General features: G+C 41.9%; 5 protein-coding genes and 3 long non-coding RNA genes across 10 annotated transcripts; 4 read left to right on the plus strand and 4 right to left on the minus strand.

The window, feature by feature from the left end:
* Nucleotides 1-6,908: 6,908 nt before the first annotated feature.
* LOC109201397 (uncharacterized) lies at nt 6,909-7,860 on the plus strand. The gene is made up of 3 exons (XR_002061426.2): nt 6,909-7,166; nt 7,255-7,352; nt 7,800-7,860. It is a non-coding gene; the product is annotated as an uncharacterized LOC109201397 (long non-coding RNA).
* Nucleotides 7,861-7,889: 29 nt separating this feature from the next.
* LOC112846319 (zinc finger protein 708) lies at nt 7,890-9,365 on the plus strand (the record flags this gene model as incomplete). The annotated part of the gene is made up of 2 exons (XM_025905837.1): nt 7,890-8,888; nt 9,136-9,365. A coding segment is annotated over one exon (975 nt), but the record flags the coding sequence as incomplete, so codon positions are not given.
* Nucleotides 9,366-51,573: 42,208 nt separating this feature from the next.
* Nucleotides 51,574-57,131, plus strand: LOC106097153 (cell surface A33 antigen). Its single transcript, XM_019357031.2, has 3 exons — nt 51,574-53,084; nt 54,756-55,088; nt 55,885-57,131. The coding sequence occupies exons 1-3, from the start codon at nt 53,015-53,017 to the stop codon at nt 56,040-56,042; spliced, it is 561 nt and encodes a 186-aa protein (XP_019212576.1). The 5' UTR covers nt 51,574-53,014; the 3' UTR covers nt 56,043-57,131.
* Nucleotides 52,982-54,743, minus strand: LOC112846362 (uncharacterized). The gene is made up of 3 exons (XR_003219300.1): nt 53,869-54,743; nt 53,272-53,405; nt 52,982-53,112 (listed from the first exon to the last, which is right to left on the minus strand). It is a non-coding gene; the product is annotated as an uncharacterized LOC112846362 (long non-coding RNA).
* A 3,460-nt stretch (nt 57,132-60,591) lies between the features above and the next one.
* Nucleotides 60,592-62,910, minus strand: LOC109201360 (uncharacterized). Its single transcript, XM_019357019.2, has 3 exons — nt 62,574-62,910; nt 62,000-62,338; nt 60,592-61,528 (listed from the first exon to the last, which is right to left on the minus strand). The coding sequence occupies exons 1-3, from the start codon at nt 62,641-62,643 to the stop codon at nt 61,287-61,289; spliced, it is 651 nt and encodes a 216-aa protein (XP_019212564.1). The 5' UTR covers nt 62,644-62,910; the 3' UTR covers nt 60,592-61,286.
* A 9,952-nt stretch (nt 62,911-72,862) lies between these two features.
* Nucleotides 72,863-81,228, minus strand: LOC109201342 (matrix remodeling-associated protein 8-like). Of its 3 annotated transcripts, XR_002061375.1 has the most exons (7): nt 80,943-81,228; nt 77,791-78,129; nt 77,446-77,535; nt 75,139-75,477; nt 74,658-74,762; nt 73,867-74,491; nt 73,038-73,093 (listed from the first exon to the last, which is right to left on the minus strand). XR_002061375.1 is itself a non-coding variant. In XM_019356976.1 (6 exons), the coding sequence occupies exons 1-6, from the start codon at nt 81,010-81,012 to the stop codon at nt 72,876-72,878; spliced, it is 1,161 nt and encodes a 386-aa protein (XP_019212521.1). In that variant the 5' UTR covers nt 81,013-81,228; the 3' UTR covers nt 72,863-72,875. The 3 variants fall into 3 exon arrangements, 2 of the variants coding, with proteins under 2 accessions (XP_019212521.1, XP_019212522.1); XM_019356976.1 differs by lacking the exon at nt 73,867-74,491 and having other exon boundaries at nt 72,863-73,093; XM_019356977.2 differs by lacking the exon at nt 73,038-73,093 and having other exon boundaries at nt 73,420-74,491.
* Nucleotides 81,229-125,911: 44,683 nt separating this feature from the next.
* On the plus strand, nt 125,912-127,063 carry LOC112846314 (zinc finger protein 492-like; the record flags this gene model as incomplete). The annotated part of the gene is made up of 2 exons (XM_025905825.1): nt 125,912-126,766; nt 126,851-127,063. Coding segments are annotated over exons 1-2 (675 nt in total), but the record flags the coding sequence as incomplete, so codon positions are not given.
* A 15,831-nt stretch (nt 127,064-142,894) lies between these two features.
* On the minus strand, nt 142,895-144,080 carry LOC109201384 (uncharacterized). The gene is made up of 3 exons (XR_002061406.2): nt 144,020-144,080; nt 143,262-143,374; nt 142,895-142,950 (listed from the first exon to the last, which is right to left on the minus strand). It is a non-coding gene; the product is annotated as an uncharacterized LOC109201384 (long non-coding RNA).
* Between the last annotated feature and the right edge of the window lie 99 nt (nt 144,081-144,179).

Here is a 144,179-nt window from a genome sequence, read left to right on the forward strand (position 1 = left end):
TCATCCCGTCTTAGCTTCCTTCTACAGGTCGCATCTTTGTGTGTACTACTCCGGCAAAAACTGCACCATACTCTGGATCGGCACGTTCTTGCAGTGTGTCCCTTTAGTCCACATTTAAAACACACAATCTCATTATCCTTTGATCTTCGGTCATCTGCTCGCCATGAAGTAGAATCCTGGTCTGATTGCACTTTTGTCCTCATTACGTTGTCATCAGTTACAGCCGCACGCATTCTCTCGGTTTCTTCATAACTTCTGAGTTTTACTTTAAACTCTGAAAATGTGATTTTTGCTTCGCTCTGTGTAACGTGCACAATCAGGGGTTTAAACGTCTCTGGTAGACCTTTCATTATCATTGCGATCAGAAGTCCATCAGTTAATGACTCACCCGCATTTTTTAACGCTGTGATAATTGCTTCTGCTCGGATAATATAGTCCGTCACACTTTCATTCTTTTCATTTGTGAGAGAAGTAAGTTCGGTGTACAGACTTATGATCCTTGGCTTGCCCACTCCTGCATAATGACCTCAAAATTTTTAGGGCTTTCCGTCCGTCATCAACTGCATCTCTCATAACTAACGATAAACTTTTGTCATCCAGAAATTGTATCAACTCTGCATATGCTTCTGCATTTTTGTCATCATCTTCACCATCGGCTTCTTCATCACCCTCAGCCTTTAAGATGACATCTTTCAAACCTTGTAGTCTGAGATGACCAAGGAACTTCGTTTCCCATATCTCATATTTCCTTTCATCTCCATCAAACTGCAAACGGGAATATCGACTGCCCGACTCTGCCGTGCGTCTGCTCATGATGCACAAAACGCTTACTCACTCAATCGTGCCAAACTTTTAACACCTGCCGGTAACTTGCGGTTTCAGGAAACGCTGCCCTTCCTTTGGCAGTTACAGGATCTCTTTACTGCTGCTCTGGGCCCATAACCTGTTAGCAGAGCTGCTCTGTGCAGCGTTATGGCATAATAATTTTGAGGGAGAATAAAAAGTCGACACACATATCTTATTCCTGACGGAGGACTCTTCCACTACACTTCTCCAGTCCCTTCACAAAGTCGTTGCATGGTGAGACATGGATAGGAAGTGGGCGGAGCCTTTTACCGTCATTTTATTACGACGCAAAGTACAAACACCTGTGGACACACAATCCAACAGTCGGTTTGTTAGGGTTCAAATGTTGAGAGGGAATCCAAAAATAACCACAGATCCAGCCGGGTGCAATTAGACGGCATTTTAATGAATACACATGTGTGAGTCCGACCGCTGTGCAGATTTCAGCGTCGAACTACTTACAATAGTCAAGACAAAGGCTTTATAGGGTTGGCAGTCTTCCTGTTGCCAGGCAGACTCAAACAAAGCATACGTCACTCCAAAACCACAAATGTTCTGTTGACAACTTTTAACATAGTTTTAAAAAGAACATTGTCTTCGGGTCGAAGCCAGGTGCTTCCTGTCTCCATCCTCGGACGCTCGCCTCCGCTGTCGCTTATCTCTGAGACATCTGGTGTACTTCCTGGAACAGACTAACACGTACGCCTCGACTTCTTACCTACTCAAAGGAGTCTATCTAATATATGTGTGCGTGCACGTGCGGGGGCGCGTGCGTGCTGTGTACTGTGTACGTGTCATGACCTCTCTCACTATATGTGTCTGTATGTGTGTGTATGTCTCTCTGAACCCTAGTTGACCTCAACTTAGGCAACCAGGCTAAGGCCATCCTGTGTGTAATGATCTTGACTTACATGTAAAATGTATAAAACAAATGTTTCAATCTAATACAACTACTTGAAGCATAATCAAAGCAAATATAAATGCATAATTAAAGCTGCAAGCAGCGATATGAGGGCCCTCGCACCCCCGGCGCGTCGAGCCAAGCCCAACACCTAAAACCAGCGCTTCCGATCTGATGTCACATTGATGGAATTCATGCATTTAACCACCAGCTAAAATTTCATCTCATTCAACCATTATTATAGTCGTCCCACTAGGTGGCGCTCTAACCATTACTGACAAATGGCATAACAAACATTTCCGAGCTCGAGTCTCATCACGCCTGCGACCTTTGGGAGAGATTGGACATTGTGTTTTTGAGCGACAGCAGGTTACTGCTTTTTGGCGAGTGATTGAAACTCCACGTGCCGCCATGACCACCCCGTTTCCCTGAACGTAAAAAGCTTCGCAATTTAACATCACAAAGGTCTTTAGATTCCACACACAGGAGATCGCGTAAATCTAATGAAATCCCTTGGAGGAGTTCGTCAAAGTATGAGGCCTGAAAAGAGGGGAAAATGTCGCCAAATTTACACATTAATTTTAAAATGGCTGACTTCCTGTTGGATTTGGGATATTGCTCCAAGAGACTTTTTTGTACATCTTGATATCTCCAATAAGCTTGCCAGGTTTCAAACTCATACATAAAACACAGAGCAGGGGCTGTTGTTTTGAAATTTTGTAGGGGGCGCTGTGGAGCCATTTTGCACTGTTCAAGGAAAATGAACATATAAAAAGAAATCCCTCATCACATTAGAGGTGTGCGCCAAATTTCAAGACTTTTTAAACTTTTCAAGCCCCTCAAAAGCCACTTCATCTTTCATGGTGAACTGCGTTGCCACCAGGGTGCGCCGTTCAGTTTATAGTCACAATTTTCTCACTGAAGCATCAAGAGGGACTGATGGTGATATTCACCGCTTTTGAGGTGGCCACGATGAACCTGTGAAAATCAGTACAACAAAATGAAAGACATGACATTTCCTGGTGCCACTAGGTGGCGCTCTACGTATTCCTGACAATGGGCATATCAATCTGTTCAGGGCGGGTCTGACATCATCCCTGTAAAATCTGGTACTGATCACATTGGATTTCATTGAGTTACACTAATTTGTTTCTTCATGGCGAGACCTCAATGTTCGCCATGCTGCTGGGGTCACACCCTTCAGCGAAAACTCACAGTTTTCTCTGTAACCCAAGACCAACTCCTTAAGGCTTTCCTGGAGAAATTTGAGGCTGCAGATGTCACCCATTACAATACTGTGCCCCAAAGTGTAAAACATAACATTTCCTGTTCCCACTAGGTGGCGCTGTCCCTGATGTCAAATATGGCAGTTGAAATATGTTCAGGGGTGGAGCCTTATCATATATGTCCACTTTGGTCAAGGTCGGACAATGTATGACAGAACGAGAGGCAATAAGATTTTCATGGCGAGTCATCGAAATTCGCCGTGGCGCCATGGCCTCACCGTAACCCGAAAACTCAAAAGCTCCGCAATTTAACATGGCCCAGGTGTGTAGTTGACACTGACCAAATATGAAGCTTGTACGATGAAATTCCAATGAGGAGTTCGCAAAAGTTCGAGGCATGGAAATGGCAAAATCAGAGCCAAAATGTCACCTTCACTTCCAAATGGCGGACTTCCTGTTGGGTTTAGGACATGGCCATAATAGACTTTTTTGTGCGTCTCCGAACGTTAGATATGTTTTCCGAGTTTTATACATGTAGGTCATACCCATCTCGGGGGCTCGCGTTTCTCATTTTTCTAGGGGGCGCTACTGAGCCAATTTTCCCTGGACATGTCTACGGACATTAAAATACGTAAATTTTCACCAGACCTGACGCGTGTGCAAAATTTCATGAGTTTTTGAGCATGTTTAGGCCCTCAAAAGGCCGATTCATTTGCCGAAATAATAATAATAATAATAATAATAATAATAAGAAACAGAGCAGATACAATAGGGCCTTCGCACTTTTGTGCTCGGGCCCTAATAAAACACTCTAAAATGCTCTTGGCTTGCACTCACTCTGCTTTCGGTTTCACTTCTGAAAAGCCTGCAACTGCAAAAGCCTATAACTTCCTGTCTCATTTTGGCACAGAGTGTATTTCCTATCCCTGCAGTCTACACAGAAACATTTGAGATTATAGAAGCATTAAAAACATTTAAAATTATAGATTCAACTCAACAGTTTAAAGTGGTTATTGCTGGAATTGTAATAAAGACTAATTATTACCCATATATTTGAACATCTGAATGCATCTAGATGCAACATCACTATTAATAACGAAATGGTTAATGATGATTATAGAAATAGCAGTAAATAATAGCAGCAAAATATCCTTTTAATCTCTACAGGTTTTAGGCCCTGTACTTTTTAATTTGTATATGCTCCCTCTTGGCAGTGTCATTAGGAGGCATGGAGTGAACTTCCACAGTTACGCTGATGACACTCAGCTGTATATCTCCGTGTCTCCTGATGACACCAGACCAATGGATGCCCTTTTTAACTGTATTCTAGTTATAAAATCTTGGATGGCAGAAAACTTTTTACAGCTTAACCAGGACAAAACTGAAGTTTTAATCATTGGTCCTGAGGCTCAGAGAGAGAAACTCTTGTCTAAATTACAGGCATTTTCACTATGCCCTTCACTACAAGTGAAAAACCTGGGTGTTATTTTTGACTCTGAGCTTGGTTTTATCCCACATATTAAACATGTAACCAAAATTGGATTTTATCATCTAAAAAATATAGCCAGAGTCCGCCCTATTCTCTCTCGGGCCAACACGGAGATGCTGATGCATGCTTTTATTACCAGTCGCATTGATTATTGTAATGCCCTGCTCTCTGGTCTCCCCAAAACGAATATTTCACCTTTGCAACTTTTGCAAAACTCTGCAGCTCGTGTGCTGACGAAGACCAGAGGGCGGGCCCACATTACACCGGTTTTACAATCGCTGCATTGGCTCCCCGTGTGTTTCAGGATCGATTTTAAAGTTCTTTTATTGGTTTTTAAATGTCTTAATGGTCTTGGGCCTTCTTATCTTTCAGACCTGCTTTTACCATACGAACCCTCGTGGACCCTGAGGTCCTCTGGTACTGGCCTTTTGATTGTCCCTAAAGTCAGGACACATACTCACAGAGAGGCAGCTTTTCAGTGGTATGGTCCTCGTCTGTGGAACAGCCTGCCGGAGGAGCTCAGGGCCGCAGGGAACGTTCATGTTTTTAAAAACAGGCTCAAGACCCACCTTTTTAATTTAGCTTTTACCTAACGTTTATTTATTTTATGCTTATTTATTCTATCCTGTTATTCTATTTATACTATTACCTAATATTTATTGATTTTATTCTTATTCATTTTTTATCTTCTTACTCTATTTATATTTATCTTTATACTGTATCCCATTCTTATTTATTTTAACCTTAACCTTATTTTAACCTTATTTATTTTAACCTCCATCACACCTCCCACCCCCCTTTCCTCCTCCCTGAAACTCAGAATACACACTGAGGATGTGAGCCGACTATTCCAGAAACAGAAGCCCAGGAAAGCCCCCGGACCAGACGGTGTCTCACCCTCCTGCCTCAAGACCTGTGCTGAACAGCTGGCTCCCATCTTCACTCGCATCTTCAACAGATCCCTGGAGCTGTGTGAAGTTCCATCCTGCTTCAAACGCTCCACCATCATCCCTGTTCCCAAGAAACCCACCATCACAGGACTGAACGACTACAGACCTATCGCCTTGACGTCTGTGGTCATGAAATCCTTCGAACGACTGGTGTTAGCCCATCTGAAGGACATTACAGGCCACCAGCTGGACCCTCTGCAGTTTGCCTACCGGGCAAACAGGTCGGTGGATGATGCAGTGAATATGGGGCTGCATTACATCCTGCAACACCTCGACCGCCCGGGAACTTATGCCAGGATCCTGTTTGTGGACTTTAGTTCGGCTTTTAACACCATCGTGCCTGAACTTCTCTCTTCCAAACTCTCCCAGCTCAGCGTGTCTCCAGCTACCTGTCAGTGGATCACCAGCTTCCTGACAGACAGAAAGCAACAAGTGAGGCTGGGGGAGATCACCTCTGAAACTCGGACCCTCAGTATTGGTGCCCCTCAAGGATGTGTCCTCTCACCACTACTGTTCTCCCTCTACACTAATGACTGCACCTCCAAGAACTCGGCTGTTAAACTCCTAAAGTTTGCAGATGACACCACCGTCATTGGCCTCATTCAGGATGGTGATGAGTCTGCATACCGGCAGGAAGTTGAGCGGCTGGTACTCTGGTGCAGTCAGCACAATCTGGAGCTGAACACTCTTAAAACTGTAGAGATGACAGTGGACTTCAGGAGACATCCCCCAACTCTGCCCCCCCTCATCATGTCAGACAGCCCTGTGTTGACTGTGAAGATCTTCAAGTTCCTGGGTACCACCATCTCCCAGGACCTGAAGTGGGAGACCAACATCAACTCCATCCTCAAAAAGACCCAGCAGAGGATGTACTTCCTGAGACAACTGGGGAAGTACAGTCTTCCACAGGAGCTGCTGACCCAGTTCTACACTGCAGTCATTGAGTCTGTCCTGTGCTCCTCCATCACAGTCTGGTATGGTGCAGCCACTAAACAGGACAGGAGCAGACTGCAGCGGACTGTACGGGCAGCAGAAAGGATCATCGGCGCCCCCCTGCCCTCCATCCAGGATCTGTACCTCTCAAGAACCAGGAAACGGGCAGGGAAAATCATCACAGACCCCTCACACCCTGGACACAGACTTTTTGATCTGCTGCCCTCTGGCAGACGGTACAGAAGCCTGCAGACCAGGACCACCCGACACAGGAACAGTTTCTTTCCCCTCGCCATCTCCCTTCTAAACAGTTGACCTGTCACACTGCTCCCACTGCCAGACTGCAACTGCACCTTATGTACATTTTGTAGTATTCATTCCACCTCATTTCATTTCTGTATTTTATGTACATAAGTTTAGTTATTTATAGTTGGTTTACACAGCTTTGTGTATGTATGTGTATGCATGTGTAATGTATATATAGACGTGTGTGTGTGTGTGTGTTTTACATTGCTGTGCTTGATAGCCACCATCTACCGGAACCAAATTCCTTGTATTTGTCTGCACATATACATGGCCAATAAACACGATTCTGATTCTGATTCTGATTTATCTCTTTATCCTGTTTATATTCTTATTAGGTCATATCTCCAGTGTTTCCTCGGAGGGGGCTCTCTGCACCAGGGCTGTGATCGACCGTGGCTGCTTGGGCTCTGTGGGTCCTCTCAGCCTGGCTGGGGGGCTTCTTTGCCTCCCTCCTGCTGTGTGCCCAGCCTGGAGGCTGCGGTCTGTGACCGGCTCTGTGTTTCCTCACTTGGCTAGTGCGTACCCAGCCCAATTTTACTGTTTTAAGTGTGCGTGTCTGTCTGTGTGTGTGTGTGTGTGTGTGTGTGTGTGTGTGTGTCCCAGCTGAGTAACAGGAGTCTGGTGGAGCAACAGAGGAACAATTTCAGCCATTTGGACTCAGCTCAGCCACTACAGAGGAAACAATGACTTCAAAACAAAAGGTGAGAAAAATATCACAGTTACAATGTTTATGAAACTGTGTGCACAGCTGGTTGGTTTTTAAAAACCCGTTAACAGCAGCTTTATCGTTTGCATCCTGGGCTCATTCATATATACAGAATCTACATTCAAAATCAGAAACCACAGAAGTTACAAGAAAATACAAAGATCATATTTTATAAGCACACATTGAAACAACGATATCATCAGTTGAACTTGCAATTTCGGAAAAGATTTTCTTCATTGATCAATATTTCTTCAATAATGTCATTTTAATTATACCTCTCATTGTGTCACATCATTGTAATGTGATACTGCCACCAGAAGGTGGTGGAAACACACCTACAATGTGTTTGTTGACATGTTTGATTCCACTGACGGAGGGAGTTTCAGTTTGTTCCATGACTGCATTTCACTCACTGCCTCTGTTTGTATCTCTGTCACTGTAGGACCAACATGGAGCGAGAAGTCAGCGCTCTCAGGAGGCGGACAAACCTCACAGAAGAAAGGGAGAGAAAACCTACAGCTGTGATGAGTGTGGGAAGGATTTTACCCGGACTGGAGACTTAAAAAAACACCAACTCATCCACAGTGGAGTTAAAGCGTACAGCTGTGAGTTTTGTGGAAAGTCTTTTACCGAGGCTGGAAACTTAAAAACACACCAACTCATCCACAGTGGAGTTAAACCTTATAGCTGTGAGTTGTGTGGAAAGTCTTTTACCGAGGCTGGACACTTAAAAACACACCAACTCATCCACAGTGGAGTTAAAGCGTACGGCTGTGAGTTTTGTGGAAAGTCTTTTACCGTGGCTGGACACTTAAAAAAACACCAACTCATCCACAGTGGAGTTAAACCTTACAGCTGTGACTTGTGTGGAAAGTCTTTTACCGAGGCTGGAACCTTAAAAAAACACCGACTCATCCACAGTGGATTTAAAGCTTACAGCTGTGACTTGTGTGGAAAGTCTTTTACCCAGGCTGGACACTTAAAAACACACCAACTCATCCACAGTGGAGTTAAACCGTATAGCTGTGATTTGTGTGGAAAGTCTTTTACCCAGACTGGAGACTTAAAAAAACACCAACTCATCCACAGTGGAGTTAAACCTTACAGCTGTGACTTGTGTGGAAAGTCTTTTACCGAGGCTGGAACCTTAAAAAAACACAGACTCATCCACAGTGGATTTAAAGCTTACAGCTGTGACTTGTGTGGAAAGTCTTTTACCCAGGCTGGACACTTAAAAACACACCAACTCATCCACAGTGGAGTTAAACCGTATAGCTGTGATTTGTGTGGAAAGTCTTTTACCCAGGCTGGAGACTTAAAAAAACACACTGGAAATGAAGTTTCCTGCTGTAATCACTGTGGGAAAATGTTTACCACAGATACACAGTTAAAACGACACATGTTTAGCCACACTAAGGAGAGAGCTTACAAATGTGACCTGTGTGAGAAGACCTTTAAATCTCCACATCACCTGAGAAACCACCGACAGATCCACACCAGAAAGTAACTCTACAAGTGCAGTTACTGTGAGGTATGTATTTATGTTTTATCTTGTAATTTTAACCTGAGTGTTTGGAAAAAGTCTGATCAGTAAACTTATGGAGTTATAATGAATGAACTGTTTGGAAAAATGAAGACTCATTTTCGCTCAGTAAGCTGAGTGTTGTAATGTAAACAGTAAAATGTAATTGGACGTTGGCAGAGATGCTCTTTATTTCAGGCGACGTTCAGGATAAAAACGTTGACGGAATTCCCTGATTTGCAATGTCTTTGTTTAGAAGCGGAGCGACGCAGATGGATCCATTTCTCAACCCTGTCGTCACTGTGGTGGTGGGAAAGAGTTTCTCTGTGACCTTTGAGAAAAACCTTCAGTCATGAACGGGACCTAAAACCACATCAACGTAGACACACTGGAGACAAAATGAACTACTGCAAAGAATGTGGGAGAGGCTTCCACACACCAAGTACATTAAAAATACATGAATATCAAGTTTATGTTTTTTCCTTTGAGGGATTTGAATTCTCTAAAATGTTATCTCTGTTACATTTTAACCTTTGTTTCCTTAGGACACAGTAGTGTTTAGTAGTTGTACTTGTTACTGTATTATTAAAGTTATAGGAATGTCTTTTTTACCAAACAGATAATGTATCAGAAATGCAGATATATATATATATATATATATATATATATATATATATATATATATATATATATATCTCAATATATATATATATCTCAATATATCAATTTCTTTCATTTGAACTTTCTTAGTATTTCCAAAATTAACTTTTTTTAATGTATTCATTTAATGTGTTACCTCAGTTAAATTTTGATTCTTCATTCATATTTAATCTTTTGCTGTTGTAAAATCTTATCTTAAATCATTTTCTCCCAAAACTGCAAATTATTTCACAACAGTTGCTCTTAAAGTTGCTCTTGTTGTCTTAAATCTCTTAAATCTGTTGCTCTTATCTGTCCACCAGCTTTGAAACAACACCTGCTGTGACTTTATGTCCAGAAAAAAGAAACTCAACCTAAACTGGTTTTGGGCTGTACTTCCATGTAATACTAGTTTGTACCAGAAGATAGAGCAGTGAGGCTGTGTAACCTTTATTCAATTAGGCAAAGACCACAATCTTATTCACATTGGCAGCAAAGAAATGTTACAAGTTCAAAAATTCAAATTCTATTAAACCTCTATTTTTGGCTCCTCCTTTCACTTTACTGTGTTCTTCACATGTTGTTTTTTAATGAATTCATTTTGATCCACATGTTCTGCAGCGGTTTTCTTGTTGACTTGAAGTTTGTATTATGAAATCGTGATTTGATTTGATCCTATATTTGATGAACTCTGTGTAACGTTTGTCTTATTAAACAGTTTGGTGTGAAAAATAAAGAAATGGTCTCACAACAAGTAGTTTGAGCCATGATTTCAGATTCAAAGTAATGTAACTGTTTTCAGTGGAACATGTGGAGGTTTATCACAGGAGGAGACTTGGATGTTCTCCACTCACACTGAACAAGGATCCTGCAGCTCATTAAAAACTCTGAAATGATCTTCAAGGACAAAGATGTTTGATTTTTCTTAAAAACAAGATGTGGGTATGAAGTTTTCAGAGAGTATGTTAAAGATTCATTGTAATGAACATCTCACACAAAGCAGATGTTCCTGCATTGCAACAGCGGTTTGCAGACGTGTTCTCCCTCCTGCCCATCTGCAGGACTCTCATGGAGCACCACTTTGAAACGCAGCCTGGCGTCTGTTCATGACCTAACATGTTGCCTGAGCACAAGAGACAAATTGTGCAAAAGGAATTGGCTGAAATGCTGAAAATGCTGTTATCATAGGATGAAATGAGGATTTCCTCAGTGTTTGGTCTCCTATGCTTACCTTTTCTCCAGATGATTTGTCCGAGCTGTTGAGAGGGGCCGGTTGTCTTTAAGGTGCTTCCAGGTAATTAAGAAGTGAGCGCACAGTTTTATACGGTTCTGTGATGATTGTCACAAAGTGAACAAGGTCTCATGGTTTGATGCTTATCCCATGCCCTGGGTTGACCTGGACTGGTTAAGCACTGCTTAGCTTTTATCATGCTGGATTTAACCAACGCCTACTGGCAGATTCCCTTGTCTGCACAATCCAAAGACAAAAACGACCTTCTCCACTCTGTATGGTTCATGCCATTCATCACTCTTCTGTTTGGCTTGTTTGAAGCTGCGGCCATTTTTCAGCACATGCTGGAGCGATAGCTGTGTCCTCACACTGCATATCCTAATTTCTACCTGGATGATGTTGTCATTCATAGTGATACCTCGGTGGATCATGTGCAGTGGTTGGTCACGGTCACGGAGTCCGTGAGGCAGGCAGGGCTGATGGCAAACCCACAGAGGTGTATGGTTGGATGGAGGGAGGTACAGTATAATAAAATTGGCACAGAGCTTCCCCCATGCATTACCAAAGATTCACATCAAACTTATCCCATTCTTGGTTGCTTTAATGAACATTTTTTATTGTCACAGTTTGATACTGATGATTTCTTTTGAACACTCCTTTATTCTTAACCCAGTGACAGTATCAAGTTATTATGTTTTTTTTTCATGTCAGTGTTTTCATTTCCAGACGTAAAGTATCTCCACGTGATGTTCCTCTTTCACATTTTCTGCTACTAAAATAACTGTTCCAATTCGGTGTCTGCATCCTTCAAGACCCAATTTGAAGGCTGATTACGTCACGGCAACATGATGAAGCCTGTCCCAATTCCAAATGCGGCCGAAAATGCGCTCTTCATTTCACCGGATTTGAAGAATGGGTCGGGTGTATCATTTGTGGCCCAACATATCCCAGAATTCATAGCACAGTGGCTGTGGCCAATTTTTTCTAATAAAAACGGCAGATGGCAGAAGTGTGGTGAAGAAACTTTTCAAAAAAAGTATTAAGTATTATGTCACTTATATATGTGCAAATGTTAAATATGGAAGAACATTACAACATTACTGTTGGCCAGTGATGGCCAAATAAAGTTTTCTATCTGGCGGCCAAAAATATGAAGCGCAGCTTGAATTTTCAAATGAAAGTGTACTGCTTCATTATGACTGCCCACTCTACAAAGTGAAGTTCACAATTTTGTTTGACATTGGCCCACTGTTGTGTTGCTTTGAACAGCTTTGAAAATTGTTATGTTTATTTTTTAAATAGGGCAGCACGGTGGCACGGTGGTTAGCACTGTTGCCGCACAGCAAGAAGGTCCTGAGTTCAATTCCAACATCAGGCAGGGGTCTTTCTGTGTGGAGTTTGCGTGTTCTCCCCGTGTTTGCGTGGGTTCCCTCCGGGTACTCCGGCTTCCTCCCACCGTCCAAAGACATGCAGCTTGTGGGGATAGGTTAATTGGATAATAGAAATTGTCACTAGGTGTAAATGTGAGTGTGAATGGTTGTCTGTCCCTGTATGTTGGCTCTGCGACAGACTGGCGACCTGTTCAGGGTGTACCCCGCCTCTCGCCCTATGACAGCTGGGATAGGCTCCAGCGCCCCCCGCGACCCTGAAAAAGGATAAGCGGAAGCGAATGGATGGATGGGTTTTTTAAATAATTTTTATCAATACTTTCCTTGTTTAAACATTTACAATGGTGTGGTCTTTCTTTGCTTGTGAGTTCTTGATGTTGGTAAACGCAATAGATGAAAAATACATTTAATATACATATAATAATGTACAACACACTATGAAGTATGCTTGTGCTGTGAGGTCTGGACAGGTAAGTAAGTAAGTAAGTAAAATTTTATTTATATAGCACATTTCTAGATAAAAGATCACAAAGTGCTTCACAAGGTATAAAACAAAAACAGTCCAAAGTTAACAAAATGCAATTCTAAAAAGATGTGGTTTTAGCTGTTTTTTAAAAGTAATCAATGAGTCTGCAGATCTTAAGTTCTGAGGAAGAGAGTTCCACAGTCTGGCGGCCACAGTGGCAAAAGCTCTATCACCCTTGGTTTTCAGCCTAGTATGCTGAATAACAAGTAGGCCCTGATCACAAGACCTCAGGGACCTACTAGGGACATAGGGCTGTAAAAGTTCAATGATGTAGGCTGGTGCTTGTCCTTGAAGAGCTTTAAATGTCAGAACCAGTATCTTAAAACCGACTCTGAATTCAACGGGGAGCCAGTGTAGCTGTATAAGCAATGGTGTCACATGAGAGTATTTAGATGTTCTTGTCAGAAGCCTTGCTGCAGCATTTTGGACAATCTGCAGACGCTCCGGGGAGTTTTTGTTTAGACATGTAAACAGTGAATTACAGTAGGCCAATCGTGATGAAATGAATGTATGAATAACAATCTCCAGTTCAGTATGAGATACTATAGGGCTCAGTTTAGAAATGTTTCTTAAATGATAGAAGCAGGACCGAACCAGAGATTTGATGTGGACATCCAGGGTAAGAGCAGAATCAAAGGTTACCCCTAGGTTCCTGATAGAAGATTTCACAAATGTTGAAAGAGGACCAAGAGCATTCATTATGTTAGGTACATGTCTGTCCGGAGCACATACAAGGACTTCAGTCTTTTCTTCATTAAGTTGGAGGAAGTTGTCAGCCATCCAACCTTTGATGGTTTCTAAGCACACATTTAGAATCTGTAGCTTAGAAACATCTTCAGGTTTAAAAGACATATATAGCTGGATGTCATCTGCATAGCAGTGGTAGCGAATGTCCTCAAAGGGGCTCAAAACATGCTGGAGAGGAAGTAGATATATTAAAAACAATAAGGGCCCCAGCACAGAACCTTGTGGCACACCATAGGACAGGGACGTGGAAGATGACCTGTACTTAGAGACCGCCACAGAAAAGTATCGTTCATAGAGATACGAGGAGAACCACTCTAAGGCAGACCCAGATACACCAACCCAGTATTTCAGCCTTTCAAGCAAAATGTAATGGTCAACGGTGTCAAAGGCTGACGTAAGGTCCAACATTAGGAGCACAGAACACTTTCCCGCATCGTTTTGCATCACGCGGGTCGGTGCATATATTGTGTTCCCAGATGAATCTTGAACAGCACATATAGTTGTTTTTTCTTTCTTTATTTTTAGCTGGTTTGCTAGAAATTGACCGGATTTATTACTATGTTCATAATTTTGTAAGCGTAGTCTTTGTACTAAGAATTTTGTTTTTTTATGAATTATCTCATTTAATTCTAGTTTTGTTTTGCGTATTTTGTTCAGTGTTTCCTGATCTTGGGGGGACGCGTAGGCTTCTTCTAGTGATTTGATGGTTTTTTTCTCATTCCTGAATATTTTTGTTTTCTTTTTTCTTTTTATGTGATGAGAAAAAAATTATTTTACCTCTCATCACAGCTTTCCCTGCTTCCCATAAAACAGAAGCTGATGTTCCGGGAGTGTCATCATAGTCTAAATATGAAGTCCACTCTTTTTTTAAATATTTAATAAAGTCTTCATCTTTAAACAGTCATGTATTAAATCTCCAGTTTTTACTTGGCGTAGTATTATTCTTGTGCATTAGTGTTAAAGATACAGGAGCATGATCGCTGACAGCTATAGGGTGAATCTCAGTGTCTGAAATGTCACTCAGCAGTGAGCTGCTGACCAAAATATAATCCAGACGAGAGTAGGAGTGATGCACATGTGAGAAAAAAGTATATTCCTTACTGGTGGGGTGAAGGGAGCGCCATGCATCGCAAAGACCAAAGTCGCTCATATACTGTTTGATTATATTTGTGGACTGCCAATTACACTGAGTTCCTGCTGTATTGAGCCTATCCATTTCTTCATTTAGTCCAAGGTTGAGGTCGCCTCCAAGAACAAGTGTGTCATCTAAGTGTTCAGAGAGTGCACTGAAAAAACTGTGAAAGAATGAGGGATCATCAACATTTGGACCATATACACTTACAATACATAGCTTTTTATCACGTATAGATAGTTTAATGATTAAGAATCTGCCTTCTGGATCTATAACTGTATCGAGTACTGTGAAATTAATATTTTTATGTATTAGAATTGCTCCTCCCCTTTGTCTAGAATTATAAAAAGCTGAGAACACATTAGGAAACTAAGGTGTTTTAAGTTCATTCGAACCTCTAAGAGGTCTGTGGGTCTCTTGTAAAAGGACAACATCTGCCTGTAGTTTTTTGAGTTGGTTAAATATGTTTAACCTCTTTTCTCTGGAGCCAGCTCCATTTACATTCCATGTAACGAATCTTAGTGCACCCATAGATGTCTGTGTATAACCAGGGGTGTACGTTGTGTGTGTCGCTTAGACAGGTGGAGAAAGTACATCACTTGTTCATAAATAAAGAGAAGGAGAGAGAGAAAAATGTGTGGTGAGATGCTCCCTGAGTCTGACTATGTGTGTGCATATTTACTAATATGAGTATGCTTGGCTTAAGTGTGTGTATCCTGTAGGTCTGTGTGCGCTGTCTGACTGATGTAAATGTGCTGTCGTTAAGCGCATGACTGTGCGTAATCGTGCTGTGCGTATGTGTCGAAATAAAGGATGTTGTTTGTGGATGAGTGTGGAAGCAGGTGATCAAAGCAGTGAAAGAAAGAAAAAAGAAAGAAAGAAACCAAGGACAAGGGTGAGCAGCATAAAAACAAGAGGGGGAAAAGGAGAGAAGAAAAAACGAGAAGAAAACCCCACCCCCAAAAAAACCTGGAAATATTCCAATCAAACCATTGACGGAGAGTGACGGTGTTACTTCTGCTATGATATCACACCTAGGATGTGATTTGATACTGGTAAGTTAAACAGATGTTAATGCAAGTTAGTGTGAGTGGATGGGGAAAGGGTGTAGCGGATTCTTATCTGGTGTGAAGTTAATACAGCCACGGAGTGATGTCGGGGTCGCGGTGGAGCTGTCCGTCCATGTACAGCCGGTCCACAGCGATGACAGCGCGGGAGCCCTTCTGGATGAAGCCGCGTCGGATTGGGAAGAGGACCCTGCATCTTTGCAGGATCTCTTTGGGGAACTGGTCGTTCACGCTGAAGTCCGTTCCTTTTAATTCCCTGCCGCAGCTTTTCACATATTCCTTTTGTTTGAAGTGGCCGAACTATTCCACGATAGGACGTGGTCTCCCAGCCGCAGCCCGCATGGGGCCGAGGCGATGTACCCTATTGAAGACGATGTTCTTCACCGTGTCCTCCGGCAGCTTCAGGTGGGTTTTGATGAAGCTTTTTACCGTGGTCTCCGCGTCCTCTCCAGCGGCTTCTGGAATACCAGAAAATACCAGATTATCACGCATGCTACGAGCTTGTAGATCAATAACTGTTTCTTTTATTTTTTTATTTTCTCTATTGAGCTGGGTACCCAGATAGCAAGGAAACATTGAAACAATGTTGAGTCAATATCAGGCGACGTCATTGAAGCAACGTTGAAGTGCGACATTGACCCAACATCACTCTTGCACCCATTTTTAACGTTGAAACAACGTCAGGTTTTGATGTTGAATCAATGTTGAAACCTGACATTGATTCAACATTATATTTTCTAATACTCTTGACATTGAAACAATGTCAGACTCTGATATTGAAACACTGTTGAGCTATGGTGTTGATTTTCCACCTCTTTCGCATTTTTTTTTTTTATTAAAACAACAGTTAAATCATGACTGGAAATCTACCTTGCTTTATAGTTATTTTAACCAATACTAAACTACTGCATGTTTCCATCAACATTTAAACCACCTAAACACATAATTGCACTGAATCCTCAAACTGGACACCCTTTATAAAAATCAAATGTCTCACAATGTATCATGTCAATATTAATATCCTAAAATAAGAAAGCATTGCATGTGATGTAACAGAGAAAAAAAAACTAAACAAAAAAAGGTCAATAGACATGTTTTGTTTGCTAAATACTTTATTTAAACACAGTTTTCTATTTTACATTTATATTTTAATATAACTTTGTAGTTTTTACTACTCCCCCGGGATGGGGATGGATGATGTGCGTCCTGCACCACCCAAACGGTCTGGGGCGTACCGTAGCCACTTCTGCACTGCCTGTGCAAAGAGAAACTCTGACATCGAGTTTGCCCCTAACTGCTGCATCAGGCCATCTAGGACAAAAACCGGACATAGGACATGTGAAACACACCCAGCAGATCAATTGATCCCTTTATTGTTCACTTTAGCCTCATAAAACTACAATAAACGGTAAAACTTACCAAATATGCATCTGCACAGCGCAGTATCTTTAAATGCCCTTTTTTGCTTCGTGTGGTCCTTTGTTTTTTTCCCTGCCCAGTTTAGTAGTGAGGCCAGCTCATTTGTAATGGCATAAGCCATTACACGGCGGACTCGCACCTCAAGTGTGGTCCCTCCAATCAAGGCAAAGCGTCTCACCTATAGACACATTTTAAGAGATGGAATTAGTGTGTCTCATGTCTTAAATGTTTATGCAAGTGCTTGTGTGTATGTGGATGTTATGCATTTAAATCACATCTGACAGCTATTACACTTTATAGTTACAAAGTGTACATAAGCTTTATATACTTATCATTGCCTTAATTGCCTCTTGCGACGTAAGAGCTGCCTCTGCATGGTTTAGCTCCTCTATGCTGTTTAAGGGCAAAGGGAGTACCCCAGCATCTAGAGATTCATTTGAGCCGGTATTGCGGATGGCTCTGACCTCCTCACGCAGTTCGTTGACAGATCTCGTCAGGTCTGACAGCATTGTTAAAAACTTTTGTGCGGTCGCATCTGTTTCAAAGAACAATTCCAGAAAGATTAATGGCTTAAGCAGTGTGTGGCGAAACACTAATATATCCATAAGTGATGGTGTAACATTCTGCATTCAATTATTAGTTGTTTTAACTGCTAAAAGTTTTTGCTAGTTTTTGCCTGTCACATATATCTGATATTTGTATATGTAGCTTGCCATCACTAGTGTGTGAATGTGTGTGTGAATGGGTGGATGATTGAATGTGTAAAGCGCTTTGGGGTCCTTAGGGACTAGTTAAAGCGCTGTGCAAATGTAGTCCATTTACCATTTATAACATGTAAAATCTGAAATTCCAAGATGTTCGAACTTGCCTTGTAATAGTGGCCTCACAGAGTCTCTGGAATCTACAGAAAAACAAGTCACAAGATTACATTCAGCAGTATAAACGGCTTTATATCTGCTTTTGAAGATAAGTGCACAATGACATTGTGATTCAGCTTTAAAACAAAATTTAAAGGCATACCATCTATAGGGAAGGCCTCTACATCAGACTCTGCATGCTGGGGAGAATGTAAAGGTGTGTCGTTCGGAATGTTCTCCCGGAGTGGCGAAAGGTGCCGGAAGCTGAGAGGGGCATTATGATGTCTGCTGTCAGTGGGCTGGGGGGAAGACTGCGAAGCGTTGAGGGCTTTTGAGAAATAAGGAACAACGTCAATAAAGAGGGAAAACTAGATACAAAGACAGCTCATAGAAGATGAATCGAGTCCTTTGTGTGAAGGGACAGTTACTGTGTGTAAATGTAAGCATTTAAACACTGAATATACTTAAATTAACAGTATTTTGTCTAAGGCTGCCATTGTAGAATTTCATTGCACCGAGACAAAAACGTAGCGCAGTGTGACGTCAAAATTGGCGCCGACCGTTGACTCTGCGGCTATGTCCACACGTACCCGGGTATTTTTGAAAACGCAGATTTTTCTATGCGTTTGCACCTTTCGTCGACACGTAAACGGCATTTTCGGTCACTGAAAACAGAGATTTCTAAAAACTCCGGCCAGGGTGGATATTTTTCTAAAACTCCGTTTTTTGCATTTACTTGTGGACGAGAAAAACAGAGAAAACGCAATGTCAAAGATGTGCGCCTTTTTTGACGTCATAGTGTGCGCCACATTATTGTTTCGGTGAAATGAATTTCTACAATACTGTTACTGTTAATTGTACGCTCTGCAGTGTTTAAATGCTTACATATACACACACAGTTACTGTCCCTCCACACATACGACTCGGTTCTGCTTCTATGCCCCAGCTTTGTTTACTATTTCCCACCGAGGCTTCTAGACTTCTGATTGGCCAACATTTCTACACGGTTAGGAATATAGCGCCACCTGCTGCTTTGGCATGTTCCTAGCAGCGTTTTCCTTAATTTCTGCGTTTACATGTGGACGGGATTATTTTTTAAAACGAAAACGGAAAATCTCCGTTGTCAAAAATACCCGTGTTCGTGTGGACGGTTTGCTCCGTTTTTCTGGTTCACACATAAATGCAAAAATGGAGTTTTCGAAAATATCCATCCTGGCAGGCGTTTTTAGACATCTCCATTTTCAGTGACCAAAAACGCTGTTTACGTGCGGACGAACGGTGCACACGCAATTGGTAGTTGAGCATGCAACGTAAAGTTGAGCGTGCAACGTAAATTTGGGTGAGCGTGCAACGTAAAGTTTGAATTGAGTGCGAATTGAAGCGGGTGCTCTCCAGTCATTAAAAGTAACAAAGTCCTTGAACACATTTATAGAGGTACCATTACGTTTATCAATCACATAAAACAGATGTATAATTTTTTGTAGTACTAAGCAACAAATGAGCGAAAGTCTGGGTCAAGCGCCGAGGCGACGGCAAGAACAAAGGAAACCTCGAAGCGTTAAAGCTAGCTTTGTAAGGGAATATAACGAAAAAATTATGAAACAAAAATGTTTTCTTTGTTGATATACTTTGTTCGCAGTGCAATTTATTTGGTGCCGGATTGTAAGAAGTAGACACAATTTCGGGCTCCCACATTTTGTGTAAAAATTAACAGTAAAAAACTCGTTAATGTATAACATTAACGAGTTTTTTAATGTTATTCAAATGCAAACATGGAAATAACCAGTAGAAGAAAAAATCATTCATTCTTACCTTATACTAATCGTGGTGCGGGCCAGTGCAGTGCATGAACTGATGCCTTCTCCGGTCAATTCCGCTGAGAGTAAATCAAATGTCCCGCTCTACTGTAGAAGACAATGAATACCTGGGGGGATGTACCAATGTGAGAGGGGTGCTGCGGAATAGTCCAAGTGATCGCTGCTTTAATTTCCCGGTCAACATACATAAATTGCACGTAGACACGATTTTTTAAAGCTGGTGAACTAGACCAAGTCACTGATAACAAGTGAACAATAAATCTACTTTCTCTGGTACTTTATACCCGATCAGTTGCAATGCAATTTAATGCTCAACTACAAATCGATGGTTTTTGATGGTGACCGGAGCCGAATGATCGTCAACTATAAATAGACGTTTTCTCGACGTTGTTGTTGTCACCTGGTCGACTATAAATAGATCAAATATCAATGACAAAAAAACAACGGTGAATCAACATCGTTACAACGTCTCTATAGTAAGACCGTCGGTTTACCACAGTATTTCAATGTTGTTACAACATTGGCATTTCAACCCCGACCATATACGATGGTTCGGATGAAAAATCAACATAGATTCAATGTCGTCTTGCTATCTGGGTAACATTTTCTATGAGACATTTCACCGACTCCCTTAGCGTGGCATTTTCAGCAGCGAGCGTTTCCACCTGCTGCTGGCTGAACTCCAGGGATTCTCGTAAGCATTTAAATTCCCGGTGAAGAAGCTCCACCAAGGACAGCCTTGCGTCGAAGCTGGAGAATCGCTTGTCGATTGACTCCAGTATGTCGGCAATATCTTTGCCGGCTGGAGATGTTGTGCCGGGGGAATCTGCCGGGCGAAGTCTTTTCTACGACGGCGTCTCAGATTTGGCCGGGCAAGCTGCACTCTGGGCCTTCTTCATCACTAGACCCTGAAAGCACTGATCAGTGTAATCTTGGAGAGCCTCTAAACTCTCCCCGTTGTTCTCCAGGGTGTTGGAGATTATTTAGACAAATATTGTTAGTTATAAGACAATTGATAAGTGTATTTGGTAAAACTGAAGCTTAAAGTAATTTGTTCAAATCTAAACTACCATTTGCTTAAATCTCCGGCGTCTTATGGAGGACCACAAGAGCCACGCGCATCGAAATAAAAAATTCTGTGCTTAATTTTAATAAACTGATTTTTAAAATGTTTTTCAAGTCTTCATTTCAAAAATCTTTTTCAAATTGCACTTTAACAAATTTCCCACGTGTGGGACTAATAAAGGCTATCTTATCTTTAATAAACTGCATTTCAAAATCCTTTTTCGAATTCCACTTTAATAAAAACATTTTCAAATTGCACTTTAATAAACTGCATTTCAAAAGACATTTTCGAATTCCACTTTAATAAACTGCATTTCAAAAACCTTTTTCAAATTCCACTTTAATAAACTGCCCAGATAGCAAGGAAACATTGAAACAATGTTGAGTCAATATCAGGCGACGTCATTGAAGCAACGTTGAAGTGTGACGTTGACCTAACGTCACTCTTGCACCCATTTTTAACGTTGAAACAACGTCAGGTTTTGATGTTGAATCAATTTTGAAACCTGACATTGATTCGACGTTATATTTTCTAACACTGTTGACATTGAAACAATGTCAGATTCTGATATTGAAACACTGTTGAGCTATGGTATTGATTTTCCACCTCTTTTGTATGGTTGCTTTTTATTGAAAAAAAACAAAAAAACAAAAAAGGTCAATAGACATGTATCATTTGCAAAATACTTTATTAAAAGACAAAGTTTCTGTTGAAAGATTTTATTATGTTTATGTTTCGAAGTACATTTCATTTAAGGTTTTCTAGATGTGTTTGCTCTTTTTACTAGAGAAGTTACGTTGTGCAAGCTCAGCAGGAAATCTGCACGTTGTGCAAGCTCAGCAGGAAATCTACACGCCATGCAAGCTCAGCAGGAAGCAATCACGCAGCACAGTTGTATCTTATCTCTTCCTGTATGTTTCTGAGACGCAATCATGCAGCACAGTTGTATCTTATCTCTTCCTGTATGTTTCTGGGACACAATCATGCTTGAGTATAAATAAAGGCTGACAACTGCTCCAGGGGTGTGAGTCTCCTTCGAGCTCTCACCCGTGTGCACGTTAAATTTGTAAAACCTGTCTGAGTGTCATTTATTCCGACCTGAGTTGCATTACAGGAAAACTCCTTATATTTCTTGGTCCTCCGAGCCGGAGTGGGGACACAACACTTTTGTGTGATCCTACGGGAAAACCTCATCGAGTCCTGACGTCGTGAGAAGCCCGCGCTGAAGTCTGTCGACAGCTCCTTTCTAGGTACAGGATAAAAGACCAGAGACGTGAATTCGGGTTCTGGCCAGCGTTTTTAGAAGTGGTCCATGACGGTGGGGGTCGATGAGGCGGACCTGAGAGACCGGCAGTAAATCAGCAACCAGGTGAATATTGACACTCTGAGACACATTGCGTAAAACCGTGTAAGCTCGCCTGAAGAAGGCTGGTAGCATTTTAAAATAAAGATAGAGCTCGTCTGGGACTGGTAGCTCCCCCGTAGTGGGTAAAGTAGGCTCGCCCGAGAGGGGCTGGTAGCATTTTAAAATAAAATAGGGCTCGTCTGGGACTGGTAGCTCCCCTGCATAGCTGGACTGGCCATCGGGCATACCGGGCATTTGCCCGGTGGGCCGCTCGTGATTTTTCGTTTTTATGGGCCGATGGGGTTTTATTTCTTTTATTTTTTCAACGGTATAAATGAATAGTGGTGTATTGGCCAGTTGGTCATGATCGACTCTGGGCTGGACCAATTACAGCCGAGGAGGTCGAACTTTAAAGTTGAGGTGAAAAGCAACGCGATTTGTCCCGATCAGCTGATCATCAATGATCATCAATGATCAGCTGATCGGCTTTTCTCTCTGCGTCAGAAAGAGCAAACCAGCGGAGGTCGCGTTAAACAACAGAAGCACCTTTAAACTTGATGAGCTGTTGTTAGAATTTATTTAATATTAATTTCTAGTATCAGCTGATGTTTGCTGGAGGGATGAATGAGTTGAAGGGCAGTTATGAACTGTTTCTGAGAGACAAATAACACCAGGATCCTTTTCTAAGTAGCTGACAGCTGGTAACTGTGCAGGGGCGGGTCTAGCAAAGTTATGCCAGGGGGGCAGGTAGGGCATTAACAGGGAAAGGGGGGAACAAAAAATACGTTTCTTTCTTATTCTCATTTAAAATTTCTAGCTTTTAACAAATAATTATCTGAATCATACAACCAAAGTTTTCATCTGATGTCAAATGTACAGAAATCCAGTATTGTACATAGTAATTTTTTTCAGGGTCCCAACATAATTTCTTCAGAAGTAAGTACTGTATATGATGCCAGTATTTTCCCACATTTTCTAGATACTGTACCAGTACTGTGTGTAAAATACCATCAAAATTAAGTTTTGATGGTAAGTTTTGAGTGAGGAAGTTTTATTCTTTCTCACCTTTCTTTCTGTCTCCTTTCACTTTTTAAAGGTTGCCATGTTAGAAAAAATATTTTGCCCTGCCATGCTGTTTATTGATGTGGTAAATAAATAGTTTATGAAAATATCACTAAATCTGTCATTTATTATTTTTAATATTCAGTAATGATCATGTCTCACCTCTAGTCTTCTCTGTCTTAATTTCAGGTTTCCACCATGTGTTGTAGAAAGTTCAGGAGGTAAACCAAGCAGTCTTTGGGTTTCGGCTAAGTACTGTTTAGAATACCAGAATAGGGAGGATGGTGTAGGTTTAAGTTAAGTTCTAGATTGATACATATATACCAGCAAGACAGTGTACATCACTGTCACAACGACATTTGTTTTCATTCAAAGGCTTTATGGTTTTTACCATAATACCTGGTGGGCCGGTCTCTAGTCAAAATGCCCGGGCCGATTTTTTGTCCCAGTCCAGCCCTGCTCCCCTGTAGTGGGTAAAGTCAGCGCGCGCATAAAGGTATTTATTGTTTTATTTTGTGTTGATGGAATAAGTTGATTTTACAGCACAATAAGGAGGCTGAACTATTCCACTAATTTGTTTACTGTTGGCCACCCAAGTACTGGTGAAGAGAGAAAAAGGTCGTGTTTTATCACGTAAAGCTGACACCGCTTTCAAGAATAGCTTGAAAGTAGAAGGCCGTGTCCACTACCTCTCTCGATTCTCGTGCCAGAGAAGGTGCTGCAGTTGTGTAGTTGTAAAGGATTAAAATGGGTAAAAACGCTCCAAAACTCACTGCTGACGAGCAGTGGTTAGAGAAAAAATGTCCAGGCGCCGGACAAATTAGTGCATGTAGATGGAGAAATTCAAAGAAGACTAAATGTCCCACATGGGAGGGAAAATGTAGCCCCTCCGCATTGACTAAATTAAAAGAAACCCTCCAAGTAGAAATAAATACTGAATAGAATCCTAAAAAGAAAACAAAACGTATTCAAGAGTTGCAATATTTTAAAGCGTGGAAAGAGGAGGAAGAAAGACGTAGTGAAAATAGACAAAAAAGGCAAAAGGAAAAAGAAACAGCGTTACAAAGCCCACAGCCACCCCCTTATGTATCAATGCCGTCGGCACCAGAACCGCAATCAAAAAATCCGTTTATCAACCAACCTAACCCCTATGCTCAAGCCCGAAACGCATTAAACTGTATGACTTTAAATAAAAATCCACAGGAAGACATAGGGAAAGATCCGTCAGGCAGGGACATGGGAGGAAGTGTTGACCCCCCAGGACCCTCTGAATTATTCCCAATGATAGCCACACCTAATCCTAGATTTGGACAGCTGACCGGTGGTGCAAATAATGAGCGAGATGAGAACCCAAACATATTTGTTTTTAGACCATGGTCACAAAAAGATAGACAGAATGTACTCAAAGATGTCCCACCTTTAAATGAAGGCTTCATACAGTGGAGAGAAGCTGTCGAGTTAATTAGAAGACAGTGGTATTTAAATGGCCATGAAATGCTCCAAGTGATACAAGACTTGTTAGGATTAAAAATGGGAACAGTGAGGGAAGATTTTACAGGATCAGACGAACATGGTAGGGCCCTAGCTCCCGTATCTGCTGACTTACAAACTGCTATAACACACTTGTATGAGCGGATTAGAGTCCGCCTGGCCCCCAGAGCAGATTACGCAAAAATAGGAGAAGTAAAACAAAAGGAAGCCGAGACAGCATCAGACTTCCTCGACCGGCTACGCCCGGTTTTTAGACAGCATTCAGGCCTAGATTATGAAGAAGGCCCAGAGAGACCATACCAACAGCAATTAAAGAATAAATTCTTAAACGGTTTCCTTCCCCCAGTTAGAGCCCATGTTGAAAAACACTGGGTGACAATGAACACCGGTAACCTAACAGATGCTCTGCAGTATGCAGAACATGCAACCCGAGTGCTAAAAAAGAAAGAGAAAGGAGGTGTTTTCACTATGGATCCTGAAACAGGATTCGTGGCATTTGCTGGTGGATACAGAGGGCAGAGACAGGGACAGCAGAGGAACAGAGGAAGGAGAAGAGCAGGTTTTAGAGGAGATAGAAGGGACAAAAATGATAGAGACAATCGCTGTTATAACTGCGGAAAGGAAGGACACTTTGCAAGAGACTGTAGGAATAGAAGTGAGGATCAGAGTAAGTGACTAGAACAGGAAACAGAAATTTTCAACATAGAACAGTTGCTCCTAGGTTCTGAACACAAACCCACAGTAACAATCCATGTCGGTGGCCAACCTATAACCATGTTATGTGACACTGGAGCATGTAAAACTGTGTTAAATCAAAAGCCCAAAAATTTAAAATACTCAAGTGACACCCTGATAGTTAAATCTGCGTCAGGCCACACCAGTGTTAAATCATTAACAGAAGGATTGTTGCTAGTACACAAAGAAAGCGGCAGAAGTTGTAAGAACCAATGTATATATGACCCATCCTGCCCAGTCAACCTTTTAGGGAGAGATGCTTTAGAAAAACTAAAGATCGGTGTAGTGCCAGGGCCAGAGGGCATGTATGCTAAACTAATGTTGCATGAAGAGCAAAGTCCTGAGGCCCGTCAGCTTACTGTGTGTGAAGGACAGGGTGAACCCCATTATTATTGGACACTAGACCTGCCTCCATTAGAACCCTTGCAGCATATAGCAAACCGCTATTTGCCAACCCATTCAAGAAAGTTAGACTTTACTGATTACCACAACACCTTAAGGTTCAAACAAAGCCCAGGTCATGACTTCATATATGACCAACAAGTGCACAGACTAGGACCGCAGAAACTCACACTGCAACACCTTTATGTTACCCAAAGCGGCAATGCAGTGTGTTCTGTAATACAGCCAGAAAAGGTACAAGAGCTAAACAGGATGCCAAAACCACATGTGTCAGTAGCACGCAATAACAATACAGACTGGAAAGATTTAGGCCACATCCTCACTCAGGTGGAAAGGGACAGATATGAGAAAACTGAAGAAACACATGAAGGGTGGCTTCAGGGCCGTAGAACAGGATGTATGAGGTACACATTAGGGTGGGTACTCACAACACAGCCAGCAACCCACATGACTGACTGCGCAGATGCACACATGCATGAAGTTAGTGAGGATTGATACACACTCTCTTTAGAGCAACATCCAGAACTAGAAGAACTACCTGCAAAGCTGTGGTCTATAGGACAAAAAGACGTAGGACTAATTAAAGGAGCAGATCCTGTTGTAGTAAAAACTACCACAACTTACAGGCCAGTAAAACTGCAGTATCCCCTCACAACAGAAGCCAAAGCAGGAATAAAACCAGTAATAGCAGACATGGAAAAGGCAGGCATCTTAATAAAAACAACTAAAGTAACCTGTAACACACCCATTTTCCCAGTGAAAAAAGCAAATACGGGAAAGTACCGTCTAGTACATGACCTCAGAGCAATAAATGAAGTAACAGAACAAATCCCACCTGTGGTAGCAAATCCACACACACTCCTGAATCAAGTGACCCCCAAGGAACGGTGGTTTTCAGTTATAGATCTGTCAAATGCATTCTTTTCTGTACCACTGCACCCTGACTCGCAGCATCTGTTCGGGTTCACCTTTGAGAGTCAAAAGTACACATACACAAGGTTACCTCAGGGTTTTCAGAACAGCCCCACCCTGTACGCAGAGGCTCTAAAAAAGTCCATGTCACTGTGCACACTCCCCGCGCCAGGGCAGTTTCTTTTGTATGTAGATGATATACTCATCACAGGGTACACACAAGCAGACTGCAAAGCAAACACAATGACAGTGTTACACCATTTAGCTGAGCAGGGTCATAAAGTCTCACAGCACAAACTACAACTGTGGAGCCCAAAGGTCACATACCTCGCACACACACTCACAGGGGAAGGGAAAACACTGTTAGACAGCAGAAAACTAGCAGTACAAAACGCTCCAAAACCACTCACGAAACAACAAATGATGAGCTTTCTAGGTCTTTGAAATTATTGTAGAAGTTGGATACCTGAATATGCTTCCTTAGCTCAGCCTTTGCAGAATCTAATTTATGGTAAAAATCTAGCACTGAAAGATAAATTAGAATGGACACCAGAAGCAGAAAAAGCGTTCAGCAATCTAAAACTCGCACTCCAAACACGTACAGTTTTAGCATTGCCAGATTATGACAAACCTTTTTACTTGCATGTAGACGGAGGTGCAGGCTACATGAAGGCTGTTTTAACGCAGGCCTTTGGGGAAAAGCAACGTCCACTTGCGTTTTACTCGTGCAAATTAGACTCGGTTGCATCAGGTTTGCCTACGTGCGTGCAGGCCTGTGCAGCTGCAGCAGAGGCAGTTAAAAAGTCTGCTGATATCGTTCTCGGACACACTTTGATTATCAAAGTCCCACATGCTGTAACCTCCATCTTATTGCAAGCAAATTTGTCTTATCTCACACATGCAAGACAACTTTCCTATGTAGGCATTTTGCTTTCCCAGTCACATATCAAAATTGAGAAGTGTGGCCAGTTAAACCCCAGCACACTTCTCCCCACTCTGCAAGATGGTGACGCACACTGCTGTATAAAGAAGCTAGATGAGGAAACAAAACCACGTGCTGACATATACAGCACACCACAAGCTGGTTTCGTTAACATCTTTGTAGACGGTTCAGCATTCAAAAATAGCTTCGGGCGAAACTGTGTAGGTTATGCAGTAACCACAGCAGACACAATTTTAGAAGCAAAAGCATTAACTTCCTCACACTCTGCTCAAGGTGCAGAACTTACAGCTGTTATACGTGCGTGTCAACTGCATGAAGGACAAGACATAAACATACACACTGACAGCCAGTATGTTTTTGCAGCAGTACATCATTTTGCAAAAATTTGGAAGAATAGAGGTATGATTACTTCTACTGGCAATCCAGTGCAACATGGAAATCTTTTAAAGGCACTGTTGGAAGTGATAACATTGCCAAAACAGTTAGCATTATGTAAATGTGCTGCACACCAGAAGGACAACTCAGAGGTCACTAAAGGCAATAACTTCGCAGATCAAGCCGCAAAAGCAGCAGCACAACAAACAATAGACACATTAATGTCTGAATCCTCAATGCAAATACCACTTGATGTGCTTAAAAACGAACAAAAAGCCGCACCAACTACAGAACAAAAGAAATGGTTAAAATGTGGAGTACAGCTAGAAAATGATTTGATGACTTGTGAGGCTAAACCAATACTACCAAAATCCCTACACAAAACAGCAGCATTAGTGACACACGGTTCCACTCATGTGTCAACCGGAGGGAGATGGTAGATATACTTTCTAAACATTTCTACACTCAAAATTTTGAAAATTCAGCAAAGGAATTTGTCAGAACATGCATGATTTGCCAAAAACATAATGCACAGGGAAACCTCAGACCAAGAAGAGTGTCTTGCAGGTTGAAACCAGGTGATTGGATCCTGATCAAAGTACTCCAAAGGAAAAATTGGAGTTCACCAAGGTGGGAAGGTCCTTATCAAGTGCTACTCACCACACCAACTGCCTGCAAAATAGCAGAAAGACCGTCCTGGATTCATCAAAGCCACTGCAAAAAAGTGAGTGACAACCTAGACGTTTAGACGCCGACACCCCTAGCTCCTGGTGATCTATTAGTAAAGGGAGGGCTGATCGGGTACACCCCGCCCTCTACTTCTCGCCGGTAGTCTACTCATCAGAGGTCACAGGTGTGTCTGGTCATCATGAAGACACTCGTCCTCCTAGTGGCTAGTGTTGCACTTCTGGTGAGTTTATTGACACTCACCCGAAAGAAATAAGATGAACAACACCACCTGCAGACAAGATGGACACATGACAATTCACACCTTCGTGACATGACACAAGACCACATTCACCCATGGATGAATAACGCATGGTATCGCTATGTGCATGACAGAACTAAGGGAGAGCCTAACAACACTGCATGTTACGTCTGCTCCCACATGCCAAGCACCTCGACACATCCCACCTTTTCTGGAGACTACATGAATAAAACACAAGCCAAGTGCGCTGCCAGTTTCGCGGGCATTGGCTATCAACATAAGAAAATCATCATTAATGAGACAAGCTCTACCATATACTCGCTTAACATGTTTAGTATGTTTACGGGACCACCACAATATGAGTTGATCACCACCGAAAATGCTGGATTAGACAATGGAACGTGTGATCAACTTTTCTGGATCAACTTCAACGTGACAAACCGGAACACATCTATTCACTTCCCAGTGTTCTTGGATCAAACCCCAGGGAAGAACCACTCCATGTGCTACCGGCAAGACAACGGTAACAGACCGCTTGGAAGCACCACTAATTGTAATCAGATCGCTGGAAACGGAGAAGGTGCCCCTGTGAACACAGCCAACCGCTCTAACAGCACTTACTGGGTGCAAGGAATGGCCTGGCTATGTGGACAACGTGCTTATTTCATACTACCCCCAGGCTGGACCGGAGTTTGCGCTCCCATCTTCATATCAGATCACACCTTCAAAATAACTGTGGGAAACACTACGATGCCTCGATGACAACGACGAGACGTCTCTGCAGTCCAACCATACGACCCGATCTGGGGATCAGATGTCCCCCAGGATTTCAAGCTCTGGACCACTGGACAGAAAGTGGTACATGCCCTGTTCCCGTGGGTCGGAGTTGGGAAACATGCCCTGCGTATCGAGACGTTGGACTACCATTTTGGACTTTTTCTGAACGCTTCATGTAAAATCAACGACAAACAGAATCAAGAAATTGACGCTCTGCGCATTGCAGTAATGCAACACAGGGTAGCATTAGACATGATTCTCGCTGAGAAAGGAGGACTATGTGTCTTCTTTAACAACACATGCTGCACATACATTCCAGATAATGTACACTCGTCCAACATGACTGATGCTCTGAAAACACTTAGACAACTCAGGGATGCACAACAACAAGACTACGTCACAAACACAGAAGACTGGCTCACGTGGTTGTTAAGCGGCTCTTGGAAATCCCTGCTGTTTAAAGGACTTGTTTTAGTTGGTGTTCTACTATTGTTATTGTGTCTTTCCACTTCATGCGTCATACCTTGTTTGAAGAACATGGTGTCAAAAATGGTAACTGCTTCAATTAATGCTTACATCACCCTACCACAGAATGAAGAAGGTGATAATGAGATAGACATTTGGATATAACAGGTTCACAAAACCCACTAATTAATGATGTCCTGGCTAAAAATGTTTTACAAGTGGCCATAGACTGATACAGTGTTAGTGAGTTGCTATGTATATATACTGTATATGAGAAAAGATCAAACAACAGGAGGGAATGTTGAAAGATTTTATTATGTTTATGTTTCGAAGTACATTTCATTTAAGGTTTTCTAGATGTGTTTGCTCTTTTTACTAGAGAAGTTACGTTGTGCAAGCTCAGCAGGAAGCAATCACGCAGCACAGTTGTATCTTATCTCTTCCTGTATGTTTCTGAGACGCAATCATGCAGCACAGTTGTATCTTATCTCTTCCTGTATGTTTCTGGGACGCAATCATGCTTGAGTATAAATAAAGGCTGACAACTGCTCCAGGGGTGTGAGTCTCCTTCGAGCTCTCACCCGTGTGCACGTTAAATTTGTAAAACCGGTCTGGGTGTGATTTATTCCGACCTGAGTTGCATTACAGGAAAACTCCTTACAGTTTCCTATTTACATTTCTATGTTTCATGTCACTTTTTATTATTTACTCCGGGATGGGGATGGATGATGTGCGTCCTGCGCGCCACCCGTACGATCTGGAGCATATCTGAGCCATTTCTGGACTGCTTAAGCAAAGACCAACTCAGACATAGAGTTCGCCCCTACCTGCTGCGCCAGGCCATCTAGGACAAAAATAGACACACACACAAAAAAACACAAAGACAAAAAAAGGGAATTAGAGCACATGAATAAGCTCTTGTTAATTGTCTTCAGCAGGGAGAAAGTATGTAAACTCCTAGGCTGATAAACATGAAAGTCACCAGGCGGAAATCAGCAAACTGCCGCATTTGATTCCCAAAGAGCTATAAGCTGAAAATGTGATATGTCTTAGCATGGTGTGCCGTGTATCCTTTAAAAAAAAAAAAAAGAAAACATGGGGTCCTCGGGCTGTACAAAGTGTACAACCCGAGGACAAAACAAGTCGAAGACCAAAGACTCCATCTCCAGATTAACCGGACATGAAAGTCTTGTTATTAAGAAAGACAAAGTAATATAGCAAAAAAAAAACATAGGAAATGTGAAACGCACCCAGCACATCAATTGATCCCTTTATTGTTCACTTTAGGCTCATAAAACTACAATAAATGTTAAAACTTACCAAATATGCATCTGCACAGCGCTGTCTCTTTAAATGCCCTTTTTTGCTTTGTCTGGTCCTTGGTTTTTTTTCCCCTGCCCAGTTGAGTACAGAGGCCAGCTCCTTTGTAATGGCATAAACCATTACACGGCGGACTCGCACCTCCAGTGTGGTCCAGCAGCACCAATCAACGCAAAGCGTCTCACCTATTGTTAAGAGATTTTTTAGGATTTGGGGATTTTTATTATGTTATGCTTAAAAGTACGTTTCATTATCTAAATGTGTTTGCTCTTTTCAGTATTCAGCTTAAACTCTGCAACTCTGTGCAGACTCCTAAATGGGGAAGTTACACAGGAAGCCTGCAGTTCTATTTTCTCTCTTCCTGTATGTGCTCTCTGAATAAAGACTCTTTCTTTTTATTGCACGGTGCGAGTCTCTCCCTGAGTCTCGACCGTGTACACGTTAAACCTGTCTGAGCGTTTTATTCTGACCTGAGTTGCAAAACAGGAAAACTGACATTTCTTGGTCCTTCGAGCCGGATTCGACACAGCATTTTTGTGTGACCCCACAGGAAAACCTCATCGAGTCCTGACATCGTGAGAAGCCCGCGCTGAAGTCTGTTGACAGCTCCTGTCCAGGTACAGGATAAAGTCCAGAGACGTGAATTCGGCTTCTGGCCAGCGTTCTTATAAGTGGTCCACGGCGGTGGGGGTCGATGAGGTAGACCTGAGAGACCGGCAGCAACCAGGTGAATATTAACACTCAGACACCTCGCGTAAAACGTCTAGGCTCACCCAGAGGGGTTGGTAGCATTCCTAAAAGTAAACGCTCGCCTGAAAAAGGGGCTGGAAGCTATTTTAGGGGGCATTCCTAAAAGTAAACGCTCGCCTGAAAAAGGGGCTGGAAGCTATTTTAGGGGGATTTCTAAATGTAAACGCTCCCCTGAAAAAGGGGCTGGAAGCTATTTTAGAAGGGTTTCTAGAAGTAAACGCTCGCCTGGAAGGGGCTGGAAGCTATTTTAGATAAACCTGGTCCGTAAGACGTAGTGCGCGTTGAAAAGGTATTGTTGTTGTTTCATTTTTGTTGGTCGAATAAGTTGATTTTACAGCACAATAAGGAGGCTGAACTATTCCACTATTTTGTTTGCTGTTGGCCACCCAAGTACTGGTGAAAAGAGAGAAACAGGTCGTGTTTCATCACGTAAAGGTGACACCGCTTTCAAGAATAGCTTGAAAGTAGAAGGCCGTGTCAACTACCTCTCTCGATTCTCGTGCCAGAGAAGGTGCCGCAGTTGTGTAGTTGTAAAGTAGTAAAATTAAAAGGATTAAATGGGTAACTCACTGCTGACGAGCAGTGGATAGAAAAGAAACGTCCAGGTGCCGGACAAATTAGTGCATATAGATGGAGAAATCCAAAGAAAACCTAAATGTCCCACGTGGGAGGGAAAATGCATTGACTAAATTATAAGAAACCCTCCAAGCAGAAATAAATACTGAAAAGGAAGCTAAAAAGAAATCAAAGAGTACACAAGAGTTGTAATATTTTAAAGCATGGAAAGAGGAATGAAGTGGAATAAACAAAAGGTTAAATTAAGGTTAACTTAAATTAGAGCGGAGCTTATCTGCGATAAGCATGATAATGGGAGATAATAGGAAGGTTAACAACCTGTAAACTGGTATTAACAATGAAACATAGTTGGCATGACGACCGTGCCTAGAATGAATAGAATGCATGAAACCAGATAATTCACAAAGAAAATATATCAAATAAAAAAGAGAGATGCATAAGGTGTATTAAGGCTGTGTCATTGTTCAGCCAAGGAAAATGTCTCCAGCTTGGGAAGGTGTGAAGCTGCAGGTTCACACAGACCCGTGATGGATACATAATAAAATATAAACTGATATACTATTGTATATTAGTAGTAAAGTAGTGTATTGTAATATACTCTTGCTGTTATACAAAAGGAAACACGATAATAATGATAACATTAATAATGACATACTATTAATAAGAAGAGGCACCTCAGTCAGTTATGATGTGAGGTGGAAGATTGTTAAAAATAGTCTGATTCAAGCTCAAGGTTTGCTCAAACTCAGTACAATGATATAGGAAATGAAGAAAATAAGGAAATAACTACACTAATCAGGTGCATAGAGACACTTGAACTGGTTGTAAACCTGTCATCCTAGATGAGACCTTGTTGAAATGAAGAGCAAACCTATACTAACAACTTATGAGAAGCTGAAATAAATATGTGGACACTACCAAGCTAATGAGGAGCAGTGACGCGCATGGAGATGCTGGTTTTGCTCACCACAATTGTATAAATAGAGTTTGAATTCATTACTGTGGATGTACAGTGAGTGACCTCTATATATCTTGAAAAGCATGTCTGAAATACTCGTATGAAAGCATATTTTGAGTGATTTTAACTGTGTGAATGCTGTGAGTAGTAGGTTTTGAGTGATTTGTACAAAAATAATAAAACATAAGTAATAATGACACTACAAAGGTTTATAGTAGAGTGAGTGAACAAGTGGAAGTTTGAGTGTGTGTGATGATACCTGATGTCTGAAAGGGCTCTATTCAGGAGTGTGAGCGTGACATAAAGGTGTTGGTTTTAGATCAAGATTTAGCAGAATTAAAGAGGGTTTATAGACTATGAATACAAAGAGAAACAAAAGAGTTCGATTAGTCTGCAGAAACAGGAAATATGTATATAAATATATATGTGTGCCTGTGGTGTGTCAAGACAGCCCACAGAGAGAAACAGAACTCTATGAATAGACTCTATGAATAGAATGAATAGACAACACATACTCAAATTGTTATATTTTTGGAAAGGGTCAGAAGAGATCATTTGAACTTAGAACTCAGTGATATGATGCATGAATTAAACCTTATGGCAATAAACACTTGCAATGAAGAAAGCAGCTTACACTCAATTAATATGAACGCAAAGCCTTAGGCCATAGGCAATTTGTTTTATTTTTGTTTGTTTGCTTAGTGAGTTTGGAAAACAGTTCAGAGGTCACTGAAGGCAATAACTTGGCAGACCAAAGCCGCAAAAGCAGCAGCACAACAAACTATAGACACATTAATGTCTGACTCCTCAATGCAAATACCACTTGATGTGCTTATAAACTAGAGAACAAAAGAGGTGGTTAAAAGGTGGAGCACAGCCAGAAAATAATTTGATGACTTGTAATAGCAAACCAATACTACCAAAGTCCCTACACAAATCAGCAGCATTTTTGTCAACAGGAGGGGGGGTAGGAGTGGTAGATAAGATTTCGGAAATTTGTCGGAACATGCATGATTTGCCAAAAACATAATGCACATAATGCGCATAATGCACACCACCTCATCCTTTTCATACAATCCACATGAGTTTTATTGAGCTAAATGAAAGCCAAGGCTCAGAATACGCTCTAGTGATCATAGACGTGATCTCAAAATGGCCAGAAATCTATCCAGTAAAAAAGCAGACGCCATCTCAGTAGCAAAATGTTTGTGCAGCCATTTTATTTCAATATATGGCATCCCCACTCTGATAAGATCAGACAATGGGACACATATTGTTAATGAAGTAATCAGTAAGGTCTCTGAAGCACTAGGAAATAAAACAGAGATGAGAAAATGCATGGAAGAAACAGGGAGACCATGGCCTGAGTGTATAGACCTGGTAAAAATGTGGATGAGACTGACACAAAGTTCTCAGAAACTCACAACTTGAAATTATTTGAAAATAAAGAGATTGTTCTAAACAACTCTCCAGTATCTTGCAGGTTGAAACCAGGTGATTGGATCCTGATCAAAGTACTCCAAAAGAAAAATTGGAGTTCACCAAGGTGGGAAGGTCCTTATCAAGTGCTACTCACCACACCTACTGCCTGCAAGATAGCAGAAAGACCGTCCTGGATCCATCAAAGCCACTGCAAAAAAGTGAGTGACAACCTAAACGTTTAGACGCCGACACCCCTAACTCCTGTATGGTGATCTATTGGTGGAGGGAGGGCTGATCGGGTATACCCCGCCTTCTTCTTCTTGCCAGTAGTCTACTCATCAGAGGTCACAGGTGTGTCTGGTCATCATGAAGACACTCGTCCTCCTAGTGGCTAATGTTGCACTCCTGGTGAGTTTATTAACACTCACCCGAAAGACAGAAGATGAACAACGCATGGTATCGATATATACATGACAGCACACCCAGAAAAGACTGCTATGTTTGCCCCTATATGCCCCCAGCGACACAGTACGCCACCTTGTATGCGAAGGGAATGGACATAGTTCAGGCAAAGTGTGCCGCGAGCTACTCCAGTCGTGGGTATCAATTCCAGGGAATCGTGGTCAACCGTGAGGAACCTCTCCAGATAGGACGAAATGGCACATGTGACGAATGGTTCTGGGTTGACCTGAAAGTGAAGCACAGAAGTAAGGCTAATTCCCAGTCTTTCTTGAAAACAATGGGAATTTGAGCCACAGCCTATGCTACCGCCAAGAGAACGGATCCACGCCAATGGGAAGCACCACCAACTGCAAAGCAGTAAAGACACACGCTCCTGGAGGGCCCGTGAAGAGCAGCAACATCTCAAATGGCACCTTCTGGGTGCAAGGGATGGCCTGGGATATCCTTCCTGGGAATTGGACAGGTCAGTGCGCTCCCATTTTCATATCTGACCACACTTTCAAGATAACCATGGACGCCACGTCAACTTCAACGTCAACAACAAGGAAAAGACGAAGCACCCCGGACCTCAAGCAGCATGATTCCGTATGGGGTTCCGATGTCCCAGAGGAATTTAAACTTTGGACTGAAAGACAAAAGGTTCTGAATGCTTCATGTAAATTCAACGACAAACGGGATGCAACACAGGGTAGCATTGGACATGATTCTCGCCGAGAAAGGAGAAAGGTGTCCTCTTTAACAACACATGTTGCACATACATTCCAGATAATGTGCACTCACCGAACATGACTGATGCTCTGAAAACCCTCAGACAACTTCTGGATGCACAACAACGAGACTATGCCGCAAACACAGAAGACTGGCTTATGTGGCTTTTAAGCGGCTCTTGGAAGTACCTGCTGATTAAAGGACTTGTTTTTGTTGGTGTTATAATACTGTTATTCTGCTTCAATTCATGCTTACATCACCCTGTCACAGAATGAAGAAGATGATAATGAGATAGACACTTAGATATAACATATTCACGAAACCCACTGTTTTATGATGTCTTCGCTAAAAATGTTTACAAGTGGCCATAGACTGATACAATAAGCTATGAACTGTACATATACATATGTACAACAGGAGGGAATGTTAAGAGATTTTTTAGGATTTTGGGATTTTTATTATGTTATGCTTAAAAGTACGTTTCATTATCTAAATGTGTTTGCTCTTTTCAGTATTCATCTTAAACTCTGCAACTCTGTGCAGACTCCTAAATGGGGAAGTTACACAGGAAGCCTGCAGTTCTATTTTCTCTCTTCCTGTATGTGCTCTCTGAATAAAGACTCTTTCTTTTTATTGCATGGTGCGAGTCTCTCCCTGAGTCTCGACCGTGTACACGTTAAACCTGTCTGAGCGTTTTATTCTGACCTGAGTTGCAAAACAGGAAAACTCCTGACACCTATAGACACATTTTATGAGATGGAATTAGCGTGTCTCATGTCTTAAATGTGTATGCAAGTGCTTGTGTTTACTTCATGTAATTGATGATAGAAACATGTCATTTAGTTTTCCCTAAAGCCTGATTTTCAAGTCATACAAAGAATAAACCAAAGTATTGGCAGTACAATGTATTTCTATTCCCTTTTGTTGGATATTCATTTGTTAGTTCTTGTAACTGCTAAAAGTGTTTACTAGTTTTTGCCTGTCACATATATTTGTTATACCATGTAAACTGTGAAATTTCAAGATTTTCAAACTTGCCTTGTAATAGTGGCCTCACAGAGTCTCTGGAATCTACAGAAAAAAAATTCACAACAAGATGACATTCAGGAGTATAAATTGGGGTTTTTTTTAGATAAGAGTACAATGACATTGTGATGCAGCTTTAAAGCTTTTTTAAAAGCATACCATCTATAGGGAAGACATCAGACTCTGCATGCTGGTGAGATCGCAAAGATGTGTGGGGCATTATGATGGTTGCTATCAGTGGGCTGGGGGGCAGACTGCGGAGTGATGAGGGCTGTTTAGAAAAAGATAATTTTTTAAGTATTTAAGAATACAGACAACTCAGACACATATCTGTGTCTGACACGAGGACACAGATATGTACACAGACACTAGACAGTATTTTATTACCTGGTATTTTCACTCGAGGGGCCTGGGGAAACCGTTTTTTGGTAGGCTGCTCATCCTCTGAGTCCGTATATGTGTACAGGGGATTTGGTCTAAAGAAAAGAAATTAAAAACGGTCTTAAGTAATTGTAAATATGCTTTTGGCATATTGTTTCCTAAAGTTAGTTTGATTTCTAACAACACACACAGGAAACAGAGACGTGCAAGATGGTACAGTATACAATGAATTTTTGAAGTGCACAAGTGTACACGGCTTTGCATTTTTAAAAAGTTTACAAACTTCCACTTTTTGGACTATATTATGTGGTGATATTGCAGTATGCAAGCACCACAGATATGTATAAAAGACAAGATCATAAATTCTTAACAATCAAAGATATGTTTGTGAATAAAAGGGTTTTACTTGTGCTAGGGCTGTTCGATATAACGATATATATCGGATGATGATAGAAAAACGTCTATCGTTTCATTTTACGCTATCGTTTGTTTCGTGGTGTCACAAAATAAACTGTTTACAGTGTGGTGGACCACTGGAGGGCTCCACTCACACCCAGTCCTCAGGAAGTGTTGTTGTTATGTTTTGGGGGGAAAAGAGTTCAGTTCTGTGGTGATGAGATTAAACGACGAGTGATAATCGAGAGCTCTCGTGTCGTCTGTGTTTCCCTCCACATTGGTGACCCCTGACTCGAACATGCTGCAGTCCGATGATGGCACCGACTCCGCTCTGGATGCATCAGCAGCCGCCAGCCCTCTGCCTCCGGCTGCGGCTGCGTTTGCTGTGCCGCTCGAGCTGCCGGACTTTTGGCTTCACGATCCCCCGTCGTGGTTTGTGCACGTGGAGGCTCAGTTCGCCCTTCGTGGCATCTCGGCTGACGACACGAAATATCACCAGGTGGTGGCCTCTCTCGACCCGCTAGCCACCCGTCGTGCGTTGCCTCTCCTCCGGGACCCACCTGCCCGAGGGAAGTACGCCGCCCTTAAGGAGCTGCTTCTTCAGCGCTATGCCCTCTCCGACCCAGAGCGAGCCGAGAAGCTCCTCTCCCTCTCAGGCCTGGGTGGCGGTACGGCTCTCGAACTGATGGAGCGCATGCTGTCCTTTCTCGGTCCGGACGACGGGGGATTCCTGTTCGCCCACATCTTCCTCCGACAGCTGCCAGCGGCCGTGAGAGCCGGCCTCGCCAACTCTCCACTTCTGGGCACGAAGGATTATCGCTCCCTGGCTGAGGACGCGGATCGTATTCTCTTGGCTACCCGTGCTTTCCACGATCACGACCTAGTTCCAGCCTCGCCTCCTACTTCCCCGCTGACCTGCCCCGACGTGTCCGCTCCTTCGCTGGCGGCAAAGGTCGCGGCACAGCCACACCGCGGACGGAACCTCTGTTTCTACCATCAGCGTTTTGGCCCCAGAGCGCGCTGCTGTTTGCTGCCTTGTGTTTTTCCTACCCTGGGTCACGGGACCCGACAGCGCGCTGTAGCGGCCGCGACCGCTGGCGACAAAGAAAAGCTGCTCTTCATAGAAGATTCGCGCTCCGGGAGACGTTTCCTGGTCGACTCCGGCTCACAGAAGAGCCTCCTTCCCCCGTCCGGCGCCGACAGTTTAGCAGTGGGCTGCGGACTGCAGCTCATTGCGGCTAATGGCTCTCCCATCGCAACGTTCGGGGAAAGGTTCGTGACTGTTTGTTTTCATGGTCGGGATTTCCAATGGACCTTTGTTGTTGCCGCTAGCTCTGTTCCTATTTTGGGCGCTGATTTTCTTTGTGCTCACGGACTGCTGGTCAATTTCGCTAACAGACGCTTAATTGACGCCCAGTCTTTTTCTTCAGTACCCTGTTTCACTCACGCCATCGAGCCCCTTAATCGGGCTAATTTGGTGACTTCTGGGAATGTTTTTCAGCGTTTGCTCTCTGAGTTCCCTTCACTGACTGTTCCTAATTTCTCAAACACGGCAACGAAGCACGGGGTTGAACATTATATTCCAACGGTCGGTCCCCCGGTGTTCGCACACGCGCGCCGCCTCGACCCCGCGAAACTCTCTGTCGCTCGGGAAGAGTTTACCGCCATGGAGCGCCTCGGCATTGTGCAGCGCTCAAATAGTGCCTGGGCCTCTCCGCTACACATGGTGCCCAAGTCCGACGGTCGGTGGCGGCCGTGTGGGGATTTTCGCCGTTTGAATAATGTCACGGAGAACGACCGTTACCCCATTCCCCACATACAGGATTTTTCCGCCCACCTCGCCGGCACCTCGATTTTTTCTAAAATCGACTTAGTGCAGGGGTATCACCAGGTTCCCGTGCGCGCCGAAGACGTCCCGAAAACTGCCGTTATTACCCCTTTCAGCCTGTTTGAATCTTTGCGCATGCCGTTCGGCCTGAAAGGCGCCGCCCAGACTTTTCAGCGGTTGATGGACTCTGTCTTGCGCGGGCTGCCTTTCGTCTTCGTGTACCTTGACGATATATTGGTGGCCAGCTGTTCTGAGAGTCACCACGTGTCGCATTTGCGTCAGGTTTTCCAGCGCTTGGCGGCACACGGCCTGATCGTCAACCCCTCCAAGTGCCAGTTCGGCTTGCCGGTTCTGGATTTCTTGGGCCATCGCATTTCCGCTGACGGTGTGGTTCCGTTGCCGGACAAGGTCCGGGCCGTTTCGGCTTTTCCGCGTCCCGCGTCCGTTAAAGCACTGCAGGAGTTCTTGGGGATGATCAATTTCTACAACCGCTTTCTCCCCAGAGCCGCGCACCTGCTGCAGCCTCTCTATGCTGCCTTGAAGGGTAAAACTGCTAAGGACCCGATTGATTGGCTCCCTGAACGCATCCAGGCGTTTTCTGATGCCAAGGCCGCGCTGGCAAACGCCGCCCTGCTTGCCCACCCGTTTCCATCGGCGGAGATCGCGTTGACCACCGATGCGTCGGATGTGGCGGTGGGCGCAGTTTTGGAGCAGCGGGTCTCCGGTGTCTGGCAACCGCTTGCCTTTTTCAGTCGCACGCTTAGGGACAGTGAGCGCAAATATAGCGTTTTTGACAGGGAGTTGCTTGCCCTGCACCTTGCGACCCGGCATTTTAGTTTTTTCTCGAGGGTCAGAGTTTCACCGCATACGTTGATCATAAACCCTTGACATTCGCGATGTCCAAGGTCTCTGACCCGTGGAGCGGGCGCCAGCAGCGCCAGCTGGCAGCCATTTCCGAGTTCACAACTGACATTCAGCACGTGGCTGGTAAGTCCAACTGCGTGGCCGACTGTCTATCCCGCGCGCTGGTTTCTCCCGTTTATGTTGGCATAGACTTTGACGCTATGGCCGCTGATCAACGGGCGGACCCGGACGTCCTTGCCCTTCGGTTTGAGCAAACGGGCCTTGTACTGGAGGAATGGCGGGCCTAGCCTGCTTTGTGATGTTTCCACCGGCCGACCACGCCCTGTAGTTCCACTTTCGTGGTGTCGTCGTGTTTTCGACTCCGTACACGCTCTCTCTCATCCAGGCGTCCGGGCCTCGGTCAAGCTGGTCAGCTCTAGGTTTGTTTGGCCGGGCCTTCGTAGATCGGTGAAAGAATGGGCAGCGGCGTGCATCCCATGCCAACGCGCTAAGATCCATAGGCACACTCAGGCGCCCCTCGAATCCTTCCGCGTCCCAGGGAGGCGTTTTGATCATGTACATGTGGATCTGGTTGGTCCCCTGCCGCAGTCACAAGGTTTCACGCACCTTTTGACTGTGGTGGACCGCACAACCCGTTGGCCTGAGGCAGTGCCACTGGCGTCCACTACAGCTGCAGCAGTGGCCAGGGCATTTTTGTCAACGTGGGTTTTGCATTTCGGTCCCCCCGCCGACATCACCTCAGACAGGGGCCCCCAGTTTGTTTCCGAGCTTTGGTCTGCCATGGCTGACGGCCTGGGTGTCAAGATCCACCGAACCACTGCGTACCACCCGCAGGCCAACGGGATGTGCGAGCGTTTCCACCGGTCGCTTAAGGCCGCGTTCCGTGCTTCTCTCACAGATGGCAACTGGGTTGACCGCCTCCCATGGGTTTTACTGGGGTTGCGCTGCGCAGTTAAAGAAGACCTCGGGGTTTCCCCGGCTGAACTTGTCCTCGGTCAGCCCCTCCGGGTCCCCGGGGAATTCTTGCCCGAGAGCCCACCTCCGTGCTTCGCTCCCTCTGTGCTGTCTCTCCGTCCCCCAAGAGACTCGTTTTCTCTTCCTGGCCCAGTGCACCATTGTCTGCCCGACACCTTTGTTCCGAGGTCGTTGGACTCTTCGCAGTTTGTTTTCGTCAGGCATGACGCTCATAGGCCTCCGCTGCGTCCACTGTATGATGGCCCCTTTAGGGTTATTCAACCGGGCCGGAAGCATTTCCTTTTGGACTTTGGGGGTCGTCAGGAGACTGTTTCTATTGACAGACTTAAGCCGGCACATGTGCTGCAGGATGATCAGTTGGTGCCGGCTCAGGCCCCCCGCCATGGCCGCCCGCATTCCACTGGACTGGACAACCCTGCTTCTTCCTCTGGGAGCACCCCCCACCTGGCAGGGCCCGAGCTATCTTCAGCTTCTCCTGGCCACCCATGCCAGTCTGGTCCTCAGGCACGTTTCCCCTCAGCCAGCTCTCCACCTCCCCGGTTCAGCTGTTCTGGACGTTTGATTAAGGCAAGGGTTCTGGACTAGGGGATGACCCTACTGGGTGTTCGGGGGGGCATGTGTGGTGGACCACTGGAGGGCTCCACTCACACCCAGTCCTCAGGAAGTGTTGTTGTTATGTTTTGGGGGGAAAAGAGTTCAGTTCTGTGGTGATGAGATTAAACGACGAGTGATAATCGAGAGCTCTCGTGTCGTCTGTGTTTACCTCCACAACAGCAATATTCTTTCATTATTTTGATGGTCACTGTAGTGGCTATATTAATTTCCTTAAGTTCTCTTTTTCTCTTATATTTAATATAACCACACTACAGACGGACAAGCGCTTGTTTTTATGCATTGTCGTTAGCAAAAACGACGGTAAAACCACCTCGTGTCCGCTTGTTTATTTTCCACATAAACCTTTCACAATAAAGCTCAAGATCCTGTTGAGACTTTTCAAAATAAACTGAATCACGTGAAAGATGCAGAGTTTTTACAGATGAGAAGCAAAAAAGAGCCGTCAGGTGCTAAAAAATAAACCTTAGACTTAAACGTTAGAACAGGCTTTTCCCCGCAGCACGCTGTGTAATAAATACTCACAAAGAAAACGGCGGCCATTACAACCTATGTCTAAAAATGTATCGTTTCATGCATCAGTTAAAACACTCGAGTCCAGGTACGCGACGCCCAGCTGGAAACACTTCACAGAATTTACAGAAAATGTTACATTTTGTGATTTATATCGTTATCGGACGATAGATGTCTTAATATCGGGATATGAGATTTTGGTAATATCGCACAGCCCTAACTTGTGCTTTCTTTTAAGACTGGTCTGGGTTTCTTCTTCGGACTGAAGGTCAGACGTATCACAGCGTTCACGTGGATATCTCTGAAGACTGCGTTCTGCTTCGTGAAATGTGCCTGGAAATACAAACACAATGTACGGCCAGACATACATTATGTGTGGACAAAAGGTGCAAACGCATAGAAAAATCAGCGGTTTTAAAAATACGCTGGTACGTGTGGACGTAGCCTTATTCATTATTCAAGGCACAAACGGAAAGTCATGTACGCGTGCAACGTAAAGTTAGGTGAGCGTGCAACGTACAGTCACGTGGGCATGCTGCGTGAGCATTCAAACTGAGTCTAAAGTTTTCGTGTGCGAATTGAAGCGAGTGCTCTCCAATCATCAAAAGTAACAAAGTCATTGAACACGTTTATACAGTTAACTTTATGTTTATCAATCATATATCACAGATTTAGAATTTTTTGTAGTACTAAGCAACTACAGAGCGAAAGTCTGAGTCAAGCGCCGAGGCGACGGCAAGAACAAAGGAAACCTCGAAGCGTTAAAGCTAGCTTTGTAAGGGAATATAACGAAGAAATTATGAAACGAAAATGTTTTCTTTGTTGATATACTTTGTTCGCATTGCAATTTATTTGTTGCCAGATTGTAAGAAGTAGACACAATTTCGGGCTCGTAAATAACAGTAAAAAACTTGTTAATGTACAACATTAACGAGTTTTTTACTGTTATTCAAATGCAAACATGGAAATAACGAGTAGGAAAAAAAAATCATTCATTCTTACCTTATACTAATCGTGGTGCGGGCCAGTGCAGTGCATGACCTGATGCCTTCTACAGTCAATTCCGCTGAGAGTAAATCAAATGTCCCGCTCTACTGTAGAAGACAATGAATACCTGGGGGATGTACCAATGTGAGAGGGGTACTGCGGAATAGTCCAAGTGATCGCTGCTTTAATTTCGGTCAACTATACATAAATTGCACGTAGACACGATTTTTTAAAGCTGGTGAACTAGACCAAGTCATTGATAGCAAATGAACAATAAATCTACTTTCTCTGGTACTTTATACCTGATCAGTTGCAATGCAATTTAATGCTCAACTACAAATCGATGGTTTTTGATGGTGACCGGAGCCGAATGATCGTCAACTATAAATAGACGTTTTCTCGACGTTGTTGTTGTTGGAATTTCAAAAACCTTTTTCGAATTGCACTTTAATAAACTGCATTTCAAAATCCATTTCCCTTTCCTGTTCGCTCAGGGATTAACATGTGGATTAGCATTTGGATTAGCAATTGGATTAACAACTTCATTTTAAAAATCCTGCTGCTATTCAAATTAGCCACACCGTGGGATGTAAGGAGGTCAAACACAGGCTGTCTGCCAGCCTGGATTTTTCTAGCTCATAGCTTTGCCCTGCTAAGAAGTGTGTGTGCTTGTACAAAGGCCGTTCAGCGTCGGGATTTACACTCGGCTCGACACGGATATGTGAAGAATGAAGGGACCCTGCAGCGAAACGGAGAGCCAACCTCTGACTGAGTGTCTGTTTACGCAGTCTGACGCCCTGTTGAAGGTAACGTGCTAAAGTGGCTAACGCTAGCATCACCGCACGTAGTCCCGTTATTTTAAGGTCATCTTAGCTAATGAAAGTTTTACGTCGCAGCTGTACAAGCTCGCTACGTGTTTTGTAAGCTGCTGTGCTCTTCACAAATAAAGCTGGAAGCAGCTCAGACTGTTAGAACCAGCACTGAGCCCTGTTACATTTATACGGTGTTAGAGCAATGGCTGCAACCTACAGCCTTTAAACTAGCGATTACAATGCTGACAGTAAACTCGTCAGTCCAGATGTTACCACATTACTCTATGGTACTTAGAGTTAAAACAACTGAGACAGGCTGATTAAAATAACAGCTGTCAGTTCTCTCATTCCTTATATCAAGACTGGAGATCACACTACTGATTTCAGTTCATTTAATATGTGAGTGCACAGATTCATTCTCAACTGGACATAAATGATGATCAAAGGTTGTATATATGATGAATTCATCAAATCCCAGCCTCTAACACAGTGCGCTGAATCTTAGCTTTGAATGTCCAGTATATTCTAATCAGTGCAATGTAAGCATTCACCGAACCTACAGTATCTACACCTGTATGGCAAATGTGTGGTAAAGATACAGATAATGAAATCTAATTATTAATACAATATACATCATGAGAAACGAAAGCTGAAATTGATTGTTTAGTACTTTTCTCTGTATGCTCTGTGATTATAAAGGCCTTAAATTCTGTGATATATACTGCAAATGATTTTCACAGAGGTCTTAAAGTAGTTAAATCACTGCTGATAGTCTGGTTGTTTATATTTTCACGTTTTGTGTCTGTAGGGCTGTTTGATGACGATTTGGACTCCTCTGGGAGATGAGGACACACCCACATCTGTTCCATACTGCAGCCATGGATGGTGTTACGGCTCTGAGTCAGCTTCAGACCCACACACTGGAAAACCAGCACCTGGACTTCATGCAGGAGAGACGGCCTCGGTGATGATGGACTCTGGATCCTCTACTTTACCTCCTAATCTCTTTCTTCTTTAACACACAATTAAAATCACTCCAAAAGAGTGTAAACTTACTGAGGAAGTCTCTAACTTGTACACATTTGTACTTTTACTTGTTTTATGAGTTATTTTTAAGAATAGTAAAGTTATTCACATAAAGTTTTTATTCTTCTGTATTTATTCTTTTGTATCATGTGCCACAGTCATACTGAACTTTACAGACCTGCTGAATTGGGGGGAAAAAAGTCATATATGTATATATATATATATATATATATATATATATATATATATATATATATATACACACACACACACACACATATATACATATATATATATATATATATGTACATGAATGAATCATTCAGCTTCAGCAGTATTTCTATTCATCTTATGAATTCCAGTCTAATGTCAATTCACTGAGTTCAGTTTTGGTCTTAAACTCCAGAGAATACCACCTGGTTCAATCTTTTTATCTCATTATTGGCAAAATGTTTTCTTCTTTCAGAAGAAAACATTTTGGGCTCAATTTCAGCCTCAGGCAAAATTGAGCCCAAAGAAACAACAACAAAGTTTAGTTCCTCTGGATTTTCCATGGGAAATTGTTTTATCACTCACACAGGTGACTTCTCCAGTGTCATGGATGAGTGATGAATGTATCTCCCACTGGAAACCATTGTGTCCAGTTAAAGTCAATCGACTTTTTTTAAGGAGAGTTGTTAGATGCTGTGCTCATGAGGAAAATGGGTTTTAACTTGCAGCACAATGCAAAGCTGCCATATTGGATCAACGATCAAAACACTTAATTGAGCAGAATTAAGTCAAAATGTAATATCCTTATATGATGACACATCACACATGATCCAGCATTGTTCTAAGAATGCAAACTTTCTTATTGGAAGTTTTCACAGCTGCCAGAAAGGGACAGATTTCTGGCTGGTCTTAATGAGTGGTCGTTGCTCTCTCGTTTTCTCTGGAATTGCGGCACAGAGGATGTAACACCCATGATAAGCGCTGAGGTGTGTGTACTTGTCAGAAATCAGCCATCCTCAGCTTCCAGGTAAGGAAAAGTGGAACCAGAAGATATTCAAATGCATCTCCTCACAGCTGCTGATGAATTCTACAAAAAACAAAGTTTGTTAAAAACATTTGCAGGTGAATCACCACTGATTTATCAGTGACATCCATTTACTCAAAAAATACTGACAAGTGGATAACTAGGATATATAATATATATATAGATATAATTTCAAAAATGTCCTGTACAAAATGGAACAGTATATGACAAATGTGGTGTGGTGCTTGTGGAATTTTTAACAAGGGCCCTACAAAACTTTACAGTACTCATGCTGCCAAACTTCTGATGGCTACGTGTGCAGTTCCTGCTTTAAATGCATTCACTTTTAAGATTAAGGAATCTAAGCGATAAGAGGCCAGAAATGTTTGAACTAGCTTATGAACCTAAATCACTGAGGCCGTCTCTCCTGCATGAAGTCCAGGTGCTGGTTTTTGGTCATCATTTATGTCCAGTTGAGAATGAATCTGTGCACTCACATATTAAATGAACTGAAATCAGTAGTGTGATCTCCAGTCTTGATATAAGGAATGAGAGAACTGACAGCTGTTATTTTAATCAGCCTGTCTCAGTTGTTTTAACTCTAAGTATCACAAAGTAATGTGGTAACATCTGGACTGACGAGTTTACTGTCAGCATTGTAATCGCTAGTTTAAAGGCTGTAGGTTGCAGCCATTGCTCTAACACTGTATAAATGTAACAGGGCTCAGTGCTGGTTCTAATAGTCTGAGCTGCTTCCAGCTTTATTTGTGAAGAGCACAGCAGCTTACAAAACACGTAGCTAGCTCGTACAGCTGCGACGTAAAACTTTCATTAGCTAAGATGACCTTAAAATAACGGGACTACGTGCGGTGATGCTAGCGTTAGCCACGTTACCTTCAACAGGTGGTCAGACTGAGTAAACGGGCACTCAGTCAGAGGTTGGCTCTCCGTTTCGCTGCAGGCTCCCTTCATTCTTCACATATCCGTGTCGAGCCGAGTGTAAATCCCGACGCTGAACGGCCTTTGTACAAGGACACACGCTTCTTAGCAGGGCAAAGCTATGAGCTAGAAAAATCCAGGCTGGCAGACAGCCTGTGTCTGACCAGCCAATCAGAGAGCTCCTTACATCCCACGGTGTGGCCAATTTGAATAGCAGCAGGATTTTTAAAATGAAGTTGTTAATCCAACTGCTAATCCAAATGCTAATCCACATGTTAATCCCTGAGCGAACAGGAAAGGGAAATAGATTTTGAAATGCAGTTTATTAAAGTGGAATTCGAAAAAGGTTTTTGAAATGCAGTTTATTAAAGTGCAATTCGAAAATGTTTTTATTAAAGTGGAATTCGAAAAAGGATTTTGAAATGCAGTTTATTAAAGTGCAATTTCAAATTCAAATCAAATTCAAATTTTATTTGTCACATACACAGTCATACACAGTACGATATGCAGTGAAATGCTTACACAACTGCTCGTGACCTAAAGAAAAAAAGAAAAGGCTATGAATAAGATAGGAAATAAATATGAAAATTAAAAGGGGTAAATTTAACTAGGAAGGAATAAAATAAAATATATATATGAATTTTTTGAAAATAAAATAACTGTACAACACAAATTAGAATGAAGGGTAAATTTAACTGGGAAAGAATAAAATAAAATATATATGAATTAAAGTTTAAAATAAAATAACTGAACAGCAAAATACACAATACACAGTATAGAAATATATAGAATGTATGAAGAAATATAAATATATATACAATAACAGCAGCATTTTACAGGTATTAAATGGAAATGAAGAAATATAATGTCCAGTGTTGTGCAAACCACATTGTAGGTGTCTTGTGCAGTGCAAATATGCTTAAAGTGATTAAGTGTAAACAAAGTCCAGACTGTCCAGTGTGTGTGTAAGAATCATATGTATGGGTCCGTTCTATGTGGTGGTGTGATTGAGAGACCGTATCGCCTGCGGGAAGAAGCTCCTCCTCAGTCTCTCTGTATTTGAATTTGAAAAAGGTTTTTGAAATGCAGTTTATTAAAGTGCAATTCAAAAATGTTTTTTGAAATGAAGACTTAAAAAACATTTTAAAAATCAGTTTATTAAAATTAAGCACAGAATTTTTTATTTCGATGCGCGTGGCTCTTGTGGTCCTCCATAGCGTCTGACGTCAGTTACAACATGAGTCGCTTACCTTGTCCGTCACTTCCGTCACTTACCTCTGAAAGAAAATGTTAACTGAAAAAACATTAAGCTGCTCTCTGAGGCATCCGTCAGAGTGTGAATGTTGCACTGAAAACACTCAGGGGTGGATAAAAACGCTTGTGTGAATGAGTGTTACGTGCCAAGAGATGTGGCTTTGCTGTTGTGTTCTATTTATCTTTCAGGTGTCAAGCCTCCTCCTATTGGCCAATTCGAAGTTGATTGGCATGTGTCTATTGGCCGGACTGGGCCCAGTTGGCCAATCACACGCCGAGGACCACTATAAATGAGCAGCTCCCTGGCCAGCTGGTGGCTGCTGGCTTCTGCTGTGACAAATGTTTGCAAACAGGCTTCTTTGTATTGTGTGTGGTGGGAGGCGGGACAGGTAAGCTGGGGTATCAGACAGAGATCTACAAAGTAAAACAGGAAGTTCCCAGACAGAAAACAAAATCAGAATAAAACTAGAACATGAGAAAGTTAATCAAAACAAAACCACTGAGTCTGCAGACTCAGGACCATGACAGTATCTGTGTTTTAGTGCAGATATGGTTCATCAGCATTTGCTTTGGGCTTTAACTAACATTTACTCAGCCACAGGTATATGTACCAGGTGCCTACATGGGGTGGAAGGGATGACAGCTTACTCAGTGTCCTCCCGTCCCTGTCTACCTCCATTGGGTTAAGAGGGTATCAGTGACATCAGTGACATCTGACAGACTCAGATATCCCTCTGATCCTGAACCGTGAAGCATGTTTCTGTTTTATCTGACAGTTTCTTGACTTGCAGGGAATCCAAATGATGGCAATGCAAAGTTCTCCATCGTCTCTGTTAATAAAGATTTGCATTCATGAATTTTGTCATGTACAGAGGTTCAGTTTTTATTTATTCATTTATTTTTTGGTACAAACTTTCTATGATTGAACAATTTCTGCATCTGCACCTGTAATAACCAGTGCTAGTGTTATTACACAACAAATGCAATGTATTACACATTACTCTTTACTTTCCTTAAAAGTAATGCGGTACGAAGAAAGTAATTTGTTACAATACAGTACATTACTTTTTCATTAGTCTGTAAAAGAACCTGAAACACACTGTCTACTAACAACACAAGTTTTAGGCTACAGTGCCACACACCAAAACAAATCAACACCAACAGATACGATCTCTCTTTCAATGTTTAGGTATGACGGCACAAAGCAAAAATGAAAACCAGCACAGAGATTTCAAACTGCTCATCACTGCTGTAGTCAGCTGTTAAATTTCAAGGTCTGGCTGCTGGTCTGGGGTGGGAATTCGCTCAGTTTTAACATAACTCTGGAATTAGTAAATGAAGTCATCATTAAAAAAATACTTAAAAAACACATTCTATGAGATTTTAAAATCCACAAATTTTCAACTGCATTGTTCAAAAATTAGTAAAACTACATCTTACACAATATTATAAGGTGTGTGCATGTTTACAAAAAAACAAAAAAACAAGCAAGAAACAAAATCTGGATGTAATCAGTGTGCTCTGGTGTGTTTGTTGATCGCCCAGCAGCTGCTGAGTGAAATTTTCATTGTTAATCTGTATTTGTCATTGTCAAAGCAGACCAGCACAGAGGAAAGTAGGCAGATGACGAGTTGTACCGTGGAGGCAACTTCTTTCTTATCTGAGGCCTTATTTTTTACAGGAGCTACAGCATCCAGAGTCGTACATCGTGAAGAAGCAAAGTTATTAAAAAGATAATGAACCTCTGTTGGAGTAGCGTTCAGGTTTTTTATGTGTAAAGTGTTTACCTATATGGAGCCATTGTGTTGTATTTACTGGGATTTCTATGTTGTTCGGCTCTTTAACTATGCAGTTCTGATGCAGAAAATACTTTTTTAAACTGCGTAAACAAAGGTTTTATAAAAGTAACCTTGCCAAAAATTGATTGCAGCCCTGTTACAGGAATCCTGTTAGTGGCTCAAGACGACCTGATATCATTCATGACGGACACGTTTCACACATATTATAATCTAACATTAAACAATCTAAACGTCATCATTAGTAAAAGTTTAAAAAGTATTCCTGCATGACAGCCTGCTGCACTCCTCTGAGCTTTAGGTGGAGACGCTCCATACTGACCGCTCGACACAGCCAGGTCATGTGATGTGCTGATTGATGTTTAATTGCATCAGTTTTCAGTTATAACTTTGTAATATTGCTCAGAAATTTCATACATTTATTTTATGTTGTTTTTGGTTAAAAAAAAAACAAAACAAAAAAACAACTTCTTGTTATTTTACGACTCTGTTGATTAACCAACAAGTCTGTGGAAAATGACAGAACATGCACCTCTTTTTGTTTAATTTTCACTGCTTTCATTGAATTTGGAGCAGTAAAATAGACTCCAACAGTTGTACAATACACTACAGATCTGTGTATTTTTGACAGTTTGTTATTGTATATTAACAATTTCACTTTTTTTATGTTACATTACAGTAAACATATTATTCACAGTCTATTTTTATATATATATTTCACATATTTCCAAATGTCAGAGAATGTATAGATTTTTTTGGGTGACAGTTTATTACAAAAATTCTCATAGGCAACTTCAGCAGAAATGCAGACTCACAGAAAGTTCACTTAAACTGTTCAACAACACAGAGCAAGTGTGAACACATCTCTCACCCTGGAACTGAGCCAGAAGAGCTTTCTCATGAAAAATGAACACTTTTCCAGGTAGATCTTAAATGTTGCTATTACCTTTACGCAATAACTTATCTCCAGTCATCAGATTAAAAGCGTGTTTCAGGAAGGCGTTCCCAATCGTGTCTTTTTCATTCAGTAACCATTTGTTCCTTGAAGAAATTATTTTAAAACTTAAATATTCCACTCCACCTTCTTTTTTCGTTTTGTTTTTAGCTTTACAAGAATATTATATGATGATGACAAAATCATGCAGTCTATCTGACTTTACAGACACTGCTCTGGGCATTTCTGCTGAGACAAAACAGCCTTTCATATGTAAAGCTGTAACGTGTAACCAAACATTGCAGCTTTTCTGATTTTAGGGACAAAAATCTAAATGTTCTACAGTTTTTTTCCCCCCTAAACCGTTTCTCCCAAATGTGTTTCTCTTTCTGTTTCGCATGTATGCCAGTACTTTCTTACAGTTCATTGAGAGGTAACAGAAACACATTCACACAGATTCATTTTCACTTCTCCTGAAACTAAAGTGAAGTGCTCTATTTATATCACCAGCAATGAAACCTGACTGAATGCCATCAGTAAGTAGTTAGTGAGTAACGCTTATTCATAAAGAACCTTTCACAGACAAGCGGTCTGAACACACTTTACATTAAATAAATGGAAATAAATAAAATACCATAAACACAGTAAAAACCCCAACTTCAGATACAGAATAAAATCAAATATGTCAGTATTTTTATGTTGTCAAACAAAAGTGATTTTTCTTTGTTTGTTCTCTGCCATAATTTTTGTGACACCGAGACCAGAAATCTCCATGCACACTCTTAACTGAGCATTACAGCCTATATATAAAGGGCCAATGACTCTTACAAATAAGTGCAGAATGGTCTTAAACATGAAGTCAAATGGATCATAGTACTAATGCTAAATCTTTTATCCAGTGTATATTCATTAAAATCTGTAACGTCCAAAAACAAATGACTGTTATTACATATGTTTCTTTGATAAATCCAGATTATTCATCTATAATAAAACAGAATTGTAAATTTCACCTCTTAGCAAAAATGGGTACAAATATTTTGGTTTCATTTCTTAAAGACTGGCTGCTCTCAAGCTTTATTAATTTATGCATTTTTGGTTTGCAGACATTGGAGGGCTCCGGCCCAGCCCACCAACTGTCTCCCTCTCTCTGACTCTTAAGTGTTAGTGTCGTAACTTTCAGCTTCATCTAACATCAAAGTTCATTACAGATAGTTTCATCTGAAGCTCAGATTCTGATTTTAATACAGAAACACAGAAATGTTTGCTGGAACTGCGTCACTCTGCTCCACTTTGCTGTTTCTCAGCGTCTTCATGTTTGTCTCTTCAGGTGAGATTGAACTAAAGTGAGTTTCTCTCTGAAATAACAAGAAGTGCATGAGGATTATTTTCATATTGATTCAGTTTGTCTGTGTGTGTGTGAAGGAGACACGAGGCTGGGTGGACACTTAACATCTGTAATCCAGCTGTGACAGAGACAAAGAAGTGTAATGTTTAGCATGAGGCAAAAATCCCACCTCAGTGGGTCACTGGTGACCTGAGCTGTGTACTAGGAAGCCATGTCGACATCCAGAGTGTGTCTGAATTCTTTTGCACTGACATTGGCAATCAGGATAATCAGTCAGGTGATGATAAAATGATGACTGTTCATCTATGAAGAACATTAAAAATATAACAGTTAATGCAACACAGATTAAGTGCTGATTAAGATTAAATACAAAAACTGGATTCAAACCTAGTCTATGTACAAATTTAATTTGAGGTCAGCACAGTGAGTGTGTCCTGTTGCAGGATCAGAAATTAATATTTATGGAACAATACAGCTGTAGTAAAATGGTTTTGCTGCTAACTGAAGTTAAAAATAGAAAATCACAGAATAAAGTGGCATCTAAGATTCTATCAAAATAAAAGCTAAACAAATGTTTCCGATATGCTAAAATTTCCCTCCACAGTCCCATAATTCCACAGTCCAGCGACACGTGGGCAAATCTTCCTTATCTGAAACAGGAGAGGGATGGAAACCACGGCGGCCAAAAGAACAAGGAGGGGGCTCCTGTCGCAGACCTGTCTCCTCCTGACAGCGCGTCATGGCACAGTCCCGCCCCATTCCACACCTGAACACGGCCTCCCTCGTAGCACCGCCAGATGCAGGCAGAGCGACACCCCTGTCCTGCTGTGGATTGCGGACATCGCCTCCCACTGTCGCTGTTCCTGCCGTCGGGACTGGATCGCCGTGTTCCGCTGGCCGGTCCGTCGGTGAACGACTCGTGGCAGCCCACAGTCGGGCAGCAGGTCCTTCGACACATATGCTGGCTTGCACGCGTTTCGTTTCCTCCTGCTCACCTTTCGTGCGTAGTCCTTCCCGTCTCTGCACCCACTATTCCTCTTAACAGGTCACTTTGGCGGCTGATAGGCCGCCTCGGGGAACGCCCCCGCCTCCACAGATTCCTACAATTGTCCGCTTAGTCCACAGTGGATTAAAAGAATATTGTGCAACAATACTAAAAGTCACAATATAAATATCACAATAAAATCATGCAAATAAAATCAACACTATGTACCAATACACAGTATGATAAAACAAAAAGAAAACCCCACAAATTTCCACTGTGTGACATTAAAAACAAAACAAAGTAGACCCTCCTACTCATCCTGCACAGGGGTCTAAAGGATCTTCCAGGAATTGTGACTCTATCTACTGGAGAATTGATTGATCCCTAAATGTTTCATACCTGATGATCTCTAATCTGGATCTTAATTTGGTTCACAGCATAAGTTACCATGGCAATGCAAAGTGAAGAAAACACTTAAACCTGAAGTTACCTGAATAAACCCGAATGCTGCTTCATAGTACAGGCTTCTGGAGGATGTTAGGACATCAGCATTAATTAAATCCAACATGAAAAAAACCTCAAATGTCAAAGGAAATAAAGTAAATAATTGTGATTATAACTGTACTTTGACCTTTAAGCACTTTGCTCTGTGTTGTTTCCTTTTTCAGATCAGAAAATCATCACAGCTGATATTGGAGACAGTGTCATTCTGCCATGTCGAGTTACAAACAAGATCACAGCTGTAAAGTGGATCAAACACTACCTGGGAGAGAAAATTGTCTTTTTGTACCAGGATAATAAAGTTGATTCAGATAACCAGAATTCATTTTATAAGAACCGGGTGGATCTGCAGGACAGACATATGAAGGATGGAGACGTGTCTATAATTCTGAAGGATGTGACGATTTATGATAATGGAACATACCACTGTCATGTTAAAGTAGCAGGAACAAACTCATGGAAATACATCAGCTACATCTACCTTCATGTTGTTCCTCCAGGTGAGTGAGTAGAGTTGAGTGTGTGTGTGTTCAGAGGTGAAGCTGCTTCCTGGTTGTTGATGTGTGTTTGTTGTATGGATGAGCTGGTGGATGTCAGAGGTAGACAGATGTTTCTCCAGCTGTTGTCTTTGTGGCTGGTAGTCTAGAGTTGTAGAGCAGCATTGTTTGGGTAAGGTTAGAGCAGAAACAAAGACATTTATGAATCAGTCTCTTCTTCTCTTGCTCTCTAACTCGTCTGTAAACATGTGTGGGGAAACTCAATGTTAAAGCCTACAGCTGGAGGGGAGGGGAGGGGTGAAGCTGGTGGTTGTGAGTCTGTGAAAGTGAATCCTGCCGGTGCCATAGCTGCTGAAAACGTACTTAGTGCAGACACAAAACGTCCATCAGCTTCAAAGTGTGTCAGAAAAATGTCCACATGATGACTGATGGATGAGAGAGGTCCCATTTTTCTTCTTTTCTTTGATGTTCAGTCCTTCACACACAGACACACATGTGTGTAGGAGACACAAGTTTGTGTGGACCTCAGATCTGTAAACATGATGTGACAGAGACACAGAAATTTAATGTGTGCCATGTGTTGTAGTTCCAGGAGTTAGTATACAATATTCTAAAGCTCTGTATTATTTTACTGACTATTATTTCAGTGAGTGTGCAAATCTGTGTAAATTGCAACACTTTATTCACATTTTAAGCCTTTTTAGCTGTTTTAACTTAATCTTCTGCATTGGAAGATAACTGGATTCTGTTCTGTTCTTCACTCTTCACCTGACACGTCACTCCTGTTTCTCACCTGCAGGTCGATCAGGAGGACTGGGTGGATCTATTGGACTGATTGTAGGTGTGGTAGTTGCTGTTATGGTTGTTTCTCTTTGTCTTTCTTTCTGTTTCTGTACAGCTCTGAGAAATATTGTCACACGCTATCTTCAGACCAGAGCACAACCGCGAGTCATATGATCTAAACAGACAAAATTTAAGGTTGTACTTTTGTTTCCTTTGCCTGTGTGAAAGACACTGAGATCATTTTGTGAGTAATGTGATACAGTTTATTAAAACAGTATGTCTGTATGTGGTTTTGCTAATAGTTAATCTTGCTTAATTACAATCAAAATATGCTCAAGAATAAACCTGATAAAAAGAATGAATAAAAATGTAGTTTGAGTTGTGTTATTATTTTAATGCCATGTTTTGTTTTTCTGGGTTGGTCTGATTCTCCTTCAGCCTTGGCAGATTAGTCTCAGTATGTGACTGGGGAAGAATATGAGACAGATGAAAGTGTGGCAGCTTCTGGCACATTCAAAATATGGAATATGTCATTTTGCTAATAGCTGGACATGCTTAACTCGAATCAGCATATACTCAGGAATGAATCTAATCAGAATGATAAATGAAAGGACTGATTTTAATGCTCAACCTTTCATTGACAAAAATATGAGTTTGAACTTTGCTCCAGATTTTCTGTGGGAGGAGACGCTCATAAAAACACAGAAGATTCAAGTCTAACTGAGCTAAAAGGAAAAGATGATGAAATGAAGTACAGCATATGGATAAGAAAATGTAAGGGTTGTGACATAATGATTAAATGGCATCTGAAGATCAGAAGATCCACAGTCGGAAATTACACCAAGAAACATCAGAGGATTCTGGGACTCTGGAACCTAATGTTAGGTTCCTGTATCAGACTACAGACGTGGACCTGTAAGACTTCTCACATGAAATGAGCTACTAATGCAACTTTTATCATTCTTAATTGTCTTTCTGTACTAGAGTTTTAAATTACTAGAGTTTTAAATTCCTAGTTTATTGTAAACTTCACCAGAGTCCCAGATTTAAACCCAGTGGGTTTAAATCATCTCCTAGCTTGCACAGGCATGCTCACATTAGCGTGAAGCACAGAGCACAACACATGCAGCATGCTTTGTCAAAGATTACACACTGTATTGACAGCTTTGAGCCATCCACCCACATGAATTACACCCTGATGACATCCAGTCACTTCCAAAGAAGTGAAAAACAAGTGAAAGCAGTCATCACCGACAAATTTGACATGTGCAACATATTTTTTCATTGTTAAATTCAGTGCAAGTTACAGTAAATTGCAAGCTGCCAATCACAGTAAATGTTTTAGTATGATTTAAAAGCATAAAGATTAGAAAGATTTATTGTCGTAGATTTAAAATGATGCTTTCAAATATAATAATAGCAAAAAAAGATTCTCATCAGAAAATTGTGTTTACTGTATTTTATTTTGTAGGGTTCTTGTATTAAAATAAAGGTGGGTGAAATTCAATTAATTGAAAAGGATGTGTGTTTGTTTCCTTTATGTAACCATGGTAATCATGAAGAGGTTATATCAGATGAATATTTGAAAACTGACAGGACTCTTTACAGCATTCCTGAGCCCTACGTCTGAAACACGCTGTGGCACGCCCGGTGAAAATGCAACGGCTTCCTTGAGTGGGTGTAACGTGCTCCGGGGACTTTAGACTCACATGGAAATCCCAAGTGTGGCATAAAAATATACATTTAAATATTTTAACAACCTTAAACTTATTTTGTGTATTTATGTGTTTTAGTTTCCATGATTAATGTATGAATTGAGGGTGAAATTAAGATGATGTTAGTGGAGAATTTAGTTTTATGTTGCTTTTTATATTCTGGTCAATGATTAAAAAATGAAATTCGGAATAAAAATGTATTATTAGAGGATGAGATGAGTTATTATGATTAGATTAGTATTGATCCTTGATCCTTATCCTTATATTTATCAAAAAATGAAACATGTAGTTTATGTACCTGTGAGATGCACTGTGTTTAAAGATCCAGCAGGGGGCAGCAGAGTAGAATCAGTTTGTCCTGGAACGCCTCTGACCTTTGACCTTTACTATTAGAGGAGGTAAAAACCAAAAGCTAAGTTTATAGAACAATGTATGGAGTGTGGGGATCAGGCAAATATTTTACTGCTATTGTTCGTGATCATCATCATTACCATTGCGTTGATATTGCATTCAGATGTTTAAACATACTGGTATCATATTAACTTTTATTACAGGTGCAGTTATAGTCACTTTAAACTGTTGAGTTGAATTTATAATCTTAAATGCTTTTGAATGCTTTTTATAATCTCAAATGTTTATATGCAGATTACATTGCATTATAAAAGAAAGGCCTAACTCTGAGTACACTTTGTGCCAAAATAGACAGGAAACTGCATACTTTGCAGAAAGTGAAACTAAAAGCAGAGTCTAAGTGCAAGTTATTTTGAGGAGCTGTTTGGATGATGCTATTTGAATAACCAGGTTATTCATTATTATCTTTTATTCATTTATATCTTTTGATTAAGCTTTTAGTAGTGGTTCCATATATATAGTTTTAGTTAGGTTATTAGGTACATGAGAATTGGCCTCTCTTCTCATAAGACAAAGTTCGTGTGAGGTCGACACACACACGTAGACACACTTACACAGCAGTTAGACTCAGGGGTAGGTGAAGGTTCAAATAATATTTTGTAAAAGCTTGCAACTGCAAAATTGTGTCTGCACAAGTGACAGTGTGCCTTGAGACATGCTGCTGATGTTCCAGCCGATAAGCAGGGCGTCCGGTGGCGACAGGAAGACACCTGGGATGGAGACGAGGCGATGTTCTTTTCAAACTGTGTTAAAAGTCATTGTGGTTTTGATTTGACGTATGCATGTATTGTATCGGATGACGTATGAGAGGGCGTCAGTTAAAAATACCTCGATGGTATAAAACTATTGCTGTGTAGTTTTGGGGCGGAGATCTACAGCTGATGTTTTGCAGTGTACATCTCCCCACGCTGTTCATTAAAATCGTTGTTTGACCAAGCTTTTCTGGACCATGGTTGTTTTTACTCTCGTCCTCAATATTGAACCTTAACAGGAGCTAAGAGGAAACAAAGATAATTAAATGTGCACAAACAGCTCAATAAGTTTCTGTCATGGGGGGACTTGAGATGTGACATCAGGACGACCCTGCTGTTGGATTTTAAAGATTTAGTCCTGTTACACCTGTTTTATACATGCAGGTCCTCCCACTGCTCACCTTGTCATTGTAGATCATGTGTGCAGTGATCCCAGATTAGTTATAAACTTGAAGCACCATGTTCTGCTTGAAGTATTTATGCCATGTATCATGTTCACTGTGTAAGATACTGAAGCAGAAATAAAGAGACATGTTTCAGCTTGTGGCTTCATCAGAGCCATTAGAAAACATGTTACAGAAAACATTTTATATTAGAAAGGTGCAAAGATGTAAACTTTCACTGAAGACACTAACAGGGCTGTGCTTCTGATCATGTGCCCAACAGGAACAGGGCCGTGCAGAGTGCTGCTGCTGATAGTGCTGGAGGGCAGGTCTGTGTTGATCTGAGACTGTAGACTGTAAAAAATCCACAAGAGAGATGGCAGCTGAATAAACAAGAGTTTTTTATATTGTAGTTCCATAATTATGTTTATATGCATAGTTTTTGTGAAATCCAGCAATTGACCATTCAAACAGCAGTCGCTTTCTAAAACATTAGATATGGACACAGTACCACATATGAAAGTGACCCAGGTCAGATTTGAAAATATCAGATTTGTGCTGTTCAAACTGTCATACCGGATATGGGTCGCACAGGATCAAGAAAGTTGGATTTGATGCGTTTCCGCATCGAATCCAGCTACGATTTAGGCAGTGTGAACACAGCCTAAATATGTTCCCTAAAACGGTGGACAGAGCTACAGACCCACAACACCCTTACCCTGTTAGCCAGCAGTACTACTTGTGCAGTTGATAAAAGGACAGGTAATGTTTGTCGTGCTGTGTTCATTGTTGTGTTCATTCATCAGGTTTCAGCAGTTTCTCAGCAGAGGATGAAGAAACAAATTTTATTTGTATACTTTCTGTGTCACCAGGTCATATTGGTGACACAGGCATGATGTTTGACACTGTCTGAGGTTTTGTTGACACTGAACTTGCTGCTCGTCTTTCTGCTGTGTTACGTTCTTTGTCTAGGTGTGTATTGAACGCAACAAGAAAGTGTCCCCACTCACGCGCCACCCAAGAAAGAACACAAACAGTAGTATCTTTTAAAGTGCTAAGCAGCCATTTATTTGCTTCAGCAGTGAGCAGTGCCGAAAATAACAAACAAAACTCCCTTATGGTCCCTACGCTTTCCTACACAAAATGAAAACCAAACAAAAGACAATTCACTTAGCTAACTTTCTAAATGAAAAACAGGAGAAAACTTAATCAACAAAAATGGCTTCTCACGCCTACTAGGCTGCTGCAGTGAAGAATATATTCATATTCATGCCAGAAGAAGTGGAAAACCAACTTAAATGGTTATGAAAATTTCTTAAACAGTTTCTTTTTTCTGAGTAGGAATCATCTCTGAAGTCAATCAATGCAGCAAATAACATTTTCTGGAGAAAGTAGAAACAAAACTAGAGAACAGATGAGAGTTATTGCTGAAAATTGAGTCATCTTTCATACTTTGATCCACTTTAACATTTTGTTCTTATTTTTATTGTTGTTACCAGGTTATTACAGGGAGAAGCTCAAAGATCTCTGCTACACTTCAGTTTCTCATTAAAAATAAATAAAAGATTTCACATCATGATACATCACAAAAATATGTACAAAAAGGATGTTCATTTGCTTTACATGTAAATATTTATTGAAAACGAAAAGTTTAAGCAATGCTGCAATTATAATATAAATTATTATATAGCTTTCTTGTAAGAAAAGTTACATAAGAGGTTATCAAGAGATTAGAGAGAGAGAGAAAAGTGTCAGTGTGAAACTACATGGATCTTCACTTTCATAAAACACTTTAAACACTCTATAAGATTCAACCTTACTGGACTGACTGAAACAATTATGCAAGCTTATTCACTAAAAAAGGAAACCAAAAACCTTCACCTAAAGAGGGGATTGTCACACAGAGTTCATATTTTAGACCAAGATTTTTTTTTAAAAAAACAACAACACTTCTTTATACGACCCTTAATTCCCAAACTGTCCCAAATGTCATTCAGTCATAGCTGATCAATGGATCCTGAACATTATCAGGCACATTGTTGATCACATATAAGCCACAGAACTTCATCTACACCCAGATCATCACATACAGTGTTTGTGTTTTCTGAATGTCTGACATCTAAATTAATCTGCTGATGAATGTAGGATAGTTGATCACTAGATGTAATCACGTTCAGGTACCTTGTATGAACCCTTGTCATTACAATATTTGCACATCATAAAAACAGGAAGAAAAATAATACCAACAACAACAGTAATACTACCACTAACAACAACGGGCACAGCAGAAACTACCAGGAAAAGTAGATTGTTTAGTCCAACAGATTCATCCTTCTTCCCTCCTTCCTTCTTCCCTTCTTCCTTCTTCCCTCCATCCTCTGTGACTCCTCTTGGCTGACCTGCAGGTGAGAAACAGGTGTGAGGTGTCAGCTGTCAGGTAGGTGATGAGTGAAGAACAGACCCACAGTATCCCACCTAGACTGCAGGACCACAGAGCTCTCTGTGGGTTTTTGTCATGTACAACAAGTGCTGTGGATCGTGGGGATGCAGAGCTGGCTCTTACGGTGCAAAAACAACACAAACCCCCGACCAAAGCCAGATCACTCTCAAACAAAACAGAGGCCCTAAATCAGAGATTTACTACAACTGATTTGTCCACGAGTTTTGTCTACTGATTGTAACTCTATACAAACATTCCCAGTATCTCAGTGGAGTTATCGGTTTGGACCCTTCACCACCAGCTCTGCAACAAAGATGGATCAAAGATTTCATCACCTCAATCTGTCAGACCAGGTCGATTGAGGCCACTCAGCTTTACAAGGCAACATTCTGACCTCTGATCACACACACACTCAACTCTACTCACTCACCTGGAGGAACAACTCTCAGGTAGATGATCCTGATGAGCTCCCATGAGCGTGTTTCTTCCATGAAGACACGACACTCGTATGTTCCAGTGTCATTAATCGTCACATGCTTCAGAATCAGAGACACGTCTCCATCCTTCATCTGTCTGTCCTGCAGATCCACCCGGTTCTTAAAAGATGGATGCTGGTTGGATGAATCAAAGTAATCATCGTGGTACAAAAGGACATTTCCTGTCTCCAGGCCTGGTCTGGTCCACTTTACAGCTCCTATGATGTTGTTGTTTGTAACTCGACATATTAGAGTGACGTCCTGTCCAGACTCAGCTGTGATGATTTTCCGGTCTGAAAGAGGAAACAACACAGAGCAGAGAGGTTAAAGGTCATTCTATTCACTTCTACAACAGCCAATGAGAGTGAAGATCATACACCACTGAGCCTTTCTACACTCTTCTACACACATACACAAGTAAGCAATAAACATGCACAGAAAACTGAATCAATATAAAATAATTCTGCTCGTTTCTCTAACTTCATCTGTTATTTAAATGTCATTTAGTTCCTGACAGGTAAAACTCACCTGCAGAGGTAAACATGCAGAGGTTGACTAACAGCAAAGTTGAGCAGAGTGATGCAGTCACGGCAGACATTTCCTCCAGCACCGAGGTTCTTAGTTTGTTCTAAATGTCTGAGTCTGTTTGAATTTCCAGTGAATAACTGAACCTGAGTTTAAACCTGACTACCTGAGAATAAATTTAAGGTCTAAAAAGACGTCCAGTTTCCATAGAAATGATTCCAGATTCAGACACTAATGCTGGATAAGAAACCCTTCTATCTCTTCTTAAGGCTTTTGAAATATGTGAGCGAACTGGATCCTCAGCAGCTCTGTGTGATTGCAAAAGAAGTATTTGTCTCTTTCAGTTTTGTATTAAAACTACTCTACTAGTGTTTGTTGGTGTGTGTGTGTGTGTGAAACGAGCTTTTTTCCTCTCTCTCTTTTCTTGTTTTGATTGCTCTGCTTGATTGAGAAGTGATTTCAAAGTTTCATATGAGAGCTAGCATAGCTCCGGTTAGTTGAAGCTGTCTAATACTGTCACGGTGCAGCCTCAAGAGAAGAGCAAGTTTACTTCAAGCTTTATTTTAACATGTTCCCCGCACCGTGGGGGTTTCAGAGGGGAATATTTCTGAAGTTGAGACTGAGCTCAGAGCTCACAGACAGAGTGGTGAATGTAGTTTAAGTGAAATGCTGGGGAAGTGATCACAGTCATGTTCAAGTAGTTGATCCAAATTAATAAGCTAGTTTATTTGAATTTGTGATAGTGGGCGCTGTTCTGCTCTCAATAGGTGCTGGAGGTCGTGGGAGGGAGGGCAGGCAGTTGATAGAGGTGGAGGTTGTTCCTGTGGAGATTTCAGTGATTTCCAGCTTGGCTTTGGCAGGTAAGTAGGTCATGAGTTGAGTCCTCAGCCACACAGAGAGCTCTGGAAAGCGAGAGAGACGTCATTGGAACAAAGTATATGAAGATAGGCAAGAAGTTTAAGGAGACGGGTTACTACACTGGCTGTGCAGACAATCTGAAAGAGACTCTTTTTACATGTTTATTTGTTTTATCACAGCAGGACTTTATTTAAGTGAAACATTTTATTTACTTTGCCTCCTAGCTTGCACACACATGAGTGGGACAAAAAAGGACCCATAACTCGAAATTTCAAGTTCTTTTCTCGAAATTTTGAGAAAAGTAACTCTAAATGCTTCATGCTTCACATTAGAATGAAGCACAATCACAGAGCACATGTGCAGCATGCTTTGTAAAATATTTCACACTGTGATGACAGGTTTGAGTCAACACCTACACAAACTACACACTGATAGCATAACTCCAAATAAGTAAACACTTCTAACGACAGTCATCACAGCCACATTTGGCACGATGTGCAACAGGTTTTCAGTGATAAATGAAGTGCATGATGCAAATAATAGTAACACTGTATTGCATCTTATTTGTTTCATTCATCAATTGAGAAATCTGTCTAAAAGTGTGAGAATGAGGGCATTATTGTAGGCATCCAAACTGGAGCTGTGACGGCAGCACAGTGTCATCTAATCCTGAGTTACCCCACTGGTCCGCACTGACAACAGCCCTTTGGCCAATAATGTGTCTTCTGACTGTTGTGAAGTAAACTTGCCTCAGCAGATAGACCAATATGGGATTTCCTCAGTCTCCATTTTCCATTTTCAGACCTCAGGATACAGAAATACTCAGAAATGCAATAAAAGGCATCTGGACACACGGGGCCCACTGTGGATATCACAGGAAGAGGAGACAGAAAGTGCTCATGCACAGCGCACCGCTTCTATCGGATTTCTCACTTTGTGCTGAGCTGAGATATAATCACAATGGGGGACTTAAACTTAAACATCCATGTAGATACTGAAAATACATACATATAACCCCAGCATAGCATTTAATCTATTATTATACTTCTTTGGGGTTTGTTAAATGTACAAGAACCCACTATGGTGCTGTATTGTTACTTATAGTATCCTCATGTACTGCTATGATAGAACAACATAAAAAATAAATTAATAATAAACAGCTTTAAATTAATCATATTTACATGACACTTAATGCAATTTGTTCACGGGGTCACAGAGATTTTAAAGATTTCTGATACTAAAGGAAACTCGTTTGGTCTTTAAGTCTTACATCTTTTTCATAACAGTTCATACTGTCACACCAGAAACTGGGCTCACACAAAGAAAAATCATTTATGAAAAACTTTATGATGACCTAAAACTCCACTTTAACCTCAGGCAGCATGCTTATGGTCACACCTGACCCCTTTTAAGGAATTTCTTCCTATCTTGCATTCTTAAATTAAAACCAAAACTGGCAGCTTAGAGATTGGTCTAAAATTGCCAAGAACTGACCGATCCAAACCAGGTTTTTTTTAGAAGTGGCTGGACAACAGCTTATTAAAACAAGTCAGGAACAGTTCCATATGAGATGCTGCCATTTACAATAGTGATGATGTTGGAGCCGACTGTCTTTAGCACATCTCTGAGAAATGGTGTAAGTAACACATCCAAGGGGCACGTAGTTGGTTTCATGTGCATTATTATATTAGTAAGATGGAATTATGAAACTGGTTTAAATTCTGAGAAAAGGAATGAACATGTAGGTGGTTCAGAGGGGTCTTGGGATGGGAGCGGGATATGTGCTTGGATATTATCAATTTTTTCAGTAAAGAACTTTTGAAAATCCTCAGACGTGTGTGAGGCAGTCTCAGATATAGCTGAAGTGGTGGGATGTGGGACAGAGTTGATTGTGTTGAATAGAACTTTAGTATACCAGAATTCTTAGTAATGATCTTGGAGAAATAATTTGCTCTTTCTACCTTGATGATGCGCTGATAGTTATTTAAACAATCTCTAAACACTTGGTAATAAACGTGGAGCTTATCTTTCTTCCATTTTTGTTCTGCTTTCCTGCCTGACGGCACGAGTGACCTTCTTTAGCCAAGGCTGAGTTTTAGATTTTTGCCGTCTACATTTTAGAGGAGCAATTGAGTCCATTATGTTGGTACAGGCACAATTAAAACATGCAAGAAGCTCATCAGGATTATTGCAATGAGGAGAACTTTCATCAAAGGTGGCTAAAGGAGATGCAGCGAAGGCAGCTTAGAATTGGGGAGCAGTTTCAGGTGTTATAGGGTGTATAAGAGAGGGTGCCTGGGTTTGTTTGGAGGATGAGTGAGGGGTGGAAATATTAAATAAAAAAGGAATTATGATCAGATGGACACACATCAATCACTGCAACGCAGATCACTGAGAGTCCAGATGACAAGATGAGGTCAAGAGTGGGGCCCTGCTTGTGTGTAGGGCCGTTGACAGACTGGCTCAGGTTAAATGAGTCCAAGAGTTGTAAAAATTCTCTAACCCAGACCTTCCCAAAGTGTGTGGCCCGCCCCCTAGGGGGGGCGCAGAGCCATTGCGGGGGGGAACAAAACGCTTGGACACTGCTAGCACGGGCGGCCACAGAATCGCAAAGCAGGAGATGAAGCATCGCTGAATATGTTTCCAAACCAACTTCATTCTAAGCCAAAGACTAGAAAATATGGTGAAGCATATCTTCCCTTTGGCTTCACCTGCACAAGTGCTGAGGTAGGTCTCCCCTGTAGAATTGGTTTTCCCTGTGTCAGGAGCAGCGCTGGGCTCTCCAAATCACGGACAAACAGTATCCCACAGCTGTTTATGATTTTGAACCAATTTTGCACAGAGAGACATTTTTTGAAAAAATGTTCGGTGATTCGAAATGCCGTTTACGTGTGGACGAAACAGCTGCGCTTTCAAAAATACCCGTGTAGGTGTGGACGTAGCGTGAAAGAGTTAGTAGTTTATTTTATTACTACCTGTAATTTATTGCAGATTACTTGTATTTGCTTAATCTTTTACTAAATGTTTGAGGTGTGAAATAAACCACAATAGAGCAAAATATGGGTGTGTGGTTGGAGGATGTGCGTGCGCGCGTGCGTGCGTGCGGGGGGGGGGGGGGGGGGGGGGGGGGAACATTTTCTTGTAAACAAAGGGGGGCCCGGCAAAAAAAGTTTGGGAACCACTGCCCTAACCAAAGGTTTAGAGGGACAACACATAGGGATATTGAAGTTGACAAGGATTAGAAGCCTATCAGTGGTTGGCAATGGCACAGATAGAAAATCAGAAAATTCCTTGATGAAGTCATTTTTAAGGTGAGGAGGCCTATAAACTAGAGCACAGAGTGCAGGAGAGGACAGATCCAGCATAAACAGTTGCAATTCTAAACTAGTGTATTTGCATAAAGAAAGGTAGCATCTTGTTCAGCGTGTGCCTAAAACTGATGAGACTGCAGTTTGCACATGATTGGCTCCAGCCTGAATAAAGCAGCCATGCCTGTGGAAGCAAAACATCCTGCAATTTTGCCAGAGATATGCGTGTGTCAACATTAATTTTGCGCTATATCTATCAAAAGTTGGGACATGCAGGTAGAGCGCACATGCTGTCAAAACTAATACAAAAATACTGGATAGTAAATGCAAATTGGGCTGCCAGCAAAACCATCTCTTGTTGTACCATGTGTAGATGTAACAGAGGAAAGTTTGTTGAACAAAAGATGGCAGATCAGCACAAAGAGTGTCCTGACAGTCATGGCTCCATTCCCAAATGTTGGAGTAGACTATAAGTGTTCAAAGAGGACAAGGTGTCCTTAGAAGGTATGGAGTTTTTTACTTTTTTGACCAGTTGTGCAGTACATCTGGAAATTGCATATACCCTTAATACAGAATCCTGAGTAAATGCTGTTCCGAGGTTTATCTGTGGACGAAGCCCAGTTTTGACCATCAGATCTGATAAAATTACAAATTTTGTTGGTGCAAATCGAGAGTTGAAAGAGAAGTTGACTGAGTTGAACCATGCTAAAATTCAAAATGCTTTTGTTCGGGATGGCATCAAATGGAACTTTAATGCGCCTCTGCTATTGTGTCGTTGCCCTTATGATTGGTATTTGATTCAAGTGATCTTCATGTCAGGAAAACGTGGAAACAGGTACAGTACCTGGCAGAGTTGTTCTGGAAGAGATGGTTTTCTGAGTACCTACCTACCAGAAATTTTCCTCACACTGAACCTGCTGCTTGTCTTTCTCCTGTTCTTCATATTTACACCAGAAGGGAAAAACTAATTGGTAATAAAATTGCTGAAAAATAGGTAACATAATGGGTTTTTTTGTTTGTTTTTTTACTGTTTCGTTAATCTGAGTAGGAATCATCTTCACTGAAGTGAATCGACAACAGTTGGTGCTGAAAATAGAGCCATCATTCCAGTCCTCACACAAACCCCTGTGGCCCTGTATTGAATAAAAGGGGGAACGTGGATGGATCTTTAGGCAGCTTCTTATTAGCAATCTGTTGCCATAAACACGTTCCCATTGCTTTAGCTGAACCTACAAAAAGTGTCAAAGGAATCACAGACAGATAAAATATATTTTGTTCACCAAGAAGTTGATTACCAATGAGCTTCTAGTCAAAAACATATCCAAACTGTTCAGTGTGTTGTTAAAAAACTTAAGACAACTGGAGAAAAAAAGACCCTAAAAAAATCAGCTATCAATTTTAAATTTTGAGGGGGAATTTGAGACACTAAAATTTGGTTTTTATTATTAATATTACCAGATTATTACCAGGAGAAGCTCACAAAACTTTCTGTTACATCTCAGTTTCTCCTTAAAATAAATAAAAGCTTTCATGTCATGGTACATCAGAAAAACAGACAAAAAAGAAAGGCATTGCACTTGATGTAGAACCTCACAGAATTTATATTATTTAGCTTTTCTGCAACAAAAGTTAGATAAGAGGCTATCGAGAGATCAGGGAGAGAAACGTGTCAGTGTAAAACTACATGGTTCTTTACTTTCATATAACACTTTAAACACTCTACCTTTGGTTACCTTTGGTAAACTGGACTGACTTAAACGATTATGAAAACTTGTTACCTAAAAAAACCCCCCCCAAAAAACAAACCCTCACTTAAAGAGGATTGTTACACAGACTTCATTCACTTGAGGGGGAAAGAGTCACACAGAGTTCATATTTTAGACCAAGATGAAATCAAGTCTGTTTGAAGCATATCATACACTTTCCTATACAACCTTTACGAACTCTAAACCATGCCAAATGTCATTCAGTTATAGTTGATCAATGGATCCTGAATTATCAGGCACATTAACGATTGTCTATGAGCCACAGAACATCATCTACACTCAGATCATCACATACACTGTTTGTGTTGTCATGTCAGGGAGTGAGACCCGAATTCTGAATGACTGACATCTAAAGTCATCTGAGGACTAATAGCTGATCACCATCTTTCAGGATTGGTATGAACCCTCATTTTAATTTTTATTTATTGATAGATTGATTGATATACCTTTATTAGTCCCACAAGGGGAAATTTCATGTTAAGGCTGCTGACCTATTGCACGCAACGGCGGCGCCATCTTACCCTCCGACCGGACATACATTACACAAAAACATCACATGGGGAAGACAGGTCAGAGAGGTATAACAATGGAAAATGCACAACATGAGGAAAGATAAGGAGAAAAAAATAACTCCCCCCAGACTGAGCTCCAACAGGGAGATCAGTTTGAGAACAGAAAAAAAAACACCTCTGCACATAGCACATGAAAAAACTCTTAATACACCAAAGAAACACATGACAAGCAACAGGGGTGGGTAAAGGGTGAGAGACAGCCAATGTAGACAGTACATCCGGGTCTGCAGCCTATGCGCTGGTCTCCTTGATCCACCGTCAGCATCGGAAGGGAATAAGCTTCGAAGGCGTTTGGAGGGGGAAGGGGGAGGGGGGATGAGTGTATGTCTGCATGTGTATGTCTGCTGTGACTTCAGCTGAGACAGTGTCCTTCGCCCTGCCAGGCTAAGTAAACAGTCTTCCAGCCAACCCAGGTGGCCTTGCGTAGAATGGGAAGAACAGTCTAAACACAGTCGTTATCAGGGTGTTGTTGTTCAGCTCCAGCCTAGAGACCGCAGCTGGCGCCAAAGGGGCATCCGCATGAAGTGATGGTGGTTTTTTACTTTACTGCGAACAACTCATATGAATTCAAAGCTGTTCTAACAGTCCGGCACTGGTCTCTCAATCTCCTGTTGGAGAGCCGTGTTGGGGAGCCGTGAGCTTCTCCATGATAGAATAGAATAGCCTTTGTTGTCATTGTACAGGGTACAACGAAATTGGAGTGCCACTCCCTTGGTGCAAAATGCAATAATAAATATAAATGTAAAATATAAAAGGTACAATAAAACAAACGTAAGTACTCAACAAAAGTAAGTATGATATTTACAGGATAGCAGCATTAATATAATGACAGTATGACAGTATGAATAGCAGCATAATATAATGACAGTGACAGTATGGTATGGCTAAGCAGGTTCAATTGTTTTTGTGCTTATTTACTACGGTGATAGCTCTGGGAAAGAAGCTATCCCTGAATCTGTTTGTCCTGGTTTTATGTGACCTGTACCGTCTGCCTGATGGTAATAGTTCAAACATTTGATTGCTGGGGTGAGAATGGTCCTTGATGATATTGCCAGCTCTGCTGAGGTACCGAGAGTTTGCAATGACCTCCAGGCTGGGCAGAGAGCAGCCAGTGATCTTCTGGGCTGTGTTGATGACCCTCTGCAGTACTTTCCTGTCTGCAGCTGAGCACCCTGCATACCATGTTGTTATGCCGTACGTTAGGATGCTCTCTATGGTGGCTCTGTAGAATGTCACCAGCAGCCTCTCCTCCAGGTTGTTCCTCCGGAGCACTCTGAGAAAGTGGAGACGCTGCTGGGCCTTTTTTACCACCGCAGTGGTATTTGCAGTCCAGGAGAGATCATCAGAGATCTGCACGCCCAGAAACCTCATGGAGTGTACCCTCTCCACACAGTTCCCGTGAATGTACAGTGGGGCTGGGTCTGCTCTGCCCTTCCTGAAGTCCAAGATTAGTTCTTTAGTTTTCGTGGTGTTCAGTTGGAGGTTGTTAACTGAACACCACTCAGTCAGTCTGTTGATCTCATCTCTGTAGTCCGACTCATCCCCCCTTGAGATGAGTCCAACCACAGTGGTGTCGTCCGCAAACTTTATGATGGTGTTTGAGAGATGGGTAGGGGAGCAGTCGGATGTGTAGAGCGTAAACAGGAGGGGACTCAGAACACATCCTTGTGGAGACCCGGTGCTGAGTGTGATGGTGCTGGACAGGTGGGGGCCGAGTCTGACAGACCGTGGTCTGTTTGTCAGGAAGTCCTTGATCCAGAGGCAGATGGGGGTGGAGAGTCCCAGGTGAGACAGTTTCTGGACCAGGATCTCCGGGATGATATGATTGAATGCTGAGCTGAAGTCCAGAAAGAGCATTCTCACATAGCTTCCTCTGTGCTCCAGGTGACTCAGCGCAGTGTGGAGCGCTATGGTGATAGCGTCCTCGGTGGATCGGTTAGTCCTGTAGGCAAATTGGTGGGGGTCCAAAGTGGGAGGCAGACTGGCCCTGATGTGCTGACAGACCAGTCTCTCAAAGCACTTCATCACTACAGGCGTAAGTGCAACAGGCCTGTAATCATTTGGGCTGACCACAGCTGTCTTCTTGGCGATGGGGATGATGGTGGAGGTTTTGAGGCAGGGCGGGACGGTGTTTAATGACAAGGAAAGGTTGAAGATTTTAGTGAAGACTCCGGTCAGTTCGTCAGCACATGCTCTGAGAACCTTTCCATGTATTCCTCAGGACCTGCCGCCTTCCTGGGATTCACTGACCTTAGAACACACCTCACTTGATGCTCCCTAAGTGTTAGTGTGCGGGTGCTGGGGGCGGGTGGAAGTGGTGTGACAGCTGAGGGTCTGGTCGTCTCAAAGCGGGTGAAGAAACGATTTAGATCCTCAGCCAGCGAGGCATCAGTCCTAGATGTCGCCTGGTTATTGCTTCTGTAGTTGGTCATGTGATTGATCCCCTGCCACATTTTTCTGGGGTCGTTGTCAGCAAAGTGATCTTCAATCCTCCTCCTATAGGCAGCCTTAGCTTTCCTGATGCCTCTACTCAGGTCTGCCCTGGCCACCCTATACGCAGCCCTGTCCCCTGACTTGAAGACAGTGTTGCGGCTTTTTAGGAGGGATTGCACTTTGCTATTCATCCAGGGTTTTTGATTTGGAAACACCCTGACCCTTTTGTTGACGGTGACATTGTCAACACAGTTCCTGATGTACGAGAGTACAGTGTCCGTGTACTCCTGGAGGTTGTGGCTGGAGAATAAATCCCATACAGTAGTTGAGAAGCAGTCCTGCAGTTGAGAGAGGGCTCCTTCAGGCCAGGTTTTTATTGTCTTTGTCTGGGGCTTTGTTTTTCTCAGCAGGAGGGTGTAGGTGGGGGTGAGGGACATGCAGAGGTGGTCAGATCCAGCCAGGTGGGGGAGGGGTGTCGCTCTGAAAGCATGCCTGATGTTTGAATAGACATGATCCAAAGTGTGTTCTCCTCTCGTAGCAAAGTCCACAAACTGGACAAATTTAGGAAGCACAGTCTTTAGGCACGCTTTGTTAAAGTCACCGGCGACAATAAAAACCCCATCGGGGTGGGCAAGCTGTTGTTTGTTTATGGTGTTGAGCAAGAGGCTGAGAGCCGTGCCGACATTCGCATCTGGCGGTATATAAACAGCTATCACAATAACTACTGTAAACTCCCTCGGGATGTAAAAAGGTCTGCACGATACTGCCAGAACCTCCAAATCAGGAGAACAGTGTGTGTGAATGATCCTGCTGTTACAACACCACTCGTTATGCACGTAAACACATAGCCCCCCTCCTCTGCTTTTACCTGAGTTGCTGTTTCTGTCGTGCCGATGTAGCGTGCGGCCTGCTAACTCGACTGCAGCGTCAGGAATCAGCGGGTGAAGCCACGACTCCGTAATAAGAATAATGCTGCAGTTGCGTGCAAAGCTCGTGGTGGCTATCTGTAGCTCCAATTCGTCCAATTTGTGGGTGATGGATCTGGCGTTCGATACGAAAAGGCTCGGAAGTGCTGGCCGGTGTGGTTGTTTGCGTAGCCTAGCATCTGAGCCCGACCGGCATCCCCTCTTCTGCTTTCTCTCCCTCCGTCGCCTCCTACGCTTGCTGGGCGGGCAGACTATCCACGGTGACCCTGGCGGTCTCGCTATCTCCTCCAGGATGTTGTGTGTTCGCTGATATTTGCCAGAAACAGACAAACTATATTTGAAACCTAGGTCAATTAGGTTCTGGCGACTGTAAGAGATGGCGGCGTTGCAAACATTTAAAAATATACACAGTAAAAGTAAAAACGAGCACCAAACTGGAGAGCTAAGAGCCGCTGCACCCGTGCGCGCCGCCATCTTGAGCCAAAAGTTGATGTTTGATGTTATCAAACTTACGCTCCGTGAATATACAAACAATAATTGAAATAACACAAACAACAAATATAATAATTGTATTAACAACAATAAGAACAAAAGAAGCTTCTAGAACACTTATTCCAACATATCCCTCCAGATCCAGCCATTTGGTTCCTCCTGGCTGACCTGCAGGTAAGAAACAGATGTGGGGTGTTAGCTGTCAGGTAGGTGATGAGTGAAGTAAGTAAAATTTATTAATGTAGCACTTTTTAAGACAAGAATCTATTACAAAGTGATTTAACATTGATATTAAAAACAGCGCACAGAAACACAGTGCACAAGATTATCAAAATGTTTGTTAAATAGGTGTGTTTCTAACTCATCAGAAATTTACTGTAATGGTTTTTTCTCTGGGAGTGTCATCTACTGTTTGTAACTTAATCTCGGCTCCATCCAGAAAAGCCCAATGCCTAGGTGGAGTTACCAAGCTGGATATTACACCACCAGTATCACAACAAAGATTCTGGTAAGGAAAGGTGTGACCACAGCAGAGAGCAACCAGCGTGTTGCTGTGGACTTTAATAAGGCATGTGTGAAAACTGTACCCCCAAATTCCACCAATATTAAGTGTCCTACCAGAGGGGTGAGGACACTGGACCATGTAAATACATCAAGCAGTCCTACAGACTGACACTCCTCCATGACCTAGGACAATCTGACAAAACAATAAAACATGCCCCTCCAAGCACCCTGGTCATGGTTACAGACCTATAGCACTCACAGGAAGCGCTACATGGAGATGGTCTTCGTGAACTACAGCTCAGCATTTAACACCATAATCCCAGACATTTTTACCATGAAACTGGACCACCTTCAACCTGATCCTTGATTAAATATTTCCTCATCAACTGGCCCCAAACGCTCCAATAGTCGGGCACCCACATCTCTGCCAATCTCACCTGGCCCCACAACACCAACGTGCTGGTAAAGAAGGCCCAGTAGCGGCTGCAGTTCCTCCGTGTCCTGAGAAAGAATAACCCAGACCAGACGCTGCAGCTGGTCTTCTACTGTGCGTCAGTGGAGAGCATGCTCTTCTACTGCTTTGGTATTTGGTACGCAGGGGCCACAACTGAGAACAGAAAGGCTGCGCAGAGGGCAATTAACCACACCCAAAAAGCATTAGCTGCCTTCTGCCTCCCATGGAGGCGATCGTCATATATTCCTTTCTCATGGAAAAGAAGGCCATCACCGGTGACCCCTTGCACCCCTGCCTAGCACCCGTTTGACCCATGCTCTCTGGTCGGTGCATAAGTTGAGTCAAGTTCCACACCTCCAGAGTCAGAAACACCTTCTTTCCATTCGGACTCTCAACAAGTACCGTCCCTGCTGGTGACTTCTTGTGACAATTGGATGAACCTAGAATCTCAGCTCACAATGACTTGATGTCATCTTCATTTTCATCTGGCCAATCACATGCAAAGACTAGGATCACAACATTGTGTGAAAGAAATGAGGGCAGAAACTGTGAAGACAGCGACTGTGGTGGTACAGGCCAGGTACACAGAGCAACACAGAGACAAGGATCTGGAATTAAATGCAGATGTGTTGGGGAAAAGTGATAAAAATATCAGAAAAGAAACTGGCTGCATTTAAATGATACTGGAGACAGCAAAGCTGAGCACAGAATTATTAAAATTGTAATATGTTGAAACAAATTCAAAAAATACTCCTAAGCGCTGCTCATATCTACCTGTAGCTGGAGGAGAGGTGTTATTCACTGGCCCTGGAAGAGTGTCCTGTTTTGAGTCAGGTATCTCTGCTGCACCATCCACTGTGTTGAATGAACCACGGCCTGCTGCAAGTCAAATCAAAAGAACAACATTTATTCCAAAACAAACGACCCCAGTGAAACAAACGTTTTGATGAGGAGCTGGCTGACATCACTGGCAGTGACTTTCAGACATTTTTCCATCGTAGAGAAGAACAGATTTCAGATTGTCTTTGTCCAGGCTTTAAACCCCATGTGTGTTCTTCTGAGCAGCAGTAAATGCATAAAAATAAGGCTTTCGTGAAAACACTAATTCAAACACTTCTTACCAACACAGATCATTCACAGCTGGGCTAAAATAGAAGGCTCCCAGTGATACTGAATGAAGAGCCATTAAAGAGCAATAAGGCAGCAGAGCTAAAAGAGCCGAAGATCTCACAAACACTGAACACTCCTCACTCACTTGGAGAACCAACTCTCAGGTTGATGATGCTGATGAGCTTCAAAGGTTTTCCAGCTCTCTTGATGACACGACACTCGTATGTTCCAGCATCATCTTGTCTCACATTCTTCAGAATCAAAGACACGTCTCCATCAGCTATCTGTCTGTCCTTCAGATCCACCCGGTCCTCAAAAGATGGATGCTGGTAATCTGGAACAAGTCGTCCATGCTGATATAAAAGGACAAGTTCTTCATCTTCCAGGTCAGTTCTGCTCCACTCTACAACTATGACGATGTGGGCTTGAGCTCGACATGTCAGAGTGACGTCCTGTCCAGACACAGCGGTGAGGATTTTGTGATCTGAAAGAGGAAACAACACAGAGCAGAGAGGTTAAAGGTCATTTTATTCACTTCTACAACAGCCAGAGTGAAGATCATACACCACTGAGCCTTTCTACACACTTCTACATACATACACAAGCAATAAACATGCACAGATAAACTGAATCAATATTAAATAATTCTGCTTGTTTCTTTATCTTGATCTGTGATTGAAATGGCATTTAGCTCCTGACAGGTAAAACTCACCTGCAAAGGTAAAAATTAAGAGGCTGACTAACAATCAGTTTGTTCTAAATGTCTGAGTCTGTCGGGATTTTCAGTGAATAACTGAACCTGAGTTTAAACCTAACTACTTGAGATTAAATTTAAGGTTTAAATAAAGTCCACTTTCCATAGAAATTATTCCAGGTTCAGATTCTGTCATGACTCGGCTGTGTGCAGGGATGAGTGATGACATGGAAGACCCAAAGTGCAGACACGTGTACTCAAAACAGGTTCAATACTAAACTCAAAAAAGTAACAAAACTGTCACGGTCCCCGTGTCTCTCTGGTTGGCTCACGCTGGCTACAGGTTTTGTTGTTGTTCTTTTTTGTTTTCTTTGTCTCTCCTCCTCCTCTCTGCCTGGGTGGAGCTCGTTACGGGCTCTCGCTCTTGGCCCACGCACCTGTGTGATTGTCTCCACCTGCTGCTGATCTGGCTGATTTCCCCAGCTGCTATTTAAGGCAGTGGCACAGAGCAGCTCACCGCTGGAACGTTGAACCTCCTGAGTTCGTGCTCTCGGCATTATCAAAGAAATCCCTGTATGTATTTTGCTGTGAAACTAACGTTGAATTCTGTGTGTAGATATCCCTCTTCTGGACCAAATCACGGGACCTGCCCGGGTGTGGCAGCGTGTGTGGAGTTTTGGAGCGAGTGCGGCTGAAGAGGAGTGCGTGTGTGCGGAGGAGCTGTGGCGGTGACTGTGTGGAAGAGGAAGCGTGTGTGTGGATTCTCTCCCTGGAGCCCCCCCCTCCCAACTCACTGTACATGTATATAGCACTGAGGTGATCCCTGTTGTAAATAAATAATCTCCTTTTGTTCACAAAGAAGGAACTGTCTGCGTGTGAGTCCGTCCAGTAGCCATGACAAAAACTGAGAATCCAAAATAAACTTAAGCAGACAGACCAAACACACAGCAAGATGAGATTAGATCACAACACAGTCACAGAGAAACACAAGGCTTAAATACACAGAGCGAGCAATCAGGGAACGAGAGACAGGAGGAAAACACAGCTGGGGCAAATCAGGGCAAACGAGACAAAGGAAGCAAAACCAAGAGAGGTGAGACCAGGGCAGACACAGAACAGAGGGAGTATGGAAAACAAAACTTAAGAACTACATAATCACACACCAAGAAGAGCTGGGGAAATAGAAATACAAAACAGAAACCAAAAGCTTCACAATAATAAACTAAGATGAGAAAACAAATAAAAGATACAAAACTGAAACCACTGGGTTAATGACCCAGGTACCCTAACAGATACTAATGCTGGATAATAATCACTAAGGCTTTTGAAATATGTGAGCGAACTGGATCCTCAGCAGTTCTGTGTGATTGGTAAAGAGGTATGTGTCTCTCAGCTTTCTGGTCAAACTGGTCCAGTAGTGTTTTTTTGCTACATGTGTGTGTGTAGGTGACTTTCTCTGTTCTTGTTTTGCATGATTTGTTTGAGAAGTGATTTCAAAGTTTCATATGAGAGCTAAAATAGCTGTATTTAATTTAACCTGCCTAAAACTGTCAATGTGCAGCCCCAAGAGAAGAGCAGCGCCAGTTCAAACTTTTTTTAAACAAGTTTCTCACACTGTAGAGTTTCAGAGGGGAATATTCCTGAAGCTGATACTGAATTCAGCGCTCACAAAGAAAGAGGAGAAAAACAATTAGTCACATTGGGGAAGCGATCTGAGTAATGTTCAAGTAGTTGAACGAAAGAGTTGTTTAAATGTACCTGTGCCTGTAAGAGTGTCCTGTTGTGAGTCAGGTACCTCTGCTGCAGAGTCCACTGTGTTGAAGAAAACAGGATCTATACCACGGCCTTCTGCAAGTCGAAACAAAAGAAGAACCTTTATTCTAAAACAAATGAACCCAGCCGAACAGAAAAGTGTTAATAAGGAGCTGGCTAAGATCACAACCAGTGGCTATCTGACAGTTTTTCCTCTTACTGTATAATATATAATAAATAATGCTGCTGTAGCAAGCAACTAACATGCAGATGATGGAGTCCCCCATGAATTTAAAGATGATTTTTTTGAAAAGAGCCAAAGATCCTAAACACACTGAACTCCTCACTCACTTGGAGGACCAACTCTGAGGTAGATGATGCTGATGAGCTTCATATGTTGTCTGCCTCTCTGGATGACACGACACCTATATGTTCCACTATCAGCAGTGGTCACATCCTTCAGAATCAAAGACACGTCTCCATCAGTGATCTGTCTGTCCTTCAGATCCACCCGGTTCTCAAAAGATGGATGCTGGTAATCAGGAACAAGTCGTCCATGGTGATATAAAAGGACAAGTTCTTCATCTTCCAGGTCAGCTCTGCACCACTGTACATGTCTGATGATGTTGTTTTGAGTTTGACATGGCAGAGTGACGTCCTCTCCAGGCACAGCAGTGATGATTGTGTGGTCTGAAAAAGGAAACAACACAGAATTGATGGATTAAACATTTACCACTCAGACGGTCCAAGAAAAGGTGATGGTGTGGCAGTTTGTGTGAAGGTCTGTCTTGCTGCTCAAGTGCTGCTCTCTAGATCTGCAACTAAGCAATTTAAAATTTTGGCCTTTAGTATTAATTTGTTTAGAAAAGTCTTTGACAGTTGTTGGTTCCTATTAGTCACCATCTGCGTCCCCCAGCACATTACCTTCCCTGGTTCAACTTTTATCTAAACTCATTTTTTAAATGACATCACTCTGGTAGGTGATTTTTATTGGGACTGACTTTTTTTCTGTGTCTGATGATTTTAAGGTGCACTGCTTGTTGTAAAATCTTACTCTAATAATTTAAAGCCAACACTTTAATTACAAACCTCCAGACAAATCTTCTCTTATTGATCTTTTTGTAACCAATGTGCAGCATAGGTTTTTACCAGTGGCCTGAATCATCACTGCATAGTTGGTGCTGTGAGAGACACGAAAATCTCACGCTCCAACCCCCACATGATCAAAAAATAAATAAATAAATAAATAAAAATGAAGCTTTACAGTGAGCAAGCTTTTCTTCATGACTTAGTCAGTTTTAACTGGGTTGGTATTAAACTGATTGACAATGTCAATTTAGCTTGGAAATATTTCCAGCAGAGTTTTATGTACTTTGTGGACAAACATTTTTGCCACATCAGAGTGAAATGTCAGGACATCCCTCAGTTCAGTTCTGAACTGGCTGGTCTCCTACATTAGAGAAACCAGGTCGGAGCAGCCGTGAGAAAGTACAGATCTGATGCTATTGCCTACGTTTTTGTCAGCAGTGTAATCGGTTTACTGCCTCCGTCAGGAAGGCCAAACGTGACAATTTTTTTACTTTAAACACTGACAGTCTAAATGACCTGAGGAGGTTTTGGCAAACTATAGTCTCTTTCTGCCAGCTCTCATTCCTCAGAGCCACCTCCTTTCTTAAGTATTGACTCCACTCTTGTGCCAAACAAAACTGAAATGCTCGATTGTTTCAACCACCACTTCGTTGCTTCTTGTTCTTTGTTTAGCACAGTATCCAATAGTAAACCTCTTGCATACAACTCTGCTAGTAGTTCCCTGGTTACTCATACTATTTTCTTTGCATCCTTTACTGTGAAAGGGTTGTGCAAGGTTTTGAAGAGCCTCAACACCAAAAAGTCAGCTGGTCCTGCCAGTTCGTCTCCTTTCTTCTTGCACCTGACTGCTGACTGCATATATCACAGTTGAGCTAGTGTCTTATATTTTATATATACACATACACACACACACACACACACACACACACACATATATATACATATATATGTGTGTGTGTGTGTGTGTGTATATGGAGAGAGAGAGAGAGAGAGGGAGCGAGATAAATAAATGATTCCAGATTCAGATTTATTCCAAGCTCAGCTCTTCTACTAGAGGTCTGAGAGCTTGAGGGTCCTGCACAGTATCTTTGCTGTTCCCAGGACTGCGCTCTTTTGGACAGAGATCTCTGAAGTTGTTCCTGGGGTCTGCTGGAGCCACTCGCCTAGTTTTGGAGTCACCGCACCTAGTGCTCCGATTACCACCGGAACCACCGTTACCTTCAACCTCCACATTTTCTCGAGCTCTTCTCTGAGCCCTTGGTATTTCTCGATCTTCTCATGTTCCTTCTTTCTGGTCAAAATGGGTTGTCTCCCATTTTGACCTCGGGATTTCCAGGTCATACTCAGCACAGATGCCCAGGAGGCGCCCAGGAGGCATCCTTGTCAGATACCCGAACACCACTTCAACTGGCTCCTTTCAATGCGGAGGAGCAGTGGCTCTACTCAGGGCGGACCTCATGCACCCCAGGAGCTCTGCCACCAAGGAGTTGTTTAACTGCCTGAGTAACCTCGCTCTCGGAGATAGGTCATATTTAACCAGTACTCTATTTTCTCTGGTTGATTGGTCTTCTTTGGCCTTATGCAGGATGATTTGTTGGTATCACTTTATCTACTATTTACACTTTGTCTGCTAAATATATTTCTAGTTTACTGCCCTCTTATTTATCAGAGTACATGTTGCACAGACATTTTAGTCATAGACTGCGGTCTCGGGACATGATTACATGCAGTTGGTACAGAGCTTGGAAAGTAGGAATTTACCTATTCTGCCCCATCTTGATGAAATACATTACAGGAGAATTTGAAGCTCTCTCATTTCACTTCAAAACATGTCTAAATGTTTTTGTGAAATCATCACTAGGATTTTTTTTGTCTTTGATATTACTGTGTACAGTAGACAAATTGTTATTTTTGTATTTGTTTTATTGTTGTAATTTCAATATTTTTGTGTGGAACAGATCTCTCTTGCATCTCAATTGGTCTACATGTATGAATAAAGGTTAAATAAAAATAAAGGTCAGTCTGTTCACTTCTACAACAGCCAGTGAGAGTCGAGATGAGATCAGAGAGCACTGAGCTCTGCTTAACAGGTCAACACACACAGAGTTTTCAATAATGTAACTTCTTACAGATTTCAATCACTGTATAATATATGATAAATAATGCTACAGTGGCAACAAACATGAAGGTGATGGAATCTCTCATACATTTAAACAAGTTAATGTGCAGTAAACTAAAACAATATATGTATAGCAAATATTTTTACAGGTTCAAACCTCTAAAACACAGACCTGCATCATGTTTGACAGCTACACAAAGCTTTGTAGTTTTATACTGACTCCTGAAACTACAACACATCACACTGACACATCTGTCATTGAAATCTCATTTAGTTCCTGACAGGTAAAACTCACCTGCAGAGGTAAACATGCAGAGACTGAATAACAGCAAAGTTGAGCAGAGTGATGCAGTCACAGCAGACATTTCCTCCAGCACCGATGATCTTAGTTTGCTCTAAATGTCTGAGTCTGTTGGTACTTTCAGTGAATAACTGAACCTGAGTTTAAACCTGACTACCTGAGATTACATTTAAGGTTTAAATTAAGCTGAAAGTCTAGTTTCCATAGAAATGATTCCAGATTCAGATACTAATGCTGGATAATACTGTCTTCTATCTCTTCTTAAGGCTTTTGAAGTATGTGAGAGAACTGGATCCTCAGCAGCTCTGTGTGGGTGGAACAGAGGCATGTGTGTCTTCCAATCTTCTGGTCAAACTGGTCCTGTAGTGTTTGTATGTGTGTGTGTGTGTGTGTGTGTGTGTGTGTGTGTGATGTGTGTGTGCGTGTTTCATATTATATGATCTCCCAGGGTGTAAAGGAAATGTACATTTATAAACTCTTAAAAAGAAACTAGATTTTTTGTGATGGTAGTCGGAACAGTTTCACTCTCAGTAGGTGCTGGAGGTCGTAGGAAGGAGGGTAGGCAGTTGGCAGAGGTAGACAATGTTTCAGGGGAGACATCTTGTAATTTAAAGCTTGGCTTTTGCAGGTAAGTAGATCCATGGCTCTCGACAGCTCCTCAGCCACACAGAGAACATTGGAAAGCCAGAGAGACATCATTGGGAAAAAGTATATAAACACATGCATTGAGGAGCCTGAATACTGCACTAGATATGCAGACTTTATGCACAAGCTGCGTCCTTGTGGGGTGGTTAAGTGAATGAGCAACAAGTGCATGGACCAAAGAGCAGATGATAGCAGCTTCACCCAAAGATGGAGCCTTGTCTGCTCAACCAAACCTAAACCACAGAGAGAAAGCAAAAAATACATGCACAAGAGCCACTCATGAAAAATATGTCCAAATAGTTACACAATACACACTACACAATTTGGTGCTTAATGAGGTTTATGTATTCATGTAATTTATTCATTTAATAAAGTGCTGAGATCTACAGTCCACCAAAATAATATATTATCAGCAACCAAATACATTGATTTAAGCTGAATTTATGAAAGTGTGAACTTTTTCAAAGTTAAACATGTGAAGAGCTCATAAATCATGATGTTTTATTCTGTGAACCTATGAAACATAATGTAGAGAGAGAAAACCCATAAGCCTTGATAAATATGTAAGATAAAAACAAAAACAAACATATTTTATATTTCTGACTAAAATAAGGAAAGCATCTCTCATTTAGGGGTTTATATTTGCTCCACTGAGTTGATGGAAACAGAAACATGTCAGCAGGAGCACTGGTGAAGGAAGGTTTTCCAGTTTCTCTGTGCTGCCACTCAGTGAACACTTTAAAATTAACCGTTTTTTAGTGATCAGGTGTCATTCTGGAAACATTAACTGGAAACTGAAAAAGGAAAGAAGTAATATATTCACAGGATTTCACCTGATTAAAATTTCAAACACATGTGCTAGTTTTAGATGATGCCGCAGCACTATAATAGCGCCAAGACTGCCCCATAACGTCCTTTAAAAACAGACAATCTTTTAATTTAATCACTCAAAGACCTAACCAAGTCTTCCATAGAGCTTACCCAGCTGACCGGGCTAAATGGAAGGCTTCATAATTTATTTTAGGAAAAAAAGCATCTCACAGTTCAACATTTTTTTTGACTTTCTGCCTCTTTGGAGCAAAAACAGGCTAATTAAGCACATGAGAAATCATTGGAAAGGCCAGGATCTCCTCTGTTGAGCTCATCAGGACTTTAGGAGGGTAGCTCAAATAGGTCAAAGATATAGAAAACAAATGTCTGATACAGTACTCTCAGGAGGATATAATCTTTTAGCCCTGATGTTGTGCTCCTTTCATTTTAAACAGTTTTGTGTTCCCAGTCAAAAGTGGCTCTTTGATTAAGATTCATCTATACAAACTATTATAATTGATATATTATCTACCTGTTGTGTTCTCAATCCCAACTTATCAAATGTGTGACGCATGGTCAGACTCAATCTGCTTCACTTATCGACGCGCAGGGTACCCCCCTCGCGTCGAGAATTGACGTGCAGGGTCCTGTTAATGAATACTGTAGATCTCCTTAAACGTTGTTTATTGACGACAAGAGATTGCCGCGGAAGAGCCTGTTGTCCATATATTTATATATTTCCGAAATCACATTGTAGTGACGTATACTGAACACAATAAATTAGATAATGTAAACAACTACCTGACAAGCAACAGATACAGCAGATAAATTAATTATAGGCCATTACTTTTGTATCGTTTATTACATTTATGGAGGGAGAGGTGTATGCTGGGTAATGGCACAGCTAGCGACTGGGTGACTTCATTCACCCGCTTCGGCTGTTATCAGTCCATACAATGGGCGTTATTAGCAGAAATCAGTCCCATAGATGTGGGCCATCCACCTGCTAGATTGTTCAGAAGGTTGTTATCATCCATCCAGATGGAGGATCAGTAACTGGAGCGTGGGAAGACTCCAGAATCCACTCTGGCTGGAATCCGGTGGATACAGCAGTGTTACAGGTAAGACCATTTAAACGGACAGCATTTATAGAATGACTATTAAAAGTCAGCGAGTGTCAATAATGTTAATGTGGTTATGTTAGTAATACACCGAGTGCTAATATAACAGCTTTAAGATGCATTTGTAGATATTATTACGTGTTTTACCGTCTTTATGGTGCTAATCAAGTCAAGTCAAGTCAAGTTGGCTTTATTGTCACTTCAACCATATACATTTAGTTCACAGTGAAACGAAACAACGTTCCTCCAGGACCAAGGTGCTACATGCAACATAAATTTACAACATAAATTAACAGAAAACACTAAACTAGCTAACTAAGAGGCCTAGTTAGCTGGCTAGCAGAGACAAGACAGACTGACCTAACATAAATTACAACATAAATTAACAAAAACTAACTATCTAACTATCTAAGGAAAACTTGGTAGGTAGTAGCTAGGTAGTGGAAGAACAGTAAACATTCCTTAGTGTAGCAGCAAAAATTAGGAAGTAAAGAAGTTAGTGCAAAAAATCCAGTAATAATATTGTGCAAAAGAGCATTTACAGGTTGGTGTGTACGATAGTTTGGTGGTGTAGATCAGTGTGTTTGCGCTTGTGTTGATTAGTCAGTCCAGTCTCAATGCTTTGAGGTAGTTGAGTTAAGCTGAGTGATAGTGTGTGTGTGTGTGTGTGTGTGTGTGTGTGTGTGTGTGTGTGTGTGCACGTGTGTGTGTTTATCAGTCCAGTCCCTTTTTGTTGAGGAGACAGATGGCTTGTGGAAAAAAGCTCTTGCACAGTCTGGATGTGGGTGCCCGAATGCTTCGGTACCAGATGGCAGGAGTGTGAAGAGTGTGTGAGAGGGGTGTGTCCGATCAGCCACAATGCTGGTGGCTTTGCGAATGCAGCGTGTGGTGTAGATGTCCTGAATAGAGGGGAGAGAGATCCCGATGATCTTCTCTGCTGTTCCCACTATCCACTGTAGGGTCTTGCGGTCCGATATGGCACAGTTCCCAAACCAGACAGTGATACAGCTGCTCAGGATGCTCTCGATAGTTCCTCTATAGAAGGTGGTCAGGATCGGTGGTGGAAGCTGGGCCTTTCTCAGTCTTCTCAGAAAGAAGAGACGCTGTTGAGCTTTCTTGTGCAGGAAGCTGGTGTTGAGGGACCAGCCGAGGTTCTTCTCCAGGTGGACGCCCAGGAATTTGGTGCTGTCAACGATCTCCACAGAGGAGCCATTGATGCTCAGTGGTGAATGGTCGCCTCGTGTCCTCCTAAAGTCAACAACCATCTCTTTTGTCTTGTCAACATTCAGAGACAGGTTGTTGTCTTTACACCAGATCGTTAGCCTCTGCACTTCCTCTCTGTACGCTGACTCATCGTTCTTGCTAATGAGACCCACCACGGTCGTGTCATCAGCAAACTTAATGATGTGATTTGAACTGTGTGTTGCTACACAGTCATGAGTCAGCAGTGTGAACAGCAGAGGACTGAGCACACAGCCTTGTGGGGCCCCAGTGCTCAGTGTGGTGGTGCTGGAGGTGCAGTTCCCGATCCGTACTGACTGAGGCCTTCCGGTCAGAAAGTCCAGGATCCAGTTGCAGAGGGAGGTGTTCAGGCCCAACAGGCTCAGCTTTCCGATCAGTTGTTGGGGGATGATCGTGTTGAATGCTGAGCTGAAGTCTATGTACAGCATTCGAACGTGTGTGTCCTTCTTGTCCAAGTGTGTGAGGGCAAGATGGAGTGCAGTGGAGATGGCGTTGTCCGTTGAGCAGTTATGGCGGTACGCAAATTGCAGTGGGTCCAGTGAGGGGGGCAGCAGGGTCTTGATGTGTCTCATGACGAGCCGCTCGAAGCACTTCATGATGGTGGGTGTAAGTGCAACAGGACGGTAGTCATTGAGACAGGACACAGAAGACTTCTTGGGCACGGGGACGATGGTGGTGGCCTTGAAGCACGTGGGAACGACGGCACTGCTCAGAGAAATGTTGAAGATGTCGGTGAGAACATCTGGCACATTCTCTGATCACTCTGCCTGGGATGTTGTCTGGTCCAGCAGCTTTACGTGGGTTGACTCTGCATAGAGTTTTCCTCACCTCAGCTGTAGTGAGACACAGCACCTGGTCGTTCGGAGGAGGGGTGGTCTTCCTCGCCGCCACGTCGTTCTGCCTGTCGAACCGAGGGTAGAAGTTGTTCAGCGCATCTGGGAGGGAGCCGTCACCATCACAGGCAGGTGATGTCGTCCTGTAGTTAGTGATGGCTTGTAAGCCCTGCCACATGCGCCATGTGTCGCCGCTGTCCTTGAAGTGGTTGTGGATTCTCTGGGCGTGTGCACGCTTCGCCTCTCTGATGGCCCGAGAAAGTTCGGCCCTAGCTCTACTAAGCGCCACCTTATCACCCGCTTTGAAGGCAGAGTCTCGGGTCCTCAGAAGTGCATGCACTTCCGCAGTAATCCACGGTTTCTGGTTGGGTCGTGAGATGATGGTCTTGGAGACAGTGATGTCATCGGTGCACTTGTTGATGTAGCTGGACACTGATGAGGTGTACTCCTCCAAGTCAGTGAAGTCGCCGTAAGTTGCAGCCTCCCTAAACATGTTCCAGTCAGTGCTTTCGAAACAGTCCTGAAGAGCAGAGATGGCTCCTGCTGGCCAGGTTTTCACCTGCTTCAGAACCGGTTTTGATCTCCTGACGAGTGGTCTGTATGCTGGAATTAGCATAACAGAGATGTGGTCTGAGTAGCCAAGGTGCCCGATATGCGCCGGGGATGTTTGTGTAAACAAGATCCAGCGTGTTTTCCCCTCTCATTGCAAAGTCCTCATAATGATGGAATCTAGGAAGCACTGACTTGAGATTTGCATGGTTGAAATCTCCAGCAACAATAAACAGTCCATCCGGGTGTGTTGCAGTTCACTGATCTTTTTATACAGTTCCCCTAGCACTTCCTTAGCATTAGTGCTAGGTGGAATGTACACTCCGATAATGAAAACAGTGGTGAATTTCCGTGGTAAATAAAAAGGTCTGCATAGCTTAAGTTACGGTGTTACGCAGAGAGGCGCGGTGAGGGAAACATCAGACTTCACTCTGTCTTAACTGAAGTAATTGCTTTATTGATTTACTTAACAAAGGCACAGGTTTTTCTTCACCAGCTTCTCCCTGAGCCAGCACTGCTCCAAGTCCAACATTAGAGGCATCTACCTGTACAACAAATGTTTTGGAAAAATCCGGGCTTTGCAAATCTATCTTCACAAATCTATCTCTGTAAATATTGGAAAGCATGTTCACAGTCATCATTCCACATCACAAGTGTGTTTTCTCTTTTAACTATACTCTTTTACTCTTTTAACGTTTTTTCTGGCCACAGTATAAGGTCCTTGCCACTTAGCCAGCAACTTACTTGGTCCAGTAGGCAAAAGTACTAAAACCTTTTGACCAGTCTTTAGTTCTCTCTCACAGGCATGCTTGTCATACCATACCTTTTGCTTTTGCTGCACCTTCTGCATATGGTCTCTAACCTTTTCTCTGTATGTTTCCAGTTTGTCTCTCATCTGCAATATGTAGGAAATGATGTTTGTCGTCGAAGCCACTTCAGTAGACCCCGGTGCCACTTCAGCCACCCAGTTCTCCTTCAGCATATCCAGTGGGCCTCTAACCTGCCTTCGATAGAGCAGCTCAAAGGGGGCGAAACCAGTTGAAGCCTGTGGTACTTCTCTGTATGCAAACAACAGAAAAGACAACCATTTATCCCAATCTTTGCCAGTATCATCAATAAACTTTCTCAACATTTGCTTTAATGTACCATTAAATCGTTCCACCAAACCGTCCATTTCTGGATGGTAGGGAGTAGTTCGAATACCTTTTACACCAAGTTGGTCATGAAGAGACTTTATCAAATGTGACATAAAACTGGTACCCTGATCTGTCAGGATCTCCTTTGGAATGCTAACTCTGGAAAAAAGGTCTACTAAGCATCGAACAATGTGTTTGACCTGCAGAGAACGCAGTGGATAAACATCCGGATATCTTGTGGCATAATCACAAATGACTAAAACATATTTATGACCCCTACTGCTCTTAGGTAAAGGACCTATGATATCCATAGCTATTCTCTCATAAGGTACATCCATTATTGGTAATGTTTGCAACTGGGCTCGGTCTGAAATTTTGGTGGGAGCCACTTTCTGACATTCATGACATGTTTTGCAGTAGTCAACCACATCTTTGTACAATCCTGGCCAGTAAAAACATTGAGCAACACGATTATAAATCTTTGCCTGTCCCAAATGTCCTGACCATGGTACAGTGTGGCCCAAATGCAGAATTACTGAGCGGTACTCTTTTGGTTCAACAAGTCTGGGTTTCTCCATGTCTGCTAGATACAGAAGTTTATTCTTTATTATGAAAGGTTCTCCAGTTTCACTTTTACGCCCTACAGCATTTTCTTTTCCATCATCCACGTTGCATGCTTTCTTAAAGAGAGGTTTTAAAGATGGATCATTTTCCTGTCTTTCTCTAAAATTATTGGGAAACTCCCACTGAAGATCAATAGGTGGAGACATTGGTAAGGTTGGTTCCAGAAGTTTTGCACTACCACTGTTTTTATTTTTCTCCTGCCTACGTAGTCGTTTTGTTTTCCTGATTTTACTCCCTACTTTAAATAAGTGTTCATCTACATCTGGCAGTGGTTCTACACCCCTTTTCATTAAATGAGTGACAACAGCAGAAGAATAGGTTTCAGAGTTATTGTGAACCAAACTGTCTAAGATTGATAAGTCTTCTCCCAGAATGACATCATATGCTAACTGATCCAACACTCCTACAGTTAACATAAATGCTTGGCCCTCAACTTCACTAGTGACATCTGCTGTTGGATAATCTTTTTGACACCCATGAACACAAGTAATATTTACAGGCAGTGTTCCCTCTAAGCTGCGCACGTGCGCAATTGCGCACTGTTGGCACGGTCTCTGCGCACAGAAAATCTGCGTTGCGTGCACAAAAGAAATTCTAACCTGAATTGAAATTAAAGTAAATATGTGCCGACACCGGTGTTTTAGCTAGCAAAGCGGCGTGGCTGATGTGGAGTGAAGCCACATTAATGACAACGAGGAGGGATATTATACCCCTTATGTCAAAATATTCATGAGCTTTTTGAGTGTTAGGTTCTAATGAATTATTCATGAGCTCAGGAAGTAATTAAATTATGATAAAACGATGATAAAATTAAAATATGATAAAACAGTGACCTAAAAGCATTACCAATAAACAATGTGATCAATACATAGATGAAAGAAATTCCTCTAGAAGGTGATTGCCAGTTTGGTTGGGTTTTTTTTGAAGGCACAGAGATCCTGTTCTGCATTACTTTGAAAAAAAAAAGAGCTGTTGATATATGAATCAGTGCTCATAGAAACATGGATCAACCCTGTTTTGACAGTGTGAGTGTTACATTGTGACAGTTTCAATAAAGCCTGCAGATTCTTGCATTTATACTGGAGAGCAAAGAAAAATTAAATGCTACTTGTACTATGGAAAATCAGTTTCATAAAAGCTACATAAACAGAACTGAAGAAGACTGTGCTTGTAAAACTAGTGGTAACGTGTGAGAATTATAAGACTAATTAAGTTTTAAGACTGTTTCTGCTATCGATACAATTTGTGTTGTTAATCCTGAATGATTCACGGTGACAGCATCATAAGGTCATTTTACTACACACACACACACACACTTGGAAAATCACATAGTTTGACCATAAAATCCCAGAATAATTAGTATTTGAGAATGTGGCAGCAACATCATTAAAGAAAAAATGTCTTTCCATGTCACTTTCATTTAAAAATATAAAAATGTGAAGTTTTTTGTGTAAAACATTAAAACAAACAAAAAAACTTAATACCTTAAGAATCTCCTGATGAAATTTGTGAATATCTAGATCAATGGTGTTTCCATGTGAGAGTCTATAGGGCATAGACTGAGGCTGGGTATTAGAAATACATGATGGTAACATGAGACATGTTAACTTTGAGAACACTAACATCTAGATTAAGGTGTGAGAAGTAAATGCATCACAGAAGCTAAAAAGGAGTTCCTTGTCTCTAGATTAGTTGAAATAAATTGAAAATAAACTGATTTGAACAGGTTTGATGCATTATACAAAAAAGGTTGATGAAATTGTTCACATGATCTAAGCAAGAGTCACTCGGAATCTCAAATGTTAAAGTACACTTACTGATTGTACTTTTACTACATGAGCTAATGTAGATGCTCTAAAAGCACGCTGACTGAAAAAGAAGCACACATTTGGAGAAACTGTGCTTCTCATACTGTGAAGTTTTCTGACAAAAGTGAATTGAAAACTTTTGCTGTACAGCTTACTAAGGGGTCCTTTGATGGGCCATGTGCAATTACACAAAAGAACAAGTTAAATTTCACAATAACACTGACTGGAGAAAAGCCAGTTTGGGATTCTAATTGAAATTACAACTGTAATCAGTAAAATCAGTGCTGTGATAGTTTAAGATCAAAACCTGATTTAAAACACAGTCTAACATCAACATTCTTGCCCCTGAAAATAGGCCATGATGGCTGAAAAATGTACTTTAAAATGAGATTTTCTTTCGTTTCATTGGAACAGTAAAGTACCATAACAAAGAAATGAGTACACCTTTGTAGATATCACTGATATGGAGTTTTTCATGTTTTACATAAAGACTTAGGGCTGCTAGTTTCCTAGTGGCAATTTCTCATTTAAAACTTGGTGACTTAAAAGTTTAGCAGCAAGACACTTGTTTCCTTTTGTTCCATCAAACATTTCTTTCAGACATCTGTGTTTATCAGAGCGATATGTGACTAATTTTTTATTGAATCACCAGAAAGTACACAAACACAAGATTAAATATTTTATTTATTTATCAAAGATACATAATTACACATTGATACAATGAACAAGGTGTCTATAAAAATTACACATGGTGTAAGAAAAACATTATAACATACAAATAAGTGTTTTATGATAATCTGAGAAACTTTAAAAGCATAAGAATAAAAGTTTTAAAAAAAAATCATGTTCTTTGATGATCACATCACCTGTATCACATTTTTTAAAGCATAACGTAGGGAGCAGAGTGTTCACAAAGACAGTATTACGATTACTTTTTCCACAGTGCTTGTATGCCTCTTGCAAAACTATGCATTTTTCACCATAAGACACAATAACTCACGATTATTTAAGACCAGCCATGAAATGTCCGTCGCTTCATTACGATCATTTGTCCCCGCTGCTGCCCTCAGATCCAGTCTTCTGTACTTGGGGGTAAAATGTCTCTTTTTGGTGGTTCATAAAAAATATCTCAAAAAGCGATGTTGGTGAGGGGACCAGAAACACTGGGTTGCAGAGCAGTTGGTAAGGACTTGTATATTTCTGGAGAGTCTGCAAAAGTTGTCTTGCTCGTGCTCCTGATTGGATATATGGAGCCCGGCTCTGATATCTCATTGGTGGCAGCTAAAGGTAGGCACGCCTTGGAGGCGGAGTAGGTCTCGGGCGCAATCTTTCAAACGAGCCTCACGGCATTTCAGGCAACCTCAGGCCGGAAACAACATCCGGTCACTCGCGGTCAAAATCCACGGAGAGCTGGTGTTTCGCAGGGATCAGGTTAACACATCTGGCTTAAATGAGAGTCTAAAAAATATAAAGAAAAACAAAAAGAGTTTTAAAACACGCAAACTAGCAAAATATCAAAGGAGCATAACATAACAATAACAAGATGATATGAGATACCTGATGAGAAAATGATAGGTGATGTAGACATGTAATGTATAAGCTTTGACGGGAGTTAAACTGGATCTTATATATATTTTTAAAGTGTATTGTACGCGGGATAGGCTCCAGCGCACCGCGCGAGCCTGAAAAAAGGATAAGCGGAAGCGAATGGATGGACGGATGGTGTATTGTACGTGTTACAAACCAATGTGATATTTTTTAAATGAAAGGATTGAGAGAATGGTAAAAAGGAAAATGCAAAAATGTAGTTAGAGAGGAAGATGAACACTTACCGATTGATATGCACACAGGTAAAAGTGCCGCCAATTGTTGAAGTGGTCTGGAGACGGGGTATTATTGTGGATTCGGTCTGAGTGGCGGTAGTTGTTGAAGTGGTCTGGAGACGGGGGTATTATTGTGGATTCGGTCTGAGTGGCGGTAGTTGTCCACGCGTCCGAAGTCAGACGGCTTGTGAGACAGGACGTGAGTCTTAACCTGAGCAGGGGGGATCATGAAAATCTAAGCTGAGCGCGATTGGGTGAGCGGGGTGCGAATGGAGCCGCCCCTTTGTTATGTGATTGGCAGCGGGGCAGTAAGGTTTACCTGGGAGGCGGAGTTGGTCTCCAGCGCAAAATTTCGAACGAGGTAAGCAGCATTCGGGGATGAGCCGGGGAACGAACAAGAAGGAAAAAACTGTTCTCTGGTAGCGGTTGCGGGATGGAGTGATAGCGAAAGGAGAACTTAGACTCTGAGCGGAATTTGAGAAAAAATGCCTAAGGATTTGGTTTCAGGATTTTCCCCTGTTATCGAATATAAGGCTTGGGGATAGGAGGTTGCCTACAGGTTATTTCTAGGGGTTTTTTGTTTTGCGTATTTTGGAGAGAAACCGCGGAGGTTTTTTGTTTTGTTTTGTTTTTCAGGAGGATTGGCCGGTTATTTTACCTAAGGATCGCGAGTAAGAACTTAGAGACGGAGCTAGTGATAGGGCTGTTTTTTGAAGAAAAAAGACTAAGGATTTTTTCAGGATTTCCCCTGTTATCGAATATAAGGTTTTGGGTATAGGGGGTTCCCTAGAAGTTATTCTAGGGGTTTTGGAGAAAAAACGCGGAGGGTTTTTGAGGAGTTTCTCCCTGCTTATTTGCCTAAGGATCGGGTGGGACCCGCGGAGATCGCGAGTGTTTTTTTGTGACTCTGAGTTTGATTTTAAATTTCTTTGTTCGGATTAAACAAATGCATATAAATTGAAATAAAGTTTTCCCACATGGCATGCACCCTGTATGTCTGGCCATACTGAACGTTACAAAAGCACAAGTTTAACTAAGCACATTTATACTGGTTTAACACATTTTCACCCATAAACACGGAGCCCCACAGAAGCACGGTCCCAGACACAGGCACGCGCAGGGGTGCGCGCTCTGCGCACTCATGCGCTGTCATGCGCTGACCCACCACCAGATGGCGTTTCTTTAGGGAAAAAAGGAAAAAGTTTTTAATGGATTAAAAAATAAAAGAATGCTATTTGATATAAAAACTTTTCTAAAATAAGCAATTAGTTCTTTTTTGGGGGGAAGAAAAGCAATGAACTAGCATATTTTGGATGAATATCATAATTTTATGAAAATCATTGTTGGGAAGCAATCATGTAATAAGAGTGTTTTGCAGGTTACCTCTGTGGTGGCCATCTTGTTTTCCCAGTAAAAAGGTGGCCTGCCTCAATTGCAGCTCTTTTATAGGCCAGTCTGATTGGAGAAGGCGTGGTCTTTAGGGTATTTAAAGGGAGCAGGAAATAGATTGGGGGCCATTTTGAGAAGGTGCTATCTGTATATGCATGATATCGGCATGAGATAATAAAGCAATTACTTCAGTTAAGACAGTGTGAAGTCTAATGTTTCCCTCACCGTATCTCTCGGCGTAACAGTGGTGTCAGAAGTGGGATTTGGTTACACCTGTGAATGAGGGAGAGAACACGCTGAATGAGGGGTGTAGGACGTGGAAGAAACCGTGGGACAAGGAAAAACCCCCTTGCTGACACTGGTAGCTCACAAACCTTGGTTAAATCTTCTATGTTGAGCAATGTATTACCTGACTTTAACAAACCTGTAAATATTACTTGTGTTCATGGGTGTCAAAAAGATTATCCAACAGCAGATGTCACTATTGAAGTTGAGAGCCAAGCATTTATGTTAACTGTAGGAGTGTTGGATCAGTTAGCATATGATGTCATTCTGGGAGAAGACTTACCAATCTTAGACAGTTTGGTTCACAATAACTCTGAAGCCTATTCCTGTGCTGTTGTCACTCGTTCAATGAAAAGGGGTTTAGAACCACTGCCCGATGTAGATGAAGACTTATTTGAAGGAGGAAGTAAAATCAGGAAAACAAAACGACAACGTAGGCAGGAGAAAAATAAAAACAGTGGTAGGGCAAAACTTCCGGAACCAACCTTACCAATGTCTCCACCTATTGATCTTCAGTGGGAGTTTCCCCATAATTTCAGAGAAAGACAGGAAAATGATCCATCTTTAAAACCTCTCTTTAAGAAAGCATGCAACGTGGATGATGGAAAAGAAAATGCAGTAGGGCTTAAAAGAGTAACTGGAGAACCTTTCATAATAAAGGATAACCTTCTGTATCTAGCAGACATGGAAAAACCCAGACTTGTTGTACCAAAAGAGTACCGATCAGTAATTCTGCATTTGGGCCACACTGTACCATGGTCAGGACATTTGGGACAGGCAAAGACTTATAATCGTGTTGCTCAACGTTTTTACTGGCCAGGATTATACAAAGATGTGGTTGACTACTGTAAAACATGTCATGAATGTCAGAAAGTGGCTCCCACCAAACTTTCAGACCGAGCCCAGTTGCAAACGTTACCAATAATGGATGTACCTTATGAGAGAATAGCTATGGATATCATAGGTCCTTTACCTAAGAGCAGTAATGGTCATAAATATGCATTAGTCATTTGTGATTATGCCACAAGATATCCGGATGTTTATCCACTGCGTTCTCTGCAGGTCAAACACATTGTTCGATGCTTAGTAGACCTTTTTTCCAGAGTTGGCATTCCAAAGGAGATCCTGACAGATCAGGGTACCAGTTTTATGTCACATTTGGTAAAGTCTCTTTATGACCAACTTGGTGTAAAAGGTATTCGAACTACTCCCTACCATCCAGAAACGGACGGTTTGGTGGAACGATTTAATGGTACATTGAAGCAAATGTTGAGAAAGTTTATTGATGATACTGGCAAAGATTGGGATAAATGGTTGCCTTTTCTATTGTTTGCATACAGAGAAGTGCCACAGGCTTCAACTGGTTTCTCTCCTTTTGAGCTGCTCTATGGAAGGCAGGTTAGAGGCCCTCTGGATATGCTGAAAGAGAACTGGGTGGCTGGAGTGGCACCGGGGTCTACTGAAGTGGCTTCGACGACCAACATCGTTTCCTACATATTGCAGATGAGGGACAAACTGGAAACATACAGAGAAAAGGTTAGAGACCATATGCAGAAGGCGCAGCAAAAGCAAAAGGTATGGTATGACAAGCATGCCTGTGAGAGAGAATTAAAGACTGGTCAAAAAGTTCTAGTACTTTTGCCTACTGGACCAAGTAAGCTGCTGGCTAAGTGGCAAGGACCTTATACTGTGGCCAGAAAAACCGGCCCAGTGACATATGAGGTCATTTGTCCAGACAGACACAAATCAAAGCAACTGCTACATGTAAACTTGTTAAAAGAGTATCATGAAGGAAATGCCCCAGAACCAGGTGTGAAGCGAATCCTGATGGTACGGGATGTTCAGCCTGAAGACAGTGGCATTTCGGAGGTTGGAGAAGTTGAGATGAGTCCATTCAGAGACATGCCCAAATCTGAAGACCCTCCTGAACATCTGACTGAAGATCAGTGGCATCAGTTGAATGAGGTGAGGCAATCTTTTCCATCTTTGTTCTCAGACAAACCGGGCCGAACAGATGCCATAACACACAACATCATCTTGAAAGACACAAAACCTGTTCGTCTTAAGCCTTACAGGATCCCAGAACGGATGATGGGACCGTTGAGGAAGGAGGTTCAGATGATGCTGGAACTCGGAGTGATTGAGCCGTCAAAGAGTGAATGGTCAAACCCCATTGTACTTGTTCCAAAGAAAGACTCCCCTCAACTACGATTTTGTTCTGACATGAGAAAGCTAAATAGTATTTCCTGTTTTGATTCTTATCCAATGCCACGGATTGATGAGCTACTGGAAAGACTAGGAAAGGCTAAATACATTACAACCTTAGATTTGTGTAAGGGTTACTGGCAAGTGCCTTTAGAGCCGTCCTGTAAAGAATACACAGCCTTCCAAATTCCAGGAATGGGCTTATTTCAGTACACTGTGTTGCCCTTTGGTCTTCATGGGGCACCTGCAACTTTTCAAAGGTTGATGGACATTATCCTTGATGGTTGTTTCAAGTTTGCAGCTGCCTACCTGGATGACGTGGTGATTTACAGTGAGTCTTGGGAGGAACACCTGCAGCATCTAAAGGTTGTGATGGCGAAGATCCAGAAGGCTGGTTTGACTCTGAATGTGAGTAAGTGTGCCTGGGCACAAGAAGAAGTGAAGTATCTAGGATACATTGTTGGCCATGGACAAATAAAGCCGCAAGTTGAAAAGGTAAAGGCTATACAAACAATTCCCAGACCTAAAACCAAGAAGCAAGTGAGGTCGTTTCTGGGCTTGGTTGGCTGGTTTCGGAGGTTTATTCCCCATTTCTCAACCTTGGCAGCCCCTCTTACAGATCTCACGAGAAAACACACTTCTAAAGTGATGTGGAATGACGACTGTGAACATGCCTTCCAATCTTTAAAGAGACAGATTTCTGAAGCACCTGTTTTGCAAAGCCCGGACTTTTCCAGACCATTTGTTGTGCAGGTAGATGCCTCTAATGTTGGACTTGGAGCAGTGCTGGCACAGGGAGAAGCTGGTGAAGAAAAACCTGTGCTTTTCTTAAGTAAAAAGCTGTTTGACAGGGAAAAAAACTATTCCACAGTGGAAAAAGAAGGACTGGCAATTAAATGGGCAATTGATTCATTGAAATATTATCTCCTTGGAAGAGAGTTTATTCTTCAGACAGATCACAGACCCCTGGTGTGGATGCACTCCAAACAACATCAAAATGCGAGGATACTGCGCTGGTGCCTAGCCCTCCAGCCATATCAGTTCACCATCCAGCATTGTCCGGGTAAGAAGAATCTTATTGCTGACTATCTTTCCCGTTTGCCGGATATGTGTCAACCTGAAGGGGGGGGTGGTGAGTAATGTTGGGAAGCAATCATGTAATAAGAGTGTTTTGCAGGTTACCTCTGTGGTGGCCATCTTGTTTTCCCAGTAAAAAGGTGGCCTGCCTCAATTGCAGCTCTTTTATAGGCCAGTCTGATTGGAGAAGGCGTGGTCTTTAGGGTATTTAAAGGGAGCAGGAAATAGATTGGGGGCCATTTTGAGAAGGTGCTATCTGTATATGCATGATATCGGCATGAGATAATAAAGCAATTACTTCAGTTAAGACAGTGTGAAGTCTAATGTTTCCCTCACCGTATCTCTCGGCGTAACAATCATAATTTTTATGAATATAATATTTTTATGAATATCATAATTTAATTACTTCCTGAGCTCATGAATAATTCATTTGAACCTAACACTCAAAAAGCTCATGAATATTTTGACATAAGGGGTATAATATCCCTCCTACAACGTGTACAACCATGGAGATGTGAGCAGGAGAGACGGAAGAATTAACGGGAAAAGTGTGGACTTTATACCAGTTTTTAAATTGTGTTGATAGGCCATGTAAAACCAGAGTTATGATAAAAAATATGTTTGGTTTTCTTCCTGAATACGATTGTTGCTTATATTTACTGCAGGAAGAAACAGTAAAAATGGCGTTTTATAAGGAAAGCGCTCTCCGCCTGTGAGCAAAGATGAAACCAAAACACCCCACCCTTTCCCATTGGTCGAAAAATGTACCATGTCGACCAGTCAAAACATGGCATTTAGTTGTTAAAAAACTGGGAGGAAGTTTTAGGAGTGAGAGGTGTTTTGAGATGTGTGAGATTTGCAACGTTTAGCACAAATCTTGTGTAGTTAGTGTGTAGTGTAGTCAATAGTTTTGTTGTGTGTGTCAGAACAATGAGGCGACTGCTGAATGTTACAGGTGTTACAGGAGTGATACATCTCCTGCTGTCATGCCTGCAGGTATCAGGCTGTTGTTCTCCTTTATCTCATAGTGGATAGAAATTATTTTTTGGAATGGCACAAATAATTTGGTTGGAATCAAATTTAATGCAGAACAGCTGATTGTTCTGTAAATAGTTTGAAATGTTTGTTTTAAAAAAAAACACATTGGCCGCATTTTTAGGTAAACAGCTGCAAAAAACTGTTATGATTTAATGTTGTCAGTGTTTTCCTTTATGTCATGTTTAAGGATTTGTTCTCGGTTGTATCTCACATTTAGTTTAGTTCAGGTTCCATGTGTCATTCTGTCTGTCTGTCTCTCAGTGTCAGGTCTGCGTCTTGGTGTAGTGTTCTCGTTTCCTGTTTTATTGTGAAGGTCTGCGTCTCATGTGAGTGTGTTCAGTTTTACCTCTGTCTCGTCTGGTTGATTATTCCCAGCTGTGTTCCCCACCTGTGTGTAATCTCCCTGTGTTTCTCTGTGTGTATTTAAGTCGCGTCTTCTGTCTTTGTGGTTGCTGGTCCGTCTGTGTATCCACCATGTTCCACTCGTGTGTCTGGTGTTAGTATTTTAGGTTTGTAAATAGTCTTGTCAAGTAGCGATCGGGTATTTTGTTCACCTTGTATATATTTTTCACTGCAGCAGCCTAGTAGGCGTGAGAAGCCATTTTTGTTGATTAAGTTTTTCTCCTGTTTTTTGGTTAGAAAGTTAGGTAAGTGGATTGTCTTTTGGTTGGTTTTATTTTGTGTAGGAAAGCATAGGGACCAGTAGGGGGTTTTGTTTGTTATTTTTGGCACTGCTCACAGCTGAAGAAAATAAATGGCCGCTTAGCACTTTAAAAGGATATTGTTGTTTGTGTATTTGCTTGGGTGGTGTGTGAGTGGGCCAACTTCTTGTTGCGTTCATACTCGCCTAGACTAAGAGCGTAACATAAATGGGGGCTCGTCCATCCTTTTTTTTTTTTTTTCCGTCGGGTTGGCTTGGTTTGTGGGCTCTTTTGTGCTTTGTTCTTTATTCGTTGCCGTTGTCGCTGGTGGGTTACCTGTGTTCTTGGTTTGTTCATTCGTCTCCACTGGAGGGTCCAAGGGGCCTGTCCAGCCTTCATTCGTCTCCGCTGGAGGGTCCGAGGGACCGCTTCAGCCTTCCGTCTTCGCTGGAGGGTCCAAGGGACCTGTCCAGCCTTCATTCGTCTCCGCTGGAGGGTCCGAGGGACCGCTTCAGCATTCTGTTTCAGCTGGAGGGTCCGAGGGGCCTGTCCAGCCTTCATTCGTCTCCGCTGGAGGGTCCGAGGGGCCTGTCCAGCCTTCATTCGTCTCCGCTGGAGGGTCCGAGGGACCGCTTCAGCCTTCCGTCTTCGCTGGAGGGTCCAAGGGACCTGTCCAGCCTTCATTCGTCTCCGCTGGAGGGTCCGAGGGACCGCTTCAGCATTCTGTTTCAGCTGGAGGGTCCGAGGGGCCTGTCCAGCCTTCATTCGTCTCCGCTGGAGGGTCCGAGGGACCGCTTCAGCCTTCCGTCTTCGCTGGAGGGTCCAAGGGGCCTGTCCAGCCTTCATTCGTCTCCGCTGGAGGGTCCGAGGGGCCTGTCCAGCCTTCATTCGTCTCCGCTGGAGGGTCCGAGGGGCCTGTCCAGCCTTCATTCGTCTCCGCTGGAGGGTCCGAGGGACCGCTTCAGCATTCCGTCTTCGCTGGAGGGTCCGAGGGGCCTGTCCAGCCTTCATTCGTCTCCGCTGGAGGGTCCGAGGGATCGCTTCAGCATTCTGTTTCAGCTGGAGGGTCCGAGCGGCCCATCCGGGATTCGTCTGTCTTCGCTGGAGGGTCCGGAGGGACCGCTTCAGCATTCCGTCGTCGCTGGAGGGTCCGAGGGACCGCTTCAGCATTCTGTTTCAGCTGGAGGGACCACTTCAGCATTCCGTCTTCGCTGGAGGGTCCGAGGGACCGCTTTAGCATTCCCTCTCCGCTGGAGGGTCCGAGTGGCCGCTTCAGCCATTCGTCTCCGCTGGAGGGTCCGGGAGGCCTGTCCAGCCTTCATTCGTCTCCGCTGGAGAGTCCGGGGGGCCTGTCCAGCCTTCATTCGTCTCCGCTGGAGGGTCCGAGGGACCGCTTCAGCATTCTGTTTCAGCTGGAGGGTCCGAGGGGCCTGTCCAGCCTTCATTCGTCTCTGCTGGAGGGTCAGAGGGACCGCTTCAGCCTTCCGTCTTCGCTGGAGGGTCCAAGGGGCCTGTCCAGCCTTCATTCGTGTCCGCTGGAGGGTCCAAGGGGCCTGTCCAGCCTTCATTCATCTCCGCTGGAGGGTCCGAGGGACCGCTTCAGCATTCCGTCTTCGCTGGAGGGTCCGAGGGACCGCTTCAGCATTCTGTTTCAGCTGGAGGGACCGCTTCAGCATTCTGTCTTCGCTGGAGGGTCCAAGGGACCGCTTCAGCATTCCGTCTTCGCTGGAGGGTCCGAGTGGCCGCTTCAGCCATTCCGTCTTCGCTGGAGGGTCCGAGGGACCGCTTCAGCATTCCGTCTTCGCTGGAGGGTCCGAGGGACCGCTTCAGCATTCTCTCTCCGCTGGAGGGTGCAAGGGGCCTGTCCGTCTTCGCTGGAGGTCCGAGGGACCGCTTCAGCATTCCGTCTCCGCTGGAGGGTCCGAGGGGCCTGTCCAGCCTTCGTCTGTCTTCGCTGGAGGGTCCGAGTGGCCGCTTCAGCCATTCGTCTCCGCTGGAGGGTCCGGGGGGCCTGTCCAGCCTTCATTCGTCTCCGCTGGAGGGTCCGGGGGCCTGTCCAGCCTTCGTCTGTCTTCGCTGGGGGGTTCCGAGGGGCCTGTCCAGCCTTCATTCGCCTCCGCTGGAGGGTCCAAGGGACCGCTTCAGCATTCCGTTTTCGCTGGAGGGTCCGAGTGGCCGCTTCAGCCATTCTGTCTTCGCTGGAGGGTCCGAGGGACCGCTTCAGCATTCCGTCTTCGCTGGAGGGTCCGAGGGACCGCTTCAGCATTCTGTCTCCGCTGGAGGGTCCAAGGGGCCTGTCCGTCTTCGCTGGAGGGTCCGAGGGACTGCTTCAGCATTCCGTCATGGTCATGAATCAAACATTTCATTTGGGGTTAAATGTTTGATTTTTGGGTCACTTAGCACTTTAAAAGGATATTGTTGTTTGTGTATTTGCTTGGGTGGTGTGTGAGTGGGCCAACTTCTTGTTGCGTTCATACTCACCTAGACTAAGAGCGTAACAAAACTTTGTTGTTTACAAAACTCAGTAACTTTTTTGAAGAAGTAACTCTATAATTAATTACCCAACATTGGTCATTATATGCTGTATTTATTTGCAGGGAGAGAGTTACAGGACTCTCTCCCAGACCACAGACTCATAATACAAGTCAGAGTTTTATTTTTTTTTTTTAAATAAGAAGAAAGTTGTGTTTTCAAAATTGGAGTTCAAGTTATTTTTACTTCCAATAGTGTTAACATGCTACACAGGTCATGAACAAGATTTTCTTTTTTAATTTTCATTGTAGGTGGGCTAAAGCAGTTAATTAAAAGTAGTCTAACAGAAATGTAAATGCTGTAATTTTATTATTTTAACAAACCATGGTTATTAAAAACTTGGATGGATTCAACGCTGGCGTGACCACAGTGCACACGTCTTATGTTGCTCAGTGGTCCACGAAATCGCTCAGGGAGTTTGTGAGTTGGCTCAGACACATGAAAAATTAGAGGGAACATTGTTTACAGGTTTGTTAAAGTTAGGTAATACATTGCTCAACATAGAAGAATTAACCAAGGTTTGTGAGCCACAGTGTCAGCAAGAGCCTTTAGTGTTTGACCACTTATTGAAACATCTACCACATGCTTATGTGGCACTAAACCATCACCGGTTAGTTCACCCTCAAGACCTGTGGAGGGAACTACACAGGTCTTGAGGGACTCTACTGACTTTGGTTTTCTTAGGGGACATAAAGAAGCTTTATGACCAGGTTGCTGACAGTAATAGCAAATGAGGTTGTACCTTTGACTGCAATGTATAGGCTTCTTACCACCCCTAGTGTCCAAGTTTTCAACACTAGTAACCCCTGGAGGTTTTACCTCCATAAACCTTGGTCTCCCCACAGTAATCTTTGACTTTTCACGATGAGCAGCTAGATAACGTTAAGCCAGATCTGCAGCTTCCTCTCCTGTCTTTAGGTTGTTCTCCTTCACCCATGTGCGGACGTCTGGCTGCAGCACACGAAGAAACTGTTCCAAAATAATGGTTTCGCCAATCTCTTCTTTGCTCCGACTGTCAGGGCACATCCATCGCTTATAGAGTCCCTGTTACGGCCCTAGCAGGGCCTCCTCCTGAAGGTGCCTGTGAGGGCATGTCCCACCGCCTCTTCTGCCTGAGGTGCCACCTTTCCCTTTTACACAGCTGACTCACATCAGTAATTAAAAGTATTTAAGACCAGGGAAAGGTGAGCTCTGGGCCAGAGTGCCATGTGAGTGGTTACAGCTAGTGAGCTGTGTTTTTGTGGTTTGCAGCTAGTGAGCTGCGTGTCCGTGTTTGCAGCTAGTGAGCTGCTCTCTTTTTGACTTTTGACTTTATTGACCAATGCTTGAGTTTTGTTTGTTTTCCTTAAATGGTGATAGCGGCTTGTCCGTCTCTTTTAGTTGAGCTACTTTAATAAAACAATTTAATTTAACCCTTTTGCCTCCTTGACTCCTTTTTCTGACCCGGACACTTTTTGTTACTTCCCCCTCACCGCCTAGACCCCTCAGGGGAACGTAACAGTCCCTTTATCGGATTGTAGGTTTCACGCACACTCTCTCCCACTGGTACACTGGTGCTCCGGAACCGCTATCTGTAGGTCTCCTCTGTTACATTAAACTTGGATAACACTGCAGCTTTAATGGCATCATAAGAGTCAGACTGTTCTTCATCCATGCCACCATAAGCTTCAAGGGCTTTTCCAGTCAATAACGTGACCACTCTAGCAGGTTGAACAACATGCATTTGAGGCTGTGTATGTGGTGGTTGAGATGGAGGAGGCAGCTCAGCTTGGTGCTCAGTGCCTCCGTGAGGTGGCTGCACACCTGATAGTGGAGGCAGTTGCCCAGCCTCTTGCTTTGGGAAAACAGCTGCTGTAGAAATGTCACTCTGGACAGAAGGCTGAAGTTCAGAATGTACATCATCTTGCAGCCTTGGTATATTGTCACTCAGTTGTTTTATCTGTTCAAACATTATTGCTTCTGTTCTTTTGGAATGCCGCATAAATTCTTTAATTTCATCAGATATCTGGTTCAGAAAGTTCTTTACTCATGACACCTACTGTGTGTAGGTCGTACTACTGGTTCAAAATGGTAAATGGTAGCCACAAACACTCTGGGGCGCACTGACAGACGCGAGGCTGCTGGACACTGGCGCCACCGGGCCCTCTGACCACCACCAGTAGGCAACGGGTGAAGTGTCTTGCCCAAGGACAGAATGACCGAGACTGTCCAAGCTGGGGCTCGAACCGGCAATCTTCCAATTACAAGGCGAGCTCCCAACTCTTGAGCCACGATTGCCCCATCATCCTCATCATCCATTGTTCCTTCAGGGGGTGGACCTGGCTCAATTGTTTGTCCACCTTCTCTTTCTTCCATGTCAGCAAGGGGGTTTTTCCTTGTTGCACGGTTTCTTCCACGTCCTACACCCCTCATTCAGCGTGTTCTCTCATTAACAGGCATAACCAGATCCCACTTCTGACACCACTGTTACGCTGAGAGCCGCGGTGAGTAGTGATGTGACGTTCTGTATCGAGGCTTCAAAGCTTGTGTCGAGTAATGGAGGGGGGTGTCCGTGATGCACGTAACGAGGCTTGCTTCATTTATGGAAGGAACTGAAAATGATGACGTCCGAAGCCTCGTTGCCCGGCTGTACCACGTGACTGGTTCAGGAAGTGGTTCGAACTTTGCCGCGAGCTATGACAGCGATATAAACTCCTCAGACTTCATTCAAAATGTGGGTGTTTGATGGAGAGTTGTGGTTAGTGGGAGTTTGGAGACAGTTTGGAGGTTTAGGAGAGTAAGAAGAGAAAGTGTGGAATTAAAGAAATTGCTTTACTGCTACAATATATTTCAAATCATTAGCATCGCATTAATAATATCACATATAGCTTTAAGACGGCATGGAGACATTTAACACACTGACACCATATTAACCTTTATTACAGGTGCAGTTATAACCATTTTTATATTGTCATATCTCTATACACACATTGCAGTTCTGTGCTCATAAAAGAGTTGAAGCTCCCCCAGGTAATTAAAGGTCAAAAGCTTCGTTCGGCGCTAGGTCCGGACGATCCATTGGATAAGAGGCTGGGAGCTGAAGAAAGATCGCACACATGCTTACAAAACACATATATACCACATATAACCTAGAAACAGATCTGAGCAGAGGCCTGAATGCATTCAGCAAACATGTTGTGCTAGAGTCTACTTTACAACAGGTGACATACCAGCCCATGGGGACCCAGAGGCCTGAGACCATCGCCTTATTTGGAAGAAGATGCCAGAAAGAGGAACTCCTGTGTCTGCATTTATCTCTTAAAATTGATCATTGTCTGTAAAAGAGGCAAATAATGTTCTTAAGATGCAAATTATGCGCTTGTAAACGCATGAGGGGGTGTCATAATACCCTGATATTATAAAAGCAATCTGAAGTGTATTTTGGGTGGAGATCCATGCTGATGATATGCAGTAATTATCTCCCCGCGCGTGTGTTCAATAAAATCATTGTTTTGACCCAACCCTTCAGGACTATTCTGGTTTTGTACTCTCCCTCAATATTTGATACCCGTAACAAAAGTCAGGAGAGAATGGAGCCAGCTACGAAGAGGAGGATGTCCTCCCCTGTGTGGGAATATTTTGATGTTATATTTCCCAACAAGGTATGTAAATTTCCACAGAAGATGTATTTTCATAATACTGATGGTGCAATACAATTTATGTTAAGCTGTCTTTACTTTTGTACAAGGTGAAGTGTTTGCTATGTGCCAGGGAGCTGGGATATAACAACAACACCTCATCCATGCTCAGGTACTACAGAGCTTTGCATGAGAATAAGGGGAACACCGATTGTGCAGCAAAACCAGGTGAGCCATCAAATGCCATGATAATATTATTATAGCATGCCGTAATTTTATTAAATGATATAACAATATTATACAACTGCAATAAGTTACGTGTGTGATATTTATATTTGTGCCTTGTTTTTATTGTCTTTCCTCAGGAGAACAATCTCAAATACATGAAGACCTGGTTAGCATGGTGATTGAGGACTCCCAGCCATTTAGCATTGTGGAGGACAAAGGATTTAAAAGATTTGTTAAATCATTAAAGCCTATGTTCTCCCCACTAAAAAGGTGATAAAAGCAGTGAAAATTTAGTTTTTACAGAATAAAATGTGAACAGGCAGGACTCCTTTTGTTGTTGACATTTACAGGCTGTGTGCAAAATGCCACACTCTTCAAATTCATGCCAACTAATACTTTTACGTCCAGTAGATGTCCTACTAGAGCAAATGAAGCTTCAAGAAGCTTTGCGCTGAGGTGAACCAATTGGATGAAAAGCTTCAGTGCTCCATGAAGCTTCATCTGCCCATCACTAGCGGTGAGGGAAACATCAGACTTCATTCTGTCTTAACTGAAGTAATTGCTTTATAGAGATTGACAGACCACATGACTTTCACGCATTGCATGCCGGTAACTCGTGGCAAAACAATCCAAGTACCGCATCAAATGCAAGCATTTGCAGCACCGCAAAACGTTCATTCTCCGGTTCCAATACCTTCTTGCCGGTCCGTACAAAGACAGACTTGATGAAAAAATCAAAGAAAAGATACGAGGAAAAAATCAAAGGAGTGAAAGGGTTAGACGCTTACGAGCACACAGAATGGACAAAAGACGTTAGCGTGCTGCCCAACTTTCACCACGCTCATATTTATTATTATACGGTTCTTGGAGTGAGTGCATACACTCATGAAGTTTAGTAACTTCAGGTCACTGCAACAAGCCCAGGTACAGTATGTCTGTGAAGGTTCTCAGTCATCCAGGTCATCGTAGTCAAAGGAGTTTGCAAAGAAAAGCGTCTGGACTTCTTTGAGTTGCTTGAAGACGTTTCACCAATCAGACATATTGCCGTACATTTTGGGAGGAACACCCTTCAACTGGTACAGGAGTATGAAAGGGAATCAAGGAAACTGGCGGATTATAGGAACCACCTTCGATTCAACCTAAGATGCAGACAAAGCAGAGTTGTTCCTAAGAGCTTGCGCCTTGGATCCACTGTCAGGGGACACAGAGCAGACTTGATTCTACAGAGAGCACAGAATCACCTTCTAAGTGAAAGGATAAGACAGGTCCATTTCACTATAGATGCACTCCAGATCAAGATCAGCCAGACTCTGCAGGAATTGGAAAGCCTTCTACCCTCTCCAATCTTAGAAGAGGTTCACAAGTTTGTGGACAAGGCTCAGCGGGCCCAACACTCTCAAGGAAAAGAAAGACAATGCAGGAAATTTCACACCTTGCTTTCAAAAACCCACACTCCTCAGTCTGAAACCACACAACTCAGAGAAGAAAACACACCTGAAGACAGTCGGGAGAAATGGGTAAAGAACTTTTCAGACCGGAATCTCACTGACCCTGAAAAGAAGGTTTTAGCCAAAGGACTCAATTTCGCCATTTCTCCGCAACAGTTGCCCATAGTGGACCTCATCACAGCCACAGAAACCGCCATACGGATTAATAAATTATCACAGACAGAAGCAGAGCAAATCAGGATGAAAGTCTCAGCCACCCTCTCCAGTGCGAAAGTCCCTCCGTCTAACCTCACACTACAAGAAAAGAAGGCCGTCGCTTCCCTGAGCAAAGACCACAACATCACTATATTACCAGCGGATAAGGGAAGGTGCACCGTGGTCCTAAACACAACGGATTACCACACAAAGATCACTACTCTCCTCAGTGACAACAACACCTACGAAGCTTTAAAACGAGACCCCACAAGCAGCTACAAAAAGAAAGTTATAGCTTGCCTTCAAGACCTTGAAAAGGACAAAATCATTGACCGCCTCAAATATCACCGCCTTTATCCAGGGGATGCCATACCCTGCATTTATGGACTTCCTAAGATCCACAAGGAAGGGCTCCCACTCAGACCCATAGTCAGTAGCATAAACTCAGCCACTTATAACATTGCGAAACACCTTGCTACCATCCTGGCACCTCTCGTGGGGAACACCCCACACCACATCAAGAACTCCAGCGACTTCACCGACAAGGTCCAGAAACTTACCCTGGATCCAGATGAAACCATGGTGTCCTTTGATGTAGTCTCTCTCTTCACTTGCATACCCACCACGGAAGCAGTGGAGACTGTCAGAAAACGACTACAAGAAGACAGCTCCTTGGAAGACAGGACCAACTTCACACCCGATCAGATTTGCACACTGTTAGACCTCTACCTTACCACAACATACTTCAAAAACAACGAAGGCTTCTACAGACAAAAACATGGCTGTGCCATGGGCTCCCCTGTGTCACCTATTGTAGCCAACCTTTACATGGAGGAAGTGGAAAGAAAGGTTCTTGGCTCTTTTAAAGGGAGAGTACCCAGCCACTGGTACAGATATGTAGACGACACCTGGGTCAAAATCAAGACACAAGAAGTGGAATCCTTCACTGCGCACATTAACGCCGTGGATAAAAACATCAAGTTCACCAGGGAAGACACTAAGGATAACTGTTTGCCTTTCCTGGACTGCGCTGTGCACATTGAAGAGAATGGCAACCTCAACATTGAAGTTTACCGGAAGCCCACACACACGGACCAGTACCTCCTCTTTGACTCCCATCACCCTCTGGAACGCAAACTTGGAGTAATTAGGACCCTACACCCTACAGAACTTGTTCCCTCTAAGCCTGAAGGGAAAAAGAAGGAACACACACATGTAAAGGAAGCACTGAAAATATGTGGTTATCCTAACTGGGCGTTCATAAAGTCAGCAAAGAGGCACAGAAAAGAAGATCAGACACCAGCGAGGGAGGATAAGAAAGACAGATGCAACAACATTGTCATCCCCTATGTAGCCGGTGTATCAGAGAAACTCAGGAGAGTTTTCTCCAAGCACGACATCCCAGTGTACTTCAGACCCAGCAACACACTCAGACAGAAACTGGTTCACCCGAAAGACAAAACTCCAAAACACAGACTGAACAACGTGGTGTATGCTGTACAGTGCAGCGAGGAATGCCCAGACCTCTACATCGGAGAGACCAAACAGCCACTTCACAAGCGCATGGCACAACATAGAAGAGCCACCTCCACAGGACAAGACTCAGCGGTCCATCTGCATCTTAAGGATAAAGGTCACTCTTTCGAGGATGCCAATGTTCACATATTGGACAGAGAGGACAGATGGTTTGAAAGAGGAGTGAAAGAGGCCATCTATGTCCACTGTGAGCGACCATCTTTGAACAGAGGCGGTGGTTTACGACACCAACTGTCTGCCATCTATAATCCAGTTTTGAGTTCCCTCCCCAGACGCCTTAACGCCCACTCACATCCTGGGCCATCTGACCTCAGGAAATCACATGATAGGGTGGGGCCAGGTTTCACAATGAGCTCACCCGAAACCCTGGCTGATTAGGTCCCACACCCGCTTTCACACCTGGGCGCATGTGATTAGAGGATCACCAGGGGGTCCTTTGTCCCTCCTTGGGGGGATACTCCCACTGGGTTTAAATCTGGGACTCTCGGCCATTTGACCTTAGAACTGAAGAAGCTTCTCGGATGAGAGGTGAAACGTCTTCAAGCAACTCAAAGAAGTCCAGACGCTTTTCTTTGCAAACTCCTTTAAGCCCAGGTACAGTTCACCGACGGATGGGTACAGGACCTTGAAATGCACTGTGTAGAACGAAAGACCATCGTACTAACAAAGTTAAGTTTACCAGTCTCACAAATCGTCTTCATAAATACACATTCGTTAACCGTTTATTAATAGGACATTTGAGCTCTATGGTAATTAATTAGTAGTGGAAATAATTTCTGGTAGGCATTACAGAAATGTAGCAGTGACAATAATATTGTATGCTGTAATCGCACTGGGCAATTAGTGATACAAAACAACTGTTCTATCCTGTGAATAAAAGTATATGTTTTTGTCAATGTACCATGGTAATAACAGAAGCGAAACGCAATATTGTGTCAGGACGATTCACTATTTATGCACAATAAACAAAGGAGCATAGCGCGACAATTTCTGTTCAGCGCCAGACTTGCTTGTAACCTATATCATCAATTATGTTAAGAAAAATGACGTATTAAATACTACAAAACACTGACCTTTGTGGAAATGCTTGGAGCAGACTAACATGTGAGCTGGAGTGTTCTGGGACATTATATTTGGTCTTTGAATGGCTGCAATCCAGGTCATCCATCAGCTCTTTGTTACTTTGTAAACATGGCTTGAACAATTACTCTTCCACGACGTAATCCGATAACAACCGATCTCTTTACCCGTCGGCTTCCCGTGGCTGTCATGCGACCGGCTATTGCAGTTAATAATACAACAGCTCCTTGCCATTTTTTGTGTTTCTTTTTATCGCTGTGTAACTGATTTCAATTGAACGCCTGCGTGTGCGCTAGTACCTCTTGCCACAAGTTCCCAGAATCCTTTGCGGTTTTACCCCTGAATGACATCACATTTTCAATAGGGCTTTGGAGTTGACGTCACGCCGCAGAGCGTGGCGCCATTTTCGGGGTCTACGAATCAAAAGAAACACTGTGTTGGAATGACGTCGACAAGAATCATGCTTAAAAGCAGCTCCAAAGAAAACGGACGGTATAGAGACCGATTGCGTCCAGAAGCGAAGTAGCAGTGCTTAAAAAAATAGAGTGCATCGCAAATTTGAACACATATGAAATACGGCAGTGGAGTAAAGACCCAGACGACTTTGGAGAATGGACGGTATAGAGACCGATTGCGTCCAGAGGCGAAGCAGCGGTACTTGCAGAAAATAGCGTGCATTGGAAATGTGGACCCGTATGAAACACGGCTGTGGAGTAGAAACCCTGAAGACCAACCGCTACTGACATAGCCTCACATATTTTCGTACCTTATCTGTGCAGTCAGCGAGTACAAGTCGTCATTCAAACAAAGGTAAATCAGCTCGAGTACTGCGAGTGAAATGCGTTTGATTTTCCCCCAAACATTCAGATTAGTGCAGCATAAATTCATTCAAGAGGGGGAAATTACAGTGAGAACATGTGGAGGCTGTTAGGTGGATAGCATAGTGAGTTCAGTGCATTGATGAGACATTGTCCTGAAGGACTTAGTTATTCTTTATGGTTAAAGAATTTGCAATGATTTATTCAGATTTATTATAAATAATTTAAATATACATCTTGCTTCTGTGTTTGTGTCCTGTGTCACTAAAAATACATTTTATTTTCATTTTATACATTGATTAATGACCTGCAGAATCTCCTTATCATATTAAGTGATTCATAATTGTCACTTTATGCTTTCTCCATCTCTAAAGTGATTACATCCTTGCATTACATACTTTAGGTTCATTTTCTGCAGGCAGGTTTCTGACAGAAAACAGGCAGATTTACCCTATAAAATGCAGCGTTTTATAGATGGACACATAAAGAAATGAAAAATAACATGTATGTGCTAACTTTCTAAACACTGTCACATTTATGATAAAGTAGATAAAACACATTTATGTCGGCCTTGGCTCATAGTCCTTGTCTTTAAATTAACTTTGTCTGTGTGTGTTTCAGGTGCTGCACTCTCAAAGACTGAATGAACCAGCATTGCAGACATGGGTCACTGTGAGCATCACAGGCAAGGTTGAAGCCGCCCACTGCACCTGTATGGCCGGAGTCGTGGAGACCTGCAGCCATGTCGCTGCTCTTCTGTTTAATGTAGAAGCAACAGTGCGGATCTGTGGCACAAGGACTGTTACAGATGAACCTGCATACTGGGTTTTGCTGGGTAATGTGACCAAGATACAGCCAGTGGTTGGCCATAAGATAGACTTCTCCTCATCTGCCCCCAAAAAAGGCTCTTGATCAAAACATAAACAGACCATCCGTATTGAAAGGTAAAAGGAGCCGTCCTCAAAAAAGAAAAATCCCACCTGCTACTGCGGAGGAGTTGTCACTGCTATAATGCCATAATGTTTTATATAGGGGTCTAGATTTATGCCTGAAGTGCACTGCCATGTAAATAATTTGCATTTACTGAATATGTACTGACTGAGTACCACTGTTCAAAAATTTAACAAAGAAACAAACTAAGTTTTGCCTCTTTTTTTATTATTAAAACCACTTTATAGAACATCACATCAACATTCATTTTCCCTGGTTTTACTACCACACTGTTCAACAAACGCAGCAAACCTTCACCATCTTATCCAGAAGGGTCACCTCTTCACCCTCACATGGAAGAAGTAATCTGATTGGCATGGTGGTATGTTTGAAGCAGGTCCCTTATGTAGCACTGGAACCCAGTCACAATGTGTTTCATCCATTTCATAGGCTGGTTTGCTGCAATAATGCCAAATAACTAGAAACTCTATAAATAGAAGGTAGTTCTGCAGAATCACTCAGTAGGATGTTTGTTCTACTTTGATATGACCTCAGAGCGCATCGAAAACTTCCGCTAGACCCCCAAAATAGCGGATGGGGCCAAAATCCTTTCCACGCCCACCCCCGTGACATCACGCTCCAAAGCCCTATCTCTATTGTCTCTTGCCAATATCATGCACATACAGACAGCAGCTTCTCAAAATGGCCCCCAATCCATGTCCTGCTCCGTTTAACCCTAGAGAACCCATGGGGTCAAATTTGGCCACTGTTAATTGCTGCTGCTCAAAATGTACAAAGAAAAAAAAATGGTCAAATTTATCTTCTAAATCCCAAAGTGCTACTTCTGACCCCTGCATAGAGACATCTAGTGGATGCATATTGAACTGACATGAGCCAGAGTGTTAGTTAGAAGATGGCTGACCACATGCTGTTTTGTTGAGCTGGAAACTTTCCCCCAAAAAATTGTCTTCGTAGCAAATCAAATGTTGGTAAGATTGTGTTTTATTTGTTAATCTACTTTGTAATAAGTTGCAGAATGCCTAGAAAAATGTTTTATGTTCTTTTTGTAAAAATTAGCCACTCTGAGCTAGTTAAAAAAAGACGATGGGTCAAAAATGACCCTCCGGGTGTATGGGTTAAAATTGTCGGGTCAAAAATGACCCTTTGGTTCTTTGAGTGACATTATAGATGTAGAATGGTTACAGTCCTGTATTTGACAAAAGCCTCGAAATAAATTAATTTGTATAATACATTTTACTAAGTTACCTAAGTAGTACAGGGTCAGAGACTAATAAAGTAAATATATCTTTTCAGGGAATATGGCTGCTCCCTTTTCAGGGCAGGGAAAGCACCAGATAAAGTTCACTGCACAACAAGTATTGGATCTACTCGAAGCTGATGATAGTGACTTTGGCCCTGAGCTGGACAGCGACAGTGATTCTGATGAATTGTATCAACCGCATGAAAGTGATGGTGGTGAATCCTCTGCCGAAGACAGTGACTCATCCAATCACTCGTCCAGTGATTAAGATGTGCCATTTGCTGAGACTGCTAGCATACAGATGGAGCCAAATCATGCCGCAAAAACGTATAAATGGCGAAAGAAAGGATTAGGACTGTATCACAGGATGGGATTAGTTCAAATGTCTAGAGTACATCAGAACTGGGAAAACGGAGTTCGTTATGGGCCTGTGGCAGACTAATGAGTCGCAACCGATTCAGCCTGCTACTCTCTGTCATTCACTTTGTAGACAATGAAATGGCCAGTGAAGAAGTAAAAAAAGGAATCGACTGTGGAAACTAAGACTGTTTTTGGATTCTTTTCAGAGACGATGTTTGACTATTGCGCCTCGCCAAAAACAGTCCATCGATGAGATGATGGTGCCGTACAAAGGAAAATTTGGTGGCAGAAGGCAGGATGAATCCAGTTCTGACATGCAACAAATAAAGAAAAAAAAAAAACTTGTTAAATGTAGCTGTGTGGTTGATTTATTTACCTAACTTTAAAATAGTTTACATTGACAGTGTTTGTTATTGTGATTTTTTAAAATGATATGCCTAAAGCAAAATGGGTCAAATTTGACCCAAATCCTAAATCTGGGAATAAAGGGTTAATATTGAAAAAGTGGATATTTTGGTGTTCAGTGAACTTATATAAGTCATTTAATGCGTAGTTCATAATTTTCCAAAGAAGACAATGGTTCTTGGGTTCTCCAGGGTTAAATACTCTAAAGACCACACCTTCTCATTTTAGACTGGCCTATAAAAGAGCTGCAATGGAGGCAGGGCTCCTCTTTACTGGGAAAGCAAGATGGCCACCACAGAGGTAACCTGCAAAACACTTTGGCCGTTTCTCAATTCTCAAGTACGCGAGTACGTACTCGCGTTCTCGGTGAGTACGTACTCGCCGAGAACGCACGGGAGTACGTACTCGCTGAGAACGCAAGCACGGACTCGCGATTTGTACAATTGGAACACCAGCGTACTTGATAATGTTACAGGTCCGGAGTTCTTACTGCCGTCCCCTCTTAACTTAACTGTGAGTAACATGTTAGGAAGGTTAACTTTAATCACAGCCAAACCGGTTTCCTCAGGAACAAATAAAACACTCAAATAAACTAAACATTAACATTTAGATGTCACAGTCTGGCGGGGGGCAGACTGTATGAATTGTAAAAACAGGACCCAAAATACAGACTCCAAGGAACAGGGAGCAAAACGTGAATGTTAACAAAAAGCGAGCCGTTTAATGAGGCTGGTAAAAGGAACAAACAAAAGGCAAGGCAAACTGAAGCAAAATTAACACAAACCTAAACTGGGAAATCTAAACAAACAATAAGAAAAACCTGGACAAGAAACTTGGAGGCATGGCATGGGAAACACGGCATGGACAACAGACGACCTGACAATGACACACTGAAAACAGAGGACTTAAATACACAGGAGGTGATTAGGGGAAGTGGGAACACATGGAGGAACAGCTGACACTAATCTGACATAACGAGACAAAGGAAGCAAAGTTGACTACACTGACATAGGACACAGACCTTCAAAATAAAACAGGAAACATGAAACAAAGACAAGACAATATAATCTTGACACAACATAAGACACGCAGCATGAAACACGTAGGGTGAGGGAAACTTAAATACAGGGGAAGAAAACGCAAGGAGTCTAATAACCAAATGAACTTCACTAATCTAATGAACTTAAACATAAACAACATCCAAATAAACTAAAACTTAAAACGCTGGGTCAACAGACCCAGGAACATGACATTAGAAGTGCTCTAAGTGACTTGTATATCATTTTTAACCTCAGTAGTGAAACCTCTATTAATAAAAATAGTGTACATGTACATAAAAACAAGCAGGTGAGATGTTAGAACGCTTTTATTTTTATTTTAGTGGACACTCAATACGATAGACAGCTGCTGGAGTTTCTTTAACCTGTTATGACAAATGCAGGTGGACCCAGGAAGCAGAACGCACGGAGGCAGAGTTGCAGTGAAGACAGTTTATTTACAGTGAGGGGGGGAGGTATTTACAAGGACAACATATATACAACGGTGTATGAATGGGGACGCGGAGCCAGGACGTGCTGGTGACGAAAACACACATAGGTAGTGCACTCGATCTAAAAAAGGAGAGGGACGAGAATTAGGAGGGTCTTGCCTGTTAACCAAGAAAAGCTTAAAACTTTACAGAGAGTTGGAGAGCTTACTTGGCACTGTTTAAAGCCCAGAACCTCCAGGCGAGGCAAAACAGTCGAGGCAAAATCCTAGGGAGGAAACAAAACTCCTTACAGTCACCAAAAAGTAATCCAAGGGCTCCAACAGGCAGGGGCAGAATTTCAGCTCTCCAAAAATGCCAATACTCCGACACTAATCTTCTGTCAGGTAGCTCCTAAAGAACACTTCTGAAGAAAGCATCTGATGAGTAACAGGTGTGCCAGGTTCAGTGACTCACTGCCCCGCCTACCTATACAAAAAGGGAGGCACCAAAAACACATACAGACAAAAACACCACATAACCAAACCCCAACTCCTAACATAACCTGAGTAGCGAAAAGACCGTGGGGTGGGGGTGGGGTGGGGGGGGGGTGAAGACGATGTGCCGGTAGTCCGCTCTTTTCCCCGAAATGCATTCTGGGATATTTAGCTGCACCAAGTCCCCATCGATGCATGCTCGATAAAACGGGCGGAGCAAGAACACATCCGGGACTTTTTCGCATTCTCGGCTTGGTGCGTACTTCGAATTGGAACAGTACTTGGTCTCTGACTGATGACGTATCACGAGTACACGAGAACGCAAGTACGCACAAGTACGCATATTGAGAAACGGCCTTTGTTACATGAATGCTTCCCAACACGTTAGCTTATATTACTGTTTAAACCACATGTGTTAAAGTCAAGGCCCGCGGGCCACATCCAGCCTGCGAGATCATTTTATATAGATTTATTATTATTGTTATTAATGGCCCGGCAATATGAGGCGCTAATAACACACAAACTACAGATCCCATAATGCAGTGCTGCAGCCTCCTTGCCGAATGCTAGGCTAACTGGGAACATTCCCGCGTCAATTAAGTCAAACTTCTGTTAGCTAGCCCCTCACAATGGCGAAGAGAAAAGTTGATTCTGAAAACAGAGCCTTTCAGCACTGGTGGCGGGAGGCTGAATATATGTTTACAGACATTACTGGTAAACCCGTATCTTATTTGTGGAGCTAATGTGTCTGTAATTAAGGAATTTAATTTAAGACGGCACTACGAGTCAAAACATAAGCTGAAAAACCGAAATGCAGAGCAGCAACTACAGAAGGTAGAAGAGCTAAAGAAGAATCTGACATTTCAGCAGATGATTTTCACCGGAGCAAAATCACAAAGTGAAGCTGTTGTGAAAGAAAGTTTTGTTGTAGCAGAGGAGATAGCCAAATAAGCCCGGCTATTGACTGAGGGAGAGTTTGTGAAGAGCTGCATGATGAAGCTGTGCGACGTCTTGTGTCCAGACAAAACGCAGATTTTGGTAAATGTGAGCCTGAGGAGAAATGCGATTGCTGATCGGGTTGGTGAGATGGCCACTGATTTAAGAACGCAGTTGTGTGAAAGAAGCAAAAACCTTATTGCACACTCTCTTGCTGTGGAGGAAAGTACAGACATGATGGACATTGCACAGCTGGCCAGCTTCAGTGGCCAGCTTCAGTGTGTTAATGGCTGCCACTATTGTTTTCCCTCAGGAGGAATGTGGAACGAGAGAGAGCAGTGAGCACGGGAGTGCAGAGACACTGGAGCAGAGAGCACTGCACTGGGGCTTCTTGGGAAGAAGACACGACACGGGAGTCTGGGACACTAGGGCATTTATTTTTGCTTACTTCACCACCTTGTAAATAAAACACTGTTTGCACTGAAGAGTCCGGCGTTTGGGTCCTGTTTCCCCACCTCCCCACGGTCTGCCGACACAGACCGTGACAACAGCATATCACTGCATCATACACCAGAAAATGCTGTGTGGTAAAGTCTTAAAAATGGAGCATGTAATGATCACCGTAACGCAAACCGTACATTTTATCTGAGCTAAAAGTTTAAATCACCTTTAATTTCAGTCTATTATGTGGGAAATAGATTAAGGGTTTGCCGACATTCCTTATCATACAGAGGTCCGTTGTCTTGACTTTGTAATTTACATTTGTGTCACTCATTTAAATCTTCTTCTCCTGAAAGTGAAACTCTTACAAATAAATATGTCATATCTTTGAGTCACAAACTGACACTGAGTCTCTTCAGTAAATCCAGCAGCTTTTTAACTTGAAAAGACGTCTTTGAGCTGCTGCACATGTTAGTAAATCTGACCCCAAATGTACATTTAGGGTCCTTCTTCTTTAACATTCAAATGTTGTAATGAAGGGAACTTTTTAACAGGCTGTTCTCGTTTGTACAACAGGGTTAAAACACATTGTGACGAAGTAAGATGTTTGTTTTGTAGTCCATCTTCTGCACAATGTAGTTTCAACAGGCGGACATCCGGTGGCGCATCGTTACAGAGAGACGAGTGTAAGGCTGTTCCAATTCAGGGTCTGCAGCCTTAAAGGCCGCATTTTAAGGCCGATTACATCACAGCGATACGGCGAAGGCTGTCCCAATTCAAAGGCTGCTCGAAATGCGGCCTTTATTTCCCTGAATTTGAAGGATGTGGCGCTGTAGACTTCATGGCCCAACATATCCCACAATTTATAGCGCGGCGGTGGGTGTGGATAATTTTGCCGAACCAAACAGAGGAAGCGGAGCGGCCGAAGAGTGAACTTTTAAAAGTACAGAATCTTATGTAACTTATGTGCAGTGTTGGTTGCAACGTGTTACTAAGTAACGCATTACTGTAATTAAATTACTTTTCCACTGAAAAAGTAGAGTAACTAATTACTGTTCATTTTTAGGTATTTTAATTACAGTTACTTACAATGTAATTGTGTTACATTGTAAAATAATTAAACTTGCTGAATATCATTATTTAATTTCAACAATTTATCTTCTAAACGTAGAAGTAAACTCTGCTGCTTTAACATCGCTGTAGTGCAGGTGTACGTCATTTTACGCCAGTTTGCTGCATAGTCGTATTCTACAGCGGAAGATGTCGGACTCGCCTGAAGCGAGTGGCTGTTTTATGACATGGACATATTCCCGTCACTTTTCTGAAACAAGCAGACAAGAACATTAAAGCAATATGTAAGCTATGTGCTGGGAAGAAAAAACTATCGGCTGCTGTTAATAGTGCGAGTAATCTACTGAAGCGCCTGACACAGAGCATAGACTAACACTTCTGAGTGATTCCTGTTCATTATCCATGGATAACACCGCAGCAACTCCTGCTAAGCAGCAAAACGTGATTTTACTTCAGCAGCAGTGAAAGCGTCTGAAGATGAGCTTAAAATAATGATTGCAGGCTACATTGTGGAAGAGATGCTACCGCTGCGTACTGTAGAGTGTCCGTCTTTAAAAAAATGTATTTATCATTTAAAGGGTTTAATTTCTATTGTTTGTCCACTCAAGGTTTATATGGATTTTAAGAAGTATTTAGTTAAATACTTATGTAGTAACTAAGTTACTTTTCTGACACAGTAATTAGATAAGTATTTTAAATACAATATTGACAAAGTAATTAGTAATTAATTACTTTTTTAAGTAACTTACCCTACACTGCTTATGTGCAAATGTTTAGTAGCAAAGAAAATTAAAACATTACTGTTGGGCATATGTCGGCAAAGTTATGTGACATTAGGGATGTTTGTACTAACTTGGTTTTAAAGTCTTTAAAATATACGCCGCACAATAGTTTACTTTAATATTACAGAGAATGTGATGATTTTATGGATAATTAAACTCAGTCATCCACAAACACAGCAAGCTGAAAGTCAGTGATGCTGCTCGGTTTGCAGTCCTGAATATGACGGCACAAGCAGGATTCACTGCACTGTTAATGTTAGCTATGTTATATTGCTGCCTCTGTTCGGTGGTGTCGAGCCAAACGGACTTTAACGTGTGTTTGAACGAGCTGACGGTTCACTCGTTAAGCTGAAAGAAAGATGCTTTAATCACAGGAGTCACACATGTGTCCACTGGACCATCTGGAACTCTTCTTGTTCAGCACTCGTAATAACACAAACACTAAATCCTCCTTCTCTTGTGCTGTTTTGTAGCAGTGTATACACCTGAGACTGTCACCTGTCTGTCTGTCCTGCACTCTCTCTCTGTTTCTTTCTCTCTGATTGTGGAATAAAAGTATGAACATGTATTTATAAGTTACACTTGGACTGCTAGAAAAGTTTAGAATAACTAATTGTCTGTCCTGAATCAGTCTTATTAGGTAATGTTCAAACAGTCAAAGTCAAAGTCAAAGTCAGCTTTATTTGTCAATTCTGCCACATGTACAGGACATACAGAGAATAGAAATTTCGTTACTCTCAAACCCTAGATGAAATAACAAATGAACATTTAAATATAAGAGAGTGATTAAAAAATGCAAGTAAAATAATTAAAAAGTAAAAATTTAAATAAATACAATACAATTTTACGTATAACAAAAAAAGCTATACAATATACAATATACAATATTCAAGTAAGGGTAAATGACATTGAGTGTAAACCAGGCAAAGTAGTGCAAATAGGCAAATAGTGCAAATGGAGATTTAGTAATGTACGGTAGGAAATAGTGTAACAACAAAGTCTTATGAGGTAATGGCAGTCCAATGCTCCACAAAGTGACTAATAACTGGTGCAGGCCAGTGAGTGAGTCAGAGAGTGTGTGTGTGTGTGACAGAGTTCAGTGAGACCGTGGAGGAGAGAGGGGAGAGGGGGCAGAATCGGGAGGGAGTTAAGCTTCCTGACAGCCTGATGGATGAAGCTGTCCTTCAGTCTGCTGGTCCTGGCCTGGAGACTCCGCAGTCTCCTCCCTGACGGCAGCAGCTTGAAGAAGCTTTGCATTGGGTGCGTGGGATCAGCCGCTATGCAAAGGGCTTTTTTAGTGAGACGGGTGCTGTAAATGTCCTGGAGGGAGGGGAGAGAGACACCAATGATCCTCTCTGCAGCTCTCACTATGCGTTGGAGGGTTCTATGACAGGACGCATTGCAGGCTCCAAACCACACAGTGATGCAGCTTGACAGGATGCTCTCGATGGTGCCTCTGTAGAAAGTGTACATGATGGGGGCTGGTGCTCCTGCTCTTCTTAGTTTGCGGAGAAAGAAGAGACGCTGCTGTGATTTCTTGGCCAGTGCTGTGGTGTTGTACGTCCAGGAGAGATCCTCTGTGATGTGCACACCCAAGAACTTGGTGCTGCTCACTCTCTCCACAGACGCTCCGTCAATGGTCAGAGGAGCATGTTGGGTGTGCATTCTCCTGAAGTCCACAACAATCTCCTTCGTCTTCTCCACATTCAGAGAAAGATTGTTGTCAACACACCACGTGGCCAGGCGTCTCACCTCACTTCTGTAGTTGGTCTCATCCCTGTTGCTAATGAGACCCACTACCGTTGTGTCGTCCGCAAACTTGATGAAGAGGTTGGAGCTGTATAATGGAGTGCAGTCATGGGTCAGCAGAGTGAAGAGGAGGGGGCTCAGCACACATCCCTGCGGGGCCCCCGTGTTTCAATCTTATCATTCCAGTGTTTTCAGTGTGGGAGAAAGTACTCAGGGCCTTCAAGTTACACACTATGAAAGGCAGAAACAAGTTTAATATTCAGAAACCTAAAGTATGTATCAGCAGCAGAATGGAGCTAAAAATAAATGTTTGTTTCAGTTCTATGAAGCTTTGAGTATTTTGGATTAGTAGCACTGCTGTGTTTGTTGCATCATATTGCTGTAATTGTTTATATGCTTTATATATTCTGAGGTAAGTTGATCTATAGTGTTACATCATATTCTATAAGGATGTTATGTGTTTGTATACTTTCTGCCCAGTTTGACCCATTTAGCAGAAGTCAGCCTGTTTAAGGCTCTGATATCTATTCTGTATGACTTAAAGCAGTTATGACATGGTCTGATTTTCTCACCCAATAAAGGAATATTTCATATATCAGTCTACTCTTCATTCTATCAGAAACAGTTTTCACAGCTCGTACATTTTCTTTTTACACATACATGTAAGCATTGAGCCAAATTTAGTAATGCCAACATACTGAAGGAACAATATTTGTCTCTTATATATAATACATCTGTATATACACTGTCAAAGAAACTTGTCTTTGAGTGAAGATTTAAGGTGATGGGAAATATAAACAACTGCAACTTGAATCTTTACTGAAGCTCAGTATTTGACACAGAGTTCACTCACATGTGCTGTACCAGTGTACCTGCACATGTGATGTGACAATAAAAGTGATTTCATTTGAGACTTCAAACTCACTGCTGTAATAACTAATAATGATTAATATAATAACTATAATATTGGCCATATCATATTTACACTGACTTTAGTCTCATGAACGACATTAGCTAATTGTTATTTACTAGCTAATCTTAAATGACTGTTGAAATGAAGCCCAACAATCATGTTTTACAGTCCTGTGGTCTCAGCCTCAGATACTTATTAAATCACACAAAGCTCGTGTAGAAACAAACAAACAAATGAACAAAATATGTTCTCCTTCATTTCTGTCAAACAAAGCTGTATGAAACGTTTCCAGCGGTTAGTACCATGGTTGCTAGGCAACCTGGGCAGCGCGACGGAGGTTAGACCGTCCCATTTCACAAGCCTCGCACTTCCGGCCTTAGTACTCTTTGAGTACGCGGCCCTTGTGGACCGTTAAGGCTGCGCACTTTAAGGCTGCAGAACCTGAATTGGGATACAGCCTAAGGCTGTTCCAATTCTCAGCACCGATCCTCTCTTTCACTGAGTCCTTAGCAAATCTCCTTCCCACGATTTCATCGAGGCCAAGGAAAAGAGTTTAGGAAAAGGAGATAGGCACTAATTTTGAAATAACACCCCACGTGGTTACGTTGTGCAGCTGAGTCACGTGACTGCACAGTAACAAATCGCAGCAGAGCCAGGAAAAGGGGGCGGAGAAAGTGTGTGTGCAGGAGAGGAGTCGAGCAGAGAGAGCTGCTTTTTCATGAAACGGGAGTAAAGTAGTGAACTTACAGGAACATATACCACTACCAACGTTTGAATCGATATCTGCATCGATCTGCACACCCTTTGTCTCCTGGATCGTAGCCGAGATCAGCGTGAACCACGTGGGTCTCTGCTCCCTGATCTGTTTCTTAAGACTTCCAGCTTCATCACGGAGTGTCTCTCGGTTTGTGGGCTCATCTAAAGGTAAGCACCGAGCTAACTTTAATGTGGGTTCAGTTTATGTTGAGTTTAGCTCTGTTGAGAATAATAGATTGCTTGGTATACACTGGAGTTAGAGAGACTGTAGAGTTTGTGATTGCCTGCAGCATTATAATCTGGCGGTTACTAGGGGGAAAGAATACAAAGAGAAAAATAGTCTTTGAATATGAACAAAGGGTGCAGGGCAGGAGAAGAGCCAACCCCCAGGACAGGAAGCCACAGGTACAAGCGTGGGGGAGGGCAATCAGCCTTTAGAATATGACTTCATAGGATGATCTCCAGATGCATCTGTATTTTATTTTCTTCCAGCGCAAATAAAGACGTCCGATTCTTCACCTGGAAGTAAAAGTCTCCAAAAGGTCGCTACCATCAAAAATCCGTGAAATCGGAGAAGTGTGTTCACAGTTTATTGTGAACACGTTGACAGAGTGAGAGACTGTTTGCAGAAAAACACCAACTAATCATTAGCGTGTGTGTGTGTGTGTGTGTGTGTGTGTGTGTATATATACATATATATGTGTACATAGGGGGAAAGAATACATTCAGAAAAAATAGTCTTGGAATATGAACAAAAGGATGGGGTGCAGCGGAGAAGAACAGCCAACCCCCACCCTCAGGACATGAAGCCACAGGTAGGAGCGTGGGTGAGGGCAGTCAGCCTTTAGAATAGGACTTCATAGGATGATCTCCAGATGCATCCGTATTTTATTTTTTTCCAGGGCAAATAAAGACGCCTGATTAGCAGCTGTGCAGCGTCTGTGGCATCAGTGCTCTAAAAATCAAAAGCACAGCTTTATCAGACAGTTGCAGTTTAATGTTGGCTGATGAGTAGGGCTGTGCGATATGACCAAAATCTCATATCCTGATATAAGAATTCTATCCTCCCGATAACGATATAAATCACAAAAATTTAACATTTTCTGTAAATTCTGTGAATCTTGGGCAGCTCGTCTTGCGGGAAGTGTTTCCAGCTGCGTGTTTTAACCGATGCATGAAACTATACATTTTTAGACATAAGTTGTAATGGCCGTCGTTTTCTTTGTGAGTATTTATTACACGGCGTGCTGTGTAAGGCCTGTTCTAACGTTTGAGTCTAAGGTTTATTTTTTAACATTTTAATACTTCTCATCCGTAAATAATCTGCTCTTTCACGTGATTCAGTTTATTTTGAAAAGTCTCAACAGGATCTTGAGCTTTATTGTGAAAGGTTCATGTAAACAAGCGGACACGCGATGTTGTTACCGTCGTTGTTGCTAACCACAACGCATAAAAACAGGCACTTGTCCGTCCTTAGTGTGGTTATATTAAATATAAGAGAAAGAAAGAACTTTAAGAAATTAATATAGCCACTACAGTGACCATCAAAACGATGAAAAAATATTGCCGTAAACAGTTTATTTTGCGACACCACGAAACAAACGATAGCGTAAAATTAAACGATAGACGTTTTTATATCGTCATCCGATATATATCGTTATATCGAACAGCCCTACTGATGAGTCTTCAATGCGTAACACAACTGTATTTCTGGACATGCTGACGTTGTTGAAGTCCTGCACTGCTTCCGGGTACATTATTTCGCTGACTTTAACGATGCAGTGTTTTATGAGGTCTCCATCTGAAAAAGGCTTGCCATGTTTTGCGATGAGTTGGGCGACCTCATAGCTGGCTATTGTGGCCTTTTCCTGGACAATGTGATATATTTAAATATATATATATATATATATATATATATATATATATATACAGGGCTCTAGACTAACTTTTTGACATGGCCGCACCGGTACGCCTAACTTAAAAAATTTAGGCGTACCGGCACAAAAGTTAGACGCACTCAAATTTTTCAACCGCTTCGCTTAACACCGCAGTTTTACATGTGCACCTTCTTTGGGGGGGAAGTCCATACAGACAATATTCATTTCTAAATTATTAACTAACAATCTTGTGCTTAAAGTGCTTTGTCAATATTGTAGAAAATGTTAAACTTAATCATCATCTTGGCTCCTCTGACGACCTGTTTGCTGTTGCATGCTGCTGAAAGGCAGTGGGGAGAGGGGACACTTGGGCAGTGCATTTATTGCAGCATAAAGTGTATTTTCTGGATACACTGCTGCTTTTTCAGCATTCAAAGATTGATGGCACCATGTCAGAGCTGGCTATGAATTTCAGACGGATCAGGCCTTAACTTAACACAAAAGTTATCAATAGTTCTTTTCATCTTTTCTTATTACCCACAGCTACATCCACTTCTCTCAGGCCTAGGCTGCTCACTAGGGCTGGATATCATCACTGATTTCTATAATCCATTCTATTCCGGTTCTCAAAGTCCTGATTCGATTCAGTTTAGCCTCAGACAGTCAGAAATATTATAATTCTGATCATTTATCAGTACTGACACTTGTGAGACTTCATCAGAATTGTGAACATCACAGCAGATGCCTTTGTGTCATAGTAACTGAGAATAAAACACAGAAAAACATGAAGGAGATTTTCCTGGTCTGGCTTTTTATAGCAGATAACCTTAAAAATATTCTGCAGTTTTGCATAATTTTAAAAAGTTTAAATTTCTTCAGTATTGAACAGCAGAAATTAGGCTTTCTTGTCGGACGTCATTTACATGAAAAAAGAAAAAGACAGCGCTGTAAACAACGGTAGACTGGTGGGTAATAAGCGAATGAATAATCCAGAAAACAGAGACTTGAGACGGGAAACTGTTCTTGAAGTACACACAGGGAGCTGTGTAGGAAGTGTAATTTTTATCGTGGTGGAAGCAAAACAGCAAAAGTCAGAGGGAATTCATGACGACATTGATCAAATGTGAAGCGCAGTTTGCTGCTTCTTTTTGGCTCGGCAAATTTTGGTTGGAGAGAGAAAACCTGCAGCTCAGAATCAGCGCAAAAAGACGGAAACACAGCGCGGACCCGACGCATCAGAATCGCTAAGCTCCGACAGCGTGTCCGTCTGCGGGCCGTCCGGTGAGAAAGCCGAGAAAGACAAAGCTGATTCTGATGCGTCGGGTCGCTCTGTGTTTACGTCTTTGTGTGGAATCCGTTAATGAATTGATATTGCTTTATTCAAGCTACTCACCTCTCTCTTCTACCTGCACTTTCCACTGGATCACGGCCAATCAGAGAGGTCCCGCCCCTGACTATCTCTGATTGGTTTAGTCCACGATAGGGGCATAATGTGTGTCTGTTGTTGACCACATGGAGAGTTACAGAGATTTTTTTTTTGTTACCCAAACAGGTGCGACCAAATGTTGGTAACAGTTGGTCGCACCAGTGCGACCAAATGTTTTTTTTTAGTCGCACCACGGAAAAATTTGGTCGCATTTGCGACCAAATTGGTCGCACTCTAGAGCCCTGATATATGTATGTATATATATATATATATATGTATATATATATATATATATATATATATATATATATGCAGTGTTGGGGAGTAACGGAATACATGTACCGCCGTTACGTATTCAGAATACAAAATATGAGTAACTGTATTCCGTTACAGTTACCGTTTAAAAAGGTGGTATTCAGAATACAGTTACTTTGTTGAAATAAATGGAATACACGGCGGTACTTTCCTGTTTCATATTGTCGCGGGTCAGGATTGTTTGGGTTTGTTTGACAGCTACATTCTGTTGTTCCAGGCGGCAGCGTTACGGTTGCCATGGTTACAGGGTGACGCGCTCTCTCTCTCTGCGTGTTTCCTGGGTGAGAGAGCGCTTTTTTGTTGTTGTTGTTGTGCTAAGCTAAAAGGCAGAATGCTACAGGCATAGCTCTAAAGCATGTAGCCTGATGGGCAGTGTAGTCCGTGCTGCAGCGAGAATGGGCTGCCATACCCATTATGTGTCTCTGTGAGCGAGGGAGGGAGAGAAAGGAAAAGTCCGAGCTGTCACGGAGCAAAAACGGGAGCTGGAAGCATGTAAATATAATAATAACCCCTGCAGCCAAGAAGAGTGCCTGAGGAGCCCATTTGTAAGTAAGCTATTAAGACTCAACTGTACACTGTGTTCGTGTTTTCCTCCGGAAAAAATAAGTTCCGTTGGAGCAGCCTTTCAACGCCTCTCTCTGTCTCCCGCAAGCAAAGTTGACCCAGACAACAAAGTAAAGCTAGTTTTCGGCTACCAGCCCGACAGGGAACCGGACGTATTAGCCAGAGGTCCCTTTACTACGTTTCGTACTACGTACCTTCAGTAACAGTAATAAATCACAGCAATAGGACATTCATGTAGTTGTAAACAGCATGATAATATATTAAGTATTCCAAAGTATTCAGAATACGTTACTCTCATTGAGTAACGTAACGGAATACGTTACAGAATACATTTTAGGGCATGTATTCGGTATTCTGTAGTGGAATACATTTTAAAAGTAACCTTCCCAACACTGTATATATGTGTGTGTGTGTGTGTGTGTGTGTGTATACATATGTGTGTGTGTGTGTGTGTGTGTGTGTGTATGTATATATATGTGTGTGTGTGCGTGTGTGCGTGCGTGCGTGTGTGTGTGTGTCCCAGCTGAGTAACAGGAGTCTGTTGGAGCAGCAGAGGAACAATTTTCAGCTCAGCTACTACAGAGGAAACAATGACTTCATCACAAAAGGTGAGAAAAGTATCACAGTTACATGGTTATTGAAACTGTGTGTTTAGCTGGTTGGTTTTTTAAAAACATGTTAACAGCAGCTTTATCTTTTCCATTCTGCATATATACAGAATCTACAGTCACAGCCAAAAACCACTAAAGTTAGAAGAAAATACAAAGATCATATTTTATAAGCACATGGAAACAACATTATCATCAGTTGAACTTGCAATTTTTTTTTTATTTTTATTTTTTAATAATGTAATTTCATTACATCTCTCATTGTGTCACATCATTGTAATGTGATACTGTCACCAGAAGGTGGTGGTAACACACCAACAATGTGTTTGTTGACATGTCTGATTCCACTGATGGAGGGAGTTTCAGTTTGTTCCACGACTGCATTTCACTCACTGCCTCTGTTTGTATCTCTGTCACTGCAGGACCAACATGGAGCGAGAAGTCAGCGCTCTCAGGAGGCCGACAAACCTCACAGAAGAAAGGGAGAGAAAACCTACAGCTGTGATGAGTGTGGGAAGGATTTTACCCAGTCTGGACACTTAAAACGTCACCAACTCATCCACAGTGGAGTTAAACCTTACAGCTGTGACGAGTGTGGGAAGTGTTTTACCCTTGCTCACAACCTAAAAAGACACAAAGTCATCCACAGTGGAGTTAAACCTTACAGCTGTCATGAGTGTGGGAAGGATTTTACCCAGGCTGGATACTTAAAAAATCACCAACTCATCCACAGTGGAGTTAAGCCTTACAGCTGTGATGAGTGTGGGAAGTCTTTTACCCTGGCTGGAAGCTTAAAAACACACCAACTCATCCACAGTGGAGTTAAAGCATTCAGCTGTGACTTGTGTGGAAAATCTTTTACTGAGGTTGGAAGCTTAAAAAGACACCAACTCATCCACAGTGGAGTTAAATCGTATAGCTGTGACTTGTGTGGAAAGTCTTTCACCCGGGCTGGAAGCTTAAAAATACACCAACTCATCCACAATGGAGTTAAACCGCATAGCTGTGACTTGTGTGGAAAGTCTTTTACCGAGGCTGGATCCTTAAACAAACACCAACTCATCCACAGTGGATTTAAACCTTACAGCTGTGATGACTGTGGGAAGGATTTTACCCAGGCTGGACACTTAAAAACACACCAACTCATCCACAGTGGAGTTAAAGCACACAGCTGTGACTTGTGTGGAAAGTCTTTTACCCAGGCTGGAGAATTAAAAAGACACCAACTCTTCCACAGTGGATTTAAACCTTACAGCTGTGACTTGTGTGGAAAGTCTTTTACCGAGGCTGGAAACTTAAAAACACACCAACTCATCCACAGTGGATTTAAACCTTACAGCTGTGAGTTGTGTGGAAAGTCTTTTACCCAGGCTGGACACTTAAAAAGACACCAACTCTTCCACAGTGGAGTTAAAGCGTACAGCTGTAACTTGTGTGGAAAGTCTTTTACCCTGGCTCAAACCTTAAAAACACACCAACTCATCCACAGTGGAGTTAAAGCATACAGCTGTGACTTGTGTGGAAAGTCTTTTACCCATCATAAAGGCTTAAAATTACACCATATCATGCACAGTGGAGTTGAAGCAGAGAGCTGTGACTAGTGTGGTAAGACTTTTGCTCAAAATAGCAGCTTACAGAGGCATCTAGTTACCCACTCTGGAATTAAGGCGTACAGCTGCGACTTCTGTGGAAAAAGTTTCAGCGACAAACAGTACCGAAATATTCACCTACGATTTCACACTGGAATTGATGTTTCCTGCTGTGATCAGTGTGGGAAAATGTTTGCAACAGATGCACAGTTACAGCAACACATGTTTAGCCACACTGAGGAGAGACCTTATAAATGTGCCCTGTGTGAGAAGACTTTTAAAGCTCCAAATCAGCTGAAAAAACACCAACAGATCCACACCAGAAAGTAACTCTACAAGTGCAGTTACTGTGAGGTATGCATTGATTTTTTTATCTTGTAATTTTAACCTGATTGTTTGGATCAAGTCTGATCAGTAAACTTATGGAGTTATACTGAATGAACTGTTTGGAAAAATTAGTCATTTTCGCTCAGTAAGTGAGTGTTGTAATGTAAACAGTAAAATGTAATTGGCGTTCGCAGAGATGCTCTTTATTTCAGGCGACATTCAGGATAAAAACGTTGAAGGAATTCCCTGACTTACACTGTCTTTGTTTAGAAGTGGAGCAAAGCACATGGATCCAGTTCTCAACCCTGTCGTCACTGTGGTGGTGGGAAAGAGTTTCTCTTTGACCTTTGTGGAAAAACCTCCAATCACCAACGGGACCTAAAACCACATCAACGTAGACACACTGGAGACAAAATGAACTACTGCAAAGAATGTGGGAGAGGCTTCCACACACCAAGTACATTAAAAATACATGAACTATTCCACAGTGGGGTCAAAAAGCACATCTGTGACCAGTATGGGTCATCCTTCACCACTGCACGTGAGCTTAAAGAAAAAGCACAAGGGAAACTACACAGAAGAGACACCATACAAGTGCAGACAAAAACGCTTCTCACAATCAGATCATCATACCAAACATGAACGTACACACATGGAAGTGAACTTCATCTGTGACCAGTGTGACAAGAGCTTCAGGATTCTCAGTTCATACTCCGAACACAAACGATCCCACACTGTAAAATAAACTGTTTCACTGTTACCAATGTGCAAAAACATTCACTTCATTATCTGCTCTGTGCAAACATCAGCCTGATCATGCAGGACTGAAATCACTGGATAACTATGGATCTGAAGAGAGAGAAAGATCCTCTTCTGGTTTCAGGGTCGGACTTAAAAACCTTGAGATCAGGCTCCACAGAGTTCAGATGGAATCTCCTGTAAAGAGTGTCAGCTGATGTCACACTTGGATCTGATGAGGTAGCTCTGATTTCTGGAGCTGCAGTGAATAATCCTGAATGTTACATTTAGGAAGCTGCATGTATAGATATGCATATCAAGTTTATGTTTTTTTCCTTTGAGGGATTTTAATTCTCTAAAATGTTATCCCTGTTACATTTTAATCTTTGTTCCCTTAGGACACAGTAGTGTTTAGTAGTTGTACTTGTTACTGTATTATTAAAGTTATAGGAATGTCTTTTTTACCAAACTAATAATGTATCAGAATTGCAGATATGGATATATATTTCAATTTCTTTCATTTGAACTTTCTTAGTGTTTCCAAAATTAACTTTTTTGAATGCATTCATTTAATGTGTTACCTCAGTTAAATTTCAATTCTTTATTCATATTTAATCTTTTGCTGTTGTAAAATCTTCTCTTAAATCATTTTCTCCCAAAACTGTAAATAATTTCACAGCAGTTGCTGTTAAAACCTCCAAAATGAACTAAATCTGTCCACCAGCTTTGAAAAAACACCTTCTGTGACTTTATGTTCAGAAAAAAGAAACTCAAGCTAAACTGGTTTTGGGCTGTACTTCCATATAACACCAGTTTGTACCAGAAGATGAACCAGTGAGTCAGTGTAACCTTTATTCAATTAGGCAAAGAACACAATCTTATTCACAGTGGCAGCAAAGAGATGTTAAAAACAGCACACATCAGGACTATTTTAAAGATAACAGGTGATTACTTTTACTTAATTCAAATTCTGTTAAACCTCTATTTTTTGCTCCTCCTATCATTTTAGTATATTTAGTCCTTGAAGTCCACATGTTGTTTTTTAATGAATTTTGATCCACACGTTTGCAGCTGTTTTCTTGTTGATTTGAAGTTTGTATTATGAAATCCGAATAATGTTAAAGTGTTAGTTATATTTGATGAAGTCTGTGTAGAGTTTATCTTATTAAACAGTTTGGTGTGAAAAATAAAGAAATGGTCTCAGAACAAGTAGTTTGAGCCATTATTCCTGATTCAAACTAATTTAACTGTTTTCAGTGGTACATGTGGAGGTTTATCAGAGGAGGCGACTTGGCTGTTCTCCACCCACACTGAACAAGGATCCTGCAGCTCATTAAAAACTCTAAAATGATTTTCAAGGATAATTTTTTCTGCACACAGACCGTGCCAGCAGTGCGCAATTGCGCACACGCGCAGTTTACAGGGAACATTGGTGATGATTATCACAAAGTGAACAAGATCTCATGATTTGATGCTTGTCCAATGCCTGGGTTGACCTGGACTGGTTAAGCACTGCTTGTCATTTTTATGATGCTGGATTTAACCAACGCTTACTGGCAGATTCCCTTGTCTGCAGAGTCCAAAGACAAAAATGGCCTTCTCCACTCTGTATGGTTCGTACCAGTTCGTCACACTTCCGTTTGGCTTATTTGAAGCCTCGGCCATTTTTCAGCACCTCATGGAGCGGTAGCTGCTGTTTCCTACTTGGATGATGTTGTTTTGGTACCCCTGTGAGGGAATGGCCACATTAACATCATTTTGTGCAAAAAATTTGTATTATGGGACATTTTTTATTACTATATGTATTTACATGTATATATATTCGAATTCTTTAAAAAAGTCTAAATCCTTGTAAAAGGGAGTTTTATTATGTTAGAAAGCCTTGAGGGCGGAACACTGGTGGTTGCTCCAGGGTTTCGGGGTGCAGCCCACTTTTCGCTGCTTCCTCAGACACGTTCTGGAGGAAAACAGAGATGCAGCGTGCCTTCCTTACTCTGCTCTTCCCCTGCTTTTACAGGTCAGTAAATGGTGCTCATACCGAAAATGTTGTTTATTCTTACCATGGTTAACCACGTTAATGTGAATGGGAGAGTTTAAGGCAGTCTGCCAGTTATTTATATGTAAACATTACCATTTACCATAAACAGGGGAGAAACCAGAGGAATGTCCCGCGCTGCCACATCGCGAGCCCCGCCCGTTAGGTGGCAGAGTCAGGAAGCAGAGACAGTGCCCTTCTATGCTCCGTGTGGGCCTGGATCCTTGTGTCATTGATTCACAGAGAGTTGGGGAATGGCTTTCAACTCTCTGTGAATGGTACTCATGGCCATTGATAAGTGGGCTTTGGTCAGTGGTTGTTGATCAATGGTCATGAGAATTTGTATATTAATGATCAAGGAACTGATCTCCCAGCCATTGTTTCTTCACTGGGCTGGTTTCAGTTGTTATGCAAATGTACTGTTTATAAGATTGGGGAAGCCTGCAGTCAGCTGAGACTGAAGAAGTCACTTGGATGAGTGACAAAACGTTTCTCCCACTGAAATTCAAATCAAATTCAAATTCAAATTTTATTTGTCACATACACAGTCATACACAGTACGATATGCAGTGAAATGCTTACACAACTGCTCGTGACCTAAAAAAATAAAAAAAAAAGGCTATGAATAAGATAGGAAATAAATATGAAAATTAAAAGGGGTAAATTTAACTGGGAAAGAATAAGATAAAATATATATGAATTAAAGTTTAAAATAAAATAACTGAACAGCAAAATACACAATACACAGTATAGAAACATATAGAATGTATGAAGAAATATAAATATATATACAATAACAGCAGCATTTTACAGGTATTAAATGGAATGAAGAAATATAATGTCCAGTGTTGTGATGGACTCCTTGAAGCATGTGGGGATCACCGACTGAGATAAAGAGATGTTGAATATCTCAGTGAACACAGGTGCTAGCTGGTATGCGCAGTCTCTGAGGATACGACCTGGGATGCCGTCTGGTCCTGCTGCTTTCCTGGTGTTCACTCTTTTGAAGGCTCTCCTCACGTCATGCTCAGAGATGACGAGCACATTTCCGGTGTTGGCAGTATCTTCCTGTCTGCAGCCGTTAGCGCCGCTAGCGCTAGCATCGTTGGAGTCCTTAGCTGCAGCCTCGAAGTGAGCATAGAAAGTGTTCAGCTCGTCTGCTAGAGTCACGTCCGCGTTCGTCAAACCGGTTGTTGGTGCTTTATAGTCCGTTATTGTCCTCAATCCCCGCCACAGGCTCCTAGAGTCACTCTGTTGGAGTTGTGACTCTAGTTTCCTCCCGTAGCGCTGCTTCGCCTCTTGAAAACGTTACGTCCAGATAAACAGAATCAGCTTTTGGAGATTTATTTAACTGTATGATTGAGCATGTATCAAGACACTTTAAAATTTTGTTTTTATTATTCCTATTACCAGGTTATTACCCGGAGAAGCTCACAAAGCTTTCTGCTATACTTCAGTTTCTCATTAAAATAAATAAATAAAAACTTTCAGATCTTGGTACATCACCAAAACAGACAAAAAAAAGGACATTCATTTGGTTTACATGTAAATATTTATTCAGCCGCAGCTATTTTATTTATCTCGAGATGCCCGGGGAAGAGGTTCATCACGTTGTGGGAAAGTGGCTGTGTGGTTTCCCCTTGGGTACTACACATTTCTTAATTAACTCCACTTCCGCCCTCAAATCAAGGCTGCTCACCAGCCCCGGCAGCCGGTAAATTCACAGCCTGGTACGCCAGCCCCGTTGTCTACATGGAAGCTGCCACACCACCATTATCATCTGGTCAATCGTCTGCAGCTGCAATGCCGCCGGAGGGACCCGCTCTGCCCAAGCAGGAAGTCAGCACAATGGAGGGTCCTGCATGTCCATGTACGGCACAGCGTCCAGCATGCTGGGCAAACGTGGCTCAAGAGTTGGGAGTTCGCCTTGTAATCGGAAGGTTGCAGGTTCGAGCCCCGGTTTGGACAGTCTGGGCCGTTGTGTCCTTGGGCAAGACACTTCACCTGTTGCCTACTAGTGGTGGTCAGTGCCCCCAGTGGCGCCAGTGTCCAGCAGCCTCGCCTTTGTCAGTGCACCCCAGGGTGGCTGTGGTTACAATGTAGCTTGCCATCACCAGTCTGTGAATGGGTGGATATGTAAAGAGCTTTGGGGTCCATAGGGACTAGTAAAGTGCTATATAAATACAGGCCATTTACCATTTATTTTACTGTCAGGGACCTGGGCTCGAGCAACCCTGGTTCCCTGTGCACTTATATTCACTTATATGTGTGGATTTGCAGCTGGAATAGGGGTTAAAGGACTTGCTGCTTTCTACAAAAAGCAAGTGAAATAGCACAACCAACAACTGTAATACTTGCATTAACAACAATAATAACAAAACAAAATACTATGACAATCAGTCCAACATATCCCTCCAACAGATCCATCCATTTGGTTCCTCCTGGCTGACTTGAAGGTAAGAAACATATGTAGGGTGTCAGCTGTCAAGTAGGTGATGAGTGAAGTAAGTAAGTAACTAAAACTTATTAATATAGCACTTTTTTTAGACAAGAATCTATTACAAAGTGCTTAACTTATTATTAAAACTACAGCACACAGAAACAACATAATACACAAGAACATCATCAAAAGTATTTTTATAGTTGATCAGAAATTTACTGTAACTGTTTTGTCTGGGAGTGTTATCTACTGAAACTGAATTGTAACTGAATCTTGGCTCCATCCAAACATCCCCAATGCCTAGGTGGAGTTACCAAGCTGGACATTACACCACCAGGATCACACCAAATATTCCTGTAAGGAAAGGTGCGACCACAGCAGAGAGCAACCAGGGTGTCCATATCGTTGTTGGGGACTTTAATAAGACCTGTGTGAAAATTGTACTACCCAAATTCCACTAATATGTTACATGTCCTACCAGAGGGGTAAGGACACTGAACCATGTGAAGATATCAAGTAGGCCTACAGACTGACACCCTTCCATGTCCTAGGACAATCTCACAGAATCTCTCTGCTCCTCATCCCTGCCTACATCCCCCTCAGGAAAAAAAAAACAAAAAAACAAGCCCCTCCAAGCACCCTGGTCGTGGCTACAGACCTATAGCCCTCACAGGAAAAGCTACATGAGGATGGTCTTTGTGGACTACAGCTCAGCGTTCAACACCATAATCCCAGACCATTTTTACCATCAAACTGGACCACCTTAATCCTGATTTAAATATTTCCTCATCAACTGTCCCCAAACAGTCCATGGGTCCTCCAGCCACATCTCTGTCAATCTCACCTGGGCCCACAACACCAACATGCTGGTAAAGAAGGCCCAGCAGCAACTGCATTTCCTCCTTGTCCTGAGAAAGAATAACCCAGACCGGAAGCTGCTGCTGGTCTTTTACTGTGCTTCAGTGGAGAGCGTACTCTCCTACTGCCTGGCTATTAGGCCAGGTACACAGAGCGACACAGAGACAAGGATCTGGAATTAAATGCAGGCACATTGGGAAAGGTGATAGAAATGATCAAAAATGGAACAGGAGAATGAATTTCTAAAATGTTAATATTTGTCAGAGCAAAATCAAAAAATACATCTAAGTGCTGCTCATATCTACCTGTAGCTAGAGGAGAGGTGACACTGACTGGCTCTGGAAGAGTGTCCTGTTTTGAGTCAGGTATCTCTGCTGCACCATCCACTGTGTTGAATAAACTACGGCCTGCTGCAAGTCAAATCAAAAGAACAACATTTATTCCAAAACAAACGACCCCCAACAAACAAAAAAAGTGTTGATGAGGAGGATTTTTTTGTCTAGGCTTTAAACCACATGTCTGTTCTTCTGAGCACTAGTATACACATACGAAATAGGCTTTTATGAAAACACTAAATCAGATCCACCCGGTTCTCAAAAGATGGATGCTGGTAATTTTTTTTATTTTTATTTTTTTATTTTTTTTATTTGTTCATTTCAGGCACAACAAATACATATATTAAACATAAAGTGCACAAAAACAAAAAACAAAATTTACCTGAAAAGGAGTGGGACGAAGAAAACTTATTAAATCCCACCCCTATACTCACTCATCAACAAAAAACAATAGCTTCCCACAGCTACGCCCATCATTGCAAAACCAAACAACACATCAACAGCCCCGGGCATCTCAACGGCAGCTCGCAAACTGAATACAAAATATATTAATTATAAATTGCGTTACCACAGGTAACAGGCAATAATAATTACATAGTAACAAGCACACATCTACACACACATGTACATATATGTACATACATACACTTTTTTTTTTGGAATCCATACCAGCAATGGTAAGAGAACAGACATTACAGAGCACACCAAAACCATCATTGAGTATACTGTGACCAGACCAACTGTTTGTAGAGGGATTTAAATCTATGAATATTTTTGCATTGTTTCAGTTGTAAACTCAGACTGTTCCAGATTTTCACACCACATACAGACACACAAAAACCTTTACGGGTTGTTCGAGTTCTGGGTAATTTAAATTCTCCGAAGCCTCTCACATTATAAGCCCTTTCTCGAATTTCAAATATAGTTTGTAAATTTGCAGGTAGAAGTTTATTAAAGGCTTTGTATAAGATTATGGATGTATTGTAATTAACCAGATCCTGGAATTTAAGTAAGTTTGCCTGAAGAAAGAGTTTGTGAGTATGATCTAGATAACCAGCCTTGTGAATAATACGCAGTGCTCGTTTCTGTACTGTGACTAATGGATTGGTTGTATTTTTATATGTGTTTCCCCACACTTCCACACAATATGTAAAATATGGAAGGACCAGGGTACAGTACAGAGTACGAAGCTCATCTTTATCAAGGTATGGTTTCACTTTGTTCAAAACTGCGAGGCTTCTGGAAATTTTGGTTTTTATGTGTCTGACGTGGGGTTTCCATGAAATTTTGTTATCAATTACAACTCCCAAAAATTTGTTTTCACTCACATTATCAATTGGTACACCTTCTATAATGATTGGTAATTCTATATTATATTTTAAATTACCAAAACACATTGCTTTAGTTTTATTTATATTTAATGATAATTTATTTATATCCATCCATTTTTTTATTAATTTTAGCTCCCTGTTTACGATCATTACAAGATCAGTATAATCATCGCTACTGAAAAATATGTTGGTATCATCTGCGAACAGTACGAGTTTAAGTACTTGAGAAACATCAAAAATATCATTTATGTATACATTGAAAAGTTTTGGTCCCAACACTGACCCTTGGGGAACACCACATGTAATACCAAGTTTCTCTGAATGGTAATGCCCTATGCTAACATATTGTTCCCGACCCGTTAGGTAACTTTTTAACCAGTTACCAGCTTTCCCTCGAATACCATATCTTTCCAATTTATCCAATAAAATTGAGTGATTGATTGTGTCGAAGGCCTTTTTGAGATCAACAAAAATACCAACTGCATATTTATTTTTATCCAGTGCATTAGTAATTTCTTCTACTGCCTCAATTATCGCCATTGAAGTAGTTCTTTGCGTTCTGAAACCATACTGACCAACATTTATTATTTGATGTTTTTCAAGGAATTTTTCTAATCTTGAATTAAAAAGTTTTTCTAAAATTTTTGAGAATTGAGGCAGTAGAGAAATAGGCCTATAATTGGTAAAACTGTGTTTATCATTACTTTTGTATAGTGATATTACTTTCGCAATTTTCATTTTTTTTGGAAAACAACCGGACTGAAATGATAAATTACAGACATATGTTAAGGGACTAGCAATATTCAGAATAACCTGTTTAACTACAGACATATTTATGTCGTGATAATCCATTGAAGACTTACTTTTACATTTTAATGTGATATTTATTACTTCTTGCTCATTAGTAGCTGAGAGGAACAGTGAAAAAGGATTTGATTTTATATTACTGATATTTTCATTTTTTTGACACGGGATGTCCGCTGCTAGTTCAGGGCCAACATTTACAAAAAATTTATTGAACCCATCAACAATGTTACTCATGTTATGATTTTCATCATTTGCATCAATGAAATATTCAGGATATGATGTTCCAGAAGATCCTTGTTTAATTAAGTTATTTAACACATCCCAAGTTCCTTTTATATTGTTTTTATTTTCATATAATCTTCTTCTATAATAAAGTTGTTTACTTGTTCTTATAATATCAGTCAATTTATTTCTGTATGCTTTATATCTTTGTTCCACTTCTTTTGTTTTTACTTTGATGAACTGTTTATACAGATTGTTTTTCTTTTTGCAAGCATTGATTATTCCTTTTGTGAGCCAAGGACTTTTTATCTTTTTTTTCTTTGTCCTGTGTTCGTTTACAGGACAATGTTTATTGTACAACATAGTGAAAATATCTAGGAAATTGTCATAAGCCTTGTCCACATCTGACTCTTCATACACCGAACTCCAATCTTGTTGTGCTAAATCGAAATTGAAGGCATGAATTGCTTCTTCATTTATTGTTCGTTTTGCTATCGTAATCTTGGTATCTATTTTTTTAAAATCACAGTCACACAAAGTAAAAACTGGTAAGTGGTCAGTTATATCACAGACAAGCAGGCCACTATTAATTTGGAAATCCATGACATTAGTAAAAATGTTGTCAATAATAGTGGCGCTATGTGATGTTATTCTGCTTGGCTTTGTTATTGTTGGATATAGTGATAAGCTGTACATCGTGTCAGTAAAGTCATCAATGGCTTTTAACCTTGTTGGGTTTAGCAAATCAATATTAAAATCACCAGAGATGAATAGTAATTTTTGGTTCACCGAAGCAAACATTTTTTCTATCCATAATGTGGAACAAGTCGTCCATGCTGATATAAAAGGACAAGTTCTTCATTTTCCAGGTCAGTTCTGCTCCACTCTACAACTATGACGATGTGGGCTTGAGCTCGACATGTCAGAGTGACGTCCTGTCCAGACACAGCGGTGATGATTTTGTGATCTGAAAGAGGAAACAACACAGAGCAGAGAGGTTAAAGATCATTTTATTCACTTCTTCAACAGCTAGAGTGAAGATCATACACCACTGAGCCTTATTACACTCTTCTACATACATGCACAAGCAATAAACGTGCACAGATAAACAGAATCAATATTAAATAATTCTGCGTGTTTCTTTATCTTGATCTGTGATTGAAATAGCATTTAGCTCCTGACAGGTAAAACTCACCTGCAGAGGTAAACATGCAGAGGCTGACTAACAGCAAAGTATGGTCTTAGTTTGTTCTAAATGTCTGAGTCTGTCGGGATTTTCAGTGAATAACTGAACCTGAGTTTAAACCTGACTACCTGAGATTACATTTAAGGTTTAAATTAAGCTGAAAGTTTAGTTTCCATAGAAATTATTCCAGATTCAGATACTAATGCTGGATAATAATCTCTTCTATCTCTTCTTAAGGCTTTTGAAGTATGTGAGTGATCTGGATACTCAGCAGCTCTGTGTGGGTGGAAAAGAGGCATGTGTGTCTTCCAATCTTCTGGTCAAACTGGTCCTGTAGTGTTTGTTACCTGGTCTGTGTGTGTGCGCATGTGTGTGTGCGTGTTTCATATTATATGATCTCCCAGGGTGTAAAGGAAATGTACATTTATAAACTCTTAAAAAGAAATTAGCTTTTTTTGATGGTAGTGGGAACAGTTTCACTCTCAGTGGGTGCTGGAGGTCATAGGAAGCAGGGTAGGCAGTTGGCAGAGGTAGAGGTAGACAATGTTTCAGGGGAGACATCTTGTAATTTAAAGCTTGGCTTTGGCAGGTAAGTAGATCCATGGCTTGGGACAGAGCTCCTCAGCCACACAGAGAACATTGGAAAGCCAGAGAGACATCATTGGAAAAAAGTATATAAACACATGCATTGAGGAGCCTGATTACTGCACTGGATATGCAGACTTTATGCACAAGCTGCGTCCTTGTGGGGTGGTTAATGAATGAGCAACAAGTGCATAGACCAAAGAGCAGATGATAGCAGCTTCACCCAAAGATGGAGCCTTGTCTGCTCAACCAAACCTAAACCACAGAGAGAAAGCAAAAAATACATGCACAAGAGCCACTCAGGAAAAATACGTCCAAACACATACACAATACACACTACACAATTTGGTGCTTAATGAGGTTTATGTATTCATGTAATTTATTCATTTAATAAAGTGCTGAGATCTACAGTCCACCAAAATAAAAGAAAATAGTATCAGCAACCGAATACATTGATTTAAGCTGAATTTATGAAAGTGTGAACTTTAACTTATAATTTGGAGCTTTTTCAAAGTTAAACATGTTAAGAGCTCATAAATCATGATGTTTTATTCTGTGAACCTATGACACGTAATGTAGAGGGAGAAAACCCATAAGCCTTGATGAATATGATAAAAACAAACATATTTTATATTTCTGACTAAAATAAGGAAGGCATCTCTCATTTAGGGGTTTATCTTTGCTCCACTGAGCTGATGGAAACGGAAACATGTCAGCAGGAGCACTGGTGAAGGAAGGTTTTCCAATTTCTCTGTGCTGCCACTCAGTGAACACTTTAAAATTAACTGTTTTTTAGTGATCAGGTGTCATTCTGGAAACATTTACTGGAAACTGAAAAAGGGAAGAAGTAATATATTCACAGGATTTCACCTGATTAAAATTTCAAACACATGTGTATCCACTCGGGTCGAATGAATCCACGCTTCGTACTGATGTACACAATTCTTTTATTCCTCTTACAATCATGGAGCACCGTGAAAACTAGAAACAAGTAAAATAATGTCAATAGCACATATGACATACAACTCAGCCACTTATTTCCTTTCACAAAGTGCACAAGTGTTAACAATTAACAGCATAATGTTTTTTTACCGTGTACGCCTCGTAAACCAGCAGTAGAAAAGATGTACATTCCAAAAAGTCCGCCGTGTTACCGCTCTGTCTTGTCTCTCCCACGCACAACTTCCGGTTCCCGCGACTCACAGGAAGTGACTACTTCACAATAATTTTTTAACAAAAACATTTCTTATAAGAAAGATGTATCACTGGATTCACAGATTATCTTTTTCCTACTGCAAATGTACACAAACATGAGTACCAAATAAAGAAAACAAACAGAAAACAACATAACGATCTCAGATGCGCTACTGGTGTTGTCATGGCAACCAACACGAACATTTCAGCGTCAGCTACAACATGTGCTAGTTTTAGATGATGCCGCAGCACTATAATAGAGAGAAGACTGCCCCCTTCATAACGTCCTTTAAAAACAGACAATCTTTTAATTTAATGACTCAAAGACCTAACCAAGTCTTCCATAGAGCTTACCCAGCTGACCGGGCTAAATAGAAGGCTTCATAATTTATTTTAGGAAAAAAAGCATCTCACAGTTCAACATTTTTGTGACTTTCTGCCTTTTTGGAGCTAAAACAGACCAATTAAGCACATGAGATATCAGTGGAAATGCCAGGATCTCCTCTGTTGAGCTCATCAGGACTTTAGGAGGGTAGCTCAAATAAGTCAAAGACATAGAAAACAAATGTCAGACACAGTACACTCAGGAGGATATAATCTTTTAGCCCTGATTTTGTGCTCCTTTCATTTTAAACAGTTTTTAAAATGGCCCTTTGATTAAGATTCATCATACAAACTAGTATAATTGATATATTAGTGTTCTCACTCCCAACTCGTCAAATGCATGGTCAGGCTCCCTCTGCTTCACTTATGGACGCGCAGGGTACCCCCCTGGCGTCGAGAATTGACGTGCAGGGTCCTCCTATTGAATACTATAGCGCTCCCTAAACGTTGTTTATTGACGACAAGAGATTTCCGCGGAAGAGCCTGTTGTCCGTATATTTATATATTTCCGAAATCACATTATAGTGACGTGTACTGAACACAATATATTATATAATATAAACAACTACCTGAGAAACAGCAGATACAGCAGATAAATTAATTATAGGCTATTACTTTTGTATCGTTTATTGCATTTATGGAGGGAGAGGTGTATGCTGGGTAATGATACAGCTAGCAACTTTATTCACCCGCTTCGGATGTTATCAGTCCATCAGGCGTTATTAGCAGACAGCATTTATAGAATGACTATTAAAAGTCAGCAAGTGTCAATAATGTTAATGTGGTTATGTTAGTAATACACTGAGTGCTAATATAACAGCTTTAAGATGCATTTGTAGATATTATTACGCGTTTTACCATCTTAATGGTGCTAGCTTAAAGTTACGGTGTAAACGTTAGCTTATATTGTAGTAAAGCTGTTACTGTTTAAACGATCCCAGATAGCAAGGAAACATTGAAACAATGTTGAGTCAATATCAGGCGACGTCATTGAAGCAACGTTGAAGTGTGACGTTGACCCAACATCACTCTTGCACCCATTTTTAACGTTGAAACAACATCAGGTTTTGATGTTGAATCAATGTTGAAACCTGACATTGATTCTGTTATATTTTCTAACACTGTTGACATTGAAACAATGTCAGATTCTGATATTGAAACACTGTTGAGCTATGGTATTGATTTTCCACCTCTTTCGTACAGTTGCTTTTTATTGAAAAAAAACAAAAAAACAAAAAAGGTCAATAGACATGTATCATTTGCAAAATACTTTATTAAAAGACAAAGTTTCCTATTTACATTTCTATGTTTCACGTCACTTTTTATTATTTACTCCGGGATGGGGATGGATGATGTGCGTCCTGTGCGCCACCCGTACGATCTGGAGCATATCTGAGCCATTTCTGGACTGCTTGAGCAAAGACCAACTCAGACATAGAGTTCGCCCCTACCTGCTGCGCCAGGCCATCTAGGACAAAAATAGACACACACACAAAAAAACAAAGACAAAAAAAGGGAATTAGAGCACATGAATAAGCTCTTGTTAATTGTCTTCAGCAGGGAGAAAGTATGTAAACTCCTAGGCTGATAAACATGAAAGTCACCAGGCGGAAATCAGCAAACTGCCGCATTTGATTCCCAAAGAGCTATAAGCTGAAAATGTGATATGTCTTAGCATGGTGTGCCGTGTATCCTTTACAAAAAAAAAAAAAAAAGAAAACATGGGGTCCTCGGGCTGTACAAAGTGTACAACCCGAGGACAAAACAAGCCGAAGACCAAAGACTCCATCTCCAGATTAACCGGACATGAAAGTCTTGTCATTAAGAAAGACAAAGTAATATAGCAAAAAACAGACATAGGAAATGTGAAACGCACCCAGCACATCAATTGATCCCTTTATTGTTCACTTTAGGCTCATAAAACTACAATAAATGTTAAAACTTACCAAATATGCATCTGCACAGCGCTGTCTCTTTAAATGCCCTTTTTTGCTTTGTCTGGTCCTTGGTTTTTTCCCTGCCCAGTTGAGTACAGAGGCCAGCTCCTTTGTAATGGCATAAACCATTACACGGCGGACTCGCACCTCCAGTGTGGTCCAGCAGCACCAATCAACGCAAAGCGTCTCACCTATAGACACATTTTATGAGATGGAATTAGCGTGTCTCATGTCTTAAATGTGTATGCAAGTGCTTGTGTGTTTACTTCATGTAATTGATGATAGAAACATGTCATTTAGTTTTCCCTAAAGCCTGATTTTCAAGTCATACAAAGAATAAACCAAAGTATTGGCAGTACAATGTATTTCTATTCCCTTTTGTTGGATATTCATTTGCTAGTTCTTGTAACTGCTAAAAGTGTTTACTAGTTTTTGCCTGTCACATATATTTGTCATATCATGTAAACTGTGAAATTCCAAGATTTTCAAACTTGCCTTGTAATAGTGGCCTCACAGAGTCTCTGGAATCTACAGGGAAAAAAAAAATCACAACAAGATGACATTCAGGAGTATAAATTGTTTTTTTTTTTAGATAAGAGTACAATGACATTGTGATGCAGCTTTAAAACTTTTTTAAAAGCATACCATCTATAGGGAAGACATCAGACTCTGCATGCTGGCGAGATCGCAAAGCTGTGTCGGCTTGTGCCGGAGTGGCGAAAGGTGCCGGAAGCTGGGTGGGGCATTATGATGGTTGCTATCAGTGGGCTGGGGGGCAGACTGGAGTGATGAGGGCTGTTTAGAAAAAGATAATTTTTTAAGTATTTAAGAATACAGACAACTTGTCAAAAAAGTTTCCTCGTGTCAGACACAGATATGTACACAGACACTAGACAGTATTATATTACCTGGTATTTTCACTCGAGGGGCCTGGGGAAACCGTTTTTTTTGTAGGCTGCTCATCCTCTGAGTCCGTATATGTGTACAGGGGATTTGGTCTAAAGAAAAGAAATTAAAAACGGTCTTAAGTAATTGTAAATATGCTTTTGGCATATTGTTTCCTAAAGTTAGTTTGATTTCTAACAACACACACAGGAAACAGAGACGTGCAAGAAGGTACAGTATACAATGAATTTTTGAAGTCCACAAGTGTACACGACTTTGCATTTTTAAAAAGTTTACAAACTTCCACTTTTTGGACTATATTATGTGGTGATATTGCAGTATGCAAGCACCACAGATATGTATAAAAGACAAGTTCATAAATTCTTAACAATCAAAGATATGTTTGTGAATAAAAAGGTTTTACTTGTGCTTTCTTTTAAGACTGGTCCGGGTTTTCTTTTTCGGACTTAAGGTCAGACGTATCACAGCGTTCACGTGGATATCTCTGAAGACTGCGTTCTGCTTCGTGAAATGTGCCTGGAAATACAAACACAATGTACCGCCAGACATACATTACGTGTGGACAAAAGGTGCAAACGCATAGAAAAACCAGCGGTTTCAAAAATACGCTGGTACGTGTGGACGTAGCCTTATTCATTATTCAAGGCACAAACAGAAAGTCATGTACGCGTGCAACGTAAAGTTAGGTGACCGTGCAAGGTACAGTCACGTGGGCATGCCGCGTGAGCATTCAAACTGAGTCTAAAGTTTTCGTTTGCGAATGGAAGCGGGTGCTCTCCAATCATCAAAAGTAACAAAGTCATTGAACACGTTTATACAGTTAACTTTACGTTTATCAATCATATATCACAGATTTAGAATTTTTTGTAGTACTAAGCAACTACAGAGCGAAAGTCTGGGTCAAGCGCCGAGGCCACGGCAAGAACAAAGGAAAACTCGAAGCGTTAAAGCTAGCTTTGTAAGGCAATATAACGAAGAAATTATGAAACGAAAATGTTAGGGCAATTTATTTGTTGCCGGATTGTAAGAAGTAGACACAATTTCCGGCTCGTAAATAACAGTAAAAAACTCGTTAATGTACAACATTAACGAGTTTTTTACTGTTATTCAAATGCAAACATGGAAATAACGAGTAGGAAAAAAAAAATCATTCATTCTTACCTTATACTAATCGTGGTGCAGGCCAGTGCAGTGCATGACCTGATGCCTCCTCCGGTCAATTCCGCTGAGAGTAAATCAAATGTCCCGCTCTACTGTAGAAGACAATGAATACCGGGGGGATGTACCAATGTGAGAGGGGTGCTGCGGAATAGTCCAAGTG

Source organism: Oreochromis niloticus, linkage group LG3, assembly GCF_001858045.2.
Source record: "Oreochromis niloticus isolate F11D_XX linkage group LG3, O_niloticus_UMD_NMBU, whole genome shotgun sequence".
NCBI lineage: Eukaryota > Metazoa > Chordata > Actinopteri > Cichliformes > Cichlidae > Oreochromis > Oreochromis niloticus.

Coding starts and splice junctions, on each gene's coding strand:
- LOC109201342 (XM_019356976.1), bottom strand. CDS start 81,012: ATGTCTGCTGTGACTGCATCACTCTGCTCAACTTTGCTGTTATTCAGT. Junction 78,130..80,942: donor CTGCATGTTTACCTCTGCAG/GTGAGTTTTACC, acceptor TTCCTTTTTCAG/ACCACACAATCATCACTGCT. Junction 77,536..77,790: donor CCTCAGAGTTGGTCCTCCAA/GTGAGTGAGGAG, acceptor TTCGACTTGCAG/AAGGCCGTGGTATAGATCCT.
- LOC106097153 (XM_019357031.2), top strand. CDS start 53,015: ATGTTTGCTGGAACTGCGTCACTCTGCTCCACTTTGCTGTTTCTCAGC. Junction 53,085..54,755: donor CTTCATGTTTGTCTCTTCAG/GTGAGATTGAAC, acceptor TTCCTTTTTCAG/ATCAGAAAATCATCACAGCT. Junction 55,089..55,884: donor CCTTCATGTTGTTCCTCCAG/GTGAGTGAGTAG, acceptor TCTCACCTGCAG/GTCGATCAGGAGGACTGGGT.
- LOC109201360 (XM_019357019.2), bottom strand. CDS start 62,643: ATGTCTGCCGTGACTGCATCACTCTGCTCAACTTTGCTGTTAGTCAAC. Junction 62,339..62,573: donor CTGCATGTTTACCTCTGCAG/GTGAGTTTTACC, acceptor TTCCTCTTTCAG/ACCGGAAAATCATCACAGCT. Junction 61,529..61,999: donor CCTGAGAGTTGTTCCTCCAG/GTGAGTGAGTAG, acceptor TCTCACCTGCAG/GTCAGCCAAGAGGAGTCACA.